The following is a 144,179-nucleotide window of genomic DNA, read 5'->3' as shown; positions in this document are numbered from 1 at the left end:
CTGGAATGTAGTCACCAAGTTAATATTGCATAGCAGGCTACGTTTCAGGTACAGAAGTGTTCACCTTGAATAAAATGCTGGTGTGGAGTGCCTGTTTCCCATACCCTCACCAGTGTGAGTAAGGATTTCAAACCGAGCCATGTGTTGAACGTTTTTAGGTAGCTAAGTGGCTAAATAGCTGAAAAAGCTGGTTTTTAAATTACTTTCTTTTCTTCTTATTGGAGTTAAAGTGAGTGACTACTGCAAGTCCTTTATGTGTAACCCAGAGATATGACTGTGCTGTCACAGTAGATGGGAGGATTAATGACTCATGCTAATAGCATGCTTGGAATATGCTGTTTGGAAGACTGTAAATATCCGAGATGAACCTGAAATGATCTGAAGTTAGTGCTCTGACTGGGCATTCTTCAAGCTGTACTGATCATAAACTCTTATTATGTCTACCTTTCAGCAGGTAAGTCAGACTTGCCAGTAGGCTTGGCTCACTGCACTGTCAGGTTAGCACAGAACTCACTGTAGTTTAAACTCTGTTTGTGTCTTGGCTTTACCACTTGCAGTGTGCCACTAGATTGAATGGTTTTAATCATATCTGTTCACCAGAGGTTTGTTTTAAGCTTTGGAGGTGTTGACACAAAGGGATAGAGGTGATACAGTCACCAGTAACATTTTACTGTCAAAAATGAGGATTTGTAGAAATATGATTAGTTAGATGATCATAAAACAGGGAGTAATTTCCATTGCACAGTTGTTTTTTTCAATAATACGATGTTAAAGACATGGCGTTAATAGTATTTGGATAATTTTTTTAACCCATCAACTGCAATGATTATATCTTATATAAATAAGGAAATTTTTAAAAAGATAAAATGGATGTTTACATATGAAAAGTAAAGAAAAAAATAATGAATATCGATCCTGTTTATTACAAACTCATAACATATGAAGCTATGGATTACCATGCTACGTATACCCATTTTGCTCACAGACTGACATTTAAACAAACGGTGTCTGCCATACTAAGACTACATCTTCTGTCATCTTCTGCTATTGTTCTGATGGCTAATGAAACTGGACCCAAAAGGTTTTCTCAGCTGTTTAAGAATTTTGGTTGGACCCAATGTATATATTACCTATACAACAGGTTATTATGTCTGCTATTCCATATTTTTCTTCAAAAGATAAAGCAGAAGAATTATTAATATTTAGAGTCAAGCATACGATGTAAAAGGAGTTAGAACTGCTTTGAGGTTCTAGAAATATCTAATGTGAAAGGACTTGAATAGCAGCTTTCTTTCTAAACTGACTGAATTAGATATTTTTGATAGCTTTCTGCAGGGGACTAGCAGTCATAACTCAGAAGCTTCTGTTTCTGATTCTACTTCTGTTTTCCTCTCACATAATCTTTGTTTATCCATTTGTAAGTAGATACAGTAATAGCTATTTCACAGGGGCATTGTAAGACTACGACTTACAAAGTATTTCCAGGTCTTTGAATTAAAGGCATGAGAAGTGCTGTTATTACTATCAGAGATCTTACAGTAAGTCTGATGGTTTCAGATAATTCTATTACTATTGGATTAATATCGATGTATATTAATATAAAGTGTGTATACATTTTGTAAATTAATTTTCAGTATCTGTATTGTTGTCTTCTGCTTCATTTTGTGTTGCTCTTTTATTTTTATTATATTACTCCGTGAGGCCAACATGCAGGGCAGTGCATAATTGTGTTGATGAAAACAGATTGTTAGTGCCTTTTACTTACACTGCACTTTGACAACAGGTAGAGAACAAAGGAGGGAACAAAGTCATCTGCAGAGCTGGTAGTAAGTTTGCCTCATGCATCCCGTCTGTTCAGTAATCAGCTTTGTCTGGAAGAGGTTTCATTTAACCTTTGTTAAATGGTTCTCCATGGTCACCAGTATGCAACATGCATGGTACTATAACCAAAGGCTTTTGTGAGACCCTTCTGAAGATACAGTTCCCTCTTCTTCTCACAGACTGTATAGCATTAAATGATGATTAAAAATCTCTAGTAATACAAGAATTTCAAAGTCTTATGAACTTTCAGCTCAGTCACATAATTGCTTTCGGACAGAGACTCTCAGAGATGTGTGGTTCCCCTCAGAGACCTTGGGACTGGCTGTTATCGTCTGCCAGCGATAAGTTCTTTCATTAGTTCTGCTTGTCTAAAGTGATTTCCCTTTGGCTGTTGTGGCTGCTGGTTATTTAAGACATCCTCAGGCAAGCTGGCTGTAGAAAGCGCTCTGATCCACATCCTTCCTGGAACTCTGACAGACCCACAGCAATGGGTTCGCAGTCTGGCTGGAGAGCCTCCCCTGGCTCGGGGCTGCCTCGGGGGACACCCCAGCTCTCTGCGTTAATGCCTTCCAATCGGAGATACACACTGCCTCCTGGGAGGCTCTGACAGTTCCCAAACTTTCAGATTGTACTGAGTTCGAAGTTTTGTTTTGTGTATCTTTTTAGACATCTGCCATGCCCTCTCACCCTGACTTTGGTTTCCAGCCATGCAGGCTTTCTTCTTGTCAGTGTTCCACTGAGCAAAGCGTAAAAAGATGACAACCTGGCATTTTTTCCTGCTACTCTGCGATTTAACGGCTAAATACGGATCAGGGTCTGGCTTTGCTTGGTTTGTAATAGCCTCTTTACTATTTTGGCACCATTTTCCACCGGTGTATTAGGTTGCTGTTTGTATAGTCTGTTAGCTATTGTAGATGCGACTGACTGTTCACTTCATACAATATCTGAATTATAGTCAATCAATAAAATGTAACCTGAATTTCCGTACGGCACATCTGGCTCTGCATAGCCATCCTGAAGTTTCACACTGTCTAATGCTCAATCTAGCACACCAGAATCCCTTGTAATTAACATGAGGTGTCACTCTCCAGTATTACGCAGCTTTTCATGATTTTCAGATTTGATTTACTTGACTCTTAAAATTCCTACTTAACACTCCAGAGTCTGATTCCTAAGTGATTCCAGAACTTTTCTGCTTCAGCAAGATTTCCTTTTGACAGAATGAGTAAGAAAATGTAGACAACATAAAATGCTGATAAGGGCTGCAAAAGCCATGCCAAGCTAAGCTGAACCCTAGGATAGGGGTGTGTAGACTTCAGGCCCTGCTTAGAGTATCAGTTACTCCTTTTCAGAAGAGAGATTCCAATATGACCACCATTTTACTGTTTCTGTTAGCACAATGTATGTATTAGTAACTTGTTGCTTAGATGTTTATATTGGTTTGAGTCAAATGTTGTCTTTAAATGTGTGGATTGTGCTATAGTACGAAGTAGAAAAGTTAGTCCTCTGCACATGCTCATTATAATGTTCTTGGGTGGGGGGAAGTAAGCTAAGCAATTTTGAAGACATACCAATGGTTATGCAGTATGAAAACTATTTACCAAGTAAGTGATTTCAGTGAGTTCGAATGGATAGTTTTCCCTCATTTCTCAACTCAGAGGAAGGCAGCCAGATTTTGGAAGATGAGAGCACTTCCAGTGAAAAGTTACTGACAGTTTAATAGAGAGAATAAATCTGTGGTTGCAACACTCACAAGAGCAAAAATGGTTGCATTTGTTATTCTGATAATAGAAGCAGTATTGTCAAAAATATCAACGGTGGGAAAGCTCTTGTGAGTGCTATCAATAGGAAATTTTCTGAGGAAAAATTACAGGCTTTGGCTGGTGCCTAGAGTAGATAAATTTCCTTTTCATTGGACACCATCAATACAGCTTTCAACATTTATAGTTCAACGCTTACAAGAAGGCCAGAATTTTCATTAGGGACAGTGAAAATGGTCACATTCTAGCATTCGCAAAACAGCACTCATAGCCATCTAATTGAGTTTCCAAACGCTGCTCTGTATTTAAAGTCACCATTTTTCCTTCACCTTCCTGAGGTTTTCCTTGAGGTATACATCTGACTTCTGTCATGCTACAGGCAAAAATTTTTGACCGAAGTTACTGAATGTAAAGGTAGGAGAGGACACACCTTATGGTTCAGACACAGGAGTGGGACTCAAGTGTCGGACTTGCCGGTGGGCAGGGCAGGCAGGCCACAAGGGCTGGGTTTTGAAACAATACAAAAATAAGGTTCAGAACGTCAAAAGTTCCCACTCTTACTGCTTAGGAGAATCATCCTGAAGAAATAGGTGTCATTCTGCACTTCATATATGTTCAAGTGCTGATAGATGAGAATAGTGTCAGAAATAAAAGCTTTAAATAATTCATAATACATATACAGTAAGTATTTTTTCAGTGAGTGGGAGCCACTCCCTGTGCCTGTTTGGAACTCTGTGACGTGTCAAGTCAGTCAAAAATTGCATCTTCTGTTTTGCTGAAAGCGTGCCACGGAGTACCACAACACCAGATGAAAACAGTATTTTACAGCAAGTTGTTGTAATACTGGCCACTTATTTTGTGTTTCCAAGGTCTTGGAATAGACTGCAGTTCTGGCAGCATCCGCGGGCCCAGGGCTGCTCTTGGTGGCCCTGCCGAGTGGCAGCGGTGCCCCGGTTGGCTGGGAGGCTGGCTGCAGCCCCGCGGGGAGAGGCTGTGCCGCAGTGCGAGCGTTATCCCGTCCTGTGGCCGGGAGCACACTGCTGACCTGCTGCTAACAGACAGCTCTTATTCTTCCTGCCCTTCAGTAAATCAAGCCTTATTACATGACAGTAATTGCAAACAGCTCTTTCCTTAGGTTTTTAGATGAACTACAGCTGACATTTTATTTTGTTCCTTGCTTTGAGTGTAGAGAGGACTGGTCCTGGCAAGACCAAGGAAGTGCTCATGAAGCACTTGCTCTTCACTCCTTCTTATTCCACTTTAGGAAGTAACTTGGAAAGCCCCTGAGAGAGGTTATTACCTTAATTACGCACTGGTGGATTAAACATAAAAAGTAATGGTGGGACACAGTGAAGGGTCTGCTTATTGTTGTACTTTGCCATATCATCCCTGCCAGCTCATACTGCAAATAATGTAGAGCTTCAGTGGAGAGGTCTCTCTCTTCCCTGTGCTATTTCCAACACAGTGGGTAGTCCATGCCAGGTTATATAGGATTCCTTACATAGGTGCGAAACAAATCCTCAATAGTAATCACAATTATATACGGAATAAAGTCCTATGACTGGTAATAAAAAAGGAAATCCACAATGAATTGGCGTGCTAGTATTACTTTGTTTATTGAAAATGCTCATCAACACATGAATGCTTGTAAAATAACTAAAACATACAAGAGACAGGAATATAGTTCACCCGTATTCATAAAGTAGAAATACGCCCATCATGGACTTCTGGATAGCAAACAGATAGGTGTCACTTTTGTATACAAAGTAGATGAGGATGCTGTGAAAAGCATTGACACATTTTTCCATGTTTTGTGACAATTTTCATGGTAGAGCTGGATGTGTTCAGTGGTACAGAAACTGCACTGCATTAAATACTCATATGAACTATTTTAAACACAGTACTTCTTTTTGTTTTGTCTGGATTTGAAATCCAAATATGTCACAGCAGAAAGCTCTTGATAAATACAATGTTTCCACAGTAATACAGCTATGTGGAAGAATACATTACATTTTGGTTATGCATTTCGAAGGAATGTGTTTAAAGTTGAGCCACCTAAATTCATGGTGGTCCAGTTGTTAGAAAAGTTGAGCGCTTTAAGTGACAAACTTCTGTGACACATTTGAATACTCTGGCATAAGTGTTCAGTAGTGTTTAAGCAATGTGTATATAGCATGTGTATTATGTCAAAAAGGCAGCTTTTCATATCAGTAATGGGTATACGCAGCTAGCTCCTCCCTGTTGCAGGAAATGGTGGATCAGTATGGCAGAGATCAGCATGTAGGTCCTGTATGGCTGTTTTCTCTTAAGTTCTTTGTTTTTTCCCCATTGTGACCCTCTGGCTGACAGAACCCCTGCAGTGACACACAGAGGAGTGACTGAATGCCTCCTGCCTCAGAAGAGCTTGCTTGGTCATTCTTCCAGTTGAATACATGGCCAAATTTCGTGAACGGTCAAGCTGCTGTGGCTGCTGATAAGGTGTCTGGAAGCTGTGGGGCCTTGTTTCAAGGCTGCTGGCGTGCTGCAGGAATGAACTGTCTGGGACTGATTGTTCCTGTATAACTGAACATTACTTAACCCATTTCTCATTCTTGAATCAAATTTCTAGCATATCCGTGCTGTTCTATTGTTGACACGTAGGTGATATAAAGCAATCAAAAAAGCCAGATGACAAGTCAGATGACTTTTGTAATGGACACAGGGTAACAGACATATGTCTTGTTGCAGTTTCAACTTTATCAGCTTTCTGTGTTTCAGGGCATATCAATTCTGTTCTTCAGACGTGTATTACTTAAGCGTTTCCTAAGCAGTTTTCTTTAGACACAGCATCTCTCAGTTCCACGGGACACTCCAGCATTTACAGAGTACATTTCCTTCCTGTCGCAACATCCTGGAGCTATTTCTTCAGAGACAGATTGTTTGAGTTTCTCCAAATCAAAGAATGTTCAGTACTGCAGAAGAATCACTGAAACTGCCATCACATGGTACTTCTGGCTGCACACACCACATTCTGTTCATTTCTTTCACCTTCCAAAACCTATTTGGAAAGCACCCTAGGAGCGCTTTAGAAATGTTAACACGTTGTCAGTCAGTATGTTGTCAGAACTGTTCATTTGTCCTTTCTTGCTTACTTGGAGCTTAGAAATGATTAAAAAATGGAGCTGTTCCAGAAGCTTGTAAATACTGACAGGTTTTTCACTGCTCCGTGTTCCCAATAGGTTTGGCCAAACTTTAGAGTAGTGATCAGATACATAGGTAGTTCATGTACACAACAGACCTTTCTGCTTGTTTTCGTATCTCTTTTATGCTAGAACAGATCCTGCGCGCTGTTTGGAGTGCAGTTCTATGTGCTAGGTACAGTATTTTTGTGGGGAAAATGAATGCTTACTCTGAGCCCTCAGATCCTAACAGAGGTGCCAGATCTGTCTCGGTATGGCTCCACTGGCTGCATAGTTGCTGGCTATCTTTCCTTACTACCTGACTTCTCTACCTCGCTTTACCCTCTTCCACCACAGCTGACGTATAGTGAACCCCAGGGGAGCCCGGTTCCAAAGCAGCCGCTCAGGAACCCTGCCCGTGCTCCTGGGTGCAGCAGAACCTACGCGTTTCTTGGGGTTACTCTGGCATCTTGTCTGCATGTACAGAAAGAAGTAATGTATTTTCAGGGCTGAAGCATGCAACTAACCATGAATTTAAGATGGTTACCTTTCCTTTGTGTGGGAAGAACAGACAAGACTTGCTTACCTTTGTAAAACAGTTAAGAGAACAAGGCTGAAAAGTATGAAATGGGCAGAAAATAATATTTACTAAGGGCATTATCCTGCATGATTACGTGCTGTGAAATCAACGTATATAACAATTGAACTAAAAAGGGATAGTGTTCTTTAGGAAGCTCCAAGATAACTGTTGCAGATAGCAGTGGCCACTGTAGAAGAAAAAAAAACTTTCTTTAAACAATCCTTTTACTATTGGAGGTCATATGTTTTCCAGGCGAATCCATGCAATGTTTTTGTCACAGTCAATAAACACTGTGGAAGAAGCTCTGAAAAAGCTAATAGAGTGGAGCGTTCTCACATTAAATATATTCTTCCACTCCAATGCTCTTAAACTTGACATTTGAAGGAACATTCCAGAGTGGTTGTTCAAGAACAAACGTGGTCTTCAGCAGGGCGCCAAGCAGCCTCTGCGGGACGCTCTCTGTAAGGAAGAAATTTTATTCATCATGCATCATCTATACTTTGCAACCCATAGCGCTCCCCTGTGAGAGCAGGGCTGAGCTCACAAGTTGGGCATATGATAAGGGACAGCGAGTGCTTTATTTGTTGCTTATGTCACTGACAGCTACCAAAGGAAAATAACTGGTTCAGACAGCCTTGCTTTGACCAAGGGGTTGTATCAGATGACCTCCAGAGGCCCCTCCTGACCTAAATTTTCTACTTCTGTGTGCAGCAGTGATTACCGTGATCTGATTCCAGAGGTTGAAAAGCAAGATGACAGTGCAGAGATACAGTCCAGCCTCTTTCCTCTGCCAAACGCAGATGCACAGCTAGGGCAGGAGAGCTCCATAGTACACAACTCAATTGTTCTGTAACTGTTAAAACAATTTTGTATGCCAAAATGATTTGAAAGTACGTATTCAAGCATTAAAAATAGTAGTTCTGTTACCCTGTTTGTCTTTTTCCCCACAAAGTGGAAACTTGAAAACGTGTGTGTTGTTTCTTTAGAGAAAATTCAAGGCTTTATTTTCTTTTTGCTGAATTTTAAACTCAAGAGTCAATTTACTCAACCAAAACAGCAGAAGATACCGAAATTAAGGTGAAAGGACGGTCCAAACCATCTCACCCTCCTTCCAAGGCCTACTTTCATGTAATGACTCTGGTGCTATAAACACTCCGAATGTTCCAGCTTCAGTTATCAGAGCTCCTCGCTGCCTGTGCTCTGGAGACACTGGAACAGATGGTAATGGACCTGTGCCACGTACAAGGTTTGCACGTGCAAGTTTCTAAACAGAGACAAATCGGCTGAAAATGGGAGTACGTGTTAACTGTGACTGCTTGATGGAACCGAGTAAGAACTTCTCTCAGGTATTTGCAGAAAACACTGCTTTCTTTTACTCTCAGTCTGAGAGTTCAGAAAAATTTCAGGACACCTGTGAAACCTACAATAATCAGGAGTTCAGTACAAGACGAAATTATGTCTTGATCTTAAACTCATTCATTGTTATGAGTTGGTATTATCCATCAAATGGCTATTAAGGATTCTAAATTGTGAAAGCTAGTAGGAACAACTTCTTTGAAATAAAATCACTCTGTGTTTGTTTTCACCCTTAGAGAACAGTTTTCTCTAAAGTGAAAAGAGTTATAAATTTTTTATGTTTCATCTTCTTGCATGATGGATTAGGTTTCTTAAGAATCTTTGGTGAAGGATCTCAAGAAAGGCGTTTTGAAAATGCCTGTACACTTTATTGTCTGTGTTACATCATTACTGATTAAAAAAAATCAGAGAGGTATGTGAGATGTTGCTTTCCTCTACAAAAGCTTTGTTGACCCATCTCTGTGATACCTATTTTATTCATGTATCTGTTAATCCTATCTATTTGTCTGGTGCAGAACTCCGATGTCTCATGTTAGGAATTTTAGCACGGGTGGTTAGCGTTCAACTGAAAATGCAGATGTATTATGAGAGACTTCTGGTTAGCATTTGAGCGGTGGTATCCATACCATTTTCATTCTTAATGAACCAGGTATTTTTCTTCCTGCGATCAGTAGTTAATACTGTAGTTAACAAAGGCAGATGTTTTTCTAGTATAATTCTAGTCCTCCTATATATGTAGAGTCAAATTAGTAATTGTTTTTTCTCATACATATTTTAATTGCCATTGTTTTACTGGGGTTGGCTATCTATCACCACCTTTTGTACTTTCAATATTAAGAAGATAATATGGGGGAATTCATCTCACTTGTCAGGAAGGAACGAGGGCTGGCTGCTCCCTATGGCACAGGGAGCTGGGACCCAAGGGGGACCCCAGGCCAGCAGGGCAGGATCTGTCCCACTGTCCCAGCGAGGGGGTAGGGCAGGCCGGGAGCAGCCCAGAGCCCAGATCTGTGGGCACGGTTGTGGGGGCAGAGCAGGGCTCTGAGAAGTCAGCCCACGCGTTGGGGTCAGGATCAATCCTGATGAAGCACAGCACCAGGATTGTTGGGCAGGGCCATGGTGATGGGGCAGGGTGGAGGCCAGGCTGGGATGGCAGCCCGTGGGCTGGGCCCAGGGTGAGACCTGGTGAAGGTAACCAGAGTCAAATGCAGCCCTGGGGTTGCCAGGCAGGGCCATAAGTTATGGGGCAGGGCTGGGGGCGAGCAGGGCAGCCAGGCACCTCGTCAGGGTCTGGCTGTAGAGCAGCTACAGTAGAGCTGGAGCTTGGGGGGGCAAACACTAGGGCCTCAGCTGTAGGCAGCTGCCAGGGGCAGCGGGTCAGCCCTGGCCACGAGCCCCCGCAGCGTTGTCCCCACGTCTGAGAGGGAAGGGAGCAGCCTCGAGCTGTGCCGTCTCTGAGCTGCCGGAGTCCCAGCGGCCGAACCCCCAGCAGTGGGGAGGGCATGTGCAGGGCCCTCCGTCACCCACCTCATGTTAGATGCCTGATCATGATCTGCTCATGTCCAAGCGAGAGTCTTTGCTCCTTTTTGCAGTTATTGGGGAAAACCTTGGCATCTTCAGAGGGCAGTTCATCCCCAGTGTCTTCAGCCCTGACATCAAATGATGGTTTGACCAGCTAGCAGTGCTCATTTCTCCCCACATTCCAGAAGGCCAAATTTAACAGGAAAGGCTTATGACTTTTAAACACCTACAGTTTATGAATGTGATAATATATGATTGAACTTATGTTTTCTGACACTAGGCCTTCTCTGTTAATGCTAATGTGCTTATATTTAATTGGGAAGGGAATTAGGTAGAAGGAAATAAAATTTTATGAAGATGTATTTTTTCTTTAGGTCATTTTCTCCTTCCATTACAAATTAAAATCAATATGTGATTATGATACTGGATGATATTAGGGTCAGAGTGAAAGCTGTATTTTGAATGAAGGAGTTGGTTGTCTTTCCTGTAGTTTTTGGTTCATAGGAACACAAATACAGCACAGTTAAAATTTACTCATCCATTCAAATGGGAAGATTTTAGGCAAATGGCCGGCTCAGGTTCTGAGCAGCCCTGGTTTTGCATGCTGAAACTTCAGAGGGGAAATGGCAACTGAGTAGCAATTGGGAATGAATCTGATCAAAGGGTTTTTATCAAAAGTTTCTGGAGGCCCTAAGAGAGGGTGTCTGTGCTTGCACGTTCTCGGGACAGGGAGATGAGGGCAGCCGTGAGCTGAAGGGGAGGCCATGCGAGAAGGCACCACTGGTGACACGGCCAGTTGTCCCAGGCAGCCAGACAGTTTGTATGTGGGCTGCAGCCTATTCACGCCCAGGCTTTGCTGTTTGCAGGGATGGTGGCTAGGGCTCACACCTAAGGACTGTGCCTGCGTGTAAGATGTAAATGGTTGTGTTATATCTCAGCAACTGGAGATAAAGGTGGTGGTGGTGGTACTGGAGCTCACTTTTATGAACAGAAAAAAAATCACATTCATAACTGATTAAAACAAAGCTAAAAGCAAAGACCCAAATTATAGCATTACTGTTTAAGCAAGACTGACTGGAATGAAAAATGATAGCCCAATATCTGTTGTTTTGCATGTGTGTGATGTTTACAAACTGTATATTAATCATCTCCAGCATCCAGCAAGAAGTTTTATTTTAAAATCTTTTTTGTGTTTTTATTTAAAAGACTGTAAAATGGAATGTTCAAAACTTACCCAAAAACATCTGGAGGCTGCAAAAGAAAAAAAAAGCTTAGTTCCTTGTCCAGATGAGCACAACTTTTCAAATTAGACGTTGTAAATGAAAGGTTGGGCCCTGACAGGCCACCCTCAGCACTGTGAACGTCAGGCTTTGGCCACAATGGCAGTGCTTTACAGTTACATGAATGCTGCTCTTTGAAGCCACTTGAACAGTACATTTTAGACTGTTCAGTCTCAAATTTCACATAGTTTCACAAGATAAACACGGGAAAAAGTTAACCCTTCCTTAAAAAGCAGCTAATGAAGGAAAGCAAAACTACAGATGTCACCACTGCTTATTATCCAGACCAAGCACAAGTTCCTTTTACTCCTTTTGGTGTTTGGTCATAATAGATTACATTCTCTTTCTGATAAACAGAGGCTAGCCTGGAGTGTAAAATCTGCATACAGTTACACATCTGAAAGGGATGGTGGCAGGACTCTAATTAAACAGAAATACAAGCAACTGCATTCTCAGAGAGGATGCTCATTTAAGTTTTGATTAGGAGGAGATAAAGAAGCTCCTTCAAGGAGCTTAAATATTAGAAATATCAAGGGCTTTTTCTGGTTTGCTGTATATTATAACAGCAGTCTAAACTATGAATTAGTATCCCATTTTAAAAGCTGATGCTTGTTTTCCATGGTAATAGCTCCATTCATGAGCAGCACTGTGGATGTCAGAATATCCCCCTTGGGAACTGCATGTTCTTACTACAGCTATTTGGTTTAAGCAATAACTTCCAGGCATTTTGGAAATATGAGGTAGCAACCATGTATTGCATGCTGAGTATATACAGAGGACATACACCAAGATGTTTATTCAGAGCACTGCAGGGCCCTTTTCCTGCTGAGGTTTACATTGCGCCTAGAAGCAGTGTTATATTCAGAGTTGAATTTTTACTGAAAACAAAGTCTTGTGAAAGAGTTCATAGCAATAAACTCTTATATGGCAATGCTGCAGAATTTCCACAGTAAGGAGCTTTGAAAAAATACAGGATTGGGTGTATGCTACAAAGGAAATAATGTCTTTAATTAATCTACTGTCTTTGCTGCATTAATTTTTAATGGCTGTAGGTTTGCATATTCTGTGAATAAACGGGTTGTCCAGATGGTGCTTAAATGATACTTTGAAACTGATTTTCTTGAGAACATCTAAAGTAGTCACCAAAGGAGATGCTATTCTAAAATTAAGTCATATAATATGTTTGCTGCAAGGCAGCTACATGTCCTCATAGCCTCATAGCTTGAGTTTTAGTTCAGTATCTAAAAGTGAGCAAGGACGAAGGGAGAATGATTCACAGCATAACTCCAACGCTGGATACTCTGGTCCTGTTTTCAAAAACCGTGTTTATTTCTAATGGTTTCCCTTACTCCCAACCTGACAAAGAGTAGGTCATATCCCTTCTTGAAGTGCTTAGTGCTGTATGCACACTGACTGTTATGAGCAATCAAAATGACAGATAATTTACATACATGTTAATTTGGATACCTTTGGGGAACGCTTTGACATTTTCTTAATGTGCAGATAAAGTATTCTTTCTTTATGTCACTTTTAAACGAAAGCAGTTTTCAGTTCTGAATTGAATGCAACCTGTATCTTTCGTTCTTTAAAAAGACCTTAAACCTGAGACCTAATAACCTAGATCTGAGTACAACTGATGCCCGTAGCCTTGTTCGTAGCATGATTATGCTGTGAGTAACCCAACTGTAACTAATGGCAGAAAATCCCCAGGGTGTAAATTCCCATCCAGCAGGAAGGGATTATAGTCTAACCCTTAGTGATGAAATGATCTTGTCAGAGTTCACAACCTTTAAAACAATATGGTGCCTAGCAGCAAATCTGTTTAATACAGGTAATATTTTTGCATTTTCGTTTTGTCACTGTGCATACTTTTAATAGAAACATCACCATTCTCAATTAGCCCATGTTTAGTAAGATTTTATTGAATTGTTCAGTGTTAAATAAAATTGGTGAATATGAATATAAAAGTTACTCTAATTTATACATACAAAGCAAGAAATTCAGGAAACTGAAATCAGTACTTGAGTTTTTTCTAAGATGTCTGACAGCTTTACATGAAAGGGACTACTTTCAGGTTAATGCTTTTTTCTACAGCTGAGTCTCTTAATATTCTTAGAAAGTGAGTAAGTACAACTGGGCAACATATCAGAAGTTTAGTCTGGGTGGAGGTAAAAATGGTAATCCACATACTTCTCTGTTTCTTTTGCCAGCATAAAAGTCTGCCTCATCAGTGCTTTGTTTGCCTTCTTTTCCTCTTTAGCTGATAGCTGTCTCCTGTGTGCTTTGTCTATTAACTCAATACAAGCAATGTTTACTGAAATGTCATGCCTAATTGTAAGTGATAATGCCGTATGCATGAGAAATGAAGAGTACAAAGGAGTTTTCTTTAACCTGTTTCAGCAACATGGAACAGTTTAAGATGCAACCTACATTTTACGGGTCTGAACTAAGATTAAAGGGCATTTTTTTCATGTAGATAAATACGCTTATCCATTTTTATTCTGTTGACAGCAGAGTTATCACAGACTGGGACATATTTGATTATATCTGAATGCAGTTTAGAACATCCCAATATTCAGTCTGGGAACAAGCTTTTAGATACCAAAATGACAAAGTATTTTTCATGAGAAGGTAGGAATCTGGAGCCTGTGCTTAAAAATACCACACACATCCTTACTGTTAAACTCACTTGTTTAAAGCAACAGGATAAAATCCTGGTTCTGATAAGCTCAAGAGGAGTCTTTTATAAAAAAATCCAACAATTCAAAACCAAGAATTTCACGATAGTCTATTTTTCAAAGGCTTACCTTGGAAGTGTCTGATCAGCTATTGCTCTTAACAGCCATCATACTATCTCTCGCAGCCTTGTCTGACAAGAGAATAGGTCCTGAAAGGCTGGAATAATCCCAGAATGTTTCCCTGTCCAGACAGAACAGCTGAGAATTGTGCTGTTTTCTGTTCCAGTTATTAGTAATTACTACTGGTTTTATTACTGAAGAGTATGACTTTCCTTTGGAGTGGGAGCATAGGCTTAAGTCTCTGAGGCTTAATTCATAAACTTAAGCAGAGATTTAAGTAACTCATCTAGCAGACACTGGATGGAGCCCTACTCTCTGAGGATACCCATTTCAACTATATCCAATGTGGAAGCACGGATCAGAGATGAAAAGCCGCCCTAATGAATCCTTCAGGCATTTTCTCAAGATATGCTGGATCTAAAAATAGCATGTCGAACAGCAGATGTGTCTCCGCGTCCAAGGCAGATACTTTATGCCCACCACAGGAAGGACAGGGCCTTCCTATGGGGCCCGTCTTGTAGAGACATAGAGTCTGTGACTGGGGGAAATGCTTGAAATGAAAGGGAACGATAAAAATAAGTTAATTCCAAAAACCAGTCAATCTGGGTTTGATTGCTGGGTTCCTGCACTGGAGAGGGGAGTTCCTCTGAAGCTGAGTGCATAGGGAAGAGGACTGTGAGCCAGCAGCTGAAGCCCCTAGGCACAATGACAACATGTTTTGGAAAGTTCTGGATGAAGTCTTTTGTTTCTTTATTATTCTGTGGTTGTGTGTATGCCTATGCTGGAAATGCAGTTTTGCTTCATCAACCACATTTCTCTATTTATAGATTTATTTTTTTTAATCAGAATTATAGAGTAGCTTTGCCAGTACTTATTACACAGAAATAAAGTCGGGACAAAGCCCTTTAAAACTACAAACATTTTCAGGCCTTTCATTAATATATTGAGGGTTTAATTCTTAGAAAGAAAAAAATAGCATTGGAAGCATAAAGGTAATGTTTCCTGTTTTTTTTTAAAATGTAAGTAAAGGCATTTGTGAGTATTCCAGATTTCCCTTTTCTCATCCTCCACTTCCCTCAGGCAGGCAGGGGTAGCATCTGTCTTTGGTAAGAATGGATTATAGGTCAGTCAGCACGCCAGGGCTTTAGCTAGCGCTCTGCTTCCTTAGCTAAAGGAGATTAAACTGCTTCAACTGGCCGGTTCATTTTCATTGGCTTGAGAATTGGTAGATTGTTTTTATTAGGCCCTGATAATTTTAAAAGTAGTCTGATGTGGTTAGTGCTTGTTTTGCTAATAGCTTGGCTGAACGGCTTACTGCTTTTTGTGTTCTCATTGATTACTAGCATTTTTAATTTGTTCAGAGGCTTAATGTGTAACCTCTTGGTTATATTAATCTCTGCTTATATTATAGCTGAAACGCTGCCAACCAGTTTTTATTGAACAGGGTCCTCTTATTACCTGGAGATGCATTCAGATTTTCTTTTAGATTATGTTGCCGATTCAAGAGATTGCACATACATAATGGAATATCATGGGCTGGGTCCCATTCTACATCTAGAGATGAATGTCTGTGAGTTATTTTCCAACATATTTGAAGAAGGGGAGTCTCAGTTTCTCTAGTACCATTCTCTCTTTAAGCATATAACTTCCTGGAGAGTCTGGAAGAAGCAGTTCCAGACAGGAATGTGTCCACATCAGGGCCGAGGAGGTAGGGAGCAAGTGTAGGTCTGCAGAAGAGCACCTGCTCTGCTACCATCCCTTGTCATTCTCAGTCTCATGAAGAGACTCATCCCAGCTGATGAAGAGGGAGTGCGGCCACTCCAGCACTCCCAACTGCTGTAATTTCAGTGTTGAAGCCAGGTTCATGAGACAGCCTCTCCTTTACTGAGGGGTTCTCTGATGATTATCTATTGAAAGCCTTGTAAAGATGATTTTAATAGAGATACGCTGCAGAGGTAAAGGGGAAGCTACAGGGAATCAGTAGAGAGCACAGAAGTAAGGAGGCAAGACCTCAGTGCAGATGGTCCTCACCTTCACTGGCTTACAATTCACGTCCAGTTTGCCTTCACAAAGGCATCTTTGCCTCTTGCGTGCTTAGCTTTGGACCCCGACCTCATGCTTTGCACATCTCAGTGACCTAACAGCGTTGTGAAAAACGTAGTTACATGCATATGTACAACACAGTCTGCCAGTTCCAGAGCTTTGTGCTATTGGGTTTTCTGTGTATGCATGCGGTTGTGTTCTTTGTATCTTACTGACTGTAAAAATGGCTGACAAATGTTTGCTTAAACTTCAAAGCCAGGAAAATTGAAAAAGTGTATCTTTGATATGCACTAGACCTAGACTCTTTAAGTCAAACTGTTACAATTCACAGGGAGTTTAAAAGCTTTTGAGTGAGAGATCACCTGACCTGGATATAGATCCACTTCTGTGGTAATTACAGTTCTGCTATCTTTTAAACTAATTACTTCAGTTTTATCTGGGCAACTTGCTTTTCTTGGAGTCTAAAGTAGCCCACTCAGATGGGTGTTACACCCATCATCAGCACTGGCTGAAAAGCATCTCTTAGAATTGCTTGTACTTGTACGTATCTCCTTTAGCTTTAGTTTTGCTGGATAGCCCAAAACTATCAGGTTGACTACCTGCTGAAATGACAGCTGACAGCTTCAGACTCCCACAGGCTTTAAACCCTGTCTTATTTCTGTTCAGGTTGGATTTATTGCAGTCAGAGTGCCAAGATGTAATTTACAGGTATGAGATCCTGGCTGCATGGAAATCCATCGAAATTTTATTTTCAATGTCTTTTCTATTTGATGGCAAAAGTCTCACAGTCTTAAAAGGGGTAAGAATTTATTTCTGACTCTCTAGATAAGCTTTCCAAGTTAACCTAAAGTTTAGAGAGGTCTTCAGTAGTTCTTCTCTAATCATTTCAAAGTTACCAAAAATTTTTGTGGTTAGATTTTTATGTCTAATATTACTGTTAGTGAAAGGTTTAGGAGATGTACCTTCAATTTGTAAGAGTAAATGAAACTAGGATGCTGATGATTCTGCTCACTGCAACCACTATTCATGTTAAATCTTGCCCACCTAGTGAATCATGTCTGATATTCCTGTTACCTAGAAAACTGGAACACCTCTTTAGGTAGACATGATCTTTTCTGAATTGAATGAAGACAGTGGAAAACAGTAACCTGATAAGTTATAATGAGATTGGAAATGGGAATGGGTATTCTGATCTGAATTTTTTGATATATTTGTTCCACTGGAGGTTCAGCAAAACTAGAACATGATGCTTGTTGCTGAGTTTTCTAACAGAAAGCAGGAAAGTTTGCTGTCACCTCACAAACCTTGCCTGCCCTGTACCCCTTCTCCCCAGAGCACAGTCTGGGAACTGGCGTCAGAGCTGGGAACTCAGGCCTGAGCTGCGGCTTTCAGGACTGTTCGTCATAGCGAGGAATCTGAGAGGAACATCCCTGAAATTGCATCCCTGTTCATACTGAGCACTGGAAGCATTCCCTTACGTATAGGATTTAAAAGAAAGCTCACGTATTTACTTTGTCCTCTCCAAGTGCTGCAAAGTGTTCTGTGATGGTGGCACATAAAGGAAAGAGGCACAGAAGTGCACAAAAGCTGTTACAAATTTCTGAGCACTGAAAATCATTACTTATCTCTTCACAGTATCTCCCTCCTCATTTTCTGTGACTTGCAGAATTTATTTTTGTCTTCTTTGCGGTAAGTACACATTGTTAGCAGTGTCCCTGTAAAGCCCAAATATGAAAGCAGTTTGGAAAACATTTATTACTTAGTTAAAAAACTATTCCTACAAGTATCTTAAAAAGTTGTTTATTTAGGATGTAAGTAAAACAAATGGAAGAATTGAAAAGAAACAGACATGTTTAGAGTCTTGTTCACGTCAAATAGTGTGTAGAGCTATAGAAATTAATTGTTGTATATGGGAGGCCAGTAATAACCATAAAAATTAAGAAGTAAACAGGCCATCTTTTTCCCTCACTGAAAAGGATTAACACCGACCAACAAATGCTCCAATGGTAGCTGTGCCAGAGTAACTGTTTGTGAATTAGTTCTTCATTCTCAAGGGCAATATTATTTCCATTAGAACCGTATTGAATAATAATTAAAAAGCTGTCCAAGGTTTCTCACTGTTTCTATGGCTTTGCACTGGATTACCAACTAAGTTTGGGTTTTTGGATTTTTTTATTTATTGACCTCGGATATTTCAAACACTACTGGACAAGACAGTATTTCAACTTATCTTTCAACATGTCTTCCTCTCATGAGACAAACATTTTTTTAACTTTCACATGAGTATATACCGTAATGGTATTTGCACAGTGGGCTTGTAAACTTCAGCTAAACATAAATGCTATGTGAGCTGTTGAGGAAAATCTTAGGTGTTACCCAGTTCACTACAGTAATATGGTATACAGTAATATTGTATGCCAGGTACTAATACCAGGCATGAAAAATACATAAATAGCCTACCTGTTCGCCTCACAAAAAGAAGTGAAAGGACCCATCGGTAAGCAACGCAGAGGAGAGGGATGCTGCCCTGAGAGGTGTCCTGTCGGAGTCCTTGTCCTGCCCTGGGCTGAGCCTGCCTCAGGACCTGTCCTTCCCTGCGGTCAGGGGGCTATGTATGCATATGCATCCCAAAAGGGATGAGCAGAGGCTAGGTCACACACTATGCTCTCAATCCATATTTGAATACCATGGAGTTTAGCTCTCTGTCCACAGGGGTTACTATATGCTGCATCATCTTAAAAGCAGCTCAGAAATGTCATTCCTCAAATTCCTAGTCTCTACATGGGACCTGCCATGAGGTAGCTCAGCTGTTCTTCTCCTACCTCAGTGACACGGTCTGATATCTCTGGAAGTCTCTTCAAACTAATTTCTTTATTAGCCTAAGCACCTTCAAATAATTAGATATAAAAGCTATTACCAGCGATTCCATATGCAATGATGCAGCCTGAGTTCAGAAAACATATGGACATCACAAACTCTAATGAGCAGGCATTGTCTTTAGAGGAGAAAGAAAAGATGTTTTCTTTTATTCTGTAATCACAGAGTGAATGTTAATCAGAATAGTTACCATTTCAGCTAGTCTCCATCAGGATTCAGAGAAACAAAAAATAGTAGCATTTCAGTCCATTCCCGGCTGGACACCAGCACCACTAATACAGGCCAATATCCCACCTGGGAGCTTGCTCTTCTGGGTAGGAGATCTAGGAAAATACAAAGTATTAGTTGTCAGATTTCCTTTCATTCCTTTAAATGCGTTTCCTGTAGATCAGTGTAGCTACAGTGTTTGTTGGGACATTGCTGTCTTTAATAAGCTCTTCACAGTGATCTTTTGTGATAGTACAAAGCTAAAAAGCGAAGGTAGTGTGCTGCCAAGTTATCTGACATCCAGGTAGTTGTGACCTGAAATAAGTGACCTGCCTGCAGGGCATCTTTTCTTTTTTTTTATTTTTAATTGATAAATCACTACCACAGAAACTACCTACCCATGGGACAGCAAGGTAGGAGAGTGGTACTTTAGTCAACTGCAGTGTAACTGGGCGGAAATCATCTTTGACTAACTGAAGCAGGAAGAAAGGAAGAGTGTGAATCTGCCCTCTGATAGCCCCCGAACTCAGTTAAGCTTTTTGATCAGCACCTGGCTGAAGTCCTAGCTTGTTCTCTCGTTCTGTTGTTCTACTTCTTTCTTCTATTTATAATCAACAGGCTCTCCAAGCTTCCTTCTCTGGGAAGCACAGGAACCATTGCTTCCTTTTTTGCACTCTGCTGTCCTGTTTTTTTCATAGGAGAAAAAGCAAGGTTGCTAGGGAGAAACATAATGAGATTTCTTGTTTACTGACACTCAGTGCGTTTGTCCATACATTACAGTTCTGTCAAGACCTGCCCACTATTTGAATTGTTCTGTGAGACTTTTATCCTTCAGCTCTGTCCATCTCAGTACTGAATTGAGATCACCTTGGAGCAGTTAACACGATCCCAAGTTTGATGCTTTCTGCATACTTCAGTGCTGCTGCAGATCAATAATTTTACAGTGCTTGTTCTGCTCTTATTTAAAGTGGAGCACTGTCGTTTTGTCTTTTACGGCAATAATAAGCTCTAACTAGTGTAAACCCTATAAACTTCATAGAATTTTGCCATGATCAACATTTTTGCCGCAAAGTATAAGTGTGTGGAAACTCCAGACTCCCCAGGCTAAGCCTGAATAAACCAAGTGTAAGCCACTACATCATTCCAGCCCCTGACATGGGCCAGGCAATCCGTGAGCATTTCCTCTCAACCGCAGACACAGACAAGACACTGACACAACAGAAGCTTTCCTCGGTGACTTACATGGTTAATTTTGGTTTTTACAATAAATCAACACAAACTTACTAAACTTTAAAGAGTACTTTGCTTATCAGTGATGACGAGCATTGTGTAAGTATAGCAATGTCTTTGTATTTATTGTCTAAACTTCCAGGCTTACAGGAAAAGACTTGTTTTTTCTTAAAGCCATAGAATCTTTGTATCTTTCTAATGGCTTTAATTGATATTTTGAGGGGGTTTGTTTCTTGTGGAAAACCTAAATTTCTTTAATTATAGTATCTGCAAAGCAGATGCCAAGCCTCCTGTGTCTGAATTCTGTCTGTGTTGTATGTCTGTAGTGAATCATAGAATCATTTAGGTTGGAAAAGACCTTCAGGATCATTGAGTCCAACCATAAACCTAACACTGTCAAGTCCACCACTAAACCAGGTCCCTAAGCGTGGTTCGCTTAGAATAACACACATATACAGCTGGTTGAATTTTGTCTCATGTATCTGAAGGCGAATTACGGAAGCAGGATAACTTTTCGTATTGCACTGTCTCCACTTCATATGCATGCCTACACTGTATGCACTGCATATACCACTGCGTGACTGAAAAGGACGATGTAAGCAGATCATGGGGCTTACCAGCCATCCTTTCCAGTAGCTATGACTAGTGGTGGCTGGCACCAAACGTGTAAGAGGCAGAAACACTCGGGAGGCAGTTTGAAGACACTGTGCCTTCTCTTCTCATCTCATCTCATTTGTGAACCAGTGGTTGTAAATTTTTGGACTAATGGTGGAACACTTTTGGTGAACCAACAGCACAGCCACATGGACCTGAGAAGTTCATACAACTTTTTGTTTAATAGTGGTACTTAAACCAGCTGCAGAGCAGTTACCGTAGCTCCATTGACCACGAGGAGCCAGTTTGGGAACCGTTGACTTAAAAAATTATTAAACCATTTAATAGTGGGTTGCTATTTCCTAAAAGTTAGTTATTGTTAAGAAGGATAACAAGATACCAGTAGTTAAAGAAACATTTTCTTTGTAAGAAGCAGCTTTCAGGTTTGTCCATTCTTAGCTTCAGTGACTTCCTTTGGCAGTGAGTATCTGAATTACAGGCTGATGTAAAAGTGTTTCCTTTATGAAATTCTGATTGTCCACATTTTTATTTTCTGAAGAACTAACTGCCTCTGTGATTTCAAGTCTGCTTCACCTCACAGAATTTTTTTTTAAAAAGCAACTCTTCCTATTAACTGAATTACATACTTTCTTTCATGTCTCTCTCTTCCGTGCTCAGGAATATCAAATTCAGTTACACTTATTAGCAAGTATTTTCTGTACACTACTACTGCCAATACTTAATACATAAAGCAGATTAGTTCTAATTTGAGGAATAAAAATATTGAATGCAGACTATAAATGTTCTTGGTAAAATAAAAGTTACTGTTGTTGAAGTAAACTTATATTACCATGTACTGAAGGAATTCTGTTGAGTGGTTGCTGTATTTGATGAATTACCACTCTGATGCTTTGCATTTAGAGAGGTGATTTGCCACATTCAGGGTACACTAAAGGTAACTGAAGTGTATTTTTCAAACAGTAGACCAAGGACAGAAGCTTGTGATGCACTGTCCTACCTTTTGGAGAGTAGCCAAGCATAATATTTAAAACATCTTTTTCTTCTGGGGCCCATCCAATTACTACATCAGTTACTTCATGAGTAAGATTAAGCAAAATTTTTCAAGATTAGCAGAAGAATAAAGAGCTAAATAAAACCGTCAGTGAATTTAAAGTAAATGCAAGGTGAGCCAACAAAAATGGAGAATGAGCAAAGATCTAAATACTCCATCTGGACATTCACAATCCAGAAGGGATCGCAGCTCTGTCAGAAGAGGGTTAGTGTAAAACAGCTTGACTCTTAGAAATCAAATCAAGTTCAGCACAGTGCAATTGTTGTTGATCAAATACACATTTTCCAGTGAAACCATCTGCAATGTGATTTGCGTCTTGCCTGACCAGAATATATTTATGAGAATGCACTAGTGTGGTGCAGTAAATGAGTTTCTGTGCTATTGTTGACAACTTAAGTGATTCTTTTCATAAAATCAGAAAATAATCATAGTGCTGCCCATGTAGAAGGTGGGAATATTCAGAGAAAGTTGAACTGTCTTTGAGATCTCTATTTGAAAGGGATGGAGGCAATGCAACACTTTGAAAGAATTACCAAAGGACTGCTAGCCATGGAATGGCAGTTGTCCAGATTATGGGAGGAAAGAAAGACACAGCATTCACAGGCACCACCTGCTTGGCCTTTCTAGATAATATCTTGCAAACCTGTAAAAAGTGGCCATTCCAGTGCTGCCTTCGACATTTGCAGATTCAAGTAAACGTCTGAGGACATCTTTGCAGTTCTGAATTGAACAGCTGCACTGTTATTAGAAGATTCATAAAACCTACAAAAGACCTCATGAATTTCTAAAGACTCTGAAATGAAGAGTGTGCAGAATAACATCTGCTCATGTTTCCTAAGGTCTATTGTTGCATCTGCCCTGACAAAGAATCCCAAAGAATGCACATTGTTTATATGTTTTCTAAACACTTCATGAGACATCATTTCTAACAGCTCATTTGAATATCCAGGAATATCCTTTCACACGAATTCCCTCTGCAATCAAAGAGGAATTAAGAGGAAAATCTGTTCTTGTTTTAATATTTGAAAAAGAAATCTGCTGAAAATCAAACAATTACAGTTGCTGGAGGCATTGATGAAAATGGTTGGGAACCAAATGATTAGTCCCTTTCTATGATTTTCCTTTGCTGTTACATGAAGCTTTTCTAAGTTTGCTCCCACTAGTGACTGGGGGGAGGGGGCATACACTGAATTTTCAATGCCTGTAAAAATCTTACAGGCCTTCAACAGTACTAAAATATTTGAATTATGTTAACAGGAGTGTTAGTGAAGAGGTTACAGGGAAATGTATCACCTCTTTTTTTTCCTCTTCAAAATACTCCAAACAGGAGCAGAGACAATAATGGTAATACTGAAAGTAAAATTAACTCCCTGTTATTGATTTAGCTTCTGAACAAGCTTTAGTTCTTCATCCTTCTCCATGCATTATCAAGGTCGGAGGGTTATTTTGTGAGATGGAAGATTTTCTCTGGAGAAGCTTGAAAAAGGCAGTGCTGTAAGATAAGCTTTATAAAATCACTGAGCTATATGGGGATTGTGTAGTTAAAATAAAAGTACCACCACTGTTAGAAAAAAACATGCTGCAGCACATCTGTTTAAATAGTGCCAAAGAAGAACTTCCCTCTTGAACAACTTCACAGTTTGAAGGACATTCTCGGTTATTGGCAATCATTCTGTAGGTCAGTGCTCTCACAGCAACTCCACTCTGCTCTTCTGTCCAAACCCAGATTTTATTTTCTTGCTGGGCATTACTGTATTTTACTCTGTCTAGTCCAGTTCTCATCTTTCTTAGGCTGCCATAGGATCAGCGCAGTGCAGCAGTAGCAGCCAGTGCAGTTAGATTCAGGCCCTGTGGATGCTTTTGTTACATTGCATTTTCTTTCTCCATTCCATCACCAAGGTTAATGAGTAAATAAAGGCTTCGTTTAATGTTTTCCCAACATGATCATAAGATTTAAAATGTTCAAAAGAGACAATGTTAAGAGAACTTGGAACATTTGAATTTTTCTAACTAGATAATTCTGGCTTCCTTCGCTATAACCTTGCGAGTATATTGGATATGCTTGTCAATGTACTGGGAGTTCCGTCTTGATTGACTTTTTCTAATTGTTTCGTGACCTTTTCTCCTCTCTCTCTCTCTCTTCTTCATACTCAAGCCAGTGCTTTTTAAAATAAATTCAAACTTTTTTGATGTAATTCATATTGATTACTGTAGGCAACGGTGCTGAAAATGAGCGTATTTATTGGCTGTGCTGCTTCACAGACCCTCATGCAAGAACCTGGCTTTGTAGATCAGAATGGTGGGTGCTCCTGTTGGGATCTGCACCTCCAACCTACTCCAGAAAGCTTCAGATGACAAATATGGCACGCTGCCTGCTCCTTTACATTGTTTGCCATAAAAGGAAGAGAGCAATGTGTTGTCTTCATGTTAAGTCAGGGTTTTGTTCTCCTCAGAACCGCCAGTGTTGGATATTGGGATGTAACAAATTCAACTTGTACTTAGGAACTGCAGTTTTAGTCAGTACATACTGTCCTGGTGTTTAGCAGCGCTGCTTCTGAACTGAAGGTCTCTGACTTTCTAGTACTGCCAGGAGTTTGTGAGAGAGCCAAGAGTAATTTTCGTTCCTGGCTGATGCTGGAGCGAAGCAGACGAAGGACCCCACCGCACTGCGGGGCTGTAGTGCTGCGGTGGGGAGTATCATCGTTCCTTACAGTATTGCACTTGGATTAGACTGGAATAGGACAAAATTTCAAACATGATAGAGTGATAATTTTAATATAATCCAGATTAATATTATTATTTTAATGTTCTTTTTTTAATGTGCATAAATATTATTTCAATATCGTCTCTAAGTTATGCAACAGGCCTTTTTGTCACTTTGAATAATTGGTAATTGAAAAATCTTTCCCATCTGTTTATAATAAAAAGCATCTGTTCAACATCTGCCAGAAAAAAAAAGTCTTTGGTAGAAGAGAATCTGTGGATTAGGGAAAACGGTCTCTGTTCAGAGGCCAGAAATCATTGGGTGAACCTGCATAATCTGCATTTTCAGATTTTAAAAGAATGCACTTCCAGACAGAGATAGTTACCTAGGGGAAGAGAAGGGCTGCTGAGCTCCGCCTCAGCCTTGACACACAAAATCCTCCTTTCCAGCCATTGTCTAACTCTGCCTGAATTTAATTTATTATTATAGCAACATTAATGAGAACCATACATTCATCCTAGAATCACACCACTTCAGATATTGACCTATATTTTAAAAAACAGTTATTTGCAATTATATGCTAAGTCAAGTCTGCTAACATCTTTGCTTTGGGCCTTAACTGAAGCCTTTAAAATCATCAGTCCCTTTGCAAGGTGGGCATCTACATCCGTAATCATTCTTTTTCTCTGTCCACTACGAGAAGAGGTTAGTTCATATTCCTCTGAATTTTTTATAGTATTGTAAATACCACACCATTATAATCTAACATCCACTCCGTTCTCCTTGACTTTTTTACCCCTTTTGAAGCAATAAGAGAATTATACAATTTGTTACCTGATTCTTGATGAAAGCTTTTTACTATTGATATAATCCCAGTCTGTAACAGAGAATCAGAGAGAGCACATCTCTCTCAAAATACCAGTGTTTTTACCATGAACCATATACATGAAACACTTTTTCTGAGAAAGACGAGATCTGGGCTGAATTGCAGATTGTAGTATTTGTAAATAAAGCAATAAGTGGAATGAAAAAAAAAGTACGTTGCTATTTTTGTTATGCTTCCAGAGTCTTTTAATGTAAAGGCAGTATAAATCAAAATTTGGAATATTCTTTGCTAGTCACCTGTATATGCCTTTCAAAGCACCTGCACATACCGTCTGCCAAAGAAGCACTGGAAAGCAGCAGAGCTAAACTCTCCCGCAGCGCTTGTATTCCCTCCGATCAAACCCAAACCAAAGTGGGAATCTCCCCTTTATTTCCTGATGTCATTGCACACACATTGCCATTTGAAGCTTTTCTGGGCAAATTTGGCTTCCTTAACAGGTAGCAGGAACACATTGCTAAGCAGCCTGGAGTAAGTAACTACAAAATCATAATCCTTTGTTTTGGTTTCACAGTAGTAGCTCTCTGAAATGCTTGCTTTCACTGACATGAAAGCATGAAAATTCAAATTCTGTTGGTTACAAAACTAAGCTAATGCTATTCTTAAGTGGATACTCCATAAAGCAGTGGAAGCTCTTACAAGACAGCAGAGCTAGGCAGTATTTAAACACAGGCTTCCAAACATTGCATTTAGGAAATGATAAGGATTTTGATTAAAATTAAATTTTTGCCTTTTTTTTAAATCTAGTAAAGTCAATTTACATTTGATGTAGTCCATTCATAATAGGGAATCTTCTATTCCATCTTCCATTGGCTCACATACGTGAAGGACTTGAGGGACTAAATAAATCATTATATATTCTATAGTACACTATTCCTCTGATAGCTTTTCAAAGAAGAATTAGGAAGCTTGCATATTAAACACCTGCAATCCGTGATAATGATAAGGTCAACTTCAAGGATAAAGATAGATTTGTACTTGGAAGTTTGTAACTCATTATGTTCGTATAAAATTTCAGTTTGATCTAGAAAGATGTCTTCAAAATTAATTCAACTGAAAATTTCATTTTTCCAGGTCAAAAATACCCCAAAAGAAAACTTAAACATTTCGAATATTCTTGAGCAATGTCCTGGTAGTAGAAGACATAATGAGATTCAAAGAGGAGTCTGGATCACATTCCATGTGAAAAGGGTTTTTCCTTTTGCAAAGCAAATTAAACAGATGTTGCAGGATTATGGAATTTTTTTTTTCCCTTTTACTAGACTCTGTGAATTTGATACTGTTTTCATCCAAAGAACAATCTATTGCGTATTAAATATGTATCTTTAAAATACATTATTATACATTGTTGTTATAGTATATAACTGCTGTTATAGTATTGTTTAATTTATTAAATATATTATATTAGTTTAAATTATTATTATATTACATACATTTATATTTACATGTGTGTATTTAAAATATATGTGTATTTATGTATGTTAAGCTCTATCAGTGTTGTTACATGGCTTTGCACTGCTACAAAGGCAAGCAGCTAAAGTTTCTGCCACGTGTTCTTTAATGCTGCTGGAAAATTGCGTTCAAATAATAGCAATTAGATGTGGGCAGGCTGTCCCAAAAGAGCTTTCCTTTCTCTTGTTATTGCTAATTGCACAAGCTTTAGTCAAGAAAGAGTGGAATTCAGCCCTAGGAAGCAGTTCTCCTGTCTTTTCCAATAATTTCTGAGAAAATCTAGTTATGGGAACTAGCTTGCTGGAGTTTTAAAGACGACTCAGATACTAAGCAGGCTGAGGGAAAGGAGTGAGTGGGATGCAGAGCAACAATGTACCATAAAATGGGAGGGATTTTTTTGATTACTGATTTATTTGAAATGCACATTAACTCCGTTGGTTCCAAGATATCTTACAAATAGCTGGGTACTTCTGTCATTATCTGATGGTTCCTGAATATTCATTTTCTTTGCATAAATGCAAAAAGACTGAGGATTTATGATAAGAAGGATGGGAAGACAATGCATGAATGCCTAGAATGAAACCTGTTTAGAACTGTGCAGTATTTCCTATTGCTGTGAACAGGAGCCAGTGCCTGGTGTAGCTGCACACGTGTGGTACAGGCAGAGGCAGGTAAAACCCCGTGTGTGGATTGCTCTGCTTGAAGCAAGGGGGAAGTGCATTGATACAGGTCACTTTTTGTAGGAGTGTTGCCTGATGCTACAGTCATGCTACCAGTTGGCTCAGACAAACTCTAAATGCAGACACGCCGCAGGAATTCCTTTCAAGCTCATAGTTTTCTTTCTTTGAACCGAGAGTAACTTAGGACTGATCTATTCCAAGAGAAGAGTTTTGCAAAAGGTATCCACATACTTCAATGCTTTATTAGTACATCCTGTGACAGAAAATATTTGAAAGCATATTCTGCTGCTAGTGAAGAGTACTTTGAGATGGCATGAGTGCTTTAAGATGGCATGCAGTAGCTTCACTGCCCTTATTGCTGTGGAGAGGCAGCGACTCTGCAAAGAAACAGGTCAGCTTAAGGCACAAGATGCAAGATTTCCTGGTTGCTTCCCTCACAGTTTTGAGTAAGTATCCAACGGTTTCCCAAACCCACAGTTCAGAGCTCAGACTCTTCCAGAGTCAGAGGCCAGCTGGCATCCTGGCTGCTGGGATAGCTTGTCAAGGAGCCAAGAGTGTGAGCTTACCTGGCAGTCTGGGGGCTGTGGCCTTGCTTCAGTCCGCATAGCTGTCAGCACTGAAAATGCCAGGGTTCTGAGAGAGGAGCAAGCCTTTCAGAAGGCAGTTTTGTAAGAAACAAAAAAAATCCTTGCCCCAAATGCAACATTTGAAATATTTATTATGAACTCAGCTCATGGTGCATAGGGATTTAACAGGATGTGCATGACTTCGACTTGAAATGATACAGTACTTCATGTGATACTTAAAGAAGTACTAAGGTATATCTTCTAACGTAAGTGGATTCACAGGGTAAGGTTTGTCAAGAACGGTTTTTACAAAACCCAGCTACTCCTGGCCAGTGCTCTTGCTGATTATCTGCACAAAACCCCATTGGATTCAGATTTTGTTCTAAACTTGAGATATGGACAGTTTTTCAAACACCGTCAGATATATACTGCTCTAATGCTGGATGCTGAATTCACATGCATTTTATAATATTTTACTTTTCAAATGTAAAACTAAATAAAACAATATTGACCATTTTTAGCAGCAGCATTTAAATACTCATCCAAACATGAAGGTTAGCAGAAGTTTGCAGGTGGGTGTAGAACTATAAAGATCCTGGGATGTGTTGGCACAGATTCTGCAACGCTGGAGCGGAAGAGAGCAGCTAGGAAACAATATTGCTGAGCCCGCGGGGACTGTTGCCCCAGCTGGGAAGCGGGCAGAAGCTGCCTGCCGCCTCCTGCCTGCCCCTGCCCAGCTCTCCTGGGCCCCCGGCTTGTGCCCCACATGGAGAGGGGAGCAGGTGGGGAGCGTCGGCACAAGGGGAATCCTCAGCCACTGCTGCCTCCTTAAGGCATCTTTCTGCTTGCTTTGTTCTGCCTCAGCTGGGGCAAGAGTCTGACCGTGACATCTGAGATCTGGCATAAATTGCCCTTGTAGACATTAACCCAATCAATTATCCTGTAGTTCTCTTTAATAAGTTCTCATTTTGTATTAAATTTGATGTTGTCTTATAATCCTGTATGTTGTTTGCATGAAAACAGAGGTATATCTATAAGAGAGTATTTTCTTATCAGCTAATGTAAAGGATAACTGCTGTGTTCTGTATAGCTCAGTCCATAACAAAAAGTTCATATAGTTTTGCATCGCTGTTATCTGTCATCTTCTCTTTGATGACGATACTGACTGAGTTTAATGTGTGTAGGACAAGAGTTGTAGCAAAAAGCTGTTTTCCGCAGCCATCCTTTCCTCTGATGCAATGGGAGAACCATGTGCTGTTTTGTCCCCTCAAAGATTATTAAATCCTGCCTACATTTATGTTTCTCTTCATCCCTCTGCTATATTCAAAAATGCTTTTGTTAAAACTGAAATCAAAACAGTAGGATGACACATATGTCTGCACTGTGAGATGACACATACGTCTGAACCTCTTCCACTCATTCACGTTCTCCTTTGAGCCACTCGGTAGAAAATATCTTCAGCTCGGAGAAACAGGAGTCTCTTCTGCTAGCCTAACTGATTGACGAAGTTGTGCCTTTAATCCCTTAATCAATGTCAAAGCCAAATACACAGAAGCATTAGTGGAGTAAAAGCTTTGGTAGCATGGAATACATTAGAATGCTGCCCTGGGGCATCCAAGACAATGTCTAGCAGGTGACTGTTACACAGCAGGCAAACACAGGCCAAGTTCATGTAGGGGACAATTGGAACGAGGCATCTACAGCTCCAGGTTGTTATCATTTGCAAGCAGTGGAAACAGTGACACATGAGGTGCAAGAATGTCCTTTGAATGGTGTTTATTGACACGATTTCAGATCTTCATTTGATTGTATATATATTGCACTGCTCAAGTAACACTGAAAAGTAATTATCAAGCAATTACAGTGACCTAATTTGCCCTTTCAAAATTTGGTTGTATGTTTTGTGTCATCTTATCCTGTCACTCAGTGAAATCATAATTAGGTTTCACTGCAGCATAAATGTTAGTGAAATGTGCTGTCCAAGTCAATCAGTGTTATGAAGAAATTAATCTAATCCAGTTCCTCCTCCTAATGAACTTCTTCATTGGCTGCTAGCTCTTATCTCTAGTCTGTACTGGTCAGGCAGAGAGTAGCTTCAGCAACAGTTTTGTGACCTCTTTCTCTGGTGGCTTTGTCAATGCATCCCCACGTGAAGAAGGCAAGAAGCGTACCTTTTTATGTAGAGCTGTCCCCCGTGGCCATAGATCAGAACATGGGCTTTTAAACGTGGGAGATCTGCTTGCGCATTTTGACACAGTTAGAATACAAATACCACAAAATGAGATGGGTCCTGAGCCTAGCACCATCGAGGATGGTAGTGCAGGGCTTACCTCTCACAATCCTATCCCATATTTGACAATACATTGACAAAATGTTTAACTGCATGCCAATTAAAGAGCAGCAAAGAGTTTACAGTATAATCTTTTGTGTGTAGATATCACCAAATAATTTTGGTGAGAAATTTGTTTTCTGTACTGGTTCCTTTTGAGATTGCCATGATTTGCTGCCCCAGTCATCTGAATATCAGTGACTCAGGAGTGTTGGAGATGGAGATGCAAACACAACGGTATTGTCAAGATACAAATGCTACAGATTTGTGAATCCCTACCCTTTGTGATTAAGTTAGAGACAGAGTCCATATGACATTATATTGGTCTTTTATGTAAAGCTGTAGGATAAATTATGACTTGTATTATATTGATCAAATTATTATTTGATAAAATATGATTTAAGATACAATATAAGAAAAAGCAAAGTGCTCAGGTGTAGCTCCATTTTTCTCATCATTCCCTAGCTTTTCATTCTTCCTATTGTAGTTTCTTCAACACTATAGTACCTCTAGTTCTGGTATTAATTATTCAGCTGTTCCTCCAACAAAGCAGTCAAGTGCAAAGACAGTCTTTTGCTTAGAAGATGCTTATTCAGGTGATGACTCTGTACGTTGCAGTTAAGCATGCAGTAAATAATACTGTAGCATCCTTACCGCAGCTTCGTATATGAGTTAGCAAGCACATAGACAGGAGGGTTTTAGTCTTTATTGCTTTTTTTCTTTAGCATATGATTAGTATCAAGTTTCTTTTCAAGTGCTTTGTTTATGGATGTTTCTTGTTAGAGCTTTGGTTTCCAAGATACCATTCTTCCTCACTGAAAGACAACATAATTTTTCTGACTAAATCTTGCCTTTTCATCAATTATGCTGTGAATTTCCCCTGATGATATGGGGAGAAAAGATACTTCATTTCCATTTTGATGACAAAATTCCCTTATATGCGATGGTGAGTGGTTAAGATCCTGACCTGACCTAGTGTCTCCTCAAATCAATGAGCATCTTCTGTTGGCTTTTGTTGTCTTTGGATCAGGCTGTAAGAGCATGATCCTGTCCGCTGAAGCCAGTGGGAATTGTGTCTTTGATTTCACTGAACACTGATGAAGACATTTAGTGAACAGTGCATTTAATAGTAGTTGGCTGTTTTCTCTGTTAAAATGAGCTACTTGCAAAATATTTGTTTCCTAGATACATAATGTTATAGGTGGAGAAATGAAGTCAGATAGTCAAGTCTTCTGGAAATTCAGTGGGCTTCTCATTCTCCTCTGTTTAGCATTTCTTTATGACCAACATGACAGCAATCATTATTCCAGATATTGTTATGATAAAGCCTCCTGTATCATTCAGCAAACTGAAAACACGAAGTTCTGTCCAAATGCACTGTAATAAAAAATCCAGTAGAGCTGCTGGTGGTGCATTTCATCATGATGTTTAGTTTAAACATCCTCCCAGCAGCCCTCGCATCGTAAGTGATGCATCACACCCCTGTATGGGCCCGTTTGTTTATTCATTTTAAATGAGTTCCGTCATCTGCAATCACTAGTATTTCAAAGAGATTGCTGCACAGCTGTGAAAGGACTTTCTCTTACTACCCCCTGGGCCAGAGTCTGACCGTGTTACTCTGCAATCTACAAATCCCATTGCTTATTCCCCTGGGACATTCAATCCCCACTGAAGAGTCATTTCAAAATATTTTGTTGGCAGTTTGGGTCTAGGGATTGTTAATTTGATGACAAATACAGTTTTTTCCTTTCCCTTTCCCATGCTGAAAGAACCATCTCCTTGCCTTTTTTTTTGGTGCCTATGGCCATACAGCTACAGCACCTTTTCTGCCACAGGGTCACATTATACCTCCATGTTATCACTCCTCTTGCTCTTGTCAAATCTCCACAGTTAGCATAACAGAGAGAAATGTCTACGATTGATTTATTGCCCTTCTGTATATTGGAGTACAATACCTCTTGAAGTTACAAAGATCTGCAGTGCAGCCTGTGTCTCTCTGCTCCGCTTTCTATTGCTCTGCATTTCTACCAGAAACGAAGTGCTACATCTGCTTTTCAGCTTTGTTTGTGTGATCTCATGATCATTAGTCCGCTGGGAGAGAGCACAGACCAAGAGCTCACGTGATCTTTACTAGCAGAGACAGTACATGACAAACTCTTCTGTGTATCTCATGTTTCTGGGTTTCTCTCAGAAAAACAGAGCCGCGCAATCCGAATTTTCTATCACTTGGCCCATATTCAGTATGATGAAGACAGCCTATATGTTTTCATACAGAGCGCAGCACATATGCTTTACTGTAGTTAGTCACATATTGTAAAGCTATCTTTTTACATCATCTTTTACTGTTCCTATTTAATTTTGGGTTGTCAAAGAAATAGTACTAGACACTGCGTGCGGATTGATGTCGTGAGCCATTCTGTTGCTAACAGTATTTTATGGCAAATGACTTCAGGGTACATAGGTCTGTTCTACCCTTCTCCATAAGGACGAATGACCCTTCTCATACTGGCATGCATGCCTGTAGCCTCGTGATGGAGGATTCAAAAGTTTTGGAGCTCAAACAGTGGGCTGGACAGGCAAGCAAAAGAGTGTTGTACGAGTGAGAGTGTTGAGGTTGCTTTACAAGCAGTGTGTGATAGCTGTCTGTCCTTTCACATGTAGAGCGGTGCAGAAGGCCTTGTGGGATTCAGTCCTGACAGGCTGTATCTGCACAGCCCAAATCACCAGGGAAGGTCTTTGGACTTCAAAAGTCTTCTCCATCAGGCTCTGGTAGCACTAACACTCAATTAGTAATTCCATGATGCCCCTATAAACTAAGATGTACTTAAACTAACAAAGGGAACTTTTAACCTGTGTAGCATCGAATGAAATTTCAGTCTTTGCCAAGTAATGTCGTCAAAGCTGTTGGACCTAATCATGGTGGCAGCATCCAGTGTGTCTTCCACAGGGGCCAAATGTTGTGGAAACATGGCAGAGTCCTCCTGGGCAGAGCCTGTGTGCGGGGCCACTGCCTCCTGGCCTGTGTGGCAGTGCTCTTGCCTAGAGGCCTTCCAGGAAGCAGAGAGGCTGAGATTTGCATTTCGTATGAATGTGAGGCAGTGGGAAATGAGGCGCAGTCGGGGGAGAAGTGGCGGCAAGACCTCCTTGGTTAGCACTCTGCTCTGGGAGGTGGGAAGAGAGGCATGCAGCCACTGCAGCGATTGATGGGGAGGCTGAGAGGGCACCACAAAGGGAAGAGTGTCCTGTTGGCTGTGTCCTGGAGCACCCAGCACAGGCGATGGGCAAGCGCTTGGGCAGAGCGAGCAGGCTGCCATCAGGAGGGCACTGTACTCGTGCTGAACTGCTCCCCATGCCACGGCAGCAACAGGGTGACTCTTGGACACCTCCCCTTCTCAGCCATGCCTTTGCCATTTTTCTCATGTCAAATCTAGAAGTGTCCTGGGTTGCTGGCTCTTGCCATTACTGCCAGCCATACCAGCCTCAGCTGTTTGTCCACTGACCTCTCAGGAGCTTAGTTTACCCCTCTCTTTCCACCTCTCTCTAGCTGGAGTATAGCCACAACCCTTTCTCCTTTTCATTAGTGCTTGGCAGTGGGTGAAGCACTGGGAACATCACCCCAGTTACTCTCCGCACGTCTCAGGCCCCTGAGCCATTCAGGGATACATCTGCATTTGCCTTAATGATGTCATTTGTTCTTCTGTGCGACTACAATGAGGGGAATTCCCCAGCGTTCCTCAGGATGTCCGGTACTGTCTTCACCCAGACAGCCAGGAAGATGTCTCATCCTGCTTCCTTTATGCGGACACCAGATTCTTTGGAGCACATCACTTATTACCATGGAGTCATCAGTCAGACTTAATAAAACAATAGCTTTGATGGGCCATTTAAAAATACATGGCTATTTATAATGAGATCTGATGCCCTGGAGTTATAAAAGGAACTGTAGGGGTACATGGGTGATACTGCAATATTGCTGTGGCCTCAGAGGATTTATTTTGTAATTTCATCTTAAAGTAAGCAAATGGTGTTATACATTCCTGAATTATTTAATGAAGAGCATGACAAAGTGGTAATTGTAAAAGCTGCTCCTTCCCCAGGAGTACATTCCTTTTCAGCTAGCTAATCCCAGCTATCCTGCTGGATATAAAATTGTCTCTGTGCTGCAGCTTTTTCTATTTCTGTCTATGGACTTTGATTACAGGCCACTTGGACTTTGTTTTTTGAATTATATGTGAGCAGGTTCAGTTTGAAAGTAATAACATTCTTCAGGTTTCCTATTTTCAGTTCTTTTCCATACTTTTTCTGTTGGGATGCCTCACCTCAATTAGTTACAGTAGCTCTTTGGTTTGGCACATTGTGGATCATTGTTTACTGCATTACTGAAGAGTCTAGGACTGATAGATAAAAAGGGGTTTGAATTTTGTTGTGTGTTAGTTATAGTTCTCGTAATTATTTTGGCTAATTGCATCCTAGAGGTTTTATCTTTGTAGGCCAAGATCAATTTATTAATATTTATTATTTAGACAAATTATTTAGAAGAACACTGACATTCATTTTTATGTAAGGAATAAATCTTGATTCTGCCTCTTAGTAGCTGGAAAGGTTAATATCATACCTAGAAAAACTTCCATTAGGAAAACACTGAAAGAGGAGATATGTACCAGCAGTTGCACATACAAGGAGGATATATAATGTGACGCATCAGTCTTTTTGTAGATGGAAGCAAACAGGTATTAGTTTGTCCTGGGAGGAGTTGGCTGTTTTCGCTGATCTGTGTTACACAAATGCCCACAGGCCCCAAATGTTACTATGTCCCAGTGATTGAGGTGCTGCATTGAGAGATATTGCACGTTTCTGTGTTGAAGAGCTTCTTGTCTAAACTGGCTCATAGAAGAGAGGACGACAGTGAAACAAAGACAGAGGTTTCCTAAAAATTGTCACGCCTACACAAGACTCCGGTGCTTCTGCTGTGGTGCCCTGTCTCTTGACTGTCACCTGTTCTGATTTGCTTGGACTACCATGAATGCTACTGGGCAAATGCAAGTACATATGTAACAACACAGAGTCTTCTCTGAGTTTCCTCAGGCAATCACAGAGCTTAGGACAAAATATTTTGGCAAGGGTTCCTTGATTTACTCTTCAGGTGTGTTAGATGAAGGCTATAGCAAACATGCGTTCTGTTAGAGTCTGAAGACATTAATTTGCACTAGTTCATGTTTGTTTTAATGAATTATGTGCAATAAAGCCATTTTGGGGTTGATCACGGACATCTGCTTCAGTTTGGATCGTCCCCCAATCATACTGCTGAAGAAACCTGTATTTGTCGACCTCTCATGGTGCAGTGTGTTTATGAAAAAATGCAACTGATTGTTTATAAGAGTTTGTAGACCCTGACTTGTGACTTAAGTTAAGTCATGAATCTAAGACCATTTAGTTGATGATCTTTGGCTAATACATCATGGTTGGTCTTCCATCCTCTAGGATTATCATTCACTACTGGATTCTTTTTTCAACTGATTAAGTATAGTCTCCCAGCAGCCTGGTTTTATATCTGCAATATCCCTTCTTGATTTTGCCATGCTAGCCTGGGTTCGCTCTCCCTCCTGGATGACATGGCAGGTTCACTTCTTGCATCCATTTCAAACTTGGAAAAACTCTGCTGACACAGCTGAAGCTGTACGTCAGACTAGTGCAGAAGAAAGAAAAAACACATGGACCAACTCTCTCGTCAGTCTGACTCATTGGCTGTAGTGCTGACAGCACAGAAAGCCTCTAGGGAAAACAGAAAGTCCTTTCGATGCAAACAGATCGAGGCAGCCTCAGCCCAGCCCCGGCTGTGCCCCGAGTCCCACAGCCAGCCGTGCTGACAAGCCTCGGGCTCTGAGGCCAGAGCTGGCCTGCACAGTGGGTACAGTGGTCTACAGCTGTCTGGCAGCTCATGGTACAGGTGTGCCCCAGCATAGGCCACACATAAAATAATGCCTGGCTACATTTGGTCACTTAACATTAGTTTTCAAGGCACTTCTCATTTTCTTATGGGAACATATTTATCTAACGCCATATTTAATAAACTGTAACTTTCTTTCCCCTTGACAGCTGAAAAATTTTTCATCTTCAGTATTTTATAACAGTGTAAAGGTAAGAACTGCTGAATAAAACCAAAAATAAATAAAATGCTCTTTTTCATTGACTAGAGAAAACAGTGAGTAAAACTCACTTTATTTCTACCCTGTATTTTTTATCCTAGAGGGATTCTCTCAGGAGCCTTTTTGGTTTCTAAAAGTTTCATTTTAAATGCTCATTAAAAGTTTACAACTTTTGAAAATAATGCCGATAAATAATAGAACTAGTTGGTTTTATTTTCTTTGTTTTCTCAGCTTAATATTTATGTACTTCACTTCCCAGTGCCCTTGATCCCTATGAACTGATCAGTATAGTTTCTACTATGTGTGTGCTGAAGCCTTGTTGTAGGGCTGCACGTGTTCCGCGAATGTGGTGTGATATGGGACCTCTTTCCTGATGCGGGGCCTCTGAGATGCCACACAGGTGTCTGGTCCTGACTTTGTTGCTGAAGAAGAGTTTTGTGAGCCTGAGGAATACAGACCGGGTTCTTGAAGCACCGGCTGTTCCTCTGTGCACCGGGTAACCAACATGTCCACACCACAGCTGTACATAGAGCTTGTCAGCTACCAAAAATGTGAAAACGAATGTAAGGGACTCAATGGCCGTGGGGTCCATTCTGTTTCCTCTTCAGTGTGTGGGGAGCCTCTAGCAACTGTAGGACATTAATTTTCTGTGTATGTATTATTCTTAATTGTATGTTGCGTCATTGCCATATGGTCTATATCTGGCACTTAGCTTTAGCAGCCAGCCAATTTCTTATTATTATTGTAAGCAGCAGGACGTAGGTAGCATGACCTAAACCAGCTGGTCTCTAAGGTGTTAACTCCCTCGGTACTTAACTTGTGAGGCTTTCTTTATGAAAGTGTGTAATTAGTTTCAGGCAGTGGGTTCAAACCTTGCGCCTTGTTTCTGTATTTAAAGTTAATATGTTTAAGTAAGTAAGTTATGATTGCAGTCATACAGACATATGATTTTAAGAATGTTCCCTTGTTTAGGTTCACTGCAGGGTAAGTATAACGACTTCATGTTATCTGGAGCAACATTTGGATGAGAGATCTGTCATCAGCTGAAGTTAACCTGCACATGTCTCAGAGGAAGATGAAGAGCATTTAAATATGCCAGCTGGAAAGCATGTGCTGTTTCCTTTTATTCCCCCTCTAACACTGAAAATCCCATAATGTGCATGCATCTGTGTAGGTCTCATAGTGTTCCAAGTAGCGGGAGGTTTGTGTGGCATTAGGGCGTGTTAAGCCATTTAGACAACCTTGATGTGTCAATAATCCCTCCCATGAGTTAAAGCTGAGCAGCATCTCCTGCTCAGCCTCTCGGGCACTCTTGCCTACTCAGTTCGATTTGCTTAGGGTTAGCAATGGCTTTATTAGGAGGTGAAATGCTTTTGTGAATGTAACCTCCTGACCAAAGCTGGTGGAAGGCTGCTAAGGATTAATCCCACCCTCCAGTCTCAGACGGCATCTCTGGATACTGCTTGGAACAGAAATCACTCACTATTAGAAGCACACACAAAGACATAACTAATGAATCCAGGTTATCTTACATGTTGGGCCAGAGCTGCTTTTCTCCTTTTGAATGCCCAAAGGCTTCCTTTGTGCAGGGTGGGAACTTAGCTGAGGATGAATTTATTCAAATATCACTGGAGTTTCAGTGTTGCCTGAGGATTAAATGAAGCCAGTCTATTTTGCATCACCCTATCCCAAAACAGTTTAAATCAGAAAGCTAAAACAAGATAGGTGGATATGTGCTCTGTAGGCCCTAATCATTGAATAATAGCTGTCCTTGCTTTCTGATTCCGCAGGAATGCAGACATGTATTTCAATATAATTTTGCTGACAGAACAAAGCTGGCCCCTCACAGCTCAACTCCAGATGTCAGCCCTGTTCTTGGCACGCCTGCTACACAAGACAATCTTCACTTACCACTTCATCTCTGAAGACCCCCTTCATGTGGAAGACATCTGCTTAATCAGCAGCAAAGTTTTGGCCATGTTTTGACGTGAGAAAACTCTGTTTTCTTTGGAAGGTTCATGCAATTCCTGACTGTCTTCAACTGCTGATGACAAAAATATGACCAAAAAATCTTTCCCACTTCTCTAGGGATGTAAGTCGTAACCTGTCTCTCCAAATGAGGGAGAAGGCAAAGACACAGCAGGCCCTGAACAGCTGCAACGTAAGGAGTGGATCTGCACTTTCATTAACTGCCTGAACAGTAAATGAGTTTAAATATCCACAGCACTATTCATTTTTGTCTTCAAAGCTTTGGAAATCCATCTTGCTTTGTAATGATACAGAGAAAATAACTACAGCAAAAGGATGCTTATTTACAGAAATGTACGATAGGTTGTAGCTAAAAATAAATTTAACCTCAGCTAAAAAATCAGAATAGCGTATCCCAGGGTCTGCTTAATCATTGAGAATAGAAGGATAAAGCATTCTTGATACATCAAAAGAAAAGCCTTTTACAGTAGGTCCCTCATTTTGGTCCATTTTGGGAAACGTGTTCAGCAGTGACAATGAAAGGGCACACACTGCTCTGGCTGATGAAAAGCAGGCCTAGATGGTTCAGATTAACATTCTAGTGCAACCAAAGAGGCTCAGCATGTCTGAGTAATTTACTGCAAATTGGCAGATGGCTGTAGTAAAAGGATTACCATGAATCAAGTTAGATGGCAAGTGTAACAAAGCAATAGCAAGTAAAAATAATATTGCTTTTCTCATTCCTATTAAAAACTAAGTGAACAGCAATAGCTTCAAAGCATATTGAATGACAGCAGCTTTTGATGCCAGCTAAGAGCTCACCCAAAGCTCCTCTTCACTTTCTCGTGTCCTGTTCTGACCTCCCAGTGGCTGTCCCCGCTGCCTGCACTTGCACTGATTGCCTGGAAGTTTCTTCCTGCCGAGTTGGTCTGACAGCATCTTGGCTGCTGCCTAGTTACCGCTGCAGGCAGAATTGCCCTCTAGGTGCCCCAAGAGAATCACCCCACCATCCTTTGTTCTTTACATCATCACCAAAAAGCCCCCGAAAATGGAATATGTCAAGCTTTCAGCCATTCCAGTGTCCAAACCTCTGAGTATGTAGCAGTTGGGCTTAGGGACTATTCATTAATCTATGCGTTTGCTCTGGCACCTCTTCTTTTGTCCTTTCAATGTTTGGTCCCATTTCACTTCTGTTACCAAGCAATGGAAGAACCCACTCCAGATGGATCTGAGACAGCCTGTATTAAGTTAATGAGATGATCCCCTGGGTTGGCAAGAGAAGGTGGAACAGAATTCATCTTTCCCTGTGCTTGCCATGCAGGATACCCAGCCTTGACGTAGGTCAGTGCGAGAACTAGCTGACGGTGGAGAAGGCACCTAGGTGCTATTTCCATCTCCCCTTCCCCAGCACCAGGGTGATCACATTCAGTTCTGAAACTCGTAGCTTTTTGTCCCACTTCCAATTGCAAGAATTTCGGAGGACATATCTTCCTTGTTTGGGAAGATAAGGTTAGTAGTTATAAATGAAATGTGAATGGATGTTGATGACTACTTTTCTTGGGCTGCTGATTCTGAATAATGAATTCTGTATGGCATCGCATTTGACATTGGAGGTGCAGCTGACAGCCTGTGATGCATGAGCTGTATGGCTGCTTTCACACTCGCTGGAGTTTGGTACAGAGACACCCTCTAGAGTTTCACACCACTGCATGCCATACTGTGTTAATAACACGTCCTCTGTCCCGGGAGGACTGCAGTATTAATGGTTGTCTGATCTTCCTAATTAGCTTGACAGATTGAGAGGTCAGAGCCCTATTAGAAATCTTGTGCCAGGTTAGTTGCACTATGTTATTTTACTGTTGTATTTATCACATGCTAGGAATTCCTAAGTGCAGTGTCAGATGTGTTCTGAGTCAAGGAAAACCTGGAAAGTAAATTTGGGATTCATTTTGAAAAAGCTTGTTTGTTAAAGGTAACAAAAATTACTTATTTTTAGTCAGATTTTCCACTCTTTTCATTGTACATGTACAAATTAAAGAAAAATTGAAATATCTTTTCCAGCAGAGTAACATTTAATTGGGGATAATGTGATTAAGAAGATATCACTTCCATAAAAAAGATAATAAATAATAACAATTTAGTATAGATGGTGGCTTGTGAGGAATCTGCTATCATGTTGTACTGCTACAGCTTTACACTTTGTGGGAACTGCGGCTTGTTGCCAGAAAGTGGGAAAAATCAAGTCTTACGTATATTAAAATCCATTTAGCATTTTAGCTGGTGATACTCATATGTAACTACAATATAAAAATCTGCTATGGGAAGCCAGCTAGTCCCATCTAAAAGGAAAAGTTGTCTTGACGCCATTTAGGTTTACAGCAATTTAATATTTCAAAAGTGAGCGTGTGCTTTCTGAATAGGGAGAGCACCTCAGTGAGTCACTCAGCTCTCTCCACTTTTCTAACAAAAAGAAGGCCAGTGCAGAAGGATGCAGGTTTGTAAAGAGCAGAAGGATTGCTTGGCTCCACAGACGGTGAATTTCACATGAAAAAACGGAATTGGCAGAAAGTCTGCTGAAGGACAGGTCTAATGGGCACATCGATTACTTGATTTTTCTGTGGTAATTACTGTTTAGTTCAAATAATTACCCAAGCAAGGCCACAGTTACATGACACACATATCCATATCGCATCCAAATTTACAAAAGTATAAAAATAACATCTGGCATCTGAAACCCAAAAAACCAAATTAGCTCAGAGTTAAGGTTTCTCTTGTAGCCCATGGGCGGGTTGTTGCAATAGAAGCTTTTCTCTAAGCAGAGTTTGTCAAAACTTACTGCATTTCATTTTCAATTGGAAAACATTTCATAGGACTCCTAACCAGGAGGCCCGTTTCTCCACGGCGTTGGGGTGTACCCTGCAGTGGACATCAGGGGACAGATTGCCACCTCAGCTGTACGTGCAGAATTTCACCCCACTGCTTGGAAGGCATTAAGAGTCAGTAAGATGGTGCCCAGGATAAATCTCAACAAGAGATTTCTGTCAGTCTTCCTGAAGTCAACACTGCAGGTTCCTGTCCTGGTAATGCCTACAGCTAGGCAGTGGAGTGAGGGGTGACTTTTGGTGAAGGTTTCATCTCAAGGAAGACAAGTTTTCCTACCGAGCATTGTGCAGTACAGAGTCTATTTGTCACATTTATTATATGTACAGTGCAATGCGTTGCTTGCTTTTGAAGTCATGTGTATGTCACGGATGTGTATGAAATAATTAAATAGTAAGGTTTAATAAGCAGTTGTACTTTGCTCTTGCTTGATAAACCTCAGAAATAACAGTTTGTTTCCCTCTCTTGCTTTGCTGGTTATTTGGCCTTTTGGTTTCAGACTTAGATTTCATTCATAACGAGATCACTCTGTTTGTGTTTCTATATTCTAACTGCAGCATGGGAGGATGAGCCCACACAATGCATCTTCTGTTTTAAACACTTCGGTCATTTCAAAGTGCTGCACCGCAGATGAATTAAAAGATGAGCTCACATTTTTCAGAGCAAGCTAAAGCGTTAGAAGAATGTGATGTGGCATGAAATACATCGCTTTTTGTTGATGAACTCTGTTGGTTCCTTCATTCTCTCTATCTCAGACTAATTTTAGAGCATTTTCAGTAACAAGCGTCTGGAGTATGTTCAGACATGTTCTTATATATTGCTCAATCAGAAATTTTTGTAATATTTCTGATCTATCTGCAGTGCAGTTGCTTTAGCTCAGAGGACAGTAAACAGGTACGTTAGTTAGACACAACACTTTTCCTTAGTTAATAACTGTATTTTAATCCGTAATGTTTATTACTCTCATTATTTGTGTCAGATCAGATCCAGGAAGACTCAGTAACGGACAAGGTAGCTAGCTTGTGAGGTGCTGTACAGAAGTTGAACAGAGAAATGATCACCAGCCCAAAAGTGTTTCTCTGCCTGCTGTCTTCTCAGAAGTTGTCGAAGGACTTTTTTTCCCCACTCAGTTGAACATATATTCTGTTTCTCCTGTAAGTATCAAATACTTACAGGATACTTAAGTATCTGGTACTGATTAATCGATATGTGAGTCAAAAACCAGAATAGTCTGATCAAAAGATCAGTCACCTAAACGAGATCTCTTGATTCTTGTTTCACTTCGGAAAGGCACTGTATTATCTTTTATTGACAGTGTTAGAAATTGCATTGGCATATTTTTTCCAGCAGAGATTTTGTGTAAATACCTGCCCCTTCAGATTTTACTGGCAGTTATTGTTTCATATGACTGTTTTCACATTAATTCTATATTAACAACAGAGTTTTAGATGATCTTCATAGCGTCTGTAGCCCTTATAATCTTTTCTCATACCTGCCTTATTTTTCAAATTTTTAAATTTTCTGATTTATCTGAAAATGGTTTCTATTTAAATACACACATTTAATGCATTTATTTTAATAGTGGGCTTTTTTTCTTATTTAGAGATAAGCTTTCATTTTCACAGAATTATTTTATATCAGTTTGTCATAACACTATCATCATAATGTATCTCTAACCATGGTTCTTAATCAAATGTAATTAGAAAATGACTGGTTGAGGATAAATTGCCACTAGTGTAACAGGAACTATTAAAGCAGTGAGCTCTAGAAAGAGGGAGTGTGAGCTAGTAGTTAGTTGCCTGAGCATCAAAAGCAATTTGATTTTTTTTCAGACTCTGTGTTGTCCTAAGTAGCAAGGGCCAGCTTGCACTCTTTACTCATACATAGCAAAACTGGATTCTTTACTACAATAAGATGATTAATACCATAAAGCTGATTAAGCTTTCTTAACTATTTACAAATGAATAATGAACCAGCTTTGAACAGCATCTGTGGCCCTCTTCTGTACAGCACTTTCCTACCTCCTCAAAAGCATACCATACGCATATTGCTGTGTTATTACTACGTGAATAGTCCCTCTCTGCCAGAGAAAGAAAAGTTGATACCCAGCTGGGCAGTTACGGATTTCACACGTCCAACACATTACAAATATCTGAACTCTGCTTATTTTTCCAAGATTCATTAAAGGAAAACTTTCCCAAAGGGAAGTGTATAGAAGTGAGGCTATCGGGTGAAGTCCTTGCTGTGCCTTCCTGGGCAGCATTTGCTTTTGCTTTTGCTTTGGTTTTCCCCGTTGAACTCTGCAGTAAGGATGCTGGGTGACTTTCCTCCTCCTCCCGCTCCATCAGCTGGAGGGGCTGCCCAGCTCTCGGTGTAGCACTGTGCGTGGGGTTTCTGCCCAACAGGGCAGGCTGCAGCTGAACGGCTGCTTCGGGGTCCACGTGCAAAATCACCCTCCAGCGGACAGCCTCCAAGGGGGCTGCCAAATGCTTACAATGACTTCCGGAAAATAATGAGATGTAAACAAACAGCAGAGCTGTTTGGGAAGCATTTCAAGCCCTGCAGCTCTCCCGTGGGCCATCTCATGCAACTGAAAAACCCGGCATATTTCTGGGTTCTTCTTTATATAAACTCTTCCTCTTACTGGGAACTTTTCCTGAGAACATCTGGCTTCTCCTCTCTGTCCCTTTTCTCCGTTCCCTTTTTAGTTCCTTTAGTTCTCACTCCACGGCTTTCCCCTCCTGCAGTTGGGGGCTATTTTCTAATGACTGCAGGGAGATTAGGACTGGGATCGCGACTTCTGCGTTGCTGGGGTCCCCTAGCCAAGCCCTGACTGCATGACACTGCAAGGCGAGGCTGGCTCCAGCTGCCAGACAGGGCAGGCAGTTGCTGAGAGCAGCAGCATTTCAGTAGCAACAAATCATCCAAAACCAGTTCTTGGATGAGAGGGAGAAGATAAGTGCAGGCTGGTAGGGGAGGCTATTTGCCAGCTGGCCTGGGGAGCAGGACTGCTAGAGCCAGCTGTATCTCCAGCTATCGGTAGTAAGGAAGGCAACAGAGAGTGGGTGGGCCAAGCCAAAAAGATAATCCTTGCTATGGCAATAAAGCGTGTCTGGATGCAGGTCAGGGGAGCTGGCCTGTATGAGGATAGCTGGAAGAGGGTAAATTCCCAATGGAGGTACCAGAGAGCTCAAAACTGCCAACAAATCTGGGATTGCTAGCAAGCTCTTCTAGGATGACTGCTTGATCATAGCCTTGAAACTGGAGATGAGTAAGGACAAAGGTATGATGGGTTTGACTATTTCAGAAATCGCTTTTTTTCCCCTCGCTTTTGGGGTGGTTCCAGCTGACGGCCTTTGCCAGTTAGACACTTGCACAGCCTCTGACAGCCCTACCAGCACAGGGTTTGTTCTGGTAGAAGGGAGTCTAATGCGGCACAGCCCTTAGTACCAGTGTTTCATAACCAAATCCTGTGCTCCTTGGATTTTATGTAGGGGGTCCAGCACGAGGGTAGAAGGAAAAGTTTTAGACTGCCAGTAGACATAAGGCATGTCAGTAGTGCAGTTAAAATAGAAATAGCTTTAAATTTGTTATCTTGGGTACCTGTAGGACAGAGCCCTTCTTGAACTCTGCATTTCCACAGCTATACTGTTACCAGTGCTAGTTCGGGTATGTCTGTGTGGCCACCCATTGTAGCCTCGCATACGCACGTCCTTGTGTGCAGTGGGCCGGCAGAGCGGGGTGCCGCGGTGCCTGAGACAGCAGACCTCCATCACCGCAGCACTGCTGACGGTGCCGCCAGCACGATCCATGAGTGCCTCTCAGCATTGCCATACAGCTTTCAGGCCTGAGCCGCTGTATCCACATGTTGGCAGGTGTACGGTGTGGATATAAGCTTCGGCACCTCCTTTGCTTTGGAAGTAAGGAGACGGTCTTTTTGGATTTCTTTTTTTGTGGTAAGCTCCCAGGCGTGAGTCCTTGGCCAGCGCGTTGCAGTAACGCTCCTTCCTCACAGCGCAGGGCGGGACAGTGTTCCTTTCTGCCAGCAAGCAAATGTCAAAGCTGATGGCACGTTCAGGTACAACAGTAATGGAGCTAAGCCATTAAGTAAGTTTGTGTGTTTATGTAGGTGTACATATATGTGCATATGCATAGAGAGTGGGAGAGAGATTTAAAAAACAGATACTTTACCTGTCCTGGACACTGTTTTTTAAGTGGGTAAAACTTCTGATGGTTGGACTGAAGGAAAAAGTGTGTGTTGCCCTTAGTACACAGTACAAATGCTAAGTACTATCCATTAGAAAACAGTAAGCCTAATTTTATAAAGCTTTATCTGATGCTAACATCAGTGGAGATCTTTGCAAGAGTTTCAGTGGGCCCAAACCATTAAGTCTTCAGAGGAGGAAAGTACCCTAGATTTTGAGGGACTCTTTCTGTTCTTGTTTTTCTCCCAGAGTTGCGTTTCCCTGCTCAGTAACTAGTGACTTTGATACTTTATATTTCTGCTAAAGCAAATATATCATTTTCCTTTTCATTAGTTCAGATTAGCCAAAAGTTGGAAGATGGACTAAGCAGAAAATACTGCAACATGTTTTTGCCATGTAAATGAGGCAGGAAACTCCCATCTAAATGGTTCATGCAAGTTTAACGAAGTGAACCCTTTGTAGGGGTTATTATGGTATGACAGAGGGTAATTAGTGGTGACTCAGTGCAGGAAAAAAAAGCCCAAACCTGGCTGTCACAAGTTCTTCATCATCCTCTGACTGAAATGAATGGCAATTGCTGTAGTGCCACTTTGTGGTGAAACTGAGAAACAGATACACATACAACTTCTCTTTACACGTAAACAGTTCCCGAAATGAGGAGCTGAGGTTCTGACCTGTGGTTTAACTCTGCTCAGCTCGGGCGCCCTGGTGCCCCCGATCTCTGAGCCCAGCGACCTCCCCGGTGTCAGCCCTGCATCGAGAAGGGTCACAGTCTGCCCTGAAGGAGAATGACCTCCAGGCACTTCGGCCAAAGAGGGTGGATATTCTCAAAGCACTGCTGACTCACCAGAGTACCACCCTTCAACCTCTCGAGAGCGAGGACATTTCCAGCCTTTTGAGCTTGAGCACTTCATTGGCTTCATCCTAATCTAAACTTGACTTTGATCCAAAGATCTTTTATGCTGTACCAAATATTTTTTAGGCTGTACTATGTTTTAAATTGTGAATTGCCTGCAGCTAGTAAAATCTCAAACCAGGCACTCGCATCTTGACTAGGGCACTGGGGCCTGAGCTGAATGGAGCCATCGCAGCAGCTCCTCTGGATACGTCTGTGTCAGCGGGGCCTTGCTCGGGACCCTGTGCTCTGGAGACAGTACTGTGGACGATACGGCAATGCTCAGTTCTGTCTCTTTTTGGTGTCACAGCTATCAGGAGCGATAACGGCACACAGGAAAAGCATGGCATTTGCTCTTTGGGCTCCGAAGTAGGTTATTTATTTTCATTTTGTTTTTTAAGTTACTGTATTCGTGAAGGCTACTTGAAACCAAAAAGATGGGCAAGGTTTTATTCTCTCTTTTCTGGCTTAGGCAAAAATATACTCGAAAAAAATCATGATATATCTAGAAGACAAGATCAACTCAAAACTCCATGAACTTCTATTTTTTTAAGTCAGAGGTGTCACTTTCCTAAAACTGAAAGCATATTCTCGAATCTATTTCTCAGACTTGAGCTTCACGTTCAAGTATCAGGGAGCATTATCATATCAACTATCATGACATCAAAATTAAATCAATTTACATTCCGTGCATGCTGCATGCACACAGTGCTGTTCATACCCTGTCCAACAATACTGATGTAATTTCCCTGATTGCAATGGAGCATTACTTCTGAAGTATGCCACCTTGCATGGGGACAGAAAAAGGAACAAAATACTGCTTTTATTAGCACAGATACATCAGACTTCTAAGTGCGGGCCAGTATCTGCACAGCTTTGCTGCTATGACACTGTCAGCCAATATTTATATCATTTCTTGCCCAAGAAATGTTGTGTTTGCTGAAGAAACACATTTGCACAGTAACAAGCTAAGGCTGGTTTTACAAGAACTCCTTTTCAGTTCATGGACTACTAAATGTTTCCAAGAATCACATGCAAAGGACTGCAACACCCACAGGTTAAAGGATCTTCTATTCAAGGCCAGAAGGTCATGAGGTAACACTATTTGTGTTTGCTGGATTTTTTAGTGTTTGGCTTTTTTTGAGAAAGGAGAAGGGGCCACCCGGGGTGGGGGTGGGGGAGCAGGCACTGGATGCCTCTATAAAGAGAAAAAGAAATATATCATCAATATTCAACCTGAGCACAAGAACTGAAGTCGTAGATTGCAAGTTGGAAGAAATGGCTGCCATCGAGGCACCAGCATCCTCCTTGCTGTGTTAAGTTTGTGCCATCTTTTCTCATGTCAGCTACGGGGTATGTGCTGCCCTACCAGAGCACGCAGAGCATCGTGGTCAGGTCCATCATCAGCTATATCTTCATCACACCCTGATTCTTCACTACTTGGTAATGTTGAGACATTTAAAAAAAGCTGAGCCTTTCCCTTCGGGAGCTATAAATCCCAGGCTGTGTCTTTCCAGCTGTAGCATACAGTCCCACAAGCCAGCCTCAGTGAAATGGAAGCTGCATCCTACAGAAAACAGGACAGTCACAAAGAATCCTTGTCCCACAGCCCCAGGGTTTAAGACTGCGGCCGTTTGCTGCAGCTGTGGATCTCCAGTGGTCTCACTGCTGAGCCACCCCACTGGCGAGGAGTGTCACGGATGTCCGGGGATCTGTGCGGCTGGCCTGCCTTCTCCTCTGCTGCTCTGCTTGTTGATCTTCTTTCCTACCTTTTATCAAGTTTTTCCTTTTGTACCCCCTGTAGACAAGTCCTGACTTTCTCTTCTTGTCCCTTTTCCAGGGAACAGCACGAGCTTTGCTGTGTTCAAGGCCTCCCATTGCTATGAAGTGATAGTGGAAGTATGCCGTGGAGGACTGTGCTGAGATAGGTGCCAGCAGATTGCCCATTGTACTGCCTTCTCCCTTCTAGTTTTTAAATTAGAAAGTGTGTCTTTTGCATCTCCTAAGAGGATCAAATCCCCTCATTTCCTCTAAGTATAAATGTTGTTGCCCTACTGAAGAGCCACGCTCTCATGTACTGCAGCAGAGTGGGATCTAGCTGGGCCACTGAGCCGTTGCAGGTGGCTTCAAAATCAATAAAAGGAGGAATTGCTTGTTCTCATGGCATTACTCTGCCTTCAATGGTTTGTTTTCCATTCAAGTGAGATCTGTCTTTAACAGTAGATACCACGTGTATTGTTCTTTGTTTTATTACATTCTCTTCTTCAAAAGTATTCAAATGTTGTTTTGGGTAGATTCAAGGCATTAGTAAGAAAAGTTCAGTGCATTGCCCTGTTTTCATGCTTAAACCTTGTGAGAAAACTGGATCTCCTCTGAGCCTTTTTATCCTCTCTCCTGCTAAACGACAGATGATAGGAGGCGAACAGATAGATACTTTACAGCCTGATGGCCAAAGAAAAGTGGCCTAAATCAAGCCTTGATTGCTGGCAAATCTGGAACAAAGTGCCCAAGATTAATTGTCAAAGGACAACAATTCCTAGCCGTGGTTGCTGAGGCTGTTCAAAGTGAACATTGCATTTTATTGCTTGCCAGAGGCTACGGAAAAATCTAGAGATGCTGCTTTCCCATATTGGTCTTTACAAGTATCAAATATTGATCTGGTCTCAATGACTCTAAGGTCTAGTCATCAACTAGATGTCACGGTAGATAGGCAGGTACAACAAGGTCTGTGGAGGGGAGGAATGCAGGGCACAGTAGCACACACTAGAGGAAAAGCAGGACACTGTTAGTTGGGTGCAATTGTAATTGAATTTTGTATTGTCACAAATTAATGTTTTATCTTTAAGAATTACCCAACTGTTTTACAGTGTAGAAGTGACTGGTTGGACCTTCGTCCTCTAATTTAGCAGACAGACGAGCACAGAATTTAAGGACAGCCCACATACCCAATACAGAAGCGTGCTTAATTCTTAACTCTGGCAAATGTGCACGAACACATAAGGGGCTGGAAGATTCTCATTCTTCAGGTTTTTCTGAATCCTGTATCACGAGGGCTGTTTGTGCAATTAACTGACAGACTTCCATCAGAGATTTAGTTTTTTGTTTACCACTGTTTTGTGCTACATCATACTCTCAGCAAACCCTGACCCAGTATGAAATGCAGAGTTTCATTGAATATGATAGTACAATAGATATTATTTATATTACAAATGAGATTTTGTTGCTGTGACTGAGATTTCCTCAAATACCCATATAATCTTAATGCAAAAAAACCAGAGCCCAATAGAAAGTGAATGTGTAACTTTCTAAACCACTTGCAAGGTTTTTGTTTGCAGTCAGATTGTCACCATAATGCTTACAATTGAGAGTTAGGCGTTTTTCATCATTTCATTTTGCTGGTGATTTAATCTCCTCTTGTGCTTTTATAGTGCGTCCTTGCGACTGAAATCCAAGGATCAGGAGTTCGTGTCCTCACAGAAGTCCCACAGCAGAACTGTACTTCAGGAGAGCAAGTTCTGGGCATACAAGGTAATGTTAAATTCCTGACATAGTTCCACTGAGCTGTCTCAGAGGATGAACAAGCTAGAACAAAGTGAAACGTCTCTTCCCTAGTCAGCATGCGAGGGAATGTTTGTTTATACCCTGTGCTTTGATCAGATTTTGAAAAACAGATCAGTAGCTTAATTTCAAATAAAAAATGAGAAATGTTCCAGGTAAAGTTAATTCTTACTCCTGAGTTATTGTTTCAAGTGATGATAATAAACAACCTTCTGTTCGACGTTTTTGGCAATGTCACAGAGCCAAAATATCCAAAACCTGTATTTTCCTTGAAGTTTATGAACATCTGATGTCTTGGGTCCGTATGAAGAAAATAAACTCATTGTGTCCATATTGCAATATCTAACTTTCATTCCAAGGTCATTTTTCTAAGTATGTTTTTCAAAAGATTGTATGTGCAAATGGCTTTGGCACCAGGATTAGCAGTTTTAAAATATGTTTTCACAAACCTCCACAAAAATATGGCAACAGAGTTAAAAACGCTGGGCAGAAGGCAGAATGAATGGAAACAATCCCTCTGGCTGAATAAGGCTGAACTTTACTTCCGTCTGTTCAGCCTCTTACAGTTACTTTCCCACCCCACGATATCAGAGCTCCTCGCAGTCGGTAAGGTATTCATCTGCACAGGCGATTGAGATATACAGAATTATGCATTTACAGAGGGAAAGTTCAAAGCCAGGCAGGAGACAACTGAGTGGAGACCCAGGGTTCCTTATGGAGAAATGGCAAATTCCAGAGTTAAACTGCAGGAAGCCTAATAATTCCTGGGCAGAGCAGTGAGAAAAGACCTTAACAGGGTCAGATCTTCACAGGACGTGTTGATGGGAGGTTTTGTGTTCGTGGTTTGGGGTTTTTTTAAAAGGGTTTTCTAGGAGAGTAAATGTGCAGCAGTCCTCTATACCTCTTCTAATTGTCGTTTCTAGACAATAGGTCAGAATGGTCCACATTCAGGAAAGGTCTCCCATTAATCTGAAAGAACTGGGTCTGGCCTTCACCTCTAATTTCATTACAAGTAATGGATCTCTTTAAAAATGTAGGTGTTTGAAGGCTTTTTTTAAAAAAATCACATTTTTGAATCGCAAAAGGAGCAAAATCATTTGGATCACCTATATTGAAAGAAGATCCCAAGGCTTGTATACCATGATGGCTGTGCCAGCTTTGGCAATATGAGAATGAGAACCAAAGCCAGCTGAAATGAAAACACAGTTTCTGAATCACATTAGAGTTTAACATGAATAAACTCCAAGTCAATACCACAGAGTTTTTGCTGGAATTTGGGAGAAAGGAAGTAGGGGAACAGAAGAGAGAGTTAATTTCTAGTCTTCAAATTCTTGCTAGGGAGTACAAGCTATCAATTAAGAAACAAGTTCATATTGCTCTATGAAGCCTTTTCTAAGTTTTTTTAAGTTCTGCTAGTAGCGCAGAACAAATTTTCTTCTGTACCTCATCCTGTCTCGTTCAGTCTGTCTTTGTCCACCCAGAACGCCCCAGCCTCCTGTATTTGGCCATGTCAACAGTTTTGCCTTCTGATCCTTTGGGCTGCATACCCATGTCCGTATCTTTCATGCAGTGTTTCTCTTACACACCTGCTGACGCTTCTTTCTGCCTTACACATCTTCAAAATCTGACTAATCCTTTGCCAACGTCCAAAGATCATCAGAGGAACTGACAAAGGGATCGTAATTTCCTTTTTTTTAATCTCTACCTGGATATGACTGGTCCCTTACTGCTTTCAGCTAAAAATTCTGCCAGAGGTGAGGCGGTAATAGGTGCAAGAAATGCCACTGAGTTCAGGAGCTTTACAGAAATAATTAGTGCTGGAAATTGCAAACACTAAATTAGCCTCGTTTAACGTGCTAATAGCTAGGCTGTGCCCCTGTACTTTGCCCAGGGCAGAAGGTGGAGTTCAGCTCTTCTGTCCTGAGTGGGCAGAGAGCAGGAACCTGCCGTCTGCCTCGTAACCCACTCCTCCCTGCCGGCAGTGAACGCTGCTCCGCCGTAACCCCTCTCTGCCCTGCGTGCATCAATACCGGCACAGGGCATGTATATCTTGGCCTTGGGTCTCAGTGGTGTTTGAGAGGAGAAGTAATGATGACAGAGCAAAACCAAACTGTGTATTCAGTGCCTGTTTTATTGTTTAAGGTGAGTAAGGAACCCCAAGTCAGACTGGGTACTTTATCTCACCTCTAGTTATTGCTGAGCGTGACTTTAGTATGATAGGAGGATAAATGGGGAAGAAGCCTGGGTTTGACTGGCATTTGAAATACAAGTGCAACTGCAAACTTGTAAAAAGTATCTTTCAAAAAATCCACACAACTTTACGCTAAAGCTTCATAGAAAAATTTACTTGATGTAATACTCAGTTGTGGCTTAAAAATACAGTAATATTTTGGAGTCCTAAAAATCACAAAGCTATCTCTAATTGCCATGCTTTGTCAAACAAAGTTAGTGTCAAAATGGCAGTGATTAATGCTGACAGGAGCCTCTAAGTCACACGGACAATGTTAGAGGCAGGGACTGCCATGGTATGAGCAGCACGGTGTATCTGACACGATTACAGGCAGCCTTCCAAGAAGGGCAGAGTTACACCAGGCGCTGGTGAAGCTCTGCCACCACGGGCTTGTTTTCAGACAATGGAACTTGCTGTTCTCTAACTTTGTCTTGCATCACTCTCTTGAAGTCACTAGGCTGACGGTATTGGCAAGTGGTGGTTTGGGGGAAAAATGAGATGTTAATGGCATATTCATGTGGGCTGCTGTGCAGCTGCCCTGCGCAGCCATGCCAGAGGTGTGTGCAGCGCGCTGGGAGGAAACGCTGGTCGGGGACCAAGGCAAGGACTGACAGAAAATGAGTGTGGAAGTAAGATTTAGCTGAGTAAGTGAGAAGAAAGAGCCAAAGGTTTTACAGGTATGTTCTTAAGCAACAAATACATTACCTAAGGTCCTGAAGTGTGATGTGTAGACAGTTTAAGTGCTGTTGTAGCCTTTACATGTCCTTAGAGAGAGTCCCTGGCCTAGCAGAGGCAGTTACCTGCCTCAGCACTTACTGTGCCTGACACTGAAATGGAACCTAAAAACCCACGCCCAATACCAGCAGGGAAATGAATTAAAACTTTTGATAATGCTTATACCAACCCTATTCTATACGTGGGCTGTACAGGAACACTGGCCTGCAAGAGCTGGCTGTGGCTTCACAGCTGTTTTAAGTCGCAATCCCAAGATGAAATCAATGCTGTAGCTACAGCTGCAGAAATTCCAGAAATTCCTGCTCCGGGTTGCCTGCAATGCAGATCAGGGTGTGAGCTCAGGAGAACCAGTGCACCAGTGCTAATGCTGATCTCTCTCTCTGCTTCCTCCCCAAATGAGTGCTTGTTTTTCTTTAAAGAAAATGTGTTTTACCCTAAATTTATCAGAAAAGACCAGATAATTGGACGATATAAACTGGCATAGCTCCACGGATGTCAAAAAGCATTTAATTTCTGGGGTAATTTCTGCATTACTTGGCGGAGGAACTGCTGCTTTGTGATGGGCAGTAGGGCACGTGGATACTAAAGCATATGCAGTAAGACATATCGTTACCTAGTGATTAAACTACAATACTGTATTTTAACAAGTTTGCATTGTCTTAATCATTGAATCCAGTCTGCTGGCACTCACACTTAATGACTTTCTGAACGTATGTTACTTACCTGGAATTAAAACTTTCCTGTTTTTCAAAGGTACCGTTGTTTGCACCTTTCCAAAGTTCTGGCAAAATGTATTTGACAGTAAACTCTACAGTGAGGGACTTGTCACAGTGCTTTTAGATCTCCAGATGTTTTCCTTATTTTCAAGTCCAACACATACACTGTAGTTTAATCAAGGAAAAAACAGATCTTTTTTTCATCTGTCATCTCTGTATCACTAGCTCTTGGTGAATCACTAGAGAATTTATGAGACGCAGATGCAGCCCTCAGATCCGGTGACGAGATTATATATAGTGTAGTGCAAAAACTACACCCTGGCTGCAAATGCCATGCAGTTGTTATAGTCATGTGCCGTTTTTCTGATGGATATATCTATAATACAAACTCCTCTTGGATTTCTAGCACATCACGGGGCTTATAAATATTTCTGAGGTTAAAAATAAGATGAACAGCTCTGTCTAGTGGCAATTTCAATAACTACATCAGAAGGTCATTATTTCTAACAGAATTCAGCCCATATGTGTTGAATCAAGTGAGTTTAAAAATAGCTGGTTGGCTTGCTTTTATACATAGCAAATGCTCCAAGTACTTCTGGAGAGACACTGGATAAACATGTGAGGCCATATTCTGCCATGAGTTTTCTGCTAGTTCTTTTAAGAGATTTGCTGCCTTTATTTAATTTTCACCAAAAGCAATAAAAATCCGTGACGCTTTGCCATTCCTAAAGCTGTGGTTGTAATCTGTAAGGCCTTGCGCTTTCCCTGCCCCCTAAAGTATTCGGTCCTGGATGTTCAAAATCCATCTCACGCTCACAAGCCTGTCGTACTGCGCTGGAAGCCTTGCAGGACCAGATGTCATTTTGGTTTGGGTTTTGTGCAAGTTCCATGATACTTCCCTACGTAGTTCTTAACAAAACCACATAAACAGGTAAATTATTCTGGACCCTGCCAGAAACTGGGGGTGGGGGATCCCCGACTTGAACAGTTTTAAGCTTGGAAAGGTTCTGTTTCAGACCACTGCTGAACAACTCCCGTTTTTGGGCTGTCTGTGCATTCACCCGATGCGGAAAGCATAAGTATTTTTTAGTGATCTTAAAATACTGTCACTCCATTCTCTGTGTGCCATAAGGTCAGGAGTCGAGGCGGCTCCACTGTTGGGATGGAAGGTAATGCCTGGCAGTGGGAGCGCTCCGCTGGACCCGCCTGCGGCATCTTCACCTGGCCCCATCTTCTCCCACCCAACCTGCGGGCTCGGAGCGCCTGGCACCGAGGGGATGCGGCAGTGTGATGGGGAGAGGGCTGCCTTCAGCTGCCTGTGGATATTGGGGGCAAAAAAAACCCCAGTTACACATAGGACATTGATATGCCCCTCTCTGTGGAGAGATCTTAGCTAAGAGTATGTATGTTCAAAGGTTGTGGCCAAAGGGTAAGTTATCTCTGGGCTGTTTGTTTTATACAGTGGGTAATACATGTATCTAATGATAGTGTATTCTTCATGATAGCCCTTTAGATAGCTTGCTACAATCTGAAGGAAATTCTAAAACACTGTAAAAATTCTAAATCACTTCACATCTTCTCCAAAATGTCACAAAAAGATGGGTTTTTTTCCCTGAAATATCAAAATTATTTATAAAAATGTTCTTTAAAGAATTTCATTTAACCTCATGATTTTGGTACCATAAAATGCATTGTATGATGTATGAAATGGAAACAAAACCATACGAATCAGCTGGTGGCTATTCTGTTAACAATTTTGGTTTTTCTGTCTCAAAGGATGCTTCTGTAAATTCATAACAGGCTGAGACACATCCATAGATACTATTGCTTGTCATCTGTGCTAAATCACTGTTCTGCTTCAGAACATGGGTCCTGTGGGAAGAAAAAAGGCTAGGTGCAAGCTAGTTCAGGTGAACCTTTGCAGAGACATTTGAAGCTGCCAGAGAACTAAGATCATGCCTGTGGCAACTTCAAACGGCAAGAAAAGCAAAAATTCTTTTTCTATAGCGTGCTCATAGAATATTCTCCGGTTTTCTGTAGTGTGCAAAGCCACCTTTTCTACAGTGCTGATTTAGACTGTACCTGTGTCTCAACTTTCAATAGATTTAGACTGTGTCTTAATTTTCACAGTGGTACATTGTAATAAAACACTTCCAGAGCCCTGCAAGCTTTAGATAAAAGATATTTTCATGAATAAACTCTTACATACAAGTTAGGAAAACAATGATCTTGTACAGTAAGATCAGTCTTTGAACAGATCATCTCCGTTAATAAGTTAAATGTGAGAGGTGATTTTTTTCTTCTTCTAGTGATCCATTCCTTCACATGCATGAAATTATACTGGTATAAACGGGCCTAGACAAACAGAACTTATTCCTCAGTTGAAAGTAATTCTACTGATACAAGCACTTTCATGCCATTAGGTTGCAGAAATTTTCCCTGAGCTTTATACTGCGTGAAATATTCCAACATAGTCAAAGCAGAGACGCCTTTGAGTGCAGGCAAAGCAAAGAACTGCATCTGAATGGCAGCCCCTTCTGCTTCGTGCCTCTGCTTTTCTGTGTCGAGGGTTTTACCTGACATGTTACAATGTGTGGTCATCTTGTCTGGTGGCCTGTTAATAATGCAGCTAATTCCAGCACGGTTAGATAATACCTAGGTGACAGTCAGCTGCAAGGCAGGGTGATGGTGATAACCCACTCCTTCGGTTCAGAGTTTGTACCTCGGGTTTTGTTCAGGTTGGCATAAAGGCAAGTGGCTGGTGTTCCACTTGATAGAAGATGAAAGGGGACAGCAAATGCTTACTGTATTTGCAGATGACCTGGATATCCCAAGTTTTTGGATGCAAACACTATTAGCTTGAGTATCTTGAGGTTCAGTTAAAGAAATGTGCTGGACCCAACAGCCGGTTAAAATCCATCTGTGTTCTAATAGAGATGACTTGCACTGCGGCATTTAGCAGTCAGTGTAAGTACTACCTCTGGCATAAAGCACATTGCGCAGATACTCCTTGAGCTTGGTCCTAAGCAATTCCCAGGTGCTAAGGTGTTATCTCTGGTCTGTAAAGTTTTAGCAGCCTGACACCCACCTACTCGGTCTTGCTTTTCTTGCTCTGTCATACTGAGTTGTGTGCTCATCAAGATGAGAGGTTTTGGAAACCCAGAGCCAGCCCACCTGCCCTCCTCCACACCCACCCACTCCTTTGTATGTACCTCAATTGATTCTTAGAGAATGATTCAAAGCATACTTGTACTTAAGATGTTGATGGTAAAAAAATACCTTTCTATCAAAAGGGAAAATAAGTGTGAAGGGAGAAGTTAGTGAAGTCGTTGGAATTATAATTGAGTTGTATATTTGTGTTGTATATGTGCATATGCATGTGTGCATAGTGCTGCCTAGATCTGAGACTACAACTGCCTGTATTAATTGTGGTAAATCAAAATAAGTAAGCAGAAATAATAAAGAGATTGCATAAAGCATTTCAGGGTAGAGATTCAGCATGCTATCCTTGTCTAATGACTTCAGTTTACAGGAGGATCAAAGGTCAGAGCCTAAAAGATGGAAGATGAGCTCACTAGAAGTTGCTCAAGCTTTCAGATGAACTGCATACCCAAAAACAGAGCAGACAGCATGTCTGTGCTGCAGTGAGAGGTTAGAGCTAAAGAGCAGATGCTGCATAGACTGCAAAACAAGTGGCACAGTCCTTTTATATTTAAAACTCTCTTGAAACAAGGACTCTGCTTTTTCTAGGCAGGCAAGGCTTTATTTCTTAATCATGGCAAGCAGGTAGAGACAGAAATAAAGCTGTGACTAGCTGAAGGAGTCATGTGCAGCAGAACTTTAATGTGAAGTCTAAACTTGCACGTTTGTCTAAAATCTCCAATGAAGCCAACAGAATTTTATAAAAGGAATGCATTCTTGTTAAATCTGTCTCCTCCCTTGCAACACCTCCACTCAGCAACATAGCCTGCAGCCTTGACTGGCTTTTTGCATAAGCAAAGACTGAAGATAAGGAGGGAGAAACAATAATAGAAACCTGCAGTTTGCAAATTGCCCTGCCCAGAAAGAATTCTGGACTTTGATTCAATTGCTTTCTCTGGACTATTGCTTTATCCGAGTTCTCTGCAAGTGCTTTTCACTGTGTGCCCCATCAGTTCGGGTTGTTGCCTTTCTCTGTCATATACCAGATTGAATCTGGCGAATTAGGTTTTTCAGTTATTTTTGTCCAACATTTTAAAGCTGCACGTCCTGGATCATGTCTCCTTTTTCTCATTCTCCCCCTATGCTGGGTTTTCTTTCTTCTATCTCCTTTTATAAGTTCTGACTCATTTCACTCTCTTTGTGTGCTCTCGTTTGGCATCTCCCGTGATGTCTGCCTGCCAATTCCTTGCAATCCCCATGTCGTCTTCTGCACTCAGTATGTTTCTTGGCCGCCTGCCATTCTCAGACTTCAGTGTTTCTAGGATCTGCTCTCTTGAGATTTTTTTCCTTTTTTATTTCCTCTCCCTTTTTAATATTTCTAATCATTTCTCCCTTGGCCCTGCGTTGAACTCTCTCTAGGCACAAGGAAAATAAGAACGTTCTTTTGCAACCTGACTTGGAGCATACTGAATTCAGAAGGGTGGTATAGAGATTTGTTTAAATATGTTCCTGGAGGCTTTATTCAAAGAGCAAGGGTCTCTCAGCTGCCTCTTTAATGAGCAAGATCTGTAGATAACCCCAAATTCAAAGTTTTAATATGCTCCAGTGAGCTATATATGCTAAACACTTCCATTTGTTGACAAACTTGGGGAAGGCAAGAGATGACAGGCAGCATTATTCTGGCAGTTTTATTTTGTTCTTCCTATTTGCTATAAAGGGCGTTTCCTGCAAACAATCATGTACAACTGAATGAGAGAAGCTAGCTAATTTACAGGGGAGAAGAAATTCTTGGATTTTTTTCCATGCCAACATTTTGATAAGTACTACAAATTTGAAACAAGTATGTCAATTAAAATGTTCACATCTGTACCTTTTTACTAATGGCTCTTCTGTTCCCTTTACAAACACATTTCTAAGCCTTCCTTTAAGCTTACTTCTGTTGCTGTTCTTGTGGTTCCAGTTCGTATTAAATGGCTGTTTTGCCTGCTTTTTTATATAACAAAAATGTGTATGTTGATAACATATAAAACAAACTTGCATATTTTAACATTAAATGGTCACAGTCACTCTCTCATACTCTTCTTTTCCCTTGTCTGTATTTTATCTCTGTGGGAAACAGGGGCACAGAAAGAGATTAAGTCTGTGGATCTAGAAATACATACGTGCTTGCAGAAGAACTTGCCAGTCTATACGTGAAGTGCTCCAATCTGCATGAGAAGTCTATATCAGACTTAGTAGCTGGATGAACATTTGTTGCAGGCTTGGTTTTTAACCTGTAAGATTAACGCAGTAATTTCTCATGTCATATTTGCCAATTATAATTAACATAATAATCGCATAGTGACATATACAAATAGAGAGGGAATCTGTCATCTCATCCTTAGGCTAGAATATTGTGTTACTCATTAATCTATTTATACATTTGTATAGATAGGCCATATGGACATTCATTAATGAATGTTCTTTGCACATTTAACCCCTTCTTTCTCCATGTAATAAGTCAGTCTTGACTTCTGCAAAGTATTTGCACGACTGGAATAAACTTGTGTGGTGGACAAAAAAATTGTTTAAGTCAATGAGGAGCTGTAAGTCTTTCCACTAAGTTGAACTAGGTTGTATTCATATACAGTATAGATACATTTATAATCAGATCTTTCTGCCAATGGGTTTTTTGCATAATAATTTTGATCATATTGATCACTCATGATATATGACTGATCATGTAAGTCAGACACTACTATTTTTTTTACTTGATTAGAGATTTAGAACCTCTTTTGTAGTAATGTTACCCTTATCAAATTGCCTGGGGAAGGATGTCTACATATAAATATATACACATACATGTGTGTATGTATATATTTAAAAACACAAATTCCATTCTGCATACATGCTTTCTGTGTAGGCAGAAAAATACAGTTCACAGACGTTGCTCCCAGAGCTGTTGTTTCTGGAACAGGCAGAAATAGTCTGGTGGTTAGCTGTCCCACACTTAGGTCCTTCAATAGCTAATGCACACTTCATTTCAAACAACTCTTCAGCCATTCTCGCTGAAACAGATGTCCTTCACGCAGCAGTCACTGACCTTTGCTGAGCTCAAACCTGACCGGTAGCTCAAGTTCATGCTGGGCGAATGATGGCCCGGTAAGCTCTGCCCACAGCGCAAGCCCACGGCGCTGGCTGGGGAGCCGGCTTCCCGTGGCAGTTACGCTGACCTGCCGGATACACTCTGTGCACGTGTGTGATGTGCCACGATTCATACAGGCTGATCAGCACTTACCAGCTGATACCAGCCAGGAGGTTTATTTATCTTTGCCTTAGGGTTCATATAAACTAGAAGTATAGTGATAAACTGTGCAGATTTCTCTGCTACGGACTCTTGAATACTCTCTTTATGATTTAGTGTTTTTATAAATAACTGTTTTCTATTTACTTTCATGAGTTGCAATTGACAGCAGTGGGACTCTTGTTAAAGTATGTTATGTTTCTTATTAATGCCAGATGTGTTCATCACAGCTACAATACTGCAGTGAATACCAAAGGAATTATGCCTTAAGTGGAGTCTGAAACGTAAATCTCAGGGTACTGTTCTCCAGTGATTCATGTAAACTGTCTTTAATTTGTTTGCTCCTTAAATTCTTGTATTAAAGATACCCTAATCTGTAAGTATAACTGTCACTTAACAATGCTTATTTTTAAAGCACTCTGCTAAGCATCACTGCTCTTTGCAGCAGCCATAGTAAACGGAGCAAGCAGAAAAGTCCTAGAAGCAAACACTGAATTTTGCTGAAGGGAGAAATCGGAAGGCGCAATAGATTTTGTATGAGGGTTTGCCTGTGTACGTTTTTCAAGAAGAGTCAGTAACGGGGCACCAGAACGTGCAGTGAATGGGTGATAACTGCTGCGGTATGCAAAGTGAAAATCAGGAAAAAGACCGTTCCTTCATGTCTGCTCAGTGGTACGCATTAACCCAGAGAATATCGAGCAGGAATGCAAGATGGAAGGCTGTAATAGATAAGGACAGTGTGCAGTGGAGGCATCTCAGGAGTCAAAGGCAGTGTGAGAAAAAACAGTGTCTGGAGCTCAGGGTCAGTTGATATGTTTGCAGATAGTACATGTGTTGCTCGTTGGATCGGTTTAAACTAGTTTATCTCTTACAAACCGATGTTTTGCAAGTGATTTAATTGCTGATTGGATGAATGCTTGTAACTGTGTATCAATCACTGCTGAAAGCGTTGTTTGCATTTTTCTGCCTCAAATATCTAGCATTAATTCTGGCGTAATATGATTGGCAAGCTAACATGTATATATTATTCTGATCTGTAAATGAAAATAACTATTAATTAATGTCCAATAGCGATTATCACACTAGATGTCTTAGCTGCAGCTCTGTTTTATGTGGGCAGAATTTAAATGGGATTGGGTCAGCAGTAATTTAGCCTGATTAAGAATGTGGTTTTTGGACTCTTTGATGGATTCTTATTGCTGAGCTCTATGCAGATTTGAAAAGAACAGAGTCAGGGAACCTGTGTGGATGTAAATGAGAACAAAACTTAATCCATAACTGTTTTCTTTAAGCATCTGCTGCTTCTTTTATATGTGCAAGGGAAGGGACAGGTAAGGAAATATAAATGCATGATTGTGTGATCTGTGAATTCATTGCATTGATAGATTTATAACCTCACCCTATGGAGGGAAGTGAATAGAAATGTATGCTGGATAAGTTGCTATGTGGACAAATTTCCTAATACTGTGCGTTAACTTTTTTAGGAGAGGATTTTCTCAAAAACTCAGATTGCTGGCTTAGCTCGATTCTCAGGCAAGGATACAAATCTTGCCACTCACCTAATGAGAACAAAGTTAGGCTAATGATGACAATTTTAGAAAGTTCTAGACCTAATACATAGTTTGCATAACAGAAGAGAATAAAAGTTGTCTTCCTTTCATAAAAGCAATTGTGTAGATAATTTTGCCTACAGTAGAATGCACCATATCCTGGCACTTCGCCTGTGTTGCCAAATGGCATCAGATGCAGGTTTGCCTGGGTGTTATCTTGAGGTCTTTTCCTTATTTACTGCAAAACATGGGCCTTCACAGCATCCTGCCAAACCAGCCTGGAGAGGTGGCACAGATGCATCGGCCCTCGTATGGAAACCCTCTCTGGGAAGGCCTCTCAAGAGGGTGGCCTACCTTGGCTCAGGCTCCTTCTCTTTGGGTTTACATCAGACTGTAATACTTGGGAGCTGTGAATAATTAAGATGGAGATTATGCTTCTCTAACAAATTGGCAAAGAAAAGCAGTAGATTTCTCTCAGATTTTCCTGTACCTTTAATCTTTTACTTTATCATCTGTCTCCAGGTGAGATCAGTCAGTTGCGGAAAAACCTCCGTGAATTCAACTTAGGCAGTTTTTGGAAGGAGATGAAAAACGCTGTTAGGAATGAGTCTTAAGTTTCAAGGGAGGCTTGGGGAGAAAGGTTCATCCATTTATGAGCCAACAGTTTAACCAGGGTAACTTTTTTTGCAGAATTTTATCTCCTCAAGGACAGGGAAATCTAGCTTTCTCTTCTTCGTTTGCTTTTCACATTTCTACTGCTGCTAGGCTCTTTTTTGGACTAAAATAAGGTGAACAAAGAGTGAATCTAGTTTTTCTGTTGCGACTAGGTGAAGCAATGGCTAAGGTCAAACACTTTCACACTTTTTCCACCTTCAGAGTTTTAGTCATACTACATTTTCAGTTGGAGGCTTGTAAAGGTTAGTTGGAAACAAGCTTATCAGTCTAGGAATGTAAGTCATGAACTTCCTTAAATTTTATCTAACATAAGAATGTGAATGCAGAAGAAACAAAGGGTTAATAGGCCTTGGATTTTTGTGTCACAGATGCCTTAATGTCTATTACTGTAGCATACAGCACAACAGATCCTTGAGCAGCCAGCTAACTATAAGCCTATAATTTCTTGGTACATAAAAACTAAACTGGAGTTGTGTATGGTTAGGCACTAACGGGTTGGGTGCTGACAAGGAACGGCTGCTGCTGGCTGGACACGGGGCAAGTGAGAGTGTCCTGGAGCAAAGGAGAGAATCTTTTCCCTTGTTCCTTTCTAGCAAGGAAAGGGCAATGGTGAAACCATTCTCTGAAGCTACTCCAGTGTGATTTCTGATGTAGCTTCATAAGCCTTTCTGCACCTGCTCATTTTTCCATGAGATGAAGGAGATACCAGGTACATTAGCCTGCGCCCAGCTCTTCTGCTGTCCATCCACTTGTTCACAGAACAAACCAGCTCTCTGCAGAGCAGACGTGGTGTATGGCTTGCCCACATCTCCCCAGTGAAAAGTACTGTTGGCTGTGTTCAGATACATCTTTGCTTGCAGACTGGTGAGCCATTGTCCACCAGCAGAAAGCAGGTAAGAGGACATTCGTATCTTAATGGTTCCTGGAAAAAAGTCTGATATTCTAGATCTGGTCCTGGATAGGACTCAGAAGACTTGCTCCAAACACGACTTAGATTTGATTGATGCATGAACAGCACCTCTTGTAGACTGGGACAATGCTCCGCGGCCCTGGGACCACCGTCAGGCCGACGTTAACACACAACAGAGGGAGCCACGTGGCAGCTGTGTGGGGAGGTGATGGACCATAACCATTCCTTGCAACTGCTGACGGACCTTGTCACTGCTGCCCTGCCGAAGTCCTGTACTGCAGTGAGGCATGGCAGAAGGCAAATGAAGAAGCCTGACAGAAACTTCCTCTCAAACCATGGAAATCAAAACAGAGGCCTTATTTATTAAAATGATTAAGTCATGTATTCATTTCACTGACTGGGTTTTTGGCCTGTGAATATGGAATTTGGAACTGCCTGTTCTTCACTTGTTTTTCCACGTCTTGGACATTCTCACTCCAGTCATGTTTTGTTCCATCCACATCCTTTTCCCTGTCAGAACACAGTGGCTGCTGAGCAGCAGCTTTATGAAAGAAATTAATCTCTAAGGCAGGACACTTGTGCTTTTTGTCTTACCTTTAATAGGTGTTGAAATGTATGAAATAATTCCTAAGTTTTTTAAGAATCATACCAACTATCACTACTTCACGTTTGTTTTTTTTTTTTAAAGGACTCCTTTACTAATTTTACTCTTTATTAAGTGAACAGTCTTTAATAGTGTTTATCACAAATGCACATCTAAATCTATTCTGTTCCATTCTGGTTTTTCAGAACAGTCTTTTCACTTCTTCTCCAAAGAAAACAAGAATGGACAAAATGTGAAGCATGTGTAAGTGAAATGATGGTGTACAGCCTGGTGGAGAAAGAGGATTTTTTTTTTTTTTTTTTTTTTTAAAAAAGGTCTTGAAATCTCTCAATGGATTCAGAAGTTGCCTGCTTCCTTGCTTGTTAATGTGGATCTATTATAACTGCTAGCTCAGCTGCCTCTGTTTAGCTTTGTGAAGAGCTTTTCATACTGTATTTTTTAAATACAGAACTAAAACCATGCTGAGCTTTTCTTTTGCCCTGACAAGAGCTTTTATGTGCGTGCAGTGGCTGCCTTCCATTTGCTATCTTGTTCTTTAGTCCTGGGCAAAGCTCTGTATGTTTTTGAAATAGACAGCCCTACCATCCTGGCATCACCTCTGGTTACTAGGAGCTTCTGGAAGGAGCAACCCATTTTTGGATTCATTATTTGCCTGTCCTCCCTTTGCATAAACGAGAGAAATGTCTGTTCCCTTTGGGAGGGATAGGGACAATGGAAAATAGTACCCTTCTTGATAAAGAGACTTCAGGCTCTTTGTCAGTGACAAGTCAGCTGTGAATATTTGTATTTCCCCAAACAAACACGTACTGTACATATATGCTGATAGTCTATTAAATATCCTTAACCTCAGCTGCTCTCTCTATCCAGCAGGTTTGGAAGTATGCAAGGCATGCAGAGTACTTTTCTGGCAGGTACGAGCGATGATGTGTTGAGAAAAATAATCTATGACAGAGTGATTTCTAAGCTAACTATTTTTTTAAGAAAGGTATATAGAATCATAGAATAGTTTGGGCTGGAAGGGACCTTTAAAGGTCATCTAGTCCAACCCCCCCCGCAATGAGCAGGGACATCTTCAACTGGATCAGGTTGCTCAGAGCCCCGTCCATATGTGAGTATATGAACACATACAGGTACAAGACTAATGAAAATAAACATGCTAAAAGAAGAAAAGAACTTGCTTTAACTTTAACTTGCTAAGCAACATGCTTGGCATTGTTTTGTACCTCTCTTAACAGTCTGAGTAAAGAAACCAAGAGCTGAATGGGCAAAAAGCCAGAGCTCCCCTTTCAGCTCTATTTCCCTTTGGGACTGCTCTGTCATTCGACAGGGGACTTTTCACATGCTTTTATAGCCCTGCCAAGGGCCTCTCGAATCCTTTCTGTACAGCTCGCTTACAGCTTCTCCAGCGGTGCCATCCTTGGTAAACGGGATGTGGCCATTTGGTCTGCCCTTTCAGCTTTGGGTGCATTTGTGTAAGCGTCAGGAGGGGTCCTTGTCCCTATTCCTGCCTCTGTACCTTTCTCTGAGCCCGGGTCTCTGTTATTTTTGAGCAGAAAGAGCTTCATGTGAAAGCAAGTCTGGGAAAGCCAGGCAGCTGTGGGTGCATTTGGTGATTGTGGACAGAAGGAAGATAGATCACTAGGGAAAAAAATATGTGCATTTATACATATGAACATATATATTTAATAATGTGTCCAAAATGCCCAAATAATTCATTAATGGAAGTATGTAGAATAAAAGCAGTGTTTAAATGTTCATCCCAAACCAATGCGTCCTTCTTTCCTGTTTCTGTGATGAATGCCAGTGTATAGCGCCCTCGGTATGGGCTGCCACCGTGTTTCCATTACACGCTGATCGAATAAGGATAGGGAAGTTACCGTGTCGCTCGGCTCCTCCTGGCCTCTCTTAAGCAGGGTGAGGGCTGCCAACAGGATCTCGGAGGCATGTGTTATCACATGAATGAGATTCCCATTGCAAGGATGGAGCCAAAGGCTCACAATTTAAAAATCCGATTTAATGTTTTTAATGGATTAAGGCCATACTTTTATTGTGCTTTCCTCCAAGGAAACAAACTACAATTCTACTTTATGAAAAAAAGGTGAATGATAAGATTTGAGATAGTTCGGGCTGATATTTTTCAACAGCCATCATCTGTAAGGAGCAGAGTAGCTGCAATCTGTTGCTCTCATTTTTTGAAGACTGTGCAATTAATTGAAACGTGGAAAAAAATTAATTGTATGGGGTTTATAAAAGCAAGGTCTTGCAGGATTAAGATGCATGAAACTAGAAAGAAAGATTTTCCTTACCATTACCTTCTCCCTTTCTGTATCAATTTCCTATTTGTATAGAACTTCACGTAACAAATGTGGATTTTTAAACTGAAGATTTGATTTCCCTGCTGTGTTTGAACTGTGTATATGGTGACATAAAATAGAGGAGAACTGAGAAACCCTTTTTTTAATTTTTTATTTTTCCCCACAAAACTGTTTGGTTCAAAATACAAACTGTGTATATAATGCCAAATATATTTACTTAAAATCCCTCCAGGTGTAATAATGCAAGGAGTTTATTAAAACAGGTGTGGACTGTTGTTAAAATACAGTTTCCTTTCTGAAATCTTAACCATGAATTAAATCAGGTGGGTAATTAAGAATCAGAATTTGACTGTGCAAAGGGCAAAGAAAGGTTTCTAATTATATTCTAATTTAAATAAATCTTTCACTCAAAGTAGGACTCTGTGAGAAAGGCTATTTTTAGACTTAAATTTTAGAGCAGACCTCTTTTGTTGTAATACAATGTATTTCTAATAAATCTCCTGTGTTTCGAAGATCAGCTTTCAAAACTTTTGTGTCATAGAAGCTTGCTCTTTATATTTTTTTTCCCCTGCTGGAAGCGTCTCAATTTTTGTAGCTTTAGTTTTGGATGGCTAGTTACAGTTAAGTAGTTTAGTCCAAGAATATTAGTGTGGTTTTTATCATTGTGATTGGACTGTTCTGTTAATGGTTTACTTAAAACAAAGATATATATTTGCTGTGGAGTTTGCTGGCCAGTCATAACTATCTGGAGTATTTAAAGTATTTCTAGGTTTTCACTCACAAGGATAAGAACATCTGCAGCTGGCTGTCCTTTCTAATGTCTCTTACTTCTGGCTTAAATATTTCCCTTGGAACTCTCAGGAGATTTGGGAATGGCTTTTTAAACTTTAAATTACTGATTAATTGTAGCTTGACACCTAGCAGGCTGTTCTGACTGATACCGTGCAAAAAGACTCCCTTGCAAAGCCGATTAAGACGAGTGAAGAGGCTTCCGATGCCTTGACTGAACTGCCATCTAAGTGATCCACCCAGCTCACGGATGGCAGAAAACAATTTATTTCAAACTCCCTGCAGAAGATTTTGCTTATCGTTACCAGTGTGGCCAAGTTAGAAAGGGCCATCTAGCCTTTCTCGCTGTACGTTGTCCTGGACTATTGACGCAGCTGTCGCGAATACGGCTGACGTTTGCCAAAGGTCTCTCACAGAGCGCGGCTGGATTCTGTGCTCGGTGGGAGCCAGGTGCCTGCTGCCGGTCACTGGAGCGTTCATGACACGGGGCAGTGGTTCATAACCTGCACAGCAGTGGTCAGTACTGTGTAGCTGGTCAAATGTTTCTGCCTTGTCTTCAGATAGGATCCGAGCGTTTCCAGCTCTTGCGACTTTTTGGTGCTGAGGGCTTATAGTAATGCAAAAGATGGCTATTTCAGAATCGGTTTCCTCGTGCTCTGAGTTACTGCAGTGAATGTTACCATTAATAGAAATAAAGTTAAACATCAACAGAAAAGAGAATCAGGGTACAAGAGGAAGGATCATGTGTCTGTTTCATTAAGGCATATGCATGTCTTTATGTTCTGCAGAAAACTTGCATACATTTATTTAGTGTTTTAATCTGCTGTTTGGATCGTTAGTTCCTCTAAGAAGTTATTTATTTTTATCCCACTAAAAAAATGAAGTTAAAAAAAAAGCTGTCATACTGTTTATAGTGAATGATAGTTGATTTGCACTTTGCTGTTTCTCTAGATGGCCTAAATTCCTTGTTGAAACTACTGCAGGACTCCCTTCCACATCCCAGTTGCACATGGTGAACTGTAATTTTTATTGTATCTCCATTGGATGTACTTAAATCTGTTTAAACCTGGCATGGATAAATTGAGCTTAAAAATTAATTCTAAATCAGTAAACTCATTTAGGAGTATTTCCAAAGGAGTTTGGACAGGCTTAACTGAATGGATCATAAAGAATTATTAGTTACACAACTTGAGAGGTGTGGATTGTGCCATGGCTCAGACTGTAATGTAAGACCAAATTCCTTTCCTGTGAGCTTTACTCTATGGTTGTTGCCAAGTCACAACAGTCCATAAAGGCACACGCAAACTAGCATACAGTAAAATCCGTAGAAAGTATCCGGACGGAGAAACATCCTGCTTGACAAAAATGAACATTCTCTCCTGTGCAGCACATGAGAGTTCACCTCTTGCAAGCATTTGTATCTGATATTTAACATCCCTGAACTAGGTCTTAAAAATAATTGCTCTTATCGAAGAGCCTATATAACTCAAAGTGAGATGACTAAGATCATTTATTTTGGTTATTTTGCTACTTGAAGAATTGATTAATTATGATACAGAGCAAGCAGCTATCAAGCTAAGTAAACTGGCTTGTAACACATGTTCTTCTCTTTTGCCTTAGAGAGAAAAACATGTTCTCTGTTTCCTTCGAGCTTCTGGCTTTTATCACTGAAAAAACCAAGAACATAAACTGCATCATAACATTGCCTAGGAATGTTATCCATTGCTTCAGTAACCTCCCGTTCAGCCAGTGAACACACTGACACTGCCGTGGGGTAGTTCTAAATGTTGGCCAGACAAGTGCCAGCTTAATTCAGTACTGTAGGACAGAGGATGCCAGCAATGTAGTATCTCTTTTCTTATTTGTCTAATTATTCAAGAGAGAAAGAACATGCAGAAACAAGAACAGGAAGCACTTTACAGTATCACAGACAAACTGTTGCTTGCAGTTCTCTTTTTAGGTTTTCCAAGTAATGACACAAAGATTAAATTTTTTTCTCTTGCTTTCAGATTGCATTTTAAAATATTTTCAGCCACTTTGTCTTTCATCTCCTGAGAAACTTCGAATAAAACTGTAAATGAAACACAAGCACTTTGACACCACACATGAATCCAGACGTGTATTTAACAGCACAGAGCTTGCTAGGAAGAAGCCAGGCAAAATTTTCTGAGAGCTGCGAAGAAACATTCTTGCTGTATGTATGCGTACCTTAATCCACTCTTACCTTTTTTCCTTCTATACCCCAGAGGAGCATAATTCAACATTAAAAAAACCTCCGTACAAAATACATAATATCAGCCTGTAAAACTAAAAACCCAAAGCATCAAGTGAGTGCCATGTTCGCTTCCAGTTTCAGGTACTTGTAAGGCCTTTACAAAGTCAGTGGAACTCAGCTGAGTAAGTCCTCATCCATTGTGAAAGGCTCTCGCCTATTAAAGCTCTTCCCAACTAGGTAAAGTATGTGGACTTGAAACTGCCCGAGCAGCCTGCTCTTTGTTAGGCCCATGCTTATGCACGCTGGCCAGCTGACCTGCTGGAATAAATAAGTTCGCGTGACTCTCATGCGAAGTTTTTTCGGAGTAACTTGAAAAGTATTTAAACTCTTTATTAACATTTATAAACCAGCTTATTCTCCACGGCAGCTATGCTGGGCAAGGTTTCTGCTTATTTTGGGTCCAGAATTGCCTCTCTGGAAGAATGCCTTTTTCAAGGTCTTGATCACCTTCGGTTTGATTTAAGGGATAAAACTAGTCTGTGACTAATTTTGAAACCAACTGAAAAGCAATAAAAATGTTTTGTCTATGGGGACTTGTTTCACAGATAAAATTAATAATCTCAGCCAAATTTACTGCTTAGGCAGAGTGCACTAGCCGTTCTCCTTCAGACGGAGGCCTTTGGCAAAACAGTACTTTGTCTATCCACTTCTTTTTTTCCCTTCCTTTTGAATCCAGAGTTCTTCTCTTTTGGGATTCTGTTCTGTTCTTGGCTCAGTAAGTGTCTCTACCCCCATCTTCTCTCTTTTTAGTCTTGTTAGAAGTGTTGTATGAATTCTCAGACTTCTCCCTCTGCTTCTAACTTGCTGTTGTTTCAGCTGAAGGCCTTTCTTTTCTTTCCTGCAACATTCTGTTTTACATACCCCCTCTCCTTTTTGTCTTCCTCATGACTGCACCTATCAGTTCTAGAATTTCAACTGCCAGAACTACCATTTACAAACGATGCAATAAATGTGCTTTGCAAATTGTGCTTCTGTAACACTTTGTGGTACTGAGACCTGTGCAAGCACAGTACCGTCTCAGTCTGTTGAGACGTTCACCCGTGCTTTGCTATGGCAGGAGGAAGTATTTCCTGGTATCTGTTACAGTGGGAGATGTAGTGCTAGCAAAGTTGTGTTTGAAAATAAACCCAGATTCTCTGGTATTGCTTTTACTAATCTGCACTGAGCCCAGGCCGTTGGAAAGGAGATCTAAAAGGACAGCTGGAGATCTTCTCTGTATAGGAGAGATACTAAGCTATAGAAAGCTCTGCTGTTGCCAGTTTTGTATTTCTTATTGCAGCAGTGATGTAGCTAGCAGACGTGGGGCTGAAGTGTATGACTCCCTGACCAATCCTTCTTTATATAATGACTCCTGGCTGGTCATGGGCATGTCATTTATGTCTTCATGACTTGATAGTAAGCTGGGGAGAATGGTCCCTAGCAGCAGAGCAAAGTGCAATGACAGCACTCAAGCTGACCAGATACTAAGACAAGTACTTTTAAGAGATGCTTGAGTAGCTTAGTTAATGCTTGTGCTTTCAACATAGAAGTGCTACATCTAAGCGCTGAGATGTGCTTTGGGGTTTTGTGTACTTGTTTTATATATACATATATAGAGAGATATATACACACATAAAAACGTATAATTTAAGTAAGAATTATTTTGGTAGAGCTATACAGGTTCTTGTGCATTGCATATCTAATTGTGTTCACTATTAATAGTCTCCTATCTTAATTAACATAAAGTTACTTGAGAGAAGTAAATGATGAAAATTATTTCAGAAGGACTTATTGTCTGAAGAAGAAAGATAATCAGTTCTGAAAATGGTGGTGTAGGGGATGAGAAAATGGAAGGTTCAGTCTGGGATGTGTCTTTTCATTCTTAAGGATCTTTTGAGAAGCAGAGATATAAATGAACTTTGAAGTTCTGTACAGTAGGTTAGGAAGTAAGTCACAGCCAAGGTGAAGGATGAAAAAAGGACTTAGATAATATGATAGAAATTATTTCCAAATGAGAAGAAAACTTAAGTGACTGCTAGAAAATAAGAGCATCAATCTGACTGGAAAGGAGACAACTTCAGAAAGCTTGAGCTTAGACAAACCATATAGCTGAATTTTGGCACACACAACAACAGAATAAATCCCACTAATTAAAATGTATTTGAGCTAATTAGTGGCTTCAGAGTTGAATTACGAACACTTCTAATAGCTTGAAGAGGAAAGACAATAAAAGAAGTACCAATTTTTCAAAATGTTTAGGAAAGGAACAATCTTCCATATACTGCTATTGGCGCATTATTTGGACAATATACTGTGCATAGCACACTGCCATGTAGAAGGGACTGGTGAAATGTGAGAATGGCCTCTCACTAAGTAGATCGGGGAATTCTGTCAAACTGACGGTTATTCAGGTCCAATTAGTCCTGTTGCAGCCAAAACCATGGTCTTGTTGAAGTCAATAATAAAACTCCCACAGCCTTTCGCAGAACCAGGATCTCACCTGTTACGCATGCATTGATGCATAGTTTCCACTGAAGGAACTTCAGCCAAGAAGCTAAGTGAAGCGTGGAATCTGAATGTAGAGAGTACAAATGGGAAACTTGAATTTAAGGCAGAAAGGCACACTTCAGAGTTTCAGCTCATTAGAGAAAAACAGATACAAGCTTCCATGCCTCACACTCCAGATTTCCTCATTTTCTGATTCTGTTGCTATGGCATTCATAAAATTCCAGCATTTTAATGCAGCAAAGGGGAAATCTGGTGCGTAACTATGGGTTAATCAGTTGTCTAGTTGTTTGAAACTAAACCAGGTTCAGCGTTTCTGAAAATCAGCCCAATTTAGGTAAGCATTAAATAGGGCTTAGGTATCTAACCTGAGAGATTCAGGTGTGAAAATCTCAGCCTCCATTTACAACAGCTACCCCATCTTAGAGGCTGCAGCACTGAGTTCAGAGCGGTCCTGCGGAGTTACGTGGTCTGTAGGTTCAGCAATCAGCAGTGGGCAAGTGGAACCACGTCTCACTTGAAACTGCAGGGCGGACTGGCCAAGTCCAGCGACGCAGAGCGGCTGGAGAGTCACAGCCTGAAAGGGGCTACAGAATAGGTGACTCTCCTGCTCCGACTGCAAAGAATTGACCGTGGTGAATCAAACCCATAAATTATTATCTATCATTAAGGAAGCAGATCAAGAACATAATGGTGCTCCAATTTTTTTTTAGATTTCTATATGAGCATAATGCTCATTCCTTTAAAAAAAAACAACCACAAAACAACCCCAACAAAAACCAAATAATAAGAAGCAGCTCTTTGGAGACATACCCACAGGAATGATCCTCTCTTCCTCCTGTCACTTGTTCAAGCATTTTCTGTGCAACATGCAGACAAAGAAAGAATAAAGAGCGAGCAGACATAGAAAATAGCATCCTTTAGCTGCAAAGACATGTTTTTGCAGGCTCCCAAGCTTTCTTTAGTTTCTAATAGCAACCACAAAATGTCTTCAGCTATGGCAAGCAATGCTTCAATCCTTTTGTTCGGAAGTGTTTGAAGTACCTTATCTTCCTGCTAAACTGTTTAAATAGCAACATCTTATGAACTATAGTAATCAGTTAAAAGACTTTATATCTACATTTTTCAGAGACCTTTCCTTAACTGTTCTCCTATAGAAAGGATGTTCTTAGAACTATTGAGATGAAATTCGCTGTCAGAATTTCAAACATGTAAATGGAATCCTAAACCTGGAAAAACAATGTATATAAATAAACTGGAGATGAAGGGACCCAGTTTTCAGTTTCACAATTCTCCTCTAAAATTCAGATTCACTACACATTCTCTGAACAAAAATTAGACATAGATGTAACTTTTGGAAAGTCTGATAACCTTTTACAGAAATTACCTGCTTTAACAGTAGACAGGCCTAATCCTGCTGGACCTAATTATCTACATTGAAGTCCATGGGAGTTTTACTAGTGAAAGTATTGTAGATATAAACTTTGTTGGAAAATAAAAAGTAACAGCAAAGAAGGACGTATAATTCAAGCAAGGCAGGAACTGGCTTTCACATCAAAATTTGAAATATCACATACACACACAAAATTTGGTTAAGATATTGAAATCTCAAATACTTCCTGTTGGAAAATTCCCAAGCACCTCTACAAATGATGGAGTTGCCAGGTAGCTTCCTCCTCTCACAGTAGGAGATGATCTCTGGACCCACTTCTGATGCAGTAAATGAAGAGACATTATCAGGAAATATTGCTGTTAAAGTATCTGGGTAACAAGTAGTATCAGCTTAAGTGGTAGTAAACATCAGGTTATTTTTATGATCATGTAGACAAGAAATTTGTAACTTCCATTACAAGAATCAAAGAGGTAGCAGTACCTCAATCATTAGTCATGTTTCTCAGCGTCCTCATTCTTTCTTACTCTTTTTCTGCTGTTCTGTTCCAAGCTACATCCCAGATAAACAGTAAAAATAGCATCTTGTTTCAACTTTGATACGGCACGAGCATTAACAGGTTCTTTATTACTGCAGTACAATGTGATTTGATTTTCCCCTAAAAGCTTTTAGTTAATGCTGCAAAGCTTTCTACTATTGCTGATTATTTTAACAACAGCAAAAACAATTAAGAGGAAAATAGAAATAATGAAAGAACCTATCTTCTGCTGTCTTTGATTGATTCGTAGTTAAAATTTAGCTGAGCATTATTCAGAGTAAAATCTCTCACAGTCTACAGTTGTATAGAAAAGAAAGAGCGGGGGAGAAGCTAGGAAGGCTCTACCCTTTCTACGTGGCCTGGCTGTAAGTGCACTGAGATTGCCTGTGTTGCTGGAGTAACAAGTGTCCTCTTCAGTAAAATTCTGCTACTCTCCTTGGCAAGAGGCTCCACTCCCTTGCAGTTCATGTCCCTGCTGGAGTGGAGAAAACAGTAACACAAGTATTTCACCAGTGGCCTGCCTCCGTCACACTTGCATCTCGTCTTGTCTTCAGTTTGTGGTGACCTCTGTCACTCCTGTTGTTGTGGTAGGGTTTTTGTGAGACAGTAAGAGTCTTATTCCTTCATGCATGCTAATTATGAGATAGAGACTTGCAGTAATCTTCTGAGAACAGTTGGCTCTTTTTCAGCTGACTGTAAACAGACAACCCGAAGTCATTAAAAGAGTTTAAAAAGAATGTTATTTATATTAATATTTCATAGCTGCCAGTTAATACAGATGGGACATACAGTCGCTTTCATTGCAGATTAAACAGCAGCTAGGCACTTCTCTTAGAGCCATTTCATCTCCTTCACCTCTGCTTGTAGGCACAGAAGGGGACAGACATTGCTGAAAATGCCAGCTGCAGGAGGCTGGCTGCAGCGAAAGAGTTGTGGACCCCAAACAGCAGCGAAGCTCGTTGCACAGTTCTCAAGTTTTAGGGGCATGGCTAGTTTGGGACCTGGTTTTGGGAAAGGACAGGTTCCAAAGTAATGCAACTCCCAGCACATGCACAGGAATTATTTCTGCTGCAGTCAGTTTCCACTGGCACAGGTTCTTGCTTCACACCTCCTTACACCCTAAAACTGACTGGGAGATAGAGAGGACTGATAAAAGTATGGATTAAGCAGCACTGATACAGCAAACAGAATAGGTCGGTTTATTTTAAAACCCTGAATTACAGGTGTTTCCTGAACATCTCTAGGTATTTGCAAGATTGAAGAGCTATAGCCCAGCACACACCAGAGAGACAGCCTGAGCTTGATGATAGATTTTAAGTGTTTTTGAAATTGAAGTGTCCAAGTATTTTTCTTCCTCTTCTGTTGTTTGCCACAAAGCACAGTCCCAACTCTGAGTTTTTACACATCTCCTGTAAGTTACTGCATGAACATTTTAATTTGATTTTTACATTAAGATCTTACAAAAATGTATATATTGAAACCTGTAACCTTTCCAAAGCTATGTTTAATCTTACTATTACTTGTTGGCTTTATCTTGAGAGAATCTCTCATTTGTATCTGAGTGACAGGATATAATTCTGCTGTATTGAGTTGGAGATAAGAAAATGGTCTATTTAATATACCTAAAATATGTAGCGTATGATACTGATTACACTGCCATCTATTAAAAATTGTCCTACAGGATGCATACAATGAGCACTGCATTTGGGACTGTGAAGCATGGGCATTTAATTAATAAATAAAGCCAGAGTCTCACTAATGCTTTCTCTCTTTCATTTCACAGAGAGGAAAAGTGTGCTCTTGATTTGGATGTGGGGAACAGATGAATAATCCTCCATTTTCCTTGGTAGATTTTCAGGGAATAACCACATTCACCACTGAATATATCTGTGCATGTCTTCTAATCTCTATCTGTCTCATACCGGTTATGATAAATGTAGTCTTCTGGATATCAAGGAATGTTTAGTGGCAAGCAGGTATAGAAATGCTTTCTGGTTTGGTGCAAATCCATAACACTAGCTTTTAGGTCTTTTGTACTAGCTAGGAAATGGTGGAGTGACTTAAAATTTTCACTAGTAAATGCTCAAGGTCATTAACTGGATTAACCCGATTGCTGTGAAGACACGGCTGAAAGCTTTACTGGCAGATTTCTTCCCTCTACATCACGGGGTGTACAGTGTTTCAGGTTTTACACTTGGCAAGCAAGTGTGCTTTGTAATGGGCCCTATAGAAGGACACGCTCTCCCTGCCAGTATTTAGTTCATTTCAGGTTTTTTCACTTCTAGAAAAGTCCCTCAGTGATTTTATACTGAGACCTTGCTTTGCATGAGGTGTTACTAACTACGTTTAAATTTCTCTCTTCTCTTAAATTACGTAGTTGATTTTACTTTTCTTATGATGGCAATTTTATTGTAAGGGTTTTATTTCTTTTTTATTGTGTATGAAATCGAACACTGAGGTGGCTGTTCAGAAACCGAAATTATTCTTGTAATGGCATCATAATTAATAAGTATGTGTAAGAGAATAATCTTGTAAAAGCTGATTACCTCAGTTATTAATAATTAGGATTTACGAGTTAAGTAATATGCTGAGACTGTATCCAATTCCTTGGCAATTTCATGTGGAAAGTCGAGAGATAATTTTAGAAACAATCCTGTGTGTGAATTTTCTTTCTAATTAATGCATAAGGCTGTGAAATCCTAAGTGACAACTGAACTAGCATTTTAGGTTATGCCTGTGGCTTCTCCTTGTGTGCTGTGGCTGTCTGAAGTTGGTGTGGCAATTTGAAGTTTTGTCTCATTTGTGAGACATACAAATTTGTCAATTTTAATTTCATTGTGCTTTGCTTAATTTTATTCTTAGTAAGATTTTTGTTTTTCCTGGATTCTTCTGGCAGAAGAATTAATACATCTGAAGTTTATGTGTGCGTACATGTGGTTGGCTGTTCCTTATGTTTTCTTCTATTTTTTTTCTGATTGTTTACTACCTACTAAACAGGCTTAGTATAAATAATATTTTTTAATATCTTTAAAAAGATAATAGAGCACTTTTAATCGACTCTAATTTTTTCTGATTCAGTGATATATGAACTCTTGCAAGTCTGGAGAGAACAATTAAAAATCTAACAATTTTTTTCTGGACCATCTCTCTTCAGGTTTAGCCAGGAGCTTAAGTGGGTGCCCATCTTTAAATAAGCAAGTTATTTTGTTGAACTTGAGTTGGAAAATTTGCACTCTCAAAGTTAGGCATGTGCTGACGCACCAGAGTGAATTACAGCCCATGTGAGGCTACCCCTGGCCCTTTCTCCTCTGATTCCGTACTCATGCATATGTTTAGGGGGGGATCGGTTAGACAGCCCTTGCAATACAGTTTGCCATCAAGTCTGATATAGCCCTTCTCTTTGTTACAGTTCTCTCCTCTTTTCTGATTGAATTCCTTTCCTGTAACAAACACGATCATCACCTCAGCTTTCAGACTTCCTAAGTGTCAGTTCAAGATGTGGCATCTGCCAAGTAGAAACCTGGTGGGTTCTTTTGGTTAAACATACTCCCAGGGAAATGAACCACCCCCCTTGCTCCTGCCAACCATAGCGACTGGAACAGTTTTCTAAATCTGTGTGCTTTTTCTGCCCTGAGGACAGAGCTCTCATTGCTCATTCAGGAACCACAGATGCATAGCACAGGGCCAGCTCCACAGCCCCCCAGAACTCTCTCCTACAACCCCCCCCAGCTGGTCTCCAGCCCTGAGGAAAGCCCTCGAGCGGTTGCTCGGTGGCAGGGCTCCACTAGCGAGGCATCTGCCATATTGTGTTGCTGGTCTGCCTTGCAGGACCAGTCTCTACATCAAAGCTTTCTGTATTACTCTTTTTCAGTTAAAGTCTGTGGAGAAATCAAGTTTGCATCTTGCAGATAATGAAAGCAAAGTGCCCTCTCAGCCAGGTGTGAGGAAACATGTTCAGCCCAACAAAGCTTTCGCTGCTCCCGGCTACTTAGCCATTTCCTGAAGGTCACTGAGATGTAAATGACCTGAATGTTTCACCACTAATTTGGGTGCCAGAAAACTTGAGAGCGAAGGCCAACATTGACAGGAATAGGTATGCGCTGCATGTCCTTCAGTGCCTTATTGTCCCATCTCCAAACCTCTGGATTGCAGAGCGTCCCAGGCTGTGAAGGCAGGGCCTGGACTCGAGCATCTTTAAGTATTTGAGGTATTTCTGTTCTGCTGATACGGATCGGATGCATTACACAGGAACAGAAATCACACCTAGATTTGTTCTTTCATGCATTTGAGAGAAGCCTGACAAATAATTCAGTTTTGCGATTCAATACTAGGAAAGCATTCTAAATTATATTTTACATTCATATCCAATGTGACATTTAAGAGTGGAGCTAAATAATGACTCATGCTAAATGCTCCACATACTGTGACAAGATGGCTTTTAAAATATAGGGATCATTATTTTTTTCCAACACAAGTGGAGACAAATTTCAATTGCGGAGAAGCAGAGAGCGAAGTAAGGGCATGTTGTAATTATTATTAAATGTAATAGTTAGAACAGAAAAAGAGTCCGTGTTACTTATTTCAGGGACTCTGCTGCTGAGGCTCTCCCCTCCTGGCAGCGCAGGGACCTGTGGTGTGGGCAGCGGCAGCCTTGGCTGGGCTGCAGGAGCCGGGCAGAGCTTGTACCTGGCTGGGGCGAAGGCAGGGCAGCACCCTGCGCAGGTGCAAAAACGTGAAGCACGCGTTTTGTTTGCTTTTTAAAACCTACTCTGTTCTCCTTGTACCTATGTTTAAGTTATATGATGTACCAAAGTCACAGTTAAGTTTCAATATTTTTAGACACAGGTTTTTCAGGTTGATGTAATTTGTCAGAATTCCCAGCAGATTCATGGTTTATGTCCTGTTTTCTTACCAAAAAGCTGCTCCTTTCCCCAGCTTTCCCCCAGCACTTCTTTAGCAGTCAGTACGCCAGCCTCAGCTGGCCAAATTCAACACTTTCTCTAACGAACGAGCATGTCTACGGGCAGAGGGGCCGGTGCGAGCTTCTGCCCGGGTTGGCACAGCCGAGGCGGCACACGGGGATGGCGTTGCCACACACGACTCCTGTCACGGGCGCGTGTCAAGTATAAAATCAAACATTTTCCCTGTGCGGAGGGTACTTGTGCATTCCTCCAGCGAAAAGGCCGGGGCTGTCGTTATTAGGAATTGCACGGGTTGGTAAAAGGCCCTGAGCGCCTGGAGGCTGGCCTGCTTCTCCATCCACCACAACGGGTCTAGCTGTCGTTCCTGCCCACGGCAGCCCACGCTGCACATGAGCTTACGTTAACACTGAGGTAAATTAATGCCGCTTTTGGCCAGTTGTGACTCCAGTTACTCCTGCCGAGTCCCGGGCTCCTCGAAGGCTGTGCTGCACCGCCAGCCGCGGCCCGGGCGCTCTGCCTGCGTTACCTTTCGCTACAGCCGGGCGGGCGGCAGCCGAGGCCGCCCCTCCGAGACCAGCGCCCGCCCGCCTGCCCTGCCGGCCGCGCTCCGGCGGCACCCCGGCCCCTCCCGCCGCCGGCTACCTGCGCGGCCCGGCGCTGGCCCGCGCTCTGCGGGCGGCGGGGCGGGGGTGGCGGGCAGGGGAGGGGAGGGACCCGGCGGCGGGGCCGGGGCGGGGCAGCCCGGCGCAGCACCGCCGTGGCCGCGGCCGCAGGGGCTGGTGGAAGGTTGCGGCAGGGCTGCGTGCCGTCCTCCGCCTCAGCCGAGCCGCAGGTGGGGCGGGGAGGCGGCCGTCCCCCCCCCCCGCCCGCCCCCGGGGGGCGCTGCGATGAGGTGAGGCCCTAGGCGGTGCGGCTGGGACCAGAGCGGCGGGCGGGCGGAACGGGAACGGGCCCTCCCTTCCCCTCCCCGCCGCCGGGCGGCCCAGCGCGGGCTCCTCGCAGGTGGGAGCAGCGCCCAGCGGCAGCCCCCGCCCGCCGGCGGGAAGTGCGGGCCGCGGGCGTTTCTGCATCTCCTCACCCGCGCCGGCCCGGCGCTCCGCCGGGTGGGGAAGCGGCGCTGCCCGCCGCGCACGGTGGGGCTGCCGCGGCCCTGACGAGCGGTGCCGTTTGCTTCCCCTTCGGCCAAGTGCAGGGAGCGGGCGGCGGCGGGGAGCGGCGCCGGGCAGGAGGTGCTGCCGCCGCCCTGAAGTCGCGGCGGCCCCGAGGAGCGGGCGATGGATGGGGACGGTGAGGCGGATCTCTGCAACGACAAGGCGGTGCCGCGGTGGAAGAGGAGGTCGATCCCCCGGCCGCAGCCCCGCGCCTGGAGCAAACCCCGGCCCCAGTCGTACCAGAGCCCCAACGGGGTGCTTTTCACCGACTTTCCCGTGGAGGACAGGTGCACCTTCACCGTGACTCAGCCTGCCGGCACCGTCAGCACCTGCCCGGGCAGCGGAGCGCTCCGAAGGGGCCCCTCGTTTTTCAGTTCCAGCATGGGATCGGTGTCCAACGGGAAGGTACGGCCTCCAGCCTGTAAAGCGGTCTCCCCCGAGCTGTCTCCTGAGCGGTCCTCCCAGGTCCTCGCTCTGGTTTCGAACAGTTCTGTCGGTTTTACTGCCAACGGCACCATTACCTCACCAGGAAGCCAGCTGGGTCATCCCCTGCGGATTTCCAGTCAGTCAGCACTTACACCGCAGCAAGAGCAGATTGTTTTTACAGCCAGCCCTCAGCCCTCACCTCCTGGAAAGGCACCTTCCTCCAGTAACAACGACGCGGCAGCGCTGCCCTTGCAATGCAGCCGGGTTTCCAAAATACCAGAAAAAGTGCCGCCGGGGTCCCCCATGGTTTCCCAGGCGATGTCCCCAGAGCAAGGCGTAACTCCTCACAGGCCGGCGTCCCCTCAGGACCAGCCCGTGGAGCAGCAGCCCGTGGTCCTGAGCACTAACAGCCCCGCCGCTCTCAAAGTGGGCACGCAGCAGATCATTCCCAAGAGTTTGGCTTCCGAAATAAAGGTGACGAGCAAAGCCAACAGCCAGAACGCGGAGACGAGCAAGAGGGTGCTGAAGGTCCGCAGCATGGTGGAGAGCCTCAGCGTGCCTTTGGTAGCCGATGTTGAGGAAGAGGCCGAGGGCGACCTGGACAGCCCAGGGACCCTGAGGCGAGGCCTGAGGTCGACGTCCTACCGCAGAGCGGTGGTGAGCGGCGTGGACTTCGACGGCTCTTCTAATTTTAAGAAAAAAAACAGAATGTCGCAGCCCATACTTAAAGCAGTTGTTGAAGATAAAGAGAAATTTTCGAGCCTGGGGAGGATAAAGGTAAGTTGTGCTGATTTGAATGGTATAGGCTACACAGGCGCGTGATTTGCGATCTATGTTTTCCATAAACGCTGGGATTTTTTTTTTCAGTTTGCTTTTTGCTACCGCAAAACCTTTCGTAGTTATTGATGAGTCTCACAGATCACTTACAAGTGGTGTTTTCAAAGTAAACTGGCGGAGGCTTCAGGGACGCGAGTCTTTTGAAATCTGGGCAGCTGAAAAATGTGTTGGTGGCAGCGTCATGCTTGCATTTCCTGCTGGATTCCCCAGCACGTCGAGGTTTTCTTTCACAATCAAATTGATGGTTTAAAACCTGTTTCCCAGAAAGTCGTAAACAGGAAAAAAAGAGACATTGACTTAATAAAGTCTGCCTGCTAGAGTAAATTGACAGAAAAAATGAACTTCCTCCCTTACTTCTCTGAGACATTACTTTTAAAGTATTTTTAAAAATTAGAGTGTGATTTTTGAATTGATAGCAGCCACTTCAGGTATCTTTTTGTAGCTTAATTTTAATGTCTGCAAGTAAAAGCAGAATGCCTGTTTTTAATTCTTGATTGTAATCCCTTAGCAGTAGTAGATTTATACTGAATGTTAATGTATTAAAATTAAATTATAAAGACTTACTGAAAATATTCTTTTACTTGAACATATCATATTGTAATCTTGTAATTCTTGTAATCTTTTTAAATGTAACTTGTTAATTTTTAAAAAATACATTGGTAGATTTATGCGAAGTGTTTGAAATTGTGTAATAAAGTACTCCAGGCTAAGGGCTAATGCTGTAGCTATTAAAATAATTATCAGCTTTATGACAATTTTCAGCCGAATGAAAATTATGGTTATGGAGGCTTTTGTGAAAATGCTACAAGTGGTGGAATAGTAATAGATCAAGTTGTGAACTACTGCTGAGTAGGGAGGTGGTTTGTTTAGGTTTGGTTTTAGTAGTAGACTTTAACAGTAAGTTATATTTAAAATAGGAGGATGTGACATTGTCCTGTCTTTACACTCAAAACTCTTTTTGCTAGCAGTTTTTTAAATAGACTTCTTAGACCATGCCACTTGTTGCACCAAAACAGCTGTTTTATTTCAAAGGTTTGTTTTGGTCTCAAAACGTTAGTTTACAACAGACTTAATGGGGTGGTTCTTTGCAGAGAGTGTGGAAAGAGCCGCTCAGTCGTGTACCTTGTATCCTCGTAGAAAAGCCCAGTGACAGTGGCATGAGTTGCAAGTTCACTGAACTCTTGTGAAGCTAGTATACTATGCTTTTGAAACATAGGAAAAATGAAGCATTTGGGACAAATACGTATAAACGATGCATGAGAGAAGGAAAACTAGAGTAGCTTTTCACTTTCTGTGATGAAACAATTGTTTTCGTGAATACTTGCCCAACATCAGAACTTTATAGATTAGGGCCTGTTAAATTGGTGCCTAAGTATCAAACAGAAGTTCTTGTTACTGTTGGTTATTTTGCATTCTTCTTTTAATGTGTATATATCTCTTTCCTATTCAAATTATCAGAAGAAAACGCTGAAAGGACAAGGGACTTTTGATGGGGAAGGTAAGCCCTTTTCTGTACAGACTTGATAATATGCTCAATCACAACAGAAATGAACTTCAGGACCATTTGGCATGCTTCTTTCGTATGTAGTCAAAGCCTAAGTACCTTGTTTTTCAGTAAACTGACTAAAATGTGGAACCATAATTTTGGCAGTAGACATACTTTAGGGAATATTTTAAAGAATATAGAATGGCAGGCTAAAAATGGGGGCTTTTTTGAAGGGCTTCTTTTCAACTTAAACTCCTGTCCCTCCTAAAAGATGAACTGATGGATGTGTCTGTCTCAGCCCTAACAGTTCTGTAGAACTACTTAGACAAGACTTGTTCTTCCAGTTGGGACTGCCTTCCTGCCTATTCCCTGTGATTCTTCCCAGGTGCAAGACATAGCTTTTGTGGATCAGCGTATGGGTTTGGGGTCATCCCTTGCAGCAGACGCCTGAATTGTTATTCTCTGAGTTTATGCAGCTATTTCTCTCTTTTCCTCATAAGGCAAGGGTGCTGGGGTGAATTCTTTGACTTTGTAATCCTTTTCTTTTCTTGCTACCTAGGCTTCAAGTTCAGGTGTCAGAAAAACACTGTCCATGTATCTGCTTTTTTATGTTACTCATTAATTCTGGGCTTTGCCAAGTTTGCTGCTTTTCCCAATATTTCAACAAGAAAAAAAATTCTTTCCTGGCTATGAGTCCATGGAAGTTTCATTATAATAACTGCTACTCTCTTGGCTTTTCTCTGCTTAATGTCTCCTTAAGGCTATCTCAGCTGCTGTGTTACCTTCCTTTTCTTCTTGTTTCTATTTTCAAAACTTCCTACTTTGTTCTATTTGCATCACCCCCTACCTTACTCTTATTTTCCTCTTTTCTCACACTATCTCCTGATGATGTTTTCTAGATTCTCTTCCAATGGTTCCCTTCTATTTTGGACTGATCCCAACTAATAACTTTCTCTATAATACCTCTCAGAATTCAGTTGCTGTACACAATTTCCTCTCTTAAAAGCGTGTAAACTATACAGACACATTCCAAAGAACAAATACAGAAGGCCAGACCTTGTATAATACCCAGCCAGGGCTGTACAGTCTGAGCAGGTGGAACAGATCCACCCAGCCCGGTGTAAGACCTCAGGAGTTGCAGCTGTGTGTGGAGCAGCCAGACCTTTCACTTCTTTCCCCTTTCTCTTGTAGGGGAAGGTTGGATATTGTCCAAAGCCTGGCCCATCTCTAAAGTACCTTTTAGAGCTTGCTTTCTTAACAGCTTAATCCGTCTGTAGGTTATTCTGGTCTTGAATGTCTCTGTCCTGTTCTGTCTGCTTTTGAAAAGGGTGTGTGGTCAAGGAGGTTGGAAAATGGAAAGGGTATGCTCCACACGTGTTTCTTTGCCATTGATATTACTGAATTAATAGTGGCAGTACTGAAATATATAATGAGTGTATTTTGTCTTAAGGTTCATAGGCCTCATGCTTATTCAAGCAAGCTTTGACGTTTCTATTTGGAATAGTTCTGACCTCAAATTTCTGAAATTCGAATCATTTCCTTCCCTTAGTGAAGTGCAAAGACGGTACTTAAAGCTGACAGAATAAAAGTTGGCATAGGTAGTGGACTTATAATGGTCTTGTAGATTAAAATAGCTAGACCTCCAGATTAGTGACTCTGCTCTACTGACACGCTTGTTCCGTTTTTAAATTGCTGGCTAATTATGAAACATTGTACAGCAAACCAAGGAAGAAAAAATTGTTTTCTGTTTTTTCTTGACAAAGGACACATCTGTTCTTTAATTCAGTCAGTGTGGATCTTTTTGGTAGTGGTACAGTGATCCATTGTTACTGTACTGCACCATTGTCCATCCTAAATAAGATACTATCTTTGTCTCTTGGAGTTTGTGAATGGCACATTGACATTTTGGTTTCTTTCATTGTTTAAATGTTACTTCCAATTTTTATGAAAGCAACTAAGCTAACTTTCTAGCAATTGATGACATACTGTTGTTGTTTTATAGAAAATGCTGTATTATATCAGAACTATAAAGAAAAAGCTCTGGACATAGATTCTGATGAAGAGTCTGAGCCCCGAGAGCAGAAATCGGATGAAAAGATTGTTTTTCACTATAAGCCCCTGAGATCAACATGGAGTCAGCTGTCCGTTGTGAGTATTTGATCATTGTATAGCCAGACAAAGACAGAGTATCTAAGAATGTATTGAAGCAAGTCTTTTTACTTGCTACTAGAGTTTTTGGCTGAAGTTTGTCACCTTCCAAAATGTAAGGTGTCTCCAAATATATTTTTTTTTTTTTTTAATCAACAAGTTTGCAACTATTCAGATGTTACTAATCCAGATCTGGAGGTCTCAATTTAGCTTTTGTTTAGGTTTTATGTAAGGTAACTCCAACAACTTAAAGAAAGCATAGATCATGTTTTCTCAGTCAATTTTAGTAGGTATAGACTGATGCTCCTGCCAGAATCAGGTTCCCTGGTTACCTGACACCTCCCTTTTTCTAGCACAAGTGTTTGTAGGCTCATGTGGCCACACAACAGACTGGTTAGAGTACATGATTTGAAATTACCAAGAAAAAAAATTCAGTGTAGTTTAAGGTGAAATTAAATACAACTTTGAAATGCAAAGGAATTAATATTTCGTAATTTTATCCTTTAAGATACATTTCTATTATTTTTTTTTTCTTTTTAAACTATGCTGGACAAAAAAACCCAAGCATGCCTCTTTTGTTTGCACATTGAATTTAAGACCCTGACTTTGTACTTCGCACAGTCACTGGAGATGGCTGCTTAGGCCTCGCCTGCACAGGCTGTTGGCAGCCATACTGATGCGGGTCCTTAGCAGAGGTATGGTTTACGCTAACATATGTTACTGATCTGGCTGTTCTGAATGAGGTACTGTCAGAAAGCCTGAAAAGACAGGTTTACATCCTAACAGCATGTAAACTCAGAGTGAAATCTGTGCTTTGTAGTTCCTTTCAATAAATTGGAGTGGTGTGGACCAAACCTTATGTAGGATTTAGTCCTGTTCTTTTTTTTTTTTGGTAAACTTTGTTTTTGATTTCATAAGAACAGCATGGAAGCTCTGATCAATTACTGGTCTTTGTTTTACATAAAAAGCAGTGCAATTGAGAAAGTTCATTTTAGGGTCCTGTATTTGGCACACAACTTTACTGATTCATAAAAAGTGTTTGAATTCACTAAAAGGGTGAATTATACTAGAGAAAAGCTTCAGTTAGTTACAAACAAGTTTCTGCTGAATTGTTCTAAATTGCTGCAAGCCAACTCTAAGTTGATTTGATTGCATATATTTAATAGAAACCATTTTAAAAAAGCTGAGTATTCAGCTGGTGGTATGCTGCTCTCCGTAGCACAGTCTGTGAAGCATCTGCAGTGGCTTTTTCTTAGTAACATCGTTAAACAAAGTAGAATTCAGCTGTTTTAATCAGTACTGCAACCTTGTAGCTTCCCTGCTAATAAGCTGGCAAATTAATGACACTAGTTGATATTTCTACAGGCTTTCATCGTATGCATGATTTGGAGACTAAAGAAACTGTAAAAATTCTGTGTTTCTGTGGTTAATTTTATCCTTTGATCATTTCTGTGGCTTCTGGAGGGATATCCCTAAAATGAAGGGTTTGGGGTTTTCTTGGTTTTTGTTTATGTAACTTGAAGAATGTTGTAGAACCTCATCTCTATATGTGGCGTAAGAAAGATTATTATGTGACATGATCACCTACAATATTTGACAATTGGGGCCATTGGCTGTGTATATCCTCTATAAGTTAGTTACTAAGCCTCAGCAAGATCATCTAAGGCTATTGAGATTGTCTGTTTAGAAGAGCTGTCTTACAGATGTTGATGACATCTTGCAGTTTAAGGTATTGAAGTATGAATCCCTCTTTGATTCAATAATTATAAAGGAGGCAAGACAATGTGGTTTTGAAAAGATTTGCTTTAAATTTTTTTCAACAAATCCAGTACTTTAGATGTAGTTAATTTGCTTAACGTTGCAAAAAAGTTTGTTTATAATGAAGCCAAATTGTTTTGTTTTTTTTTTCCTGCCTTATAGGCAAACTAGCAGTTAAATGTTCAACAGCTGAGGTATTTTGGAAGGAATGCTATTCAGTAATAATAATAATTTCAAAAACACTAATTTGTCATGAGACCAAAATAGTATAAAGATCATCTCAGTAAGAGAACCATTCCTGTGCCATGCTTACGGTTATATAAACCAACTTGTTCTTTACAATTTCTAGCACAGCAAACTTGTTCAGTGTCTTTACTTGATTTACAAGGTTGGAAGTGGGGAGTATATGGGAAAAGGTAGTGCACTGTGAAAACAAAATATGGGAATCTGAATCTCATAGTGTCTGTGTTTATAACTCTCTGGAAAAATTACATGCCATCAATGTGTATTAAAAAGTGAGTGTGGAATTGTAACAGGAAGTCAGCTGGAAAATGTCAAAGTATTGGGTTTCAATACGTTAGGAAAGGAGGAGAAGAATATGTTTATGGTATTTGTTAGCAGTGACTATACTAGGAAATCGAGGGGAAAGACAGCAGAATGAATCCTCTCTTTCTGCAGGATGTTTCTTTGGCCGCACAGGCTTGGCAGCTGATGCAGTTCTGACCAGACTTTCTATTTGAGGGGGGTAGTGAAGCCTTCATGTACGCCTACCAATGTACCTTCATGTCAAATCCTTTATGATAATAATAGAAACGTCCTTTTTTTTATCTTCCTGCAGTGTATGCACATGTGTGAAACTAAGATTGAGCTTTTCAGAGAACATTTAAAGACTCTGAAATAGGGGGCTATTTAAATCCAGTTCCTTTCAAATTCCTCTCTTCAACCCTCTTCCTCTTTAGATTCCTGTTACAGATTAGCAGTAGCTAAGCAGATGATTAGGTAAACAGCTGCCTTATCTACTGTCTCTGTTCCTTCCAACCTTCATCTGTTAATTTAAGAGTTTAATTTAGGGAGAATAACCAATGTTTCCACAATATATTCCAAAAGTATCTTTTGATATTTTTGAAGAATTTCCAGCAGATCGTAGGCAGTGATACTAACTTGTGCACTATATTAAATGTATTTACTTTCCAACAAATGCAGCATTCAGTTGGTGTCGAAGGTGACAATGTGTATTATTGTGCATGCAAAGAATCACAGCATCAGTTAGGTTGGAAGGGACCTCTTGAGATCATCTTGTCCAACCGCCCTGCTCGAGGAGGGTCGGTTAGAGCAAGTTGTCCAGGACTGTGTCCACTCAGGTTTTTAATACCTCCACGAGTGGAGACCTTACCAGCTCCCTGGGCGACCTGTTGCAGAGTTTGACCACTGCATCTGACTGGCGGACTTTGAACTTAAATGTCTGTTCTTCCAGGTCCTTACTGTCCAGCCTGGAGAATATGATGCATGTTCACTTTTCATTACTACTGTCAATGCTGCTGTGATTCTTATAAATATTCTTGAGATCTAGCACTGGAAACAGATGTCCCATAGCATGGGTAACGCACGTAGTTATTGATTTAATATTAAATGGGTATTTTAGCATCAAGTCCTCCATTTCATGCCCAGTAGGTTCAATGTACTTACATAGCGCTGCATCAAGATTTTGCATGTTCTCTCAACTGCTGTCTCCCTAACCTGAAACTCTTTCCAAGCTTTGGTCATCTTGTGTTTCATTTTTCTGATCATCTCTTTCTCTGATTTGGGACAAGCGCGGTTGTGATTTTTCTTATTCATTTAAAAAGCTGCTGCAAGTTGCTTTACCGAGCCACTCACACTGTCACCTTTCCGTGGCTGCCTGTTCTCTGTGGTATCAAACAAAACCTACCTGGTTTTACTGTCAAGGATCTTCAGGGCTAATCTCTGCACTAGCTCTCATTTCTCTCCCAGTATCAAAGGGCTTATGTTCAATTTGGTTTATGGTGCAGCCACTTACTATATTTCTCAAAGAAATATTTCTGGTGAGTTCCTCCCCTGCAGCACCTCCTTATTTTGGAGAAACTTCTTGTACATAGCCACAGAGTTAACCTGTCGTTCTTTCATCCTTTCCTCCTCATCTCCATGGTTGAATCAGTCATAACTGAGTTGCTGGAAAAAAGCAGTCCAGCGTGGCAATAAGACAACATTAGTAGCTGCAGTGTTGGGCCTCTTCCATTCTTTCTGCTTATGTTCTTAGCTTATATTAAGTTTTTGTTTGCATAGTATCACAAATGTGATTTCTAGGCTATTTCAGCTACACCATTTTAGACACCTCAAAAATAGGAATTGAATTTTCTTTCACAGAGTATGCCAAAAATAGTCTCATATTTGGGCCTCTTCCTCTTTGGAAGTGTTGCGGTTGATTAAGAATATAAGGTTGAGCCATTTGCTTATGTGATGAATTTGTATGTGTGCTTTGTATGTACGCACCCATATATGACAAAATAATGGTCATGAAACCCAGCTACAGTTTTTTGAACATGAATACAGTGGTTGCTGCATTGACCTCAGTGGAAGTTTGCAGTTGCTGTATTAACAGGAAGCATTGAGATCTCTTGGATATGTTCATAGGTATTTCCTGTGTCAGCATATTTTTAGAAAAGTCTTCCACTGCATCCAGAAAGAAGTGACGTTGTACTTCCTAGTGAGTGCTTTAAAGCTTTCAGGTTGTTGATTGAAAGGTACTTTAATAGTTTAATAGAAAAGCATCTCATTAGTTCTTGCTTGGTATTCGGAAGTGTATGCTTGTGGTGACATAGAATCTGTAACTTGTGTTCAAAAGAACAATTGCTCGAACACCGGTATATTTATGTTGTTTTTAGAAGTATATACGTGTGTATATACTTTGGTGTGTGTGCAAACCAAAGTGTGGCTCTTCTTAATGTTGTGCCATCTTTACTCTTGAGCCTGCTATCCAGGTTTGTGGTGCCTGGTATGCACAAATAAAATGAGGAATAATATATCCTTTAAAATTCCAGGGAACAAGTGGAGTAAGAACAGAAAGCTGTTGATGATAGTACATTAGGAGCTTTTGGAGAAGACAGAAAGATAAATGGGAGAATGGAAGTTTATCTGTTAGGTCTCATGTCCCGTGACATACTACTGCTCCACGAAGAGAACAGCATCTTTCACACATGTAGTGCTGTGCAGTGGCCTCTTTCCCCTTTCCTGGTCCAGCATGCCATACACGGTGACCGTCCCAATTTGAGGTCCTGTGTTTAACACTCCTCTAGGAAATGCATAAAGTCGCTCCCTCTTTGGTGCTTCACTTTCTGTTTTAGTGGTTTTTTTAATGTTCTCCTGTTAAATGACATAATGCATGCGATTTGCACCAGGAAAGAAGAAACTTCAGGGGTCTCTGGTGTGGAATATGGTAGCTGAGCATGTGGCTTCAGGCTGTGGAAATTGTGGCTATGGCTGGAGTTCATGACGGTTGTATATGGAGAGCTGGGGCAAACTTGTCTTGGCTGATACGGCTGTAGGGTGCAGAGTGGGGAGAGACAGACATCGTTGTAGGGCTGAGGATAGAAATACAGGGGTATTTATTCAGGACTTTGCCATGTCTGTTTAGGGTAAAGCTGGAGCTCCTCCAGAATAATTTTTGGCCAACAAACTACCTACCTGTCTTGGTAGTTTGTCTACGCCTTTAGGTGTGTTTAACAAATGAAGACACTAAGATTTTTCAGGCCAACTTGGAAGATGAACCTTGTGATGTATGTGTGTCAGTCAAGAAATCTAACTTAAAAGGAGAAGGCAGTTTTCATGCTTCTGTGTGTGTGTGCGATCCAGGGAGGTTGTGCAGGGTGACTGTGATTCAACTGTGCATGCTTTTGCTGCAGTAGTTCTGTGTTTGTGTCTTGGGATAGTTTTTAATGAAACTATTTAGTTCTTTTGATAAGTCAAATGACAGACATTATTGACTTAATTTTTTTAAATTTCTGCTGGTTCATTGCTGTCTTTCTCAAGTGGACAGATTCTTCAGCTGAATTCTTAGTGCAATGTTTTGCTACGCCTGTATTTTTTTTTAAATCACATTTTTCTGCAAAAGATGTTAAAATTTTAATTTATTTATTTACTAGGTAAAGAAGAATGGATTATCGGAAGCGATCAGCCAGGAAGAAAGAAAAAGACAGGAGGTACTCTTTAAAGTAACATTCTTTTTTGTTGGTTGTTTAGGGATGCACTGCATGCCTGATTTAATACTTTCTATTTGTTGATAAGGAGACAAGTTCATCACACTGCTTCCTGCCCTAGAGTGAAGTGTCTTCTCTCCCCAGGGAGAATAAATAAACAAAACCTGTCTATTGCTGATGTGCATATGTCCCTGCCACCGGTCTCCTGCCAACATCCTGCGGGTCTTGCTGGAGGAGTGGTTCCTAGGTATGCTCACTCCAGCAGATGTAGCCTGGTTGATGGCTGCTCAGTAGCAGCAGACGGTCACTGCTGCGTGCTGCACCAGGGAAGGTGTAAAATTAACCTTGTGTTCACAGAGGGTAGGAGGTGGCACATAAATTTTTAAAGGCAGTGAGGAGCAAAGAACAGCTTTTTACAATGCCCCTTAGTGGTCACTAATCCTGTGAACAATTGTGAACAATTCTGAACATGCGAGCACTGTGTATCTGGTGTAACTAACCTTTTTCCTTTCACACTGAAATGGAGTAGGTGCATCCATGCTGTCAACAGTACAGACAACAGCAGCAGTTACTGATGTAGTTATGTTTTTCTCTGTCTGTCTCTTTCCCCTTTGCTCCTTTTGTCCTGTTTATCTGCTTTCCTCTTTGATCCTTTTGTCCATTTTGTCTGCTTTACCCTCCTTCCTTACTTACAGGGGCTATATCAAAATGAGTGAGAGGTGTTGAAAAGAATAGCCTGACCTAGCCAACTATATACCCGCAGTTCTTGAGGTATGTCCTTCAATAGGAAATAAACACAAGTTTTTTTGAATAGAAACACTGTAGTATTACCTGCCACAGTAATCAGTTCTAATATCTTCATTTCGCTTTAGGACATACCTCAGTGAATGTAGCCGAGTGAGACCTGACTGGGGTTTTCTGTGAAGCTCACAGATGTGTATAGCAAGCCTCAAATATTAATTTAGCTGCATGACCTACAGCTGTTGTGTTCATACATGAAATACAGAAACATCTTGTATTGCATACATGAGATGTAGACAATAGTTTGTTGGGTTTTTTTAATAATGCTATCTTCTTTTGCTTTTTTGGGGGAAGAGGCTGTGCAGCAGTTCAGGCCGTGTGTTCTGCTTTTCTGTCTCCTCCTGCTGGGAAGCTTTGAGACACAAGTCATTTATTTCAGTCATGTCCTTTAGGAGCCTTTAGTCTATGTTTTCTGGAGTCATATTTACATCCCTTCAAAGAGAACAAGTTCTTTAGATGCCTTTTAAATGTAAAGTCTTTAATGTTACCAAAAATGTCTTCAAGCCTGAGGCATTTTTTATTTGAATATTAGAGGCTCATTCTTTCAGAGGGAGCCTGAATAAATATTCTTAAGATGTAGTTGTACTACGAAGTTGTGCTTTTGCTGTATTTCTTTTAAATTGCCTTTTATCAATTATTCTTTATCTATTCTTTAAATTGCTTTTTACAGCCTATTAATTATTTTTGCCATCATAATATATTGTCACTGCAGAAAAATGTATTTGTTTGCTTCCTACCTTGATTAAATGTCAATGTCATGCATTCATACTCATCCCGTCTTTCAGAACACGTTTGTGAGATGGATCTCTGTGCATCTTTTGTCTAAAGAAAATGTCATGTAGACAGACTGATTTGAACTAAAATAATTTTCGATAGGTCTTCTTTTCTTGCAAGCTGAGAGACTAACTGCGTATGTGTGTACAAACTGCAGTATGCATCTGGCCTCTTAAGAGTGTTTACTGTCCATCAGGATTCAAACATCTGCTTACCATGATATCATGCAAATGAACCGCAATATGGTTTCAGATGTCATTCAGAAACACTGTTAGGAAGCACCTGGTAAATGCCACCCTAGCCTCTGAATGTGGTGTAGTTACTGTATGTCAAAGTCAAGATTGTTTCTTAATCCTTTTTTATTTTTTATTCTCCAAAATGTGTTTGGGTCATGGTAAGATGATATTCTCTCCCTTCCTTACACATTAGAAGCAAAGTATCTTTCTTTGTCCCATTTATTTCTGACTATGCTATCAATGACTTTCTGTTGCCAAACTGGAAGAAGCCCATGAGGGTCCTCAGTAAAAGCATAAACAAACCCCCTCCAAAACAATAATAATAAGAGAGCTTGTATATTTTCCTGTGTTGAAAAATGTCTGGGTGGAAACCAATTAGCCATGGAACTCTACAGCAATCGTTAGGTAAATCCTTTCTTTGTGAGCACAGCTGGGAGAAGTACAATGAGGCTGAAGATTGGAAATGTGACTGCTGGGCAAAGGCCAAAGGGCCCTTTTTAGGCACCTTTAGGGACATTGTTAGCCAAGCAGGTAGATTTGCTGCCAGAGTTTGGCTGACGTATCTATATGTCCTCTTGGTTCTTGAGGCTGACGGAGTTGGCAGGCAATTTAACATTATTTTAAGCATCACCTTTGCATATCTTCTTGCACAGCAGTATTCGCTCTTGCAAATAGCATGTAGTATGTTGTAGCTGTTACCTAGCTGCTGCTCTATCTCTCACCAGGTCCCTTCAGCTTTTTAGGCAGGTAATGAGATGGAGAGACTACTGATACGTAGATTTGACTTCCTTTCCTTGTATGTATAATGGCCCTGTAGGTTTTCTGTGGAGTGCAGTCGTCTTTGCACTGCATATTCCTTTAAGGCTTCAGCTAAAGCAGATTTTTTTGTTTTGTTTTGTTCTAAGAAATCCAAGACTTGTTATTTCATTATTAAAATCTCAGTTCTTTGAAGAAGACTTTTTAGAAGGGCAAGAATAGTTTTGGAGGCACAGTCTGGGAACACTGAGACTCGGGATACCCAAGAGAAATTGTGTTTGATCAAAAGCTTACCTTAGTAACACCAGCAGAATTCACTAGACTTCCACTCTTTAAGAAATCTTACGAACCAATGTCCCCAGTAGAATGTTTTGCACTTTCTTCCCAGCGTGGTTTGTCTCAGTTGGCAGTTGGGAATATTCAGGAAGACTGCCTTCAACCTGCCTATAGTCTCCCTTGCCTTTATACTTGGTCATGCAAGAGCAGGGTTTCTCTAGAGCACCTACATCAGACCACCCGAGTGAACTCCTCCTGTAGACTGTCAGCTGCAAGACCCTCTCTGTCTGTCTGTCTGTAGAGCTATGGGCATTAGCTTTTCTAAATACTCAGACCTGCACTGTTGCATTTAAAGTATATATTTGTCCTTTGGTTTGAGAATGCTTAGAGAAGTTGGTTGCAAATAACTAATGAAATTATACATGCAAGTATTAATATTAGTTATATTGAGAACAAAGTTATCTTACCTCTGCTGATGGTATTATTCTGTGTTAGTAATGCCTGGAAGGTGGTAGCACTGATGACAAATGTGGCTTGGTGGAGCTCGTGACAAAAGGGTTGATGAAATTTATTTGATTTTTTTTCCCATGTCTATACGTACAAGCACTCTAATAGATTAACAGCAAATAAAGCCTAGGGAGGTAAAAGATGTCTAAAAGCGGAATAGGTTTCTCCATGAGAGATGAAAATTTCCAATGGAACAAGTATGTGGATTTCAAAGTCCAAGAGTCCATTAAAAGTTTGCTTTGTATGTCAGCCGGCTGGTGGCAGTTACAGTGGCTACTCTTCAAGTGGTAGGGTGATAGAACAGAGAAGTTGTTTGTGGGAGGTGAGGGAATGTACTGGAGGTCTGCCTGTCTGGTGTCTGGTCACTAATCACTAAAGGGGATAGTGGCTGCCACCCCCTCCTGTCTGCTCTGCCTCCAGGCTTCTGTCCCTGCTGCAGATAGCTCAGCTTCTCATGTGCCTGTTCCTAACTTGATGTTTTAAAAGTAACCAAGGTATCACTGCTGATGTACGGACAAAACCCGAATTTTGCAAAGGGTTTCGCTTTTCTGCAGATGCTTGGGTAAGCAGAGTTCTGTTACCCAAGAACGCTTTCAAGTAAATAACTTAGCAGCTTCTGTTTAAAAAGAGTGAAAGCAAATACTGGCTGGTCAACAGTAGTATGACTGATATGAAGCTTCCAACCAGACCACAGAAACGGACACGTTTGCGTTTTTTTAATTAAAAAAATAAACCAGACAAAATCCACCTCTCAGGAGTATGCATGGGGAGTGATCACAGTTGGTGTTATTTTGTCTTCAAACTCTCTGTTTGCAGTTGCATTGAGAAGTCTGAATATAGACTTTTTTAAAAAGTCTTTTTTCCTAGTATTAAATCACTTATTTCTAAGTAAATGATGCAAATATCATGGAAATGAATATTTATGTTATAATCTCTAGCTTACATCCAATAACTTTTCTTTGCACCCCTCCTCCACATTTTCCTTTAAAAAAAAAAAAAAAAGCCTAGTCAGTAGTAAGTCTTTTCTTTCCCTCCTCCACTTTGCAGGCGATATTTGAAGTGATATCTTCTGAGCATTCATATTTGCTGAGCTTGGAGATTCTGATCCGGATGTTTAAAAATTCCAGGGAACTGAGCCTCACAATGACCAAAACGGAGAGCCATCACCTTTTCTCCAATATCACGGATGTTTACGAAGCAAGCAAAAAGTAAGTGTAGCAGTGCATTTCTACATTTAAAAAAAAAGATACATTTTTTAAATTATAGCTTTAAAATTTAGTAATTGTAAATTTAAATTATTTACAATACATTTTTTTAAATTATGCCTGAGGGGTGATTACTGGTAGTCGAAGTATCTTTCAAGCAAGTAATGAAACGTAGTATACAAAACAGTGTCTTTAGTGTTACCACAAAATGAAGGAACAGCTGCAAGGTAGCAAATTCAGCACAGATTTAGGCCTGACAATTTAAGAATGAGAAGTCAAATGTTGCATGTGTTACTATGCAGAGTCTTAGTATTTTATAAGCTGTAAATAAATTAGAATGGAATTTGATTCTGTGTTCTTTGAGAGCACCAAAATACACGTGCTCTGCAGTGCTGAAGAATCATTTCATATCATACAAACAGCTAAGGTTTTATTTTGCTAACTGTAGATTCTTTTTTGTAATATGAGCAAGGCCCTGTTTATTTGGATTATATTTTCCTTATATACCTCACAGAAAGCTCCTTGAATAGTAGAGCTTTGGTTAGTACTGTGTATGATATATGGTAGTATTTGCAGACTCACGCTATGCCTTACCTATACTCTTGTTCTCCGAGGCATCTTGCTCTTATTTGGAAAAATCTTAGCTTTTCTTGCCAGAATACTCTCTATTTTTAAAGTTCAACAGTTGTTTACTTCTCTGACTGTACTGATTTAGTCAGGTAGGCTGAACTGGAGGTGTCCAGTTATTATTTTAATACCTGTTTGAACATAAAAGCAAGTTTCTTATTGGAATCCCAAGTAACCATTTTAGAGTGGTAACCATTTCTTCCAGAACTGTCATGCTAGTTTGAAGATGGAAGATACAAATAACAGTGGACATGCAGGTGAGTTTGACAGACTCACCTTGCCACTATGTTTGAGCTCACATTTAATGGGGTAGGCATGGTATTGGTTTCTCTGAAAATTGGTAGGGAAGGAAAGAACATAGTGTATTTTAGTAGAAAAAAGCATCCTTCAAATCTAAACAGTTCCTAAGCTAAATGTTGATACATTAAGCAGTCATACCTAGTCTTTACAGTCTATCAAATTAAGCTTAGTCTGCCCTTATTAAACTGTTAAAAGTTGAGCAAGAGTTTCATACTTGCCCTTAAGAACTGACTCTTGCCAGTGTTTTCCTTAAGCAGTTGAATCACTGTTTACTTTCTAATGAGTACTCAATGTGCAGCATACTGTGTGACTGTGGTATCTTTTATGTAAACAGCATAGGCATTTTACTGTTTATGAACAGTGCTGTGCACGCCATAGCACCTGACACCAGAGACTTGCGTCTTGTATTTCTGTTAAAAAGAAGATCTGCTGTGCTGTGCTTTTTTTTTTGGTAAGTTTCTTCAGTACAAAGTCAATAACAAGAAAAGTGGACACACTACAAATAGTGCCTAATGAAAAGGAAATGTTGGCAGATCTTACACGATACGAATGCTGAAAAGTCTGTTTTATGATTGCTGATAATTAGTGCCAGCAGTATTTAATATAGGACATGCATGTGTATGTGCACTCACAGTGTAGTTCAGGGTTATGAATACTTGAAACTCTATTTCAAAAAGTTGTTTAATGAGGCTTTGTTTTGTTATAATTTGGTCGTTATCCTAGCCTGGTTAATAGCAATATCAGCAGGGGAATTACTGGGGTCTACATAACTAAAAAATAAAACTGTCTAAGCTTCTCTTCTTATACCTTATTTCCAGTTTGAAATCAAGCACAACGGCTAAAGGATGCACATGGCCCAGTTAAGATACTGATTGATCTTACCTGTAGCACTGTACAACTTTAAATGTGTCTCTCTACCTGTGGAACAGAAAAATATTAGCCTCGTTTCAGAAATAGGGCTAATGGTTGGATAAGGAATCTGTCAGGCTAGGAATATTTCTGGAGTCAGTCCTTTCCACCTTTTCAGCTTTTTTTTTTTTTTTTGTTCCCCTTTGTCCCCTTTGTTTCCTTCTTGCAGAAATTCTTTAGCATTAAACCTGCATTTACCTGTGTGGAACTTCTCAAGTTTCATGTTCGCAGTTGTGGTAATGTCCTTTCTTGGCTTCTATTTCTCTGAAGCCCCATGAAGTCTGTGGAATTTTACATCTGTTGTACAGCAGTTTGACTTTTGTCTTCTGAATTTTATGCAGTAATAAGATTTTGTTTCATGGAGCATACATGTGAGAGAGTCTAATGTATTGTGTCAAGTGCAAACCTAGTTTAGGAGCTATATAATAGGTGTACGTTTGGACTTACTCAGTATACCTTCATTTCTGCATCCCCTTGTTCCCTTTTGTTTCTCTCTCCTTCTTATAGTTAAGGTATAGGTCTTTTGCCAGAAGTTGGGTATTGTCTGAATCCACAGCCGCCACAGGAATGAGAGTTGTACGACAGCATTGTTGGCAGGGAGTACCGGTTATCAAAGTCCTTATTTTCCAGGAATAGTACTTTTTAAAGGCTTCTCCTTACATGAAATGTGAATTGTAAAAGTAAAGTATCATGAGCCCGTTTTTTGCTAGACAAATGTTGATGTCACAGAACCATCATGTATTAAAGGGTAATTGCCATCTTTTTTAGATAGCTTAATAGAAATCAAAGGTTTAATTGGCCTCTCCTTTGGATTGTTTCTGTACGCTGGCCATACTAGTATAGCTATGTAAATAGGTGTGTGTTTGGTTTTTTCCCTGTGTTTTTCCCTGTGTTGAATAAGCCTTCCAAATCATTAAATCCACTTTCTCGCTTAAAATATTTAAAGCAGAGATGGGGGTGGGGAGAGCAATATTTTTAGGGGAATTCTTGTAACCCTTTTGATTAATGGTCTTCAAAGGAAGGGGGGGGGGGGGGGAGGGGGAGAAAGAATGGGAAAAACACCACACTAGCCTAAAATTATAATCTTATTCTTCCTTGTCTGGAAAGTATAATGGTTTAAGAACTTGTTTTTTTGTAACTTGGAGTAAAAACAGAATGCGTGACTCCTTTTTAAACTTAAATGAAAACATACTTTGTTTCCTGAGTTATGCAATACTGTTAAACTGTAACAAAACTTTGTGCTGGCTTTCTACAACCTCATTTGTATAAATAATGAAAGTGATTTTAAAACAGAAGCCTCTTCCTTGGTATCTCCAAACTACTGCTTCCCATTTTCAAGGTCTTTCAAGGTAGCAAAATCCATCTTTTTGTTATAAAATTGTAATAAAACTGAGCATCTGTCCCATTATGCTATATTTTAAGCAGCCTTTCCTTTACTAAAAAATATAAAATCTGAGTGTAGTTATCAGTGGTTTTGGTTGCTCAGACAAAAGTTTGGTGAGCTGAAGAACATGAACTGATAAAAATACTGTCTTTAGTCAAAATTGCTTACGGCTTATATCTAGGAACTTTGACTTAGAACATGTTTAATGGAAACTCTCCAGAAACACCAAGATAGGCTTCTAATGCATGACAAGGCCATTTCTGATGGAACAAAGCTGCCTTTGTTAGAAGCAGAATACAGACAGCAAAGACGGTCGCTGCTTTTGGGAGCTCATTGGAATGTCTCTGACAAAGGAGAGTTGATCTGAATAATTTGTGCAGCATACAATGTGTTTGTTTATGAAAACATCTTGTAAGGTGGCTTCAGAAAGCTGAAGTCTTTTATTGTGTATTTGCCCATATGTGTAATGTGGGAGTTCATAACTGATAGAACACAAAATCACACAAATTGCAACCCGAGTCAGTGAGAGCTGTTAACATTGAGATGTAGCTGATGGGGATGCCATAGGCCAGCTTATTCAGAAATAAAAGCTTGTGTAGTCTGAGAATACTGTGCAATCAATCTCACTAGTAAGAAGAACTCTCTGCAGTACGTGGTGCAAAAGAGGTCAGTTTCCCAAGAGCCTGTCTTGGGAAAGCGGAGTTACAGGGGAATTAGTGAAATGTCTTGAAGAACAATTGGTCTGACAGGTCAAATCACCAAATTTATAGGAGAAAGGAAAGCTTTAGCATTTTGTTTCTCTCTCTGCTATGAAGCCAGTGAAAGGCAAAAAGCTTATGGAATATTAGAAGATTAGCATTAGCAGAAAAAGACACAAACAAAAAATATTTTGACAGGTTCTGACTGTTTTTAAACTGTGTCTTGATTTTGGTAGAGAAGCCTGGGTGGGTTTGTGAGGTAGGTTAACATCTTGTCTGACTATCTTAATTTAATTTTATATGTGTGAATATATGTTAGAAACCAGGTAAGCTTTCTCATAGCACTTTTTTGTAAATTAGGTTAATGTTTCACCTTTTTCCAACATACTTTAAATGATGCAGCTTCATCTTTTTCCGTAGGAAAATACAGTCCTAGTATTCATTTAAGAAGTGTGTGTATTGAATCAATTAACTAGGCATTAAAAACATTACTTTCAGAGAACGCAGAGTTCTGTTGCTCAGTTTGTTTGGAAGATTGCAAAAAAAGCCACACAAAACCCGCATATAATAAAAAAGGTAAAAATAAAAATTTAAATACTGTGAGTAGACCCTGGGTGATTCAGGTGAACTATAATGAAAGAGAATTATTCGTAAGTTATAGATCACCGATTTCATTTCCAGGTAAGGCAGTGGTATAAGTCATTAACATCCTTTTTTCCTATTTGGTCTAGACTGATGGTCTTAGTCTGTGTTCTGTATTTTATCACACTTCTTGCCATTAGCGATTTTTGAAGAAAGCTGAGTAATGTCTTGAGGGCATCCGGCTGAATGTGATTACCCTGTCGGATAAGTAACCCTGAGGTGTGATCTGGGGGAGAATTTCTATGCTCTTTCAAAGAAAGTTGTTCATACTGGACATTTTGAAGCAGATAAGTGGCTTCCTTATCAGTGAGGCTGAGTGATTATGTTGGATATGGTGGACAGAGTGACGGGAAGAAGAGGGAGAATAATCCTCCCAAATGATCGGGAAGCAGGATGTGAGCGCCTGTGGCTCTGTGCAGAAGCTGGTGCGTTGCCCTGACCCACAGCAGGTACTGGTGAGCGCTCAGACCACACGTGGCGCTTGGGTTTTCGAGGTGTTGCAGAGCACTGCTAAATTTACCGTTTGTGGTTTTTGCGTTTCCCCCCGCCTTGCTGCATGATCTGCTTTTACTGCTGATGGGGCCTTTTTTGATTGTCAGGAGATTCCAGGGATTCTGGAGGACATATTGTAGAGCAGTGAGTCCAAAATACCATTTTTTTCTCTACTTTTTAGGTGCCCACAGAACACATTTATGGATTTGCATCATATTGATGACTTGGGACAGTGCATTTATCCTTGTGTTTACTCAGATTGCTTCCTTCATGGTTTGTTCTGACATCAGCGCTCATTGCTGAGCTCTTTGGCTTTAATATCTAGGAATTATTTGTTTAGAGGGTTCTTCTGGCAGCTGAAATAACTCCCTGGGTTGACCTGCACTGTTTCTTTGCAAATGACTAGCAGCGTTGGTAAACAGTAACTTTAAAATAATATGCAGTTGGTACTTGCATTCCTGACCCAGTGATTGTTCTTTTATGATTTAGCTTCCTTATTGGAGACAAGATTAGATATATGACTTCAATACTCGGGAACAACAAATCTGAACAGAATCATACTTCCCTCAGCTCATTTTCTTGGGTGAACGGAACTTAAGAGAAAGAATGCTTTTTTTAAAACTAGTTTAGAAATTTTTGTACATATATATATGCATTGTATAATACTTAATTTAGTAAATACCTGGCAATTACCTATACAAAAAGTGCCCTTGAAGAAAATACCTAGTTTTCCAGAAAATACAATAAGCCTTTAGCTTCAAATTATTCACTTAAACATATCGAAAAGAATACCCCAAACTCACAGATTTCCATCCATCACCTTCATGGTGTATTTTCATGCTATATAAATAGACTAAACTGTTGACAGCGGTTGCTAAGTGTAGAAGGAGGACACAGTAGGAGGATATTCGGCCAGTGGCTCTGCCATGGTGACTGGAGAATGATGACACTGTCTGCTTGACTGTGTGTGTGCCTGTTCTTCCCGCTGCTGCTGCACTGCCCTCCTTGGTAACCCAGACTTTGATCCCAGAGCTTTCCTCTCCCGTAGCTCCGACGTGTCACCCGCAGTCACAATGGTGACGAAAGCAGGGAAGCGCTTTTTGGCCAGTACCTATGGAAAAGTTTCTCATCCCAAGATATTTACTGTTGATAGTGAGCTGTGGAGGGGTTATCAATGGGGATGGGTTTAACTCTTAAAAGATTTTCTGAGAACAGTCAGTGTTTTAATATAACTTTGGTTTAGAGTAGTGAAGAGAAGCAAAGTGTTTTTTCGGTACGTTCCCTTCTGTGTTGTGTGAAGTCCTGTTCAAGCTGTCCATTGCGTTCTCCATTTCAGATGCCCCTTTGAAGGAATGCCAGCTAATTGTAAAGAAAACAATCTATTCACAGTCTGCTTGTCTCTGACTTGTGCGGTCCTCTGTGAAATTAAATATAGCTCGTGTTGGATTTCAGTCTCTGCTCAGGCGTCCTTATCTTTGCCTTCGCGCCTGCTCAGAGGTGTTGTAAAAGATCACTTTTGGAGAGGCCTTCTGAGAATCTTCAGTAACGCTGCGTATGGCACAGAAAGTGTTGGTGGAGGGCATTTGCAGTTGTGTATCTGTTACCGATGAATTTAGCCTGAGCCTGAAGTCGGTTATTAAAACCAGATGGGACTAGAAGCCGGAATAAACTTGCCTTACTTTGTCACTCTAATGGATTGTACAGTATCTTCAAGAAACAGCAACATAAAACTTAAACTGTCTTCATGGTTCTTTTTTCCAAATGCTGGATATATGAGATTTAAATATTAGTTGCATAAAACTTGTATTTCTTCAGAAAATCTTCTGCATCCCAGGGATCATTTCCAGTGTCATTTAAATGTTGACCATGTAACCATGTTTTTGTTTCTCTCTAGCATCCTGCCTCCATGGTGTTTTATCCAACAGATCTTGGAATGCTTGTCAAGCTTTGCATAGACACAGTTTAATCCTTTAAAATAGTATTAGCTGGTGCGATCTTTTAAGGAGACCTTTGGATCATGTTAATGATTGTGTTTACTTATTTTGCTAATTAAAATAGACACTATGTAGCTGGATTTTGTTTACAAAAAAAAACCCAACCCTCAGGGTAACTGATTTGTCAATGTTTTCCAGATCCCTGGAGCTGCCATCTCTTGCTTTGCTCAGAGTAGACTCTTCAGGGCATTGTTTCTGAAAGATTACATGATGAAGCAGTACATTAAGTATCTTGTTTGGGTTTTATTTGGCAGTGTAGATGTACCCTGTACCATGTAATCAAAACCTAAATGACCACCACTTGCCAAGATCAAGAGTAACAGATTAAGTTCCTCTCATTACAAACTGCAATACTGACTGAAGGGTAGAGGGAACCCATTCTTTTGATGAGTTTTACTCAAGAGTTTTCTAGAGTAAATCAGGGTGTTTTTCAACACTGCCTTTTCCACTAACTTCCCTGAAATAATATGATTGCAATATCCTCAACCATTTGCATGCCAGAAGAGGAAGGAATTGAAGAACAGTCTTGCTCAACCCTCCTCTGTGGTAGGGTTGAGTTCACCTGAAAAGACGCGGGATACAGGCTGCACCTTTAACCACTTGGCTGTTTTCTGTGTTACTCTCTGGTTTTCTCTTAAGGCCTTCAAAATCTCTCCTGTGTAATACTGTCTCTGGTTCTTCTTTTTTCTTCTCTGCAAAACATGATTCTACTTCCTTATCTCACTTGAGCTGAAGAGAAATTTGGACCGACAGCAAATGTCAGGGAATAGTGAGTGGTAACGTGTATATTTCTCAGGAGAAGGTTCAGTAAAAGAAATGGCAAAGCACCCAAGGCTGTGAGATATCAGTTACAATTGCTGTGTCATCTCAACTGCAGGATTGTAGATGTGCATTTTTATTGATTTTTAATTGTGTTTGCTGAAGCTTGACGATATTAGCAGTGTTTGTCAGATGAAAGGTAATTGAATTTCTATTTTAAATTTACAAAAATGGTATTCTTGAGTAGTGGCCATTAGAATCTTACTTTGTTTTATCTCTCTCTATAGAGAATTCTAGTAATTTTTTCTTGCCTGTCTACGCTTGTGTTCAAAACTTCATCTGCATGCTGTCCTCTCAGTATTCTGTGTGTGTTGTATTACTGCCAAAGTTATTTTGACAAATTAATTGTCTTTGTATCCCTTTCTGAAAAATTATGACTCTGAAGCTCTGTACTGTCAATTTATTTTCCTGTAGAAATGCAGCACAGATGGTATGTAGCTCAGTGTCCCAGATTCGTATGAGGAGAGACTCACTGTCAGGTCCCCTTGGAACTTTTCCTCTTGTAATTAGATTACTTTTCAAAACTCTATTGCCAGTCCTTGGTCTGGGACTTTGTGTTCAGTTTTTCCTTTACTTCTATCATTAAGTACTTTTGGAGATACTTTTTTGTTCTTTCTCTAGCTGAGGTCCTCAGCTTAAGAACTGATACTTCTCTACCTAATTGTCTTCTAATGACTGTTTTTAACGTGAACAGTATAGCTTCTTTTCTTAAAAGAAAAAAAACCCCACCACTCCAGGTCTTCCCCACCAGTGACTTAAGGTGATTTGTGTTATCCAGCAACAGATAGTTTTGGCATCAAATAAAAATAACTTATTTTGAGATGAAATACTGCTTGAAACAAGGATTGAAACCATATTCTAGATGAATGGCCTTCAAATTGAGAGTTTAACCAAAAGAGTCATAACGACCCTCTCTCTGTTGTAGAGGGCTGTTGTAGGACCAGCATAGTAGAGTTTGTTTATTTGTATCCTTAATTTTTTGCACACTCATGTAAAAGGTCCGGTTTTGGTGCTAGTGGTGCCTGGAGGTTTTCCCCCTTCCCCGTTACCTTCTCAGTTCAGCCAGCTGCCAGCTAGACGAGATGTAGCTGAAAAATAACCCACAAAACAAACCTGGTCAGAGTTTTCTGTCTCTCACCTCCCTCACATCCCTGTCAGAGCAGTTCCCAGATCTCATCAAGTGTCAGCCCACAGGTAATTGCGGTGACGTACCTGAAAGGGCATGGTAGGAAAAGGAGTGAATAAGTTGGACAAGAGCTGTGGAAGCTGGCATTGCCAGAAGTATGGCATGAAGCTACCATCTGCCATAATATTTATTTGTACTGAAACCCGTCTGTATATTATGTAAACATATTCTCTGTTTAAAACAGAAAAACAAAAAAAACCCCACAGCAGCATTCATAGCTGACTTCTTGGAGCCTCTGGCTCTTCTTCTGTGGCCTAACCTCTGCATAGAGAGTTATTTATGTGAATATTTGTGTTTAAGGACAGTAGAACAAAAGTACTTAAATTTTAAAGTCTTCCGTCGGTAACCCAAGAACTATTCATCCGGTAGGTGTTTATGCATCCTCTCCTGCAGAGCATCACTGTCACGATCATCTGAAACTTGGTGCCCGCACAGATCCTCTCAAGCGATTGTGCTTTGTTGTTGGGTCTTGCAGGGTTTGTTCTAGTAGCAGCTTACAAATCTTTCACCAATTTTCAGATTTACTGGTGCTGCAGGAAGCACAAAAGAGGAAAACGCTATTTATCTGCGTATTTCTTTGGTAGTAAAGGGGATGGATGTTCAACAGTTATTCGAACTTGCATCTCTGCTTTCCTTGTACAGAGACTGATAAGGAATGAAGAAGCAGCCTTTCTTAGTTGAGACTGAGCGATAAGTCTTCAAGAGGTCAGTCTGAGAACTGCTGTTGCCCTTCTTGCATAAAAAGAATGTGTAGCTTTGAAAAGGCACCAAGTTGTTAGTAAGTCTAGAAATATCTGTGTTTAGCAAGGCTGTCGTAGTGGGAGGATATATGTATGTTCCCTTGGCTCCTCTCATGTATCGTTGGGTCAATGTGCTTTGTTTGAATGAGGTTTTAAACCTCAAATTCATGAGATGAAAGCTTTCATTGCAGGTAGATGAGTTACATTGCATTGCTCCATGTTACTCTGGACAACAGTGAGGTTGGTCTGTGCAGTGTTTATATCTATGAAATTTTGCCTGCCCAAGTGTCGTATTTACTGTCCTACGTGTCATACCGTAACTTCTACTATGGATATGGCTGTATCAATACGAAGATCATGGATACAGACATTTATTTGTACATTTTATAGGAAAAGCAGCTTTATGTGCAGCAGTATCAAAACCTGCAACTTTCTCCCTACCTTTTAAGCATGTGTGATAGTTTGCTGCCCCGGATAACTTCTCCTACAGGTGTGTAGAAAAGAGGCTGAAGTGCCTGCAATGGCGCAGAGAACTCCAGCAGCACTTGAAGCTGTGCTGTGTCATCTCGCAGCGCTGTGTCCTGTCCCTTGGCCTTGCCGGTGACAGGCATTGCTGCTCTGCCTTCTGAAGAGCACCTGCGCAGCGCTGTAAAAGAGTGTAACGTGGTGATTAGTACTTGCACTTTGAACTTGCTTTCCTTCGGTTATGGAAGTGAGGCGGTTGCCAACTTGGCACAGGTGCCCTTGTGAGAAGGATTAACCTGGGAGTGTTTGCGGTCTCGCTCTGGCGCAGGGCTGCCGGGAGGTGTGTGGCCGCGGTGGTACCCGTGGGGCTCTGAGAGGGAGGCGGGCAGGAGCCTGATGGGGAAACTTGTCATTTGAAATGAAATGACAAATTCCAGACTTTCTCTGGAGAGTTTCCTCGGCACTCTCTAAATCACCGTCATTTCTAGACTGTGGTGGAGAGTTCCCTGGCTGATACACTTCCCTCAGGACTAAGCAATGCTTAATCTATGTTTTTGTATGGTTCATTTTTATATTAACAAGAATTTCTTCCCAAGAAGAAGATTAAGATTGATTAGTTCTCTTGCATATAGTAACAACATCAGTATTTGCTAAGACTATAACACTTGGTTATTGTGAAGCTAGGGATTGCAGGTGACAACCCAGGTTTGTAGAGAATGAGACAAGTTATGCGTCCAGTCGAGGTCTTTGCTTGCTGTTTGTTAGTTTGGCTGTTCTAGCAAGTGTGGTGCATGGGAATAGCCTCATCCTTGTTGTTAGAAAGCTTCACAAAATGATTTATAAATTCATTGTTTGTGACATGCAAGAGATCATTTTGTTCTGTGACAAATGAGTATGTAGGTAACTTTTCAGACTCGGGGAGACAGGCAGAAGCACCCTGCTTCTCAGTAGTATAAAAAGCATTACTTTGTTCAGCATGGGAAAGGTTTTTAAAATGAAGACTCCTGTTGTGATGTCTTCATAATTTATCAAAAAGATTTACATTTCTAGTGCCACAGAGTGTTCTTTGTGAGTTCATTTGTCAGTGGGTATTAATTGGTTGAACCAGGATTTGTTTTTCTGAAATGCATACCATTGAGCTAGATGCTACGAGCGCTTACCCGCTATCTCAAGAATCTGGCTGTAACAGAATGTATTGGCAGGGTTGCCATGGCCTTTTTATTGTTCTGGATTTCTGCCAGAATACTATAAATAGTTGAAAAGGGAAGTGGCTGGCCAGTAGGACAGTTACTTGTGGGTAGGCTTGCTGAAAGTTGTTCCAGGACGAACAGATAGACTGTCAGGGTCTTTTTTTTTTTTTTTTTTTTTTTTTCTCCTTCTTGTTTGGCTTTGTAGTTGCTCATTGGATATTGCCTAATAAAAGGTATTTTTATGGACTGTTAGCTTTGCAGTGTTTGGCATTATAAATGTGTGTGTGTGTGTGTTTATGTATTGTTTTCCGTTATTTAGATTGTGGTAACTCCTGGAACAAACTGATTAATTTCAAACACCTATGGATGCAGTCCCTCACTTTAATCACCCTCTTCTCAGCCATTCTTTTGCTAAAAGCTCTGATCTGATTCAGCATAAAAATTTTATGGAAATAAGGCTATAATTTTTCCCATTTTTACTACTTTAAATTTGCCTCCCCCTCGTTGGCCCCCCCCCCCCCCCCAAAATAAAAAAAATTGTGATGCAGATGTTAAGCTTCTGTTCCTGATGAGAAGAGTCAGGTTTGGCGAGGCTAATCAGAAATTTTTATTACTTTTATCTGAAGTTATCTGGAATTGGTAATTGTTTTTCCAGGTCCCTTATCTCTAAGAGGAGGAAGCTAAATTGTACTTGTTTCCACTCCAATGGCTTTTTTTCTGTTGCTGGATAGTAATGTGTCAGCAGCAACATCACTATGAAGCTAAATCTGCATTATAACCTTCTTTACACCAGACATGTAGGTCATTGTAACTTCGAAAACGTTAAGCAATAATAATAATAATGAGCTTTGAAATAAGTGATCTGCAAGCCAGACTGCAGTTCACTTCCACATACAGAATGGCTTTGATGGTGACGGACTGACATTTTCAGTGACTGTGGCCTCTGGCAGAGAGGAACAATAGCACTGTCCAGAATGGTTAGCAATGGAGAATTGCGTGAACCCGCAAGGAGATAAAAAATTAGTACCGTAAGCAGTAGGAAAAAAGTCAGATAAATGTTTGAGAACCTTGAGTCTATGACTGCTATGTAACCTGTGTACAAAACCGTAATGATACTATACCATCTGTCCCTCTTGCCAACCTAGTAATGCTGTTACGTGTGTTCTGTCATTTTGCAAACAGAATAAAATGATCTCATAGTAACTTTATCAGAATTTTTTTTTCCTCTTGGCTCCCTTGGGTGCTGATCACCTGGTTCTGGTGACTTCTGGTGTTCCACATTTACTTCAGTTTCAGACAGATCTTCCACCAAGTCTGCTCTTTCCCAGTCTCACTCACCAGCAAGGCTTTGGTATCAGTTTTCTTCTATAGTGACCCTTGATGTAAATAAACTATTTAGATTTTTTGTAGTACCTCTGACCTTTCTATATATGCCTTTTATGTGCTGTTGTTTGATTCTACATGGTTTTTGGTCCCAGATAATAACTGATTCCATAAGATAATTGTTTTTCTAACTCTAATTTGGCCTGCCTAGTTAAAATCTTTTCTCTGCCTAATTAGAATTTTTTTTTAATCCAGTCCAGTCTAATTTTGGAATATCCAGTATAGGAAGATACAGTATTCATGAGAATGTAAGTCCTGCTCAGTTAATTTCTTTATCTAGGGGTGAAGGGAGAGTAAATGTTGAGAAGAAATATGAAGCAAAATGATTCATGGCATCTGCTTAAGTAGAACTCTGTTGATGGGAGTTTTGCAATTGTAAATGAGACGTAGTTTGGGCCTTATAAAGGTGAATTGTATGAATAGCTTGTAACATTGTGTATGTAGCACTGCACGTTTGTGTTTATATAGCTGAATTAACTGGAGTTTTTGAGAAAGCTGTGGATATTGGTCATTGATTAAAGCAGTGCTAATGAGTAGGAAAAATAGCTTAAGAAAATTGCCTGAGCAAGTATTAGGACATTGTTCCTGATTGGTGATTACCAGCGTGTTAATGATCTGCCTAAAGACACGGGAAGACCCTTAACAGGAACCACCAAAACTTTAAGGAGGAAACTCTTGTCATAAAGACAGGGCATGCTCCAGTGTTGGTGAGATCTCTAGTGCTTCTGGATCTTGTGCTATAAAAAGAAACAAACAGGAAATGAATGAAACCTGCGTTTCTAAATTTGGCACGTAGCCTTTAGGGGAGGGGGAGTTTTAAAGTATTACAAGTTGGATGTTTCTTTTAAACAACGTAAGGGCAAGATGAGGGAAATCAAATGCTGTCTGATGATGCTATTTGACTTTCACTTAATTGGATCTAACTTTAACCAGAAAAGTTCTGGATTTAACAGAAACAAATGCTTTAAGTAAATCCTTCTGGTATTAAGCAAAAAATGCAGTCACACAGCGCAACTAATTCATAGTTAGTTAAATTGAATGTGATCACTCAGTACTGATCTGTATGACAGGATCTATCCTACAATTTTAAGTAAAAGGTTTTTATGATGTGTCTGGTTCACTGATTGTATATAGTAATTAGCAGATTGGAGCAAATCTGCTAGCAAAAAAAGACAACTTTTGATTCAAACTTTGATGCATGATTTCCAGAGGTAATATTTCTTACAGTACGTGTTGTGGGGGATGGGACTTGGGTATGCTGCTTCTCTCTGCCCCTCTCTTTTTTCTTTTTTTTTTTTTTTTTTTTTAAATCTTCTACTATCCAAGATTTTTACTGTTCCTAACAATGACTGTGACTAATGATGTCATTGATGAAGCACCAGATAAATTCTAAAAGTGGAAGTTCTAGCCCAGCATGGTCAAACACCTTGTCGGTGTGCCATAACATACAGCAGGAAGAAATGTAGTATTTCCTGATTTCCTGAGCAAAGTGAATTGGCAGTGCGCTGAGAAGTTCTCCCAACTATAAACACGACTGAGTAGAGTAGAAACGAATTCCAGTTGTCTGCAGTTCATGGTGGTCAGCGGCTGAAATCTGACTGTTGTGGTTCATGAGAAATTGTAGACTGTGTGACTTGGAGACTTCCCCCCCACTTTCTTCTTGGACCCCAATGAAATTTCAGGCAACTGTTAACTTTAGTATTTGTCCATGTATTGTATGAGATCTCATAGCAACTTAGTATGTTCTTGATACTAAAAAACCAAATAGGTAGCGTAACACAAGTCAGTGACAACTTGAAATACTTCGTGCTTTGAAATATGTTGTGGTTTAACCCCAGCCAGCAACTCAGCACCACGCAGCTGCTTCCAGCTCCCCCCTCCCAGTGGGGTGAGGAGGAGGAAAGGGGAAAAAAAAGTAAAACTCATGGGTGGAGATAAGAAGAGTTTAATAACTAAATTAAAATATAATACTAACAATAGTAATAATGAAATATAATAATAATAACAGTAATGAAAAGGAATATAACAAAAAAAGGCGGGGGGGGAACCCAGTGATGTACAATGCCATTGCTCGCCACCCACTGACCGATGCCCCAGCAGCGATCTGCCACTCCCGGCCAACTCCCCCCAGTTTATATACTGGGCATGACGTTCCATGGTATGGAATACCCCTTTGGCTAGTTCGGGTCAGCTCTCCCGGCCGTGCTCCCTCCCAGCTCCTTGCACACCTGCTTGCTGGCAGAGCATGGGAAACTGAAAAGTCCTTGGCTTAAGATAAGCGCTACTTAGCAACAACTAAACCATCAGCGTGTTATCAACATCATTCTCACACTAAATCCAGAACCCAGCACTGTGCCAGCTACTAAGAAGAGAGTTAACTCTGTCCCAGCTGAAACCAGGACAAATAAGATGGGTCGGGGATAGAAGGATGCTGGAGGAATGCATTCCAAAAGTGGCAAGGCTTTTAAAAAATACCGCTGCACCACTTAAAGGGGAAGAGTGAGGAGAAAACTGCGCGCTGTAGTAGACAGCTTTATATCTATTTGTAGGCAGTGTCCTGTTTCTCATTAAATGATAATACTGGTAAACATCAGTCAGTTCAATCCACTGTTAATGTGTCAGAACTTTAAAAAACAAAACCAAACAAACAAAAAAATGCAAAACCAAAACAAAAAAAACCCCTTGATTCTTCTGACTGTGTGATTGGTGAGTGGGGATCTGGCAACCACTCAATTCAGGCAGCTGCTTCTAAGCACATCTGAAGAAGTCTTAATTTTAGTTAACCCATGTTGTTAAACACTTGTATGATAAGCTGCTGTTCATCCTGTTCTCCTCTTCTTACATGCTTGAGGTTTGTTTCTAAAACAAACTATGGAGAACGTTGGTGGCACACTTAAAAAAAATGAAATGCTGCAAGGTGACAGATTTTGAAGAGCCAGTGTTAGTAATGAGAAAATGTAATAAAGGACCGAAATAAGATAAAAAATGTTTCAAAATATTGTAGCTTGATGTGAGATCATGTGTTCCAAGTATTTCCTTCATTTTTGTGTGCTATATGAGAATTTTTTTATTAGCTGGTTTACTCTAGGGAGTTCAGGATTCTTTTAGTGAATCATCTTGTATAAAGGCTGCAGGCGAGACTAGTATATGAGAGATTTTCAGCAGCTTCTAGATTTTTAAGGATTGCACTGATGTCAGAGTGTCAGTGTAGGTAATTCTAATGACCGCAGTAGCTGATCTGTGTGAGCTCTTATGCCCCAAACAGTAAGATATTTCTAATAAGCATCGCAGAAATAAAGGCTTTTGTTTTCTGGTAAAATTAGAAATGTAAAAAGGAGTGGAAAGCTTTCAGAAGCCAAAGGGACTCGCGTGTGGAACAGAGGACGAATAGGGAAGTTCTGAGAACAAGCATGTTTAGGGGAAAGAGTCAGCTCTGGATTTTGGTGTCTCTTCCGTTTTCACGGTTTCCAATCTGTGTTTGTTTTCAACGGTAGATTGAAGGGGATGGTACCTGAGCACCTTGTCCGGCTCAGCCTGCTATATATATTTTTTTGTTCTTAGTTTAGCAGTTCACACACAACTTTATTTCATTGAACATCTCTGGTATTGTATTTCCTTTTATTACAAGAGGAAATGTGTTAATGTGTGCTTGAAGTTGTTTCGTTTCTTTTTCAACCCTGTTTCTGGAAATTCTAGTCTAACCAGATCAGTAATGCTGTTTCGGTTTTGGCGGCTAGAGAATGGGAAGTAACTTTGCCAGCGTTGCTTATGCTGAGCTCTGCCAGGTGACACCGCCACCCTCTGACTTGTATGGTGTAAAGATTTCCCTTACTGTGCTGCCAAAGCAGAGATGATCTCACCCTTTCACAAACCATTCAAGTTGTCATTAGTTTATAAAAGTCATGGGTTGTGTCAGGTGAAGTGTAAAATGTTGCGAGAGAAAGTCTGCTATTTTTTTGTAAAAATGAGCAATCTATTTTCTTTTTTCACAGGTTCTTTAAAGAACTTGAAGCAAGACATCAGAACAACATCTTTATTGATGATATTAGTGATATAGTTGAAAAGCACACTTCTTCAACATTTGATCCGTATGTAAAATACTGCACCAATGAAGTCTATCAGCAGCGAACACTGCAGAAATTACTGTAAGAACTGGTTTTAAAATATGATTGCAAAATCACCCCCTTTTGAGCGGGTAGGAGTGAGTAGTAGGCTGTGGTATTTGGTGCAAAACCGATGGCTTCCAACTAAGCATGTACTTACATGCTTAGCTTTCCTTAATGTACAAGTTCCTTTGAAGTAATTGAGAGTGCAGATATGCCTGGCTTGCATAGTTCAATCCTGTTTGTGGTCATGTGTTACATTCCCTTTCCACTGATAAGTACAGTTTAATCAATGTCAAAGCCATACTTTCCTTCTACGTTACGTATGAGTCTGTTTCCCATACATGAAAGTGAGTGCAGAACTTGAGGTTTCTAAATGTCCGTACTGGTCTTGCATATCTAAGTAAATAAAGCTGAAGACTTAGTTGATATGACTCCTTCAAATCACACTTTTCTATAAATAAAATCATGATTCATTTAAAATCTAGCAACTTTCACAATTCTTTGGTAAAACATACCGTTTAATTCTCTCCCCCATTTTCCCACCAGAGCCACAAATCCAGCATTTAAAGAGGTGTTGTCACGGATCGAGTCCCATGAAGATTGCCGGAATTTACCAATGATCTCTTTCCTCATTCTTCCCATGCAGAGAGTTACTCGTCTTCCCTTACTGATGGATGTGAGAACAGAGTTATTTTCCTATTTTTTCCTTGATGCATGTTCTTTTAATGTTAGCATTGTTTCATATTCAGTTCCTAGTTCATTCCAGCCTCTTCATATCTTCTTACTTATACAGGGCTGTAGATCCTGGTCTGTTGATTATGAAGTACTGTAGCATTTGTTTGCTTACTGTGACTGGTACCTCCTGCTCCTGATCCCCCATTCAAAAGTTAAATGTTTAGACATTCTAATAGAAAAATTGTACAGTAAAGGGTCAAAATGATTCTGAAACAAAGGAGGAACCTAGCACAGAAATTGTATATAGTGTTAGGATTAAAATTAAACCCTACGGCTTAAAAAACAAGACTTCCTATCATGCAGATTAGGTAAGGGTCCCTTTGCAGTAAATACTTTCAGGAACAGGGTCATTAAGACCCTCAGTTAGGAGGGTCACGGTGTAGCCCTGAGGAATGAACTGCGTTCTCAGGGGCACGGGAGCTATTTGTGGGTGGAGCAGTATTGATACGGTCGCTTTCCCACCAGCGTGTTACGCTGTGAGATGTTCCCTTCCTGTGCAGGTTACTGGGTGACTTAGGAAGTGCGATGAAGTGCAAATGAATATTTGTGAAGCAAAGTTCACACCAAGATTCATGGTATTTCAGTTAAGATGCCAGAACTAAATTTATGAGCTGGACCACCAGCAACGGTGCAGATTAAAATCCAGGCTCAGATTCTAGCATTGGTAGGATCCAGAAACAGGACTAATAATTTTGTTCTCCTGTATATTTGCAAATTGTGCACTGATTAATTTGGTCATGTGGATAGTTAGTTAGTTCATTCATGAACATCGAATACTCTCTTCTCTGCAGTACATTTCTAGGTAAAAAATGGAATAATAATCTTTGCGTGTGTCACTAGGTGTGCCTTCCCCTTGTTTTTTTCTTTTCTTCACCTCCTTCCCCTCTTCAGCAAAAAGAATCTAAACAAGCAAACCAAGCCTTTTATTTTCCACTGTTTGGTTTGTTTGTTTGTTTTTCTTGGAGATGGTTGTGTAAACCTTACATTCAGACTTCAAAGTGGATTTGACTTTTAAGGTTTAGTACCAGAAATATGGCTCCAGCTACATTCAGAGAGGAGGGAACATAATTAAACCAAAGACTAATTTAGTGTAAAATATCTTGTGATGTTTTTGTTTCTCAATCAAAAAAGTGATTTAACTGGTCTGTCATTGATTCAAAATGCCTGTTTCTGATAGGACTTCATCTACACCTCTAATTCATAAGAATAAACTCTGTCAATAGATAAAACTGTCATGTGTAAGTCATAGATTGGATTTACTTTTCATTACTTTCCAGTGCTTCCTCTGTTTGGATGCTGCAGCTGTCTTCCCTTCCATGTGCTTTTTTTGTTTTAATGAAATAATACTGTTGTGTATATTCTTCCATGGTACAGTGTAGCCTTAAGAGCCTTTTCTGATAATCCTTTGGAAATACTTGCCTTCCACAAAGAGGTCAGACCAGAGTAATCTGGGACAGTTTTCTTACTGCAAGTACGGTTGTACATAAATGGGTATTTCAACTTCCAGAAAAGCTTAACGTTGGAACAGGAAGAACCTGGTTCTGTACGGCTGCAGTGGGATTTCGTTGTGGTTTGCAAAAAGTTAGAGACAAGATGGCAGAAACTTGCCTTTCCTGGAAGGAGATGGCCTGCCTCTTCCACCGTGTTGCCATGGATGGAGGTTGGCCAAGAGGTGCAAAGCATCACTTTGCTCCAAAAAGCTTTCAAGGGAGGCGTTCCTTAGGGTGACGAAGCACTCTGAAGAAGCGATCTAGTGTTCCCTCACTTATCCCGGTCCACAGCTGTGACTTCACCTCTTTGATTTCAATTAATATGTATGTAAAATTCTGTATTTGTTGCAATCTGTGCTTCTTAGTCCTCTGAAGTAACTGACATTTTATTTCAGACTATTTGTCAGAAAACTCCTAAGGATTCAGCAAAATACGAGAACTGCAAGCAAGCTCTGAAAGAAGTGAGCAAGGTACGTTCTGAACAGTTTAATCTGGATGCAGAATTTTTTCTGCTTTGACTGTTTTCCTTCCTAAATTGCACTTCATGCTTTTGTCATTTCGAAAATCCACCGTGAGAAGTGGCTGCTTTTGGTTTTTCTTAGTCACTTGATGTCGTGGTTTAAGCCCAGCCGGCAACAGAGCACCACGCGGCCGCTCGCTCACTCACTCCTTGCCCCCCCGGTGGGATGGGGAGGAGAAGCGGAAGAAAAAGGTAGAACCTTGTGGGTAGAGATAAGGACAGTTAATAGGACAACACAAGGAGAGAAGAAGTAATAATAACAGTCATACTACTAAAAGAGTGTATAAAGCGAGTGATGCACAATGCAGTTGCTCACCACCTGGAACCTGATGCTCAGCCCGTTCCCGAGCTGCAATTCCTCCTCCCCCTGGCCAGCTCCCCCAGTTTATATACTGGGCATGACGTCATATGGTGTGGAATACCCCCTTGGCCAGTTTAGGTCAGCTGTCCTGGCTCTGTCCCCTCCCAGCTTCTTGTGAAAGTGAACTCTATCCCAGCCGAACCCAGGACACTTGAGAATCAATTTTCATGTTTATTACTCATTTTGTTCACCTGTTTCATTGTGTAGTTGGACAAATTTATTCTGTTTGCTGCCAGACATTGCAACAGAAAGCCATATGGTGGACCAGACATATAAAAAAAGCCAAACCACTGTCCTGACAGTAGAGAAAAGAAAGGCTGAATTTTTTAAGCAAACTTAAGCATTCTTTCTGCTTTTATTGTAAATTAACCAGATCACCTACTGTCAGTTGTTCAAAGCTGTTCTCCTGTAGTCAGGCTTTTTTGCCAAGAATCAATGGTGGAAGAAGAGCACAAGTCCATTTTCCACGCATAGATTGTCGATTTCAACAGCACTTACTTGTATAATAAATTCCAGTACCTTCCATTTGAACCTGAGCAATCAGATTACAATTTTTTAAAAATTGGTGGGAAATTCCAATCCATCTGTTTAATATATTTATGTTCTGGAAATAGACAACTCTTTAAAACAGAACCTGCTGGTATGAAAAGAAAACCTAAGGATCTAAGGACTGGCTATTTTTTGCCTCCAAGCTCTCAGAATTTCAGAAACTACAGTGCATCACAGACGTTGTGAAATGTGAAGTACTGGGCATTCTTTATTTGAACAAAAAAAATCTTTCTCTGCATGTTGGGGCAAGACATTACCTTGGGCCTTGAACATTCTTGTCTATTTTAAGGGAAAAATTAATGTTTTCCATGCATAAATAATGCAAACGGGAAGAGCACTGAAGCATAAAAACTCTAAATTGTTTTATTTAAGAAAGGCCACTAGGGATTGTTTTTTATGCCTAAATTACTGTTTATTACTTAAGAAAATACCCTAAACTCGGCAGCACTGTGCTGCTGCCAGCACAATTGGGTTTTTCTGTAGGAACGGCGTGTGGTGTGTAAAGCGTTCGATTATAAAAGGCGAGAAGGCCCGTTGGTGGTTGGGAAGTCCATGCATGATGTTGCGGGGTTAAGGGGAATGCATTTTCATGCCTTTCTCTCTTTGCCTCCCTGTTTTTATGTGCTCCCCGCCCCCATGTGCAGGCTTCAATAAAACTGTAGCACGCTTTAAAATTGCATTCTTAGGGTCAGCTGCAATGAAACTTTTTCTGGGATACTGTTTGCCTTGGTTTAACACGATGGTACTGTAACGTTTGCGCTGGGACTTCCTTCTGTGGGTGAGCTGGGTGTGCGCGGTAGGCATGGCAGCATGTCGCGCTGATGTGTCACTCTGGAAGGTTGTTTATTTTGGAGCTGATCATTAACTTGGATCAGGGAGCTATAACCCTGCTCAGTCAGAACTTTGGGCTGAACCTTTGTACCGTCTGGACTCCCCTGAAGCATAAATAATTACCATAGTGTCGTAGGATAATTCAGGTTGAGGGGGATCTCAGGAGGTCATCCAGTCCAGCCTCAAGGCAGAATCGGCTATCGAGTCTGACCTGGTCGCTCAGGGCCGCATTCAGCCTGGTCTTGAAAACATTGTGTCTGCGACCCAGCGTGAAAATGTCAGGTCCTGTGTAAGTCTTATGCTTCCGCAGAAGTGCATTTTATAAAGGAACAAAAGTTTGTATTGCAAGTCTTGAGTACATTAAACCTGTTAAATAAATGTGTCGTTTCTAGCTGGTGCGTTTATGCAACGAAGGTGCTCGGAAAATGGAACGGACAGAAATGATGTACACAATTAACTCCCAACTGGAATTTAAAATCAAGGTACGATGATGATATTTCTGACCATAAATCATGTAGCATATGAACAGCTTTGACTACGTGTTGTTTTGATAGGTTCCTTGCCAGCATAAACGAAGTAAAGTAGTGTAGGCTGTAATGCTGACATGACTTTTCAGTCAAGGAAGACAAGTTCATGTTCTGGGGTAGGTGAAGCTCTGGAAACTCAGAGTCACTAAGGACTGTTGCATCTAACCAAGCAGATTAAGCTTCAGGTTGAGGCTTTTCAGGGAAAGCAGTATTGGGATATATGTTTTTAAAAAGAATAAATTAGCATTAATGACTGAAGGTATGTCCAGACTCTGGGTGTACCTTTGTGGATGAAACCCTGTCCCTGTTGGAGTGACGGTACCTAGTAATATCAGTCATGGTATGGTTTTATGCTGTTTTACGTAATTCGTAACAACGTGCGTGATGGTCTTGTCACAGGTCACACCCACAGAATCACACACTGCTCTCCCTCTGTGTCCATCCTTCCCACCATTCATTTCCTCAAGGCTTGTCTGGGTTTGAATTGCCTTTTTGTCTCTCTTCTTTCCTCCGCACATAAAACAGAAGCAGAAGAACGCACAGCAGCATTTCTAATTTGTACGAGAATCGTTGCAGTTCCCCACTGCGACTGGAAGCCGTGTCCTGGAACAGTACACCTGGTTAATCGACTAATCTGTTGAAATCTCTTGTAGAATGGGAACTTGCTGGGTGGATTAAAGAAGTGTTTTTGGGGGAGGTGTTGCATTGCGAAGCAGTTCTGTTTCTCATTTTGGCACGTTGTCTGGCAGTGTGTGTGAACAAGTTCTGATAAATTGCATCACACGTGAATTGACTCTTTCTGTGAGCTGTAGGTAGTTTTGAAGTTTTGCTTAGATTTCTAACTGCAGTTGAAGAACAAATTGTGTGTTTCTTTAAAGAGTGAATTAGTATTTGTAATTGATATGGTAAACAGTGGAACTTTTATAGCATCTTCATATCACACTAATTCTTGCAAAGAAATGATCTGTTATGGCAGGATACAAATTAAAAAGTTTGTCAGGTATTCTCACTTTAAGTAGAAGGGTTATGTTATAGCAAAATGGTTTTTTTAATACATACTGAATTAAGTATTCTTTGCTGTAAAGACAAAGTAAGTTGCTGTGAAGATTTTGCCATGAGGAGAGAGGCTGACTGCTGCTGCTTGGAGATGAGATGTTCTCATGTACGTGATAGGAAAAGTATGCCTAAGTAAATACTTGTAGGCCAGGGAAGGATCCTAATAGTAATTGACTAGCCGGATTTACGGCAGCATGAAATAAAAAACCAGGCATGTTTCTGGTCACCTTAGGACATGTTTCGTGGAATTACGGTCTGTTTCTACAAGATTCTGATAGTCTGCTGTAAAAACTGTCAGTTTGAGGAGTCATCCTTTTTGTGGGAGATGACTGAGAGCAGGGCAGTGTTGGAGTGCTGCGCGCAGCGGTGTTCCAGGACGCAGCGGTGTTCCAGGACGCAGCGGTGTTCCAGGACGCAGCGGTGTTCCAGGACGCAGCGGTGTTCCAGGACGCAGCGGTGTTCCAGGACGCAGCGGTGTGACACGCAGCGGTGCAGGTGGCTTTCCCAACAGCTGGCCGCATCGGCGCTGAGGTCGCGCCTGCGGGCAGGAGTTGCCCAGCTCTGCCGACGGTAGCACGCTGGGCAGCGCCGGCTGTGCGACCAAAATCGTGTGATGCCTGCCCGGAATAGCAAGGTGTGCAACAGCAGGCTTCGGAGTAGGTGAAATTACGTAAGCTCAACTACACCTTTATTAATACAGTTCACTTTAATAATCCCAGGTTTTTGTCTTGCTAGTACGGGTGCTGTTAACCCTCAAATAATTTTAAAGACTCTTAGGATACTGAGATATTCCAAATTTTTTTCTTTCTAGCACTGAAAATACAATTTAGGCTTTTATTAAAAAAACCCCATCTACAGTCAGTCTTTTTGGTCAGAAAAAATAGCGGACATAGTCATAGTTAGTAGGGGTTTTATTGTACTTTCAAGATATTTCAAGTACATTTACTTTTTTCTATTCAATGTTAAAATACCATTTCTGTAAATAATGTCTCATACTGTTACATAATGAGCATTCTTTTGTGAAAAGATTTTTTTTTTTTTTTTTTTTTTACCATACATGTAGTAAGTAGAGGTTCATGTTTTTAAAAACGTAGTTCTTTAAAGGATCTTGGTCAGTCTTTGAGGAAATGCTGTCTCCAAAAAGAAGTTTTTCACCTTGTCTGAAGTATTTTTATTTTCAAACTTTGACTAAAAACTGAAAACAATAATAATATTGACTTATAACAACAACACCAATAAATAAAACACTTCTTAACAAGGGACATCACTACATTTGCTAACAACGGTGATAATAGTCTCGAGTCTTTGGGTAGTCTGAAGTCCTTGGGCGATCTGCTTTGCGGTTTCATTCATAGTTTTCAAATCTGCAGAAGTACCTAGCAGTGTTTAAGTGCTTCAGTGGTTTACAGTCTCTTACTTTCCCCACGGGAAGAGGATGCACGCTATTTGTCCCGACTTTGCAGAAGCGAGAGGCCCTGTACATGCTGTAGCTAGCAGCTCTCACCAGTTTCATGGGAATAATAGCAACTTGAAGTATTTTGTTTTTCTGTATCTTTTTATGCAAGTTTTTTTCCTTTGTGCATCTTAAATATAACCATTTAGTGGTTTAGACCTTATCTGTGGTTTGAGAGTTTGCCAGCTGGCATATAAAAGACTGCTTTGGCCACGTTTCAATACATTTTTAAGTTCTGACAGCTTGTTTTATATAGAAAGGAGATGGTATACATGATGTACTCTTTTGGCAATTAAGGAAGAATTAAAGTAAAAACAAGCTGCCTCTGGAATATAGTCAATTAGGAAAATATGATGAACTCACTGGGAGTACAATTAGAGGAATTTTTAGTTCGCCCTCAAATAGAAATTTTTGAAGTACTTTTTGTCTGTAAAACAATCATCATGGTGCTATAATTCTGTTTTATAACCATTATAAAAGAGGTAAATATTTCTGTTCTGGCTCAACCTCGTGGAGTGTTTTGGGATTTTTGTTTAACTTTATTATTTTGTTAGATGTAACTGTAGAGTATTTCATGGGAGTACAAGAGAAGCTACTCAAATATTAGATCACTTTTGTACATGGCTAATCTGTAGAATTTAATTTTTAATTAAGATTCAGAAGGTTTTTTCTTAAATTTTTCATCTTTAGCACCAGAAGAATTGTGGATTTTTTTCCTGCAAACATGCTTTTGTGTTCATGCAACAAATTTGTGACTTCTGTGTTCAAGGACCATCTAGCCTGAAGTTACTCAATTTTGTAAAGTCACAAAAAGCGCGATGGTGTAACTGTTGGGGTATGGGCCGATGTTTCACATTCCTGTGTTGTCACTTGGAGCCATTACTGCATTGCAGGAAATGCAAAAGCCAGTTGTTTAAGAAATTCATTTTCGTGTTACTTGAAGGTACTGAACCAGCAGAGTTTTGACTGAAAGTACGCCAGATTTTTAAAAGCCGAATGTTGCTATAAAACTTTGTTTGATTTCAGTGATGGAGCTTGGGAGTTCCTCTGGGAGTGTTGTATCTGAGTACTGAGCTACATGGGCCTGTTATACCCTGTGAGGTTTAATAATGTGTCTTTAATAAAATGACCATCCGTAAGAAAAATGACATGATGCAGTCTTAGGAGAAAGTAATAAAGCTGGATTGATAGGAGTCTAAGTTAGCCACTGATCTGAATGAGTGACAGTATCAGTCAATGAACGTGAAGTTACAGTGATTTATAACCAGATTGATTTACTCTGATTCACTAACAGACTTAGATAACGATCTATTTATGAAATATGGATTTGAAACAAAATTCTGCATTTCCAAATTGGAGAATACAGTAGAAAATGCATTTAATAAACTAATGGGTAATACAAAACTAGAAACCTGCAAAAAAGTCATAGAAATCAAAACAGAGTATGCGAGCTTAGATTAATGGGGAAGAAATGTCCGAAGGGAATTTCGTCAAGCTTCAACACACTAATACTCTCTTGGTAGCATGAATGCAGAAATACTAGGAATCGTAGCAGATAAATGAAATATGTTGGTATTTATCAGTAGTCACTTTGAAAGAACACAGGTTTTGAAAGGTCCCTACTGTAGGTTGCCTAATGCATCTTTGGAAAAATTGTTTTGCCATGTGCCATTTCAGAGTCACTGTAAAATCACACCTCAAAATTCAAAACCAAGGGGGTGGCTGCACATAAAATTAGGGAGTTAATATTTTGTTCTTCCAACAGCAAGATCACAGTCAAAGCAGTGTATTTTGGGGTTGGCATAGTACTATGGGGCGAGTATTGACAAGTTGAAGTTAGCTCAGTAAAGGGCAGCTAAAGCAATTAAAAGATAGAAGACAACCCATGCAGAATGAAGACGACAGCTGACAAACTGAATGAAGAAATCTTTTTTTTTTTTTTTTTTACACAAGCATGTGAAGGTGCTTTAAATGAGGAGAAAAAAAGCAGTTGTCTTCATTAGTCTAATCATGCAAGACTGATAATGAATTTGAACAAGAGCAAAGAAAGTAGGGATGTTTGATAAGCAGAAAGCCAGTTACATTGAAAGTAGAAACAAAAATTTGATTATTTTGCTTGGGATGAAGAAAAATAGATAAGCTCCATAAAATGTAGCAGTAAGGACCTGTTTACTGCGGCAGGTCTTAGGTACAAATCTTAGTAAGCTGGGCAAAGTGGATGCCTCTTCTTTTCCAACGGTAGCGTGTACCTCCTGCTGGAGAACCTGTAAGGTACCGGTTGCGGAGCTCAGGCTTCGCCGGCAGAAGTTACCCAGCGAGCCCAGTCCCGTTTGGGAGCAGCCGGGGGAAGGTACCAGACATCTTCAGCCGCTGTAGCCAGCGTGTGCCTGGAGCAGTCCGACTTGCCCGTCCCCTTCAGCTGAAGTAGCAAATTACAAAGCAATTGTGGTCAAATGTAACAGTCGCCATTTTCTGATGAAATGGAAGATGGGGGGAAAAAAAGCTTCAGTTCATCCTGAGGAAGGACAGTTACTTGTTAATATGGCCTTTCCTAAGTGGATACCTAAAGGGACGTCCTCTAAAAACTTTGAGATACGTCTTTTAAACCACTGTTGAATTTATGATGTCATGAGCAAACCATTATTGTTTTGGCATTAAAATGGACAGCTAATTCAAACCCTACATATCCCATACTGCTTTACACATTCTTTCACAGAGCTGTGTTGGAACTTCAGTTTACTTACAGAGTAGAAAATGGATGTTACCACATTTGCTTGCTAAGCCTTCTGGCATTCCTCACCTTACTTTTTAATGGGGGAAAAAAGTCTGCATGCTCTGAACATCTCAATAGTAATGTTCAGTACTGTATTAGAACCAATCTAATCTTGTATGCTGTCTCCGTAATCTGTGCATGTCTGTTTTAACATACAGAATACTTCAAAGTGGATTGTGGACAGAGTGTATTTCTCTGTTAAAGGATGTTACGTTTTTTTTTTCCTCTGTGCGTGGCACAGAACACACCATCAGAAAGAAGGCACAGCATCATTTTCACTGGCCTTAGGGATGCGATGAAACGCAGTGTGCAACAGCCCTCATGTTTCCGAGTGTTGAGGTAGAAAAGCTGTGAGGTACCTAGAGGAAAATCCAGTGTTCATATGTGCTTAAAGAATGATTGCTTACTCTACAAAAACTTAGATATTCCTGGGAGAGAGTCTTTTTATTTTTAATCTCCTTAGGAGATCTCACATAGTCTGTTCCATCCCCAGTATGACCCATCAAGTCTGTCCATTTGTGTCTTAGATGAGCAATTATGTCATGTGCATGAGTGATTTTCAAGGGTTTGTGTATTATATGAATGTTGACGATACCTTAAACCTTGATAACCTCTGTTTTGTGCTTGTACTCGTGATCTCTGAGCTTTGAGTTTATTCAAGCATTTTTTTTCCCAAATATATAGTACTGATTTTTAAAAACCTCTACTTCTGAAGGATTAAAATGTTATTTTCTTGCTTTGTAGCCATTTCCATTGGTTTCCTCTTCACGATGGTTAGTGAAAAGGGGCGAATTAACAGCATATGTAGAAGACACTGGACTTTTTTCTAAAAGAACTTCTAAACAGCAGGTGTACTTCTTCTTCTTTAATGATGTCCTCATTATCACCAAGAAGAAGAGGTAAGAGCTTCATCGATATAGAATTGCCTTTGTGTTCAACTCCTTGAATCACAGAGAGAACAGCTGAGTTATCGTTGTCTTCTAAAATTACCGTGACTGTTGTGTGTGCCTCACCCTAGGGGAAATGAAAACCGAAGCTTTCTGGCTTTGGAACGGCAAACTTGATTGCATCCACAGCATTTTTACATATTTTCTAGCCGCTTGCTTGTTTGAAAGAATGAAGGAGATTCAAAGAGCAGTGGACCTGGTACATTTGCAGCATAAAATAGGAGGAAATATGGACTAAACATGTTTCAAGTCCAGTAAACATTTGTAAAGCCGTTTATATGTTTTAATATGCTGTGTCAGAGAGAGCAAATGAATTAAGAAGTTAAATTTGAGTTTCTAATATTGCTCTGTCAGACTGCATTTAGAAATGACAGGTAACTACTTGTTAAACAGGATTTATTTTTGGCAAACGCAATTGAAATTCCAAATAGTCAAACAAATCAAAAAGTTCATCCTTGATGCCTTAGCAAAGGGAGAAGTTTGGGAAGGATAAAGAAGTGGTCATTTTCATTGCCCTCCATGCTTTCCACAGCTGGGCTGTTTTTGAGAATGATGTATGGGGTACAACTTCTAGCAGTCTCCATTTAAATTTTTATCACTAAATTTGAGGGGAGGTTTAGAATAATTGAACTGAATGGAATTTACATCCTCTGCTGTTGCTGTTAGATAAGACTTGATAGATAAACCTTATTCCTGAGGCTAAAAACTGTTTCGAAGAACAGTTATTTTGCATCTGGGTTGGCCAGTTAAGCCAAATACCAGCTATTTTTTAAATTACACCCTTCTGTGAAACTTCAAATCCATAATCTAAATAAATTTTGAGGAATGAGGTACGATATAAAATCTGGGAAGAAAATGCTAATATTTAAGCAAAGAGAAAGCTAAATGAAAATGGAGGGGGGAAAAATATTTAAGTGAAGGGTTTTTTTATAAAGATGGGAAGAAAAGTCAATAGATTTCTCCCCAGCTATCTTACTGATGTGAACACGTTTCTGAGATTCAGTGTTTATCAAAGCTTATGCTGAAATGTTTCTGTGAAAGTCCCGTCTTAAATCACTGGCAGCACATCACAGTTGTATCGCGCTTTTTTAAGCAGTGCATTTCTTTTCTCATGGGACTGCTGTTAACATATTATTGTGTTGGTAGCTAAGTAAATGTTTGAGTTGGGAAAACAGTGAAAAATCTATTATCTGTGTTGTTACATTGTTTATTGGTTTCCTATGTGATGACTTGTTGTCCAGATTATAAAACAGATTTTTATGACAACATATCTTATCCAAACTTTGGGGCTTTTGATTTATAACGGCTTCCAGCTGTTGGAATGGAAATGTCCTAAATGGGCCCAGAAGCCACAACTAAAGAACGCTTCACGTTAATGATCAGATTCGCATAGTCACTCTCCCCAGACCCCCCTGAACAAGGGGATGTAATTGAAAAGGACGTACTTCTGCGAGCCTCCCAGATATTCGGAGCGTGAAGCATGTACTTTGCCCAAGCAAATAAGCTTATTAATAATATTTGAGCTTTTGGCGATCTGTTCTCCCACCCACAGTGTTACCATGGATGCCACAGCAGTGGACAGAAATATTTGGTGCTAGTTGAGTTTAAATGTTTGTATTTTTACTCGAGCAGTGGCATTTCAGAGGATTCTTAACATTGCACAAAAAAATGACTCCTCACTATTGTGCTAAAAATACTAATTACTTAGTGCTCCAGTCATGCTGTTTAATCTTCACCCACAAGTTAATCTTCAGCTATCCCGTCGGAGCAGTTTGCCGTATATGTCGAACCCTCGCAGCCGGCAGCGGCTCAGTCCTGACTTCGTAAAGGCCAGGCTTGATGGTACCTGCCAGAGGAGTCATCTTGGTAACTGTTCAGTCATTCTAGTCCAGCCAGATGCGGCGCGCATCGCTGCTCACATCCTCATGTCGGGGACACTTGCCAAACGTCAGAATCATCATTGGAAGAACTGCATTTTAAATAGTGAGTGAGCGAGCCAGCGTTCCAGAAACCTTTTCATAATGAGAACTGTTACATTTTAGCTATAAAAAAGATAAAGGGAGGTCTTGTGTTGGTGTATACTTAGGCATGCTCTAGAGTTCTTATGTTTCAATTTTAATGATATTTTATTCATCATAATCTTTCTCAGCCACAGTTTCACCTCCTGATATGAAATTGCAAGGTTTAACTGTCTTCTCTCGCCCATTAAGTAGCTTAAATGGAATTTAGCTACCAAAATGTCTTCCTTTTTAATGGACGCTGTGTGGCTGTATCTCATGCCACTGAAATATTTCAGAGGCTTATGCTTCCCATGTCAGCTACTGGACGGTCCATTTTTGTGTGTTACGGATACCTTGGTAATTATTTAGGCTCTGATTTGTGTGCTGTACAGCAGCAGAGTAGTCAGTGGCTTTATCACACTTGCCCTTTGAAGAAGTAAGGCAAACGGCTACTGAATAATACTCAAGACTAGCCATTGGGGTTAGGCCAAAAAGGGACACGTGAACTTGTGATGTACATCATTCTACACAAGATTCTGGAGAAGACTAAAAATCTGCATTTCCCCACTGCTCAGCTTTTAGTTTATTGGGAACTTTTTTCCTGTTCAGTAGTCCTTTCTTGTAGCCCCTTCTGCTGTGTAGACACAATCTGTTTGTTGTTTTTTTTTCCAAAATGTCATTTAAAAAAAAAAAAAAAGACTCTCTTAATACTTGTAAAGTTTTAATGCATTACCTTGAAAAGAATAGTCAGTGCTAGCATGTATCAGGATGTCCAAATCTTGGTGGAAAGGCCAACGTTTATATGGTTGGTGCACAGGAAGAGATCAATGAATTCTTGTTCGTGTGAACACGGATGTCGGTTGGATTATGGCATGAAGCGGAGAGCTGGGTGATGTTTGGACTGCTCGACGTACGCTTCCAGGGTTACCTGTGCAGTGAGTGGAGAAGGCAGGTCCCTTTGGAGAGCAGTTCTAAGTAGCAGCCTAACTGAGCTCATCCGAATTGCCCTCTAGAAGAGCATCTTTCTTTCTTTGTTTTGGTAGCTCTGGGAAGTTAACTTAGAAATTTGTGAAGTTAAACATTGTGAATACTCTGCGAAGATCTAAGTGTAGACTGACTTCAAGTAACCTAAATAGTTCATGTTTTGTTCTTTCAGCTTTGTGGTAGTGTTTTACCCTTTTGTTTCATTCTCTAACTCCATTCTCCTTTTGCTCCTTCTCTGGCTTCTGTTCTCTTTTTATTTACCTCCTTGCTGTACTGTGAATTGCTGCCATCTTGGCCAGGACATCTACTACAGGGACCAGTAAACCAATAGCTTATGCTGACATTGGATTTTGAAGGTAGTATTCTGACATAAGGAGTAACATGCAACATAATTAGTCTTAGACTTGTTCTTTCAAGCTGCCTCATGATTCACATGCACTGCAGTACAATTGTTGTTACTTGTGTTGTGCTTGGGGGATTTGCTTTCTCTTGGGCTAGTGAAGAAACTATGCCAGGTTCCACAAAGTATGATGAAATTAGTGCTTTATTAAAATATAGAATACTTAGTTTAAATACATATACTACTTTCATGTTTGTATGTATCTCCTTCATAATGAGTTTTCAGTTTTCTCCCTCTTCTAAACCGCACATATAGGTGTAAGTATCATCCGTACCTCTCCTGCACAGCTGATGAGCGTAACTCCTGGGTTTAGATAGATTTGTCTGTTGCCAGGCATGGTAGAGCTTCTGCAGCGGACACTTGGCAACTGCCCGAGGAGAGCAGAGGACTGGGCTACAGAGGAGGCGATTTCTTCGATAGCTTTTGCAGGATTGGAAGCGTACACTGTAACAATATTCTGCTAAAAATAGGCTACAGCTAGCTTTGAACTCTACCAAAAGTCAAATGCCTCCTTTTATTCCTCGTGCCCTCCTGGGACCGCGAAGATCTGGTTACATATTTTAGTTATTAATGCTCAAAGCTGCCTATGAGTTCAGGAGAACTCCAGAATTAATAAAGTTTTGTTATATGCAACTAAATAGCTGCCTTATCCAGCTATTCAGAAAATCCACCAGTTACATCCTGAGTGCTTTTAGAAGATTTCAGGTGAACTCCAGAGCGGCTTATATTTTTGAATGAGTTTACATTTATTGAATATTCCGTTTTCCATAGTCCCCTAAGGATACCACTAGAATCCTGTCTGTCTTAATGGCTCTATGGCTTGTCAGCTCCTGAGATACCTTGACAGTGGAATGCAGCTGGACTTCATACACTGGAGATCACCCAAAGGCTCACTGCTACTCGGGAATGTTACCTGTTCACAGCGGCTTGCAAACCCATGGTTTTTCTCAAGGTGCCAGCGGTGATTTTGTAACTAAAGGCAAGCACAAATGCAGAGTAACTTCTGTGGAACACCAAGGATTTCAGAGTAGCGCAGCTTCTTTAGCTGTGATGAAACATAGCTGAAGAAGATTCATGTAGGATTTGTATCACTTTAAATATATGATGGAAAGAGTAAAGGAAATAGGGAGACTGACCATGTGCTTTCTATTAAAGTATAGGTGGCCTAGAACAGATGATATTACATCAATAGATATTTGGTCTTCATAAAAGTGCCTCTAAAATTTGCATGCATTCCCTGCAAAGGGATATAAAATAGTCCTGTTGTTTCATGTTCTGAATCTAAATAAAAGTTAGCAAAAAAGTTCAGTCTTAAACCGAAAAGGAATGTTGGCATGTTTGTATTACCTGATTACAGTAATTTTAAAGAATGTGTTAAATGTCCTTCCTGTTACTGCGCTGCCTGGCTGAGCAGATTAAGTTTCTGTTTATGTACATCTGCTCGCTCCAGCACTGTCAGCTTGATCAGCCTATTTCATTATCCGTTTGGAAGGAAGAGAGTTTGTGGGTCTCGCAGAGGGCACAGGAGGTAAAAAGGTGAGGACTGCCTAGTAGTTTCAAATCAGACTATTTTGTTGAATGGAGATAAGAAATAAGAAGGATTTGTACAGGTTTATCTCTGTGGATTAATTAGTAAGGAATGCATTTTTTATTCATTACACAAATGTATAGACTACATTTCTTTTTCAGATGCAAGATTCCTGAATAACTATAGCAGCATCCCTAGCTGGTTTTGCTCATTCTGCCCTTGGCTAAGCAGGGATTGCCCAGACTAAAATACTGAACTGACTTCTTTAAAAAAAGCCAAAACAACCCAATACAAAACCAAAAACCCACGAAACAAAAAACACCAACACCCCCCCACCAAACAAACAAGCAAACCTTTCCCTGTTTTAGAGTATATATTTTAAGAAAAAAGAAAGAGGGAGAGAGACTGATAAATATTAGATATAAAATGTTTTTTTCTTCTTCAGTAGGAACCCTCAGCTACTACGGGTGGCACTTGAAACAATTGTCCTCAAGTGATAAGTAGCATCTTCTTGTAGATACATGAATTAATTTGAATTTCGAGCTGGATTTAGGGGAATGTGAAACCTAAATCCACAGTCTCTACTCCCTCCCCTCTCATAGCCTCTCTTAAAACACTGAGGTTTTTCTACAGTAGGACAATCACTGTAAATTTAAATTTCTTTCCCAAGAGATGAGGACATACAGAATACATTTGAATTAAGATTCCTTTTAGCATCCCTGGGTTATATGTGCGGAAATTAAAATTTAGCTTTCCACATGCTGAAATATTGAAGACTCTCCCAGCTTCTCAGTGTGCTCATGTTCAATTCCTTTAATTAAACCAAAACCTATTTGTAATCTGTATTCTTTCTACTTTGGGAGCCAAGAAGTCATGTGTAATAGCATAATTAACCTGGCTTCATTTTACGGAGCTCTAAAAGAGTTTACTGTTTGATCAGAAGTCTAACAGATTAACAGTCTGATCAAAAGCTAGGTTAATCAAAACTATGTGGAGAGTTTTTAAAGCTATTTTAAGTTCTTGGAACAGTGCTCTTGGAAGTTTTGGTATGTTTGTGCCTTTGTCAATGGTACCTGAATGGGGAGTTGTGATTCCAGCCCTCAGAGTGGAAAACACCAGCGGACTGTGGGGAACTGTTGGTACCATTTTGAGACTTGGAGGAAAAGAAATGGGGAAGAAAAATGTTCATCTTCTCACGAGCTACAGTGATTTCAGTCCTCCTGTATGATAAACCTTACTAAGCTTGTCTGTCACTGCTTCTGCTTCCTTTGTAAAGCTCCCAAACTCAACAAAAGACGAGAAGAAAAAATACTTGTGAGAAGGATTAGTTCCATTAGTATCATGTTCTGTGTCAATCGGTTGAGAATGTACAAAGCTGTACTGCGAAAAAACCATTTCAAGTAAAAACATACCCCACATAGCTGACATAAGAACTTTGTTTTTACACTAGATACACTGCCAAGAAACTATTAATCCACAAAAATCCACAAATACATTATGATCTGTAAACCCATTGTCACTTGAAGAATAGAGAAATTCTTCTAATGCTGTATGAGTCACAGAAATCAGCAATAACTTATGTTTTGAGTCATAATGTTGATCAGTTGTGTTTTAGCAATTCTTTTTCTGAAGGATTAAAAATAAGAATTCTAAAGACCATTATATTAACTACTGAGGTATTCGCAGGTATTTTTCTGACAGTTCGCAAAATGGGTAGAATACATCTCAACAGACGTTAAGTCATCATCTCTCCATTTTCTTATAATATTTGAGCAACCATAAAGGAAGAACACACTTCATTTGCACCTGCCAGTAAGGGGTATGTCACCGTCAGCATTTCAGACAGTTTCAGTTCCAGGTGTCTGGGATTTGATTTGTATCAGTTCAGTGCTTAGGTTTCTGTATATCTCTTGCAGCAAAATTAATCTTCGCAAGTATTGTTTCAATTTAAGTTATTTTAATGAACCATAGTAATCTGAGGCTCTGGCATAGCTTTTCAGCACTCGAGACTGAGGTCTACATAGGTTTTACTTTAAGGTGGAGTATGTATAGTTGCACCTTAAAATTTGATGTATTTGATTTACTGCAAAATTTGACAGACACAGGAATGTATGGGCTAGGAGGGAGGACTGGCTTTATGCCTCTGTAAGCACATTTTTTTTTTTCTATCTTTTCTTGTTGCACCAGTGTAGGACAGCAAATCTGAAAAAGTTTACAAGCTTACGTGAAATTATGAGTAATTAGTTTACCAGTGGTTCTGGGTTCATGATATATCCTGGTAAACTTGCAAATGCACGTAAGATAATTCTGGGAAATACGCTCACAAGCTTCAGTGGTAACAAAAGCCTTTTCAGCTGGCTTCTCTTTCTTGTGATCAGTTGCTATTTCTTGAGTAAGTGATGTACATTCTTTTAACTGTTTCTTTAACTATGTTTCACAACTTTAAAAATTTGGAAACGCAGAGTTATTTTCCACTTGAAAAAAATATGTTGCCAGTATTGCCTTGATATGAGTAAGTAGCAAAATCAATAGATACGATAACTGGTTGAACTCACGTAAGAGTGCAGAAGAATGCTGCTTAAGATGTCTGGGTATTCTGAAGTTGAAGCACATGTCGTAAATACATCGTAATGGATTGAAGAACAGGGGGGTTGAAGCAACTGTTCCCTGCTGCCATCTATGACAGTCGGATGTGACAGCGTGCCTTGTCCAGACATGCTGCTTCCTGTCTTTGCCATGTCTTCACCTCTCAGGAAGATCTTGATTAGCTGAAGTGATTCTCACATTTAGAAATAAAAGGCTGCTGTTCAGGGAAGAATGCGTATTTTCATTTAAGTCCTTCTGTTAAAATCAGTAACGCTTTTATGTTCTGATTTGTGACGTCTAATTTTTTGTCCACCTCTCCACTTACATTTCAACTATAAGGAAAGCAAAGCTTCTACCTTGCATAATTTCTTAGAATTCTTTGTAGTCGCTTTTGGGAAGTTATTAAGCACGTGTAGCAATCTTTATTCATATCACTTAGAGTTGGTACTTTTATTTACACAGTACTTTCTAAAAGGTAAATTGCACAGTGCATTTTGCAAGACCAATATCGTGTGACAAGCCTTTACCCATTTTTAAAATTCACAATTGACTAAGGTTATGTTTCAGAATATTGTAAAATAGTTTTTGGACTAGACATTCTCCATGCAGACGGACAAGCAGTACAGATGATTGTCCTGTATTTAAAATGAAGATCAATAGTGTTTATCTGGAAGCCGTATACATACCCGTAGTTTCACAGGTACAGGAAAAGGGAAATTTTACTTTTTTTCCTGTAACATTCTAAAATTAAGGTCTGTTGTTCATTTGAAACTGCAGAAGAAAAAAGTGCAATTCTGTATAATTGCTGTGCCAGTTTTCAAATTTAGCAGAGTTAAGTTGAGCATACGCCATCTCAAGAACGTCAAAGTCATTTAATGGTGCTGCTAAATGAAATTCCACAGGGTTTAAAAACTGATCTACTTTATATCTTGGAAAATTGGTAGTTTCAAAAACAAATAAACAGAAAAGATGAAGATCTGAGGTGTCAGAAGAATCATGTCATACTACATAGTTAAAAGTGGATTCTATGACTGAGTTTGCTTCCGGACGTACTTAATGGAAAACTAAACATTAAACTTTGGGGTTTTTTCTTCCCTCCTTTGTTTTGCAGTGAAGAGAGTTACAATGTCACAGATTATTCTTTAAGGGACCAGCTGGTGGTACAACAATGTGACGGTGAGGACCTGACTTCGTCTCCTGTAAAGAACGCTTCAAATATGCTCTACTCGCGGCAGAGTTCTGCAGCTCACCTCTTCAGACTAGCGGTCCTCAGTAACCATGCAGGAGAGAAGGTGGAGATGCTCCTGGGAACAGAGACTCAGTAAGTAAATTGTTACCGCTTCTGTAACTTTTCACCTGATCATCTCAACAGGCTGTGTCGTGTTCCCCCCCGTCCCCCCCCCCCGCCCCAGTCAAGGTAGCATGAAATGCCCAGCTTCTGTCTGGCAAGTTTAAATCAAAACGAAATGAAACAAGTTCCCAAGCAGGCAGTCTTTGTGATCTCTGATCAGCAGCGACCAAAGGAGTGCTACTGCAGAGATGATCCTCTGTTTGTCGTGGACTGTGTTGGTGCCCTGCTCAGTAACACGGAAGCGCTCACGGTGACACCTGCGAAGTGCTGTGATTTGCACTGTTAGTATTATAAGCAGATACTTTCAAAGCGAGGCAAGGTAACCTTGACAAGCCTTTCTGATTTTTAGTGAGTGGCAGAACAGGAGAATCTGCAGCTTATGTAATCTCCCCCTAGATACTGGAATAAATATTATTGGAATAAAATAAAGCCTCTGCAAACCTAGTTCAGTTTCTCTCATGTAATCTTGTCATGAGAGGACTCAGCAGTTGTAAGTCCATGTCATGTTAGTGTCATTCTCTTTCCTTGAGGAAAGTGTAGGAATAATGGAAATTGAATGCATATGCTGAACTTCTGTAAACTAAAGTATCTGTTATTATGTGCTACTGTTTTGGGTCTTCAGGCCAAGAATTAGCTATGCCTCTGCCAGGGAGATTGCCAGCTCCCTAGCCTGGGATTACTGAACCCCTTCTAGTTGTTATTGGTGAGGCAAACAAGAAGGGCTGCAGGACAGAGATTTAAGCAGTTTGGATTTCTTGGGATTTTGGGGGGGTTGTGGAAGGAATTTCCATTAAATTGAAGTTATTTTCAACTTAAGTGATACAACAGTAAAAAAATCAAAGTTCTGCCACATAATGCAACTGCTAAGTAAACTACACAATCTAATGATTAAATATCGCAATATGGAAGTGTCTCGCTGTTTAATTTGAACTACAAATGTGACTTAAGTATCTGAGTCATCCCTGGGTTTTGTTGTAGCGTGAGTACGACATGTTTACTTCTCTAACAAATCTTCTGAGAACTGGAAGTCAGGACACAGGTTTTCTGCCTAGCTTACCTGTTAATGTAGCACTTTTATCTAATAATCATTATGTCCAGAGGGTAAATGCCTAAAGTAAACCAGAACAGCAAATAGTATACTGTAGTTGAAAGTGCTGTATATGTATGCATTCTACAGCTTGCTTAAATATATAGCTATCCTACAAATAGTTCAGACCATTACAGACCTCAAAGAACAGAACACGGTGCTGAAGAACTGCAGGTTCTCAAATTTCTAATGAAAGGTCCGTTACAAGCAATTGAGGTGGTGAGAGTCAGTTTCAGACTCTCTGTAACAACGTTCCTGTCTCATCCTGTGGCTCACCATCCTGCTGTGCACGCTGAGTAATTGAGTGTGCAAATCTAAGTGGAATGCAGGTTACTACGAGGAAAATGTTGCTTTTACTGTTGTAGTTAAGGGAGGCTTTCTTGGTACTTATCTTGGTAAGACGACCTTGAATAATCTGACTGGAGATCCATTTAAGCTTGCTCTGTCTCTGATACTTTTCTGTGCTGGTTTGTTCCTTATTGTTTTGAAGTATCTTATCCCAATTGTCAGTTCTTTCAGCAATGTGGCATTTATACCATATTGTCTATATGTAGAGCACAGTATTAGCAGGAGGAAATAGGCACAGGTGCATCCTAAAACAGAATGGTAGTGGCAGGCAAACGTTGTTAGGGTATGAATGCAGAGTGCTCTTGTCCTGGAGCAGTGATTTGTGAGTTATTTATTATAATGGTTGGATGGTGCAGAAGTGGAAACAGTACTGGATTAAATGGGAGGAGGAGTTTGGCATTGCCTTGGGGAAGCTGTGGAGCTGTGCTGGGATAGAGGTGGTCCTTGTTCTCCTGAGCAGTTTTGAAGAGTGTTCTGCTTTAGAAACGAGCAACAAGAAGTGTCTTGTTCTTTCGGGTGCAAATATCCAAGAGGCCATCATTTCTCTGTGGTGCCATTAACTTCCACACAATCCTTCACAAAAGTGAAAGATTTTATCTGTTTTAGTGGAAGCTGGAGGCGGGATAGAAGACATGAAACAGAGTGCTCCAGACGTATCCCAGCCTGGAAAAATTTACAGTTTTAGGTTTGCTTTCAAAGTTTAGAATAACCCTGAAAGAAACTATAGATCATTAGTGATTCCTATTAAAGATCTCATTATAAAGTAAGCGGATGATTCAGACTTGTTTGGAAATGCGTTCTTATTGGGGAAAAAAATGCAGTACATTTTTAGTTGTCTGGGCTTTTTAAGAAAAGGCATTTTGTTCTGCAGATTTATTATTGATTTGCTATATACTGTTTGTAATATAAATAGCAGTCTAGCAGATTGTCATTCAAAGGAAAAGAATCTGAAAAGAATTACTTTATTTGAAAATTACCTATTTTTAGAGAGTATTATGTATATAAAAGGTACAGAAAAACTTAACTTTCTCTTAACTTTGAGAAGGATGGGAAGGGAATCTACCATAGGAAGGCCAAGCTGGATGGTTTCAAGTGCTTATTGAATAGAGTTTTGCACATGTAAAACTTAAATGTTTTCGCTGACGCAAAGATTTCTAGCACAGTTTGATCATGTTTTGCCACTTCACATGGTGTGTGGTTCCCAGGTACAAAAGTACCAGCGTTAGGTCAGGAACTGTATACTGCCCTGTGATTAAGGCACAAAATATATGGTACACACAGATTATGAAGAAATACATACTTAAACTGGGAGACAGTCTGGCATTATCCCATTTTTCTCAGAGTTGTCTGAAAAGAAATGTAGTTTTTCTGTTAAGAATGGTAACAGGGAAAGTAAAATATGAGTCTAAGTAACACATATTTCTAAAAAAAAAAAGCCACAAAGTTAATTAAGCTTATGCAAAATTGTATACAGACTTTCTTATTTTGGTTGAAACACAACAAGTTTAGTACCACCTACTTTTAATGACTGAAATGTCTAAAGTAGCATGTGTTGTAGTTTTGGCCATGTGTATGAGATCAACAGGTATCGAATGTCAGGAGGACGTGTGCAGCAGCTCCATCTTTGAGGAAGAATGTGTGTTGGGATTTAGGAAAAAAAAAAAAATCACAGTTTCTTATTAAATGCCAAAAAACCAGTACAAATATTTCTATTCAAAATAATCAGTGGGATATTTTTTTCATTCTGAAAGAAACATGCTCAGAAAGACTTCCATTCTGAATCCCTTCATCCCCAGGAAGTTTTGCTAGTCCATGAACCAAAAAGCGATTTCTAGAGCTAGCTGGAAAAAAGGCCATGAGAAAGTGTCGGTGTTCTCCAAAGAGACTGATGAACTTCATCGTGGAACGATGTGTAGTGGGACGTTGCAGATCAGACCTCACAGGCTAACTGCAACCCCTTGCTGAATCATCTCCTCACTTGCTGAGCGACGGTGCCTCTTGGAAGATGTGCTCTAGAGAAGTCTCTCATAATTTGTGTAAATGTCCCATTTTCTGACACTTCTGAAGACGCCATAGTGCTATTTCCAAACAGAATTTTCTTCTGGTTTCAGATGTTTCAGATTTTTGACAAAATCAGGTCTCAGCAGAAGGCACACGTTTTTCATTTAAAAACTGAAGTTATCCAAAGATAGCACCAAAAATTTTCTTTAGGGGAGGGGGAATAGGAAAATTCAATGCTGCAACTCCCTTGTGTTATTCTGATCTGTACTGATAGCAAAGCCCTTCAGCAAACGTGAGATAAACTGTAATTTCACTGAAATGTTTGTTTTGGGAATCAAGTTCAAATTTTGATTTGCCGAAATTCAAAGTTATAATGATTAAGTTGTTATAGCTCAGCCATTAACAGGAGTGATTTAGGATTAGCTTTCTTTTTCCTTTACTGTCTGACATCACTTTAGCTTGTTCCACTCCCTTCCAAAATCAGTTGTCAGTAATTTGCACTTCTGTGATTTATTGTATAACACTTAGAACGTAGATAATTCTTTCTGCTCTCCTCAGAAATACTGACACATGTAATCTGAGATTGATAATGGTTTTCCTAGGTTATACAAGGTGAGATTCAAATGACCAATGTAGGCCTTCGTTGGCTCCTTGCTTATTTGTGCTGGTGCTCAGATTTCCCAGACTGACACATATGGAAACATAAATGTGTCCTCCTGAGAGCACAGAGAAACTTAAACTTTGGTTTCTTTTGGTTTGTTTTTGTTTTTTTTTTTTTTAATAATTCTTGCTTTTCATTCTACGTGCACATTGCAGATAGTTTACTCACAGGAAACCTGTTGGTATTGTATATTAAAATTGCTGTATTGCCTTTATCACATGCTTTGTACATTAGATGGATTTTTTTTTTTTAATAATAAGATTACTAGTAAGTATTAGTCACAGACACTAGCGGAGAAGTTTACCTGCATTACTTAAAAATAATTTAAATAAAGGTATATAAGACATCATGCCAGTAGGTCCCATGTTTATAGGCTTTTTTCCCTAATCCAACCTGCTTAAAATAGTTAAATATGTTTGAATAATATATTACTAGAAGTAGTATCACACCTTCTGACCATATTTTGAGAGGAGGAGAAAGGAGGTTTTGTTTTGTTTTTTTACTGAATAAGAAAGAAGAAAAAAGAAAAATTTAGATACAGAATCTTGAACAGGGGAGTAGTTTTGACCATTATCAAGAGCATGAGTTGGGAAACAGAATTTTGTCTTTGCTGTTTGCAGGAGTGACAGAGCTCGCTGGATTACAGCGCTTGGACAGGACAGAGACCGGCAGAAAACGGACAGGACAAGTAAGTTACAACTAACAGTATTTCTGAGAGCTTTGACAGGAGAATGGAAATGCACTGCCCCTTAGTGGGGACGTGAGCAAGTGTAGGCTATAAATACCCTTAGAAAGGATGTCCGTTTCTGTTCCTGGGCTCTGTTGCTTTAGTATACGTGAAGTTGCCATCTCTCTCTGTGCCCAGGGGCTGCTTTGAGGAGTCCTGTTTTGCACGGTAATTTCCGTTTGCATTCATTAACTCTGGTTTGGTCAGCCATTTCAGTCTGTTAGCAGAAGTGCAAAACCCCTTCCCTTATATGTTTATCTGAAGTTTGTTTGTGTCTGATTGCTCAGGTAGGAAGCAGTTTGCGGCCTCCTTTGTGTTTTTGGGGGGGAGTATACTCTAAAATGGAATTTTTTAAAATAAATTGCGTTATATATATTTTAATAAAAGATATTCTGTTACGTGAATTGTTTAATTCAGCCAGGCTTATTTTTTCCACAGCTTTGACTCAGGTAGAGATCATCAGAACTTACACAGCAAAGCAGCCAGATGAACTGTCTCTTCAAGTTGCTGATGTTGTTTTGGTTTATCAAAAAGTAAATGATGGTGAGTGAGAATTTTGCTGTCAGTAGCCATCTGTCACCACTGCAGGTGAATCCAGCTAGAAAAATGTGTTTCCTAATAGCATCAGCCGCACAATGAATAAAGGTTTAGCTTCCAAGAAAAACGTGAGCGTTTTGATTCAGGTTTCTAAAAGACAGCCTCTGTTTAGGCAACAGATGTTCAAAGTAACTCATCGCCTATCATAATTTATATAGATAAATAGCTGCAGAAAGTATGTGCTGGCTGGTTTTGACATGTGAAATGTCCACAAATAAAAAATTGAATTGAACCTAAAAACATGGAGCTCAGACATTTTATTGAGTGAGCACCAGGTTTGTCTAAGAGAAACATAGACATTATTAGTTGTGTCATGTACTGTGCTTCACTGCCTGTTAAGTATAGGGGTCTAGCAGAGTGTTTTTGCTTAGGTTTTCCATAGCATCAAGTACCCCAAGATCAAAATTGATTCTTGCCTGGATGCGCAAGTGATTCTAGTAATATCTCTTGATGTGCTGACTCAGTGATGCTTGAAGCTGTCAGCACTTGAAGTACTAAATCCTAACTTAATGATGTTATTCAATATTACATATGAAATCAAAGATCCTATCAATTGTGCTGCATTGCTTTCTTTAGATTGCAATGATATTATATCCTTTATATTATTTCAACCTATATTTGAATTACAATATAAAAAAATGTATTAACTTGTTTCATATAATACTTATTTTTACATACTATTTTGTTCCTGTCTGCCTGTATAAAAAATAATCTGCCAGATCTATCTTAATGTTGGTACTTTATTCACTACAAAGGTAAATGTATAATGTATGTGATGACTGTGTCAGCTGTGTCTACTCAAGTGCAACACGCACAGTTCTGATGAAGTATCTTTAACATCACTTGAAAAGGTTTGTTACTCCTTGGCTGTTCACTCTTGCAGGTTGGTATGAAGGGGAACGATTGCGGGATGGCGAAAGAGGTTGGTTTCCTATGGAGTGTGCTAAAGAAATCACATGTCGTGCCACGATTGACAAGAACATGGAACGGATGGGACGCTTACTTGGACTTGAAACCAACGTGTAGACCGTTTTTGCTTCTTCATATTATACTACAGGATTTGCACTAACTGCAAAGGGTTGCATGCCCTTCAGCTCTTGCATGGAAGATGTGGGTCACCAATGCAAAAAATCTAGTTCACAGAGCACTGATGTGTCGGATACTCATCCCTTTTTGTTTTGCGTTTTGAGAGCTCTGAACTGAAACCTGGCTTGACCAGTAGCAGATTTCAACTAGAAGTAGTTTCTTAGGCACTGGAGATCAGCCGTGCATCTTTTTGACTCAACTTTAGTTCCTCCATCCCTGCCTCTTTATGTATTCTTTCTCCAGCTGTTTTTGAGCATTTTCACTTTTTCAGAAGCAGAACTCTGTGTAGCAGTCTGTGTAGGAGACTGAACACCAGAAACTCTCCCAGTCCATTGAGCTGGAGGTGAATAGCAATATTGAGGGTTTCCTGCTCCTAAGAAACTGCAGTGTTACATTCCCAGTACGAGCGAGTATGTTAATGGGATACCTCCCAGTTGTGTCAAAATCTGTGTGTAACCTGAACTAGAATAACCAACCCTGTAATTCATAAAGGCCTACCTCTCCAGCACAAATCCAGGGACATCCCAGGCTTTGTAAGAAGTAACTAGATCTCTAATCAATGTTAGTAAAGCTGACATAAGCTCCAGGGAAGAATCCAGAGAAGTGCCTCCAGTGGTGGTGGTCTCTAATACAGTGTGTTACTCATTCAGGCAGCTCAGACTTTCTCTCCTTCTAGTGCTGCAGTGGTGAAAGGATTTCTGAAAGCAAGAAAGAGGTGCCAAACTCTGCAAAATATATGACGTTGATTATCTTGTTCTCAGATCCATTTTAGCACAGGTATTTTAAAGGAGTATAGCTGCTGGAAATGTGTCCATTTTGTTTCTGTTTTCCTCATGTTTAACTAGGTCTTCATATTAAGTTAGTGCTTTAGAGCAAGGGCTTTGATGAGGACTGCAGAAAACATGAAATACTTTGTTCTGAGTTTGGGGGTTTGTTTTGGTGTGGGTTTTTTTAGTCTTTCTTTCTGCTCTTCTGTACTAGAGGAGATATTGATTATTTCCTTCTGTGGAGGCAAAAAGTTCAGCTGAACTTCAGTTTACCTACATCTTTAGCATTTGTTAGCATCCTGTTGAATCCACAGGGCAAAAAAAGAGGGAGAAGTAAGACCTGTAGCATTCTGTTAAGATGCCAGGTCCTCTCATCTCCATTGTATATATAAATGGTAAGACCACCACTGAGGAAAGACTTTGGAAGCAAATAGCTCCGCACCTTGATTAACTTGGTGTTTTGTTATCTTTGCCTTCCCCTGCTGCTGTGTGACTTCATGTCATTTGATGCTTCAGGCAAGAGATAAGGAGGGAAGGGAGGGCGAGAGAGTGATAGGTACAATAGTACTCGGACCTTGCTTTCAGAGGAGCTCACATTGGTGCTGCTTCACACATGCTCTTCTCTGCTTTAGAGAAGACTTTTCACAATTGCACTACACACAACACCTGCTAAATTTTGGCAGCTGCAGTTTAGCTTTGGAATTTCACAGAAAAAACCAACCACTTACATAATGTTGTGTGAACAAAATGCACTCAAAAATGAAGTAAATTTCAGTGCATCTTTTCTGTACATAGCTGTGGCAGTTTGTATTATAAAAATCTTCACCTTTTTAAAGACCAGCTGATAACTCAGCAGAATAGAATACATGCTCAATAAAAATGAGGGAAAAACTTGTAGTACAAAGGCTTTCTTCTTGTTGCATTCCCCATCTTTTTTAAAGGGGGTGTATGTTGTTTTATATACAGTAATATGTTGATTCAATTTGTGAATGAATTGGATGTTTATAAAGATATATCTCTGTAACAATTTAAAATATATTAGGAAGGCAGTAATTTTGTACAAAAATACTTTCCTTGACAGTCTGACAGTGGTTATACAGCCTTGTAAATTAATTTATAAGTGGACTGATAAAATAGTAATGAGAGAAACTTGTAAATTGAACAAAGACTTATTTAACATAGTAAAAATACCGCTAATATTTTAACAAATTTTATTGTATGTAGGCAGATGTTTAACACATAACTGAATGTATAAATCCAGACATTAATTTTATTCAGATTTTTTTAATACATTGTATATATTTTTCATACCTAGTTTTTCCAAAAATGCTGTAATGTTTTTTAAAGACATTTTTCATTTTTGCTATTGTTGGACACAGTTCTTCCAGAATTAGACTTCTATGATTTTATAGAACAACAATCAATAAAATGCCTTTAAATCCCTACTAAAAAAAGCTTCAATTTTTCTTTAATGGTATTTCTTAAACTGAAAGTTGTTAATGTCATTCTTGTCAAAGAAATCTGCTCTGTAAATTTTAAATTTTAAATGGCATTTTATATTTTCTGTTCTGTAAAGATAAATAGCATCATATGCCCTACTTCATCTGTCATAGATCCAATTTACATGTATGCCCATGAACTTGGAGCAATGGCATAAAAGCCATTGCATAAAAGCAGCACTTCCTGAAGAGCAGTGAGTTTTCTAGGGAAGCACCTGATGCCATCCATGTTTTCTAAGCTACATGGCTCCAGTCTGCTCTATGTAATTCCCCCATGCACAGAAATAAAAGGTTCTCCACCACGTTCTGTGTAGTGTAGCATCAGCATGTGCCTGGAAAAGGCATCTAGCCGGTACAACACTGGTAACTGGTATGACCTCTTAAAATCTTGGACTTTCACTCTTATTCTAAATTCCATCATAGCTCAAAGAAGGCTTAGAAATTTAAGACAGTATGACAAGCAATTTATCTGAAAGTTTGTATAAACAAGTTTTTAAAAGCTAAGGGTTTTTTTTTGTTTTGTGTTGTTTTTTTCCCTTCTAGCGACTCCACAATATTTTCATTAGCAAAAAAAAGAAGCCATCTTTTAAAGCGAGTCAGAGTTAAGATGAGCACTTCTATTGCAAAGGGAATGATCTAAAAAACTCATTCATTACTTTCACTAAGCAGTGAAAGTACATACATGCACACTCTTTCTTTCTCCTGCCTGAGGAGGAGGACATGACACTAGTATCTCCTTTTTAATTAAACAGCCCAGCAGTGACAGAATACAGCTGAGAATTTGTTACTGTAAAATTAACTTCCATTTTTACAGGGCCTGGAATTTGTACCCCTTTCGTACATGACTTCTCTAATCAAGTTTTAAGCAAGTTGACCAAAAATAAAAGGCTCTCAGTTCCCTGAATCAAAGTTTCATTTTACATGATGCAATTAAATACACATTATGTAAGGTGGGCAGAAACCATGCAAAGTCCAATGTGTATGACTGGCACAGCAATTAGGTACCTGCACAGATAGGAACAAAGTCTCAGGTTTACACTTATCCCTTGCTGAAGCGAAGACCACACTGACCGTCAGCACTGCTGGGTAAGGAGCCCACTCAGTCCTGGTGAGCCTAGATACCTACGCAGGGGCTGTGGACTCCTGAAGGCCAGCAAGCACCCCTTCAGAAAACCAGTGCCCACCTGACTTCAACCTGTCTCAGCATTTCCAAATAGTCATATGACACAAGAAGTTTTAATACTGTCTTTTCTGCTTCTTTATATCATCCCTGCAACATAATAAATAGAACATTTTTATCTGCAGAACTTATAAAACAGTAATGCTATAATGCAGTATTGTTCTTGACTTTCATGTCAAAGAATATGTTTGTTCTCCATTATGCAAAGCTAATTTGCTGAAAATAAAAAGGTAAAAGTAGCACCGCTTCAGTCAACCTACACAACCTCATGAAACATAGTCTTTCTGCAGCATCATATTTACATGCACATACCTTAAACTCTGTATCTATAGAATATATTCACACAACCTTCTTTTTTTCCCCTGTATATCCTGTTTCTAAAGGAACACACTTAGAACAAGTGAACAGGACACAAGTGTGTGTTAGAAACAAACCTAGACTAAATCTTGATGCCAAGGTTGAGGAAAGCTGAGGAGGTCTTGTTTCCTGGGAATTACACAGAGAGAGTGTTGCTCTTAGCTCTACTGTAGTCTGCAAATGATTTTCAACAGCTGTATCGTAACAACTACGTCATGTAGGCAAACTGGAGATAACATGAGGGTCAGGAAGAATTAATTACCATCACTGAATTCTGTTTTATTCCATAACCTGGAGTTCCAGAAGATGCTAGAAACACTAACACACAGGCAGAAACAGCCTTCATTAAGTAAGAAGTGCACTATGAACTGAGAAGAGAAACATTCATGGTCTCTGGCTAACCATATGAAAAAGAAAGTTAAAAACATTACATCAGCATTACCTCCTAGATTGCTTAATAACCTGATGTCATGGTTTAACCCTGGCATGCAGCTAAACCCCACGCAGCTGCTCACTCACTCCCCGCCAGTGGGATGGGGAAGAGAATCAGAAGGGTAAAAGTGAGAAAACTTGTGGTTGAGATAAAGACAGTTTAATTGAGAAAGCAAAAGCTGTGGGCACAAGCAAAGCAAAACAAGGAATTCATTCACCACTTCCCATTGGCAGGCAGGTGTTCAGCCATCTCCAGGAAAGCAGGGCTCCATCACACATAAGGGTGACTTGGGAAGACAAACACCACACCTCCGAACATCTCCCCTTCCTCCTTTGTACCCCAGCTTTTATTGCTGAGCAATATGGCCACATGGTTGGTGTAGGATATCCCTTTGGTCAGTTGGGGTCAGCTGTCCCAGCTGTGCCCCTCATGGCTTCTTGTGCACCCCCAGCCCACTCGCTGCTGGGGCAGTGTGAGAAACGAGAAAGGCTTCAACACTACTGCAGGCACTGCTCAGCAACACCTGAAATATCCCTGTGCCATCAACACTGTTTTCATCACAAATCCAAAACACAGCACCATACACATGCTACTATGAGGAAAACTAACTCTATCCCAGCCAAAAACCAGCACACTTGACATTTGGAAAAGGCTAATTTTCAAACTCTGAAGAACACAGAATTTTCTGGTATTTTTCTGCTTAACAAAGTATGTTAAG

The 144,179-nt window shown here is 40.4% G+C and overlaps 1 protein-coding gene across 1 annotated transcript; it reads left to right on the top strand.

Moving 5' to 3' along the window:
• Positions 1-80,258: 80,258 nt before the first annotated feature.
• On the top strand, positions 80,259-141,432 carry ARHGEF26 (Rho guanine nucleotide exchange factor 26). Its single transcript, XM_050902785.1, has 14 exons — positions 80,259-81,474; positions 82,993-83,032; positions 85,023-85,168; positions 91,084-91,140; positions 95,535-95,695; positions 112,514-112,666; positions 113,174-113,303; positions 115,248-115,322; positions 117,506-117,595; positions 123,667-123,821; positions 132,479-132,688; positions 137,436-137,503; positions 137,981-138,085; positions 139,023-141,432. Exons 1-14 carry the CDS (start codon positions 80,395-80,397, stop codon positions 139,163-139,165), a joined length of 2,613 nt encoding a protein of 870 aa, XP_050758742.1. The 5' UTR covers positions 80,259-80,394; the 3' UTR covers positions 139,166-141,432.
• Positions 141,433-144,179: the final 2,747 nt, after the last annotated feature.

Source organism: Gymnogyps californianus, chromosome 10 (genome assembly GCF_018139145.2).
Source record: "Gymnogyps californianus isolate 813 chromosome 10, ASM1813914v2, whole genome shotgun sequence".
Lineage (NCBI taxonomy): Eukaryota > Metazoa > Chordata > Aves > Accipitriformes > Cathartidae > Gymnogyps > Gymnogyps californianus.
The sequence above is the reverse complement of the archived record's forward strand: the minus strand, read 5'-3'. Positions and strand labels throughout refer to the sequence as shown.

Excerpts from the sequence above, each read along its gene's own strand:
- ARHGEF26 (XM_050902785.1), top strand. The coding sequence starts at position 80,395 with ATGGATGGGGACGGTGAGGCGGATCTCTGCAACGACAAGGCGGTGCCG. Across the intron at positions 117,596-123,666 it reads AACTGGAATTTAAAATCAAG|CCATTTCCATTGGTTTCCTC; the intron begins GTACGATGATGA and ends CTTGCTTTGTAG. Across the intron at positions 138,086-139,022 it reads TTATCAAAAAGTAAATGATG|GTTGGTATGAAGGGGAACGA; the intron begins GTGAGTGAGAAT and ends TCACTCTTGCAG.